Here is a 124,137-nt window from a genome sequence, read left to right on the forward strand (position 1 = left end):
TCCATGCATTTCCATGCCTCCCAAGGCAACGTGCACAGATTTAAATGTTCCTGGGCATGAATTCGGAGGCAGCACAGGCACCGCCATAGATACATGGTCCATTGGTTATATAGCAGGAGATAGTTGTCCTTCTGCCACCCAAATGGACCCTTGTGAAGGGCTGCTGTCGTCCCCTCCGTGTCCAGAGGGCTTTCTGAAGTGGAAGATGGGCAACCAAACAGCAGTCACGGCCCTTTGGATCCCAGCCTTTCCATGGATTGCCAGTGCAGGAGAATGTGGGTGTTGTTCCTACATGCTGGGGGTAAAAAGGGCTCCTGGCCCTTCAGGGTTGCAGGCAGAGCTGCGTGAATGGGCTGGTCCGCGTGCTCCCATCAGCTTCTGTCTCCTGGGGCAGGCCTCTCCTGTTCTGAAGCTGCTGCACTGTCCTGAGGGGAGTGTGTGAGACTGGACTGGAGCGAGGGAAGCTGCCACGGCATCCTTCCATGGGCCCCAAGAATCCACAAGGCATGGCCGGCTCCACAGCACTCTCAAAATGCTGCAAGGCAGCTTTTGACCCGACAGAACAATTTAGGTGCTCCCAGCTTTTCTGTGGAACCTCAAGCCTGGTCTGGGTTTTCAGTTTCTAGACCTGGCCACACACAGCGGTTTGATGATCTGCTGGAAAAGAAGGATGCACCCTTTCTGCCCAGACAAATCGCTTCCCCCAAACGAGGTATGAGGAAGCTGCAGCCCTCCAGCTGCTGTTTTGAGTTCAACACCTACCATTCCTGACCAGTGGCCCTGCTTGTTGGGGCGGGTGAGAGTTGGAGCCCAGCAGCACCTGGAGGCCCACAGCATCCCTGCCTTGCGATCAGCCAGGATGGGGCACTTCAGGAATGGCTGCCCCCGGCTGCTTGAGAACAAAGCAGGGAGGCTTCTAGGCGGGACCTGGCAGCTTTTGAGGAAGGCGGCCGCTGCGAGCGTGTCCGTCCTCGGGCTGGGGGAGCTTGCGCCGCGTCGCAGGCGCCCTTCGCTGGAGCCCCTCCTTGCCTTTGAACCCGCTTGCGGGGCAGGGGGCGCTTCAAAGCCAGAGGAAGCGAGCAGGCGGCCGGGCCGGGCCCTGCCGCTCTCCACGCAGGCGGCCCGGTTATCTCCCCCGCCCAGGGAACGTGGGACCGAGGCGCCTTTCCCACGAGCCCGGCAAGCTCGGCCGGGAAGGCCGTGGGCCCCCGAGGGACGCACACCTTCCGGCAGGTGGGGTGGGGGGAGGCACGGCACTCTGCACATGCTCCGCTAGCCCCACGGGGGTTGCGTCCGGGGGCGCCGGGCCCAGGGGCAAGTGCGGGCGCCCCGCGGGGTCTTCCGCCTCCCTCCGCGCCCAGCTCCGCTGCGCCAGCCTCGCCCGCCGCCAGCCGCGCGCTCGCTCGGGTCGCGCACGGAAGGGAGGGGGCGACGGGCGCTTCCTGGCGCCGGCGCGCTTCGGAACGAGCCGGGCGCGCAGCATGGGCCGCCGCCCGCTGTCGCTGCTGGCCTCGCGGCGGCGGCTGCTGCTGCTGCTGCTGGGCGCCGCCACGGCGGCAGGTAAGGCGCGGCCGGGGGGGAGGGGGCGGGCGCTGCGCCGACGGCGCCCTCGCGCTGGCTGCCTCCGTGCCGCGGGCTCCGGGCGCTGCACCCCGGGCTGGCGCCGGCTCGGGGCTCCGCGCGGGCGCTCGACGCCCCGGCCCGGCCCGGCCCGCTGTGGCCACTTCGAGGGCGGCGGCGGCGGCGGCGGCGAGCGGCTCCGGGCGCTTCGCCTCCCCCCGCGCCCACCCCGCCGCCGCCGCCGCCGCCGCCGCCCGGGCGCCGCTGGCGTCTGCTGCGCTCTCCGCCCCCGGCCAGCGGGCTTCTACGGTTCAGTGCGCGGCTCCCGCAGGTGGCGTTGCGGTTGCCGGGCGCGGCTGTCTGCACAGGCTCAGAGGCCCGCTTCCCTCTCCGGAGAGAGGTGGCGGCAACCGGTGTCCCTCCGGGCTGCGGGGCTTCTGGGCAATTCGCAGCGCCGGGCCCGCCGGAGCCGAAGGCCGCCCGAAAAGGGGCTCCAGCCGGGCGTCCCTGACGGACTCACGCGCACCGGAGGGGGCTGGTTGCCCAGGAGCCGTGGAGGGTGGAGGGGGGCAGCGAGGCTTGGGGGGGGGTTTGTCGCCTCTCTGAGCCCGCGAACGCCGAGTGTGCGCGTGTGTGCGTGCGCGCGCTTGGCAGGCCCCGATCCATCACTGGGGGGGGGGGGCACTTGTTGGGGGCCTGCTAGGTCCCTTCCTTGGAAGCAGCCGAAGCCCAACCTTAGAGTGTTGGCGGGGGAGGGGCGGAATTGCCCCGGCCAGCCCAGCCCCCAGGGAGGTCAGCACCAGCTCTCCCTAGTGTGTGTGTGTGTGTGTGTGTGTGTGTGTGGGGTCACCCAAGACCACCCAAGGTGAGATCCACCCCAGGGGCTTCCTAGCAGCACCAGCTCTCTGGCTTCCCCTTCAAGAAAGGGGCCTGCTCTGCAAGGACCTGCTCGAAAGGTGCCAGGAGCAGCCATGCAGAGGGAGCAAGGTGGAGCACCCATGCGTGGACATTGTGAGCCTTCAGGGCCTGGCTGGCCAGGGCCTGCCCACATTATTCTGCTGCCTGAGGCGGAGCAGCAAATGGCTCCTCTCACCCACCTGAGCTAATATGCAGCGTATCCAAAGCCATCCAAATTATTTTGGCAGAAAATCCCTGAAGCTGCTCTCCACCCCTGGCAGTAGAAATGCAACAAAAACAAGGGAATAATGTCAATTTCCTGCCCTTCCATGACACCCCCCAAATCTGTTGCCTGAGGCAGCCGCCTCACTCTGCCTCGTGGTGGGCTGTCCGGCTGGCCCTGTGGCTCCAGCCTTTTCTTTGGCAGGACTTGTTTTGAACCCCCACCCCCACCCGTGCCCCTGCTGCAAGTGTGAAGGGGGGGAACTGTGGGAAACTGCTGGGACAAAAGGGGAAGTGGGTGGACAGGGTGGTGCTGTCAGTTCAGGACCTGGTGGGGAAGGCCCCTGCGTCCTGGGACTCCGTTTCCAGGGAGACATACCTGCTCCAGAGAACGCCCTGGTGAATTGCTGCCCGCGCCATTCTGCTGCTTCTCCTTCTCCTTGCCTTCCCCAGCTTCACCTAATGCCCTGGGCAGCTGCTTAGCTCCCCAGGGAGGGATGTTCTCTTAAGAAGCGAAGGGTGGGTGTGGGTCGTGGAATCCTTTGGGGTCTCTAGCAGACGCACGGCTGTCGGGATTCCAGTTCCGCCTTATCTCAGGAGTTCTTCATGGAGAAGGAGGGATGGGCCTCTCTCCTTAGATGGTTCTCCCTTCTGGGCTGTGTCTGGCCTACAAGCAGGTTCAGGTCTCCAGGATGAGTAAGTACAAATGTGGCATATTTGCCGTGGTGTGCATTGCTGCCCCCCCCCCATCATTCTCAGGAGGAAAAGGGGGCATCTCGTTTGCATCTGCTGCAAGCATGGCTCTCCCTGTGTGGGTGTCCAGTTGCACATGGCTTGTGTGGGCTTAGTGAGGCATCAGGGCTTCATTCTTAGAGTTGCATTCCTAGACTGTGGCTGGTGGAATCACAAGTTCCTGCAAAACAACATCTCTGGGGTTGTGGACAGCTGCCTGCCCGGGAGGGACTCCCGTTCCCCAGACACCTTCCCTGGAGCCCTAGATTAAAAATCATCCTCACCATACTTAGAATTTACATGGTGGCTTTAAAGCGTTCAGAGAGATCAGATCCTGTACGGTCAGTCGCTTTTATTGTCCCCGTATTGCAGATGAGAAGCTGAGGCTGAGATGATAGCAGCTTCTCTGAGGAGTTCATAGCAGAGGTGAGATGGAGCCGTCAGAAGAGTTCTGCTGGATCTGGCCCAGCATCTTGTTAGAGACACAGCAGAGAAGAGATGACACACAAGTTTGGGGATACAGATGGGCCACCCACAACTGTATAAACCGTTAAACGGAATCCGCAGCAAGCAATAAATGCCATATGTAATGACTGGATATTTCACCAGACTTGTTGCTGGTCAAAGTTGGGTTTGCCCCTGCACTTTCTCATCCCCACCCCACCTCCACCCCACTCCACACCTTTGTCCTTAACTTCAGACTCCTGGAATAGTAGCATAATGTTGGTATTCTCATGTTATATCTCTGTATATACTTTTTCCTTTTGCTGCGGGGAGGATGCGGTCCCCCAGGGGCAAGTGTTATGGGCCATGTGAGGGGGTCAGTGTCACTCCCTGCTCCCAGGGTGGAATGTGGTATGAACATGGGGATCACCCAAGGTGAGACTGGCATGGACTCTGCTTGTCCTCATGATGCTGCAGTTGGAGACTAGTTCCCAGTTCTGGTTTGATCAACACGTCAAAATGGAGCTCAATCAGTAAAGGACCCAAAGTTTATATGCCTTTGTGCCCTAAATCTAGTTTAGGATTACCCCATATCTCATACCTCCATCATTCAGCACCTCAGTGCCATCTGGTAGAGGACCTGCTCCTGGTTGTGTGGCTGTATGATGTGAAGCTTACAGTTGGATGCACAGCACCAGTTCCTTATTTGACAACACCTGGGGTCATCACACATTATTGTGTGTTGTGCACAACGACTGCTTTAATTGGAGAAAATTGTTGTGTATCTTAACAGGATCAGTCTCCCAATGCTGGAGGTACATGGTCTGGGGAAGTCCTAAATTGGATTGGGGTGGAGGGGCTATGTAAACATTAAGGTCCTTGCTCAGTTTACTGATTGAGAGCTGTTCCAAAGTTTTGGATAAATAAGGAACTGGGAACTAGTCACCATCGGCAGCAGCATCTTGTCCTTTACCCTCATCACGTAGTGAGTGGGTTAGCCATAGCTGGCGTGGCTGTGTGTTTGCAGGTTCATGCTCCCATCTGCTGGGGTTGAAAAGGGCCATGTGGGATGGCTAGTATTGAAGTAGCCAGGCTCCAGTCACCATGGGTTCTGAATGCATAATCCTTGTCTCCTGACCTGCTGCTTGTCCGATTCCCCATTTCCTGCTATGGATGCCATCGGCTCCTTGGACCTGGGCCTAATCTACACCAAGCAGGATATTGCACCATGAAAGCAGTAGTGGGTGAGCGAGCTACCTCCTGTGTGCTTGTCACTTCCACTTTCAATCAGCTGTAATGAAAAACCCAGGAACCCATGGGCAACTCCAGGTGGTTTAATGCCTAAACAAGCCAGAGTTCCAGGTTCGAACATCATGGTAGCAACCCAGAAATGGGCCATTGCTGCACTGTTCATTACAGTTGATTGATAGCAGAAGTGAGGTGTGCAAAGGAGGCAGTGCACTTGCTTGCTCCCATGTGGACACAACTAATTATGGGTTAAGTAATCCATAGTTAGCTGTTACATGTGAACTGGGTTGCCAATAGATGGGCATATACACAATATTCCAGGAAAACAAGTTCTGTTTAATTGGACAGCAGGGTTAGCCATCATGGGATAAGAGATGCTGTGTCAGTAAAATTACACTTTTTTGCACAAACGTAGATTGATGCAGGAGCTTTCTGGTCTCCCAGAACTCTTAATCACTGAGAGGTACCTTGAGCACATAGAACTATGTGGTACTTTTTGCAGCAGTTTTGCAAATGAATCAATATGTGTTGCCAGCCTGTCTGAATGAGTTGCATGTAGTAGTACTACAAGTGCCCCCCAAAACCCAAGGACCTATCTGGTTGCCTGAAAGGGATTCTTCCTCGCCACTGGCAACCAGGCAAGGAGCAGCTGTTGCTAGCCTGACTGAGGCCAAAAGCTGTGAGGGGCAGAGTGCTCTGCCTTAATCTAGGTCTTTGATATGAAAATGAAATCCCAACTGGGGTTCTTGAGGGGTATTATTTTTATAAACCCTTTATTCACTATACCAGTGAATTAGCAGAGTAAAAACGGTTCTTAACTATGAAAGTCAGCAAAGACCAAATTAACTTCAAGACAGAGTCTGTTTTGTTTGGTACAAAAATAAAGTATTTTACTGATAGAAAATAACACAGTTTATGGCAACACAAATTTACACCAACATACTCACACACTTGGTCATACATGTTACAGCAGGGCTCACAGCAGCAGAGAGAGAATATTTTAATCTGGTTACAACGTTCCAAAACTCTCTTTATATACACTTCCCTGAACAAATGATGAAACCACTAATTGGCAATGGCAAGACAATTAGACTTTTGCATCACCCCAATAATTCAATAAAGTCCACCTGCAAACTTGACCTTTAAGCTGATTGACTGATGCTGAGTCTTCAGTTTCTTCCAGGTTTTGCAGACTTGTACAGAAATATGGAAATCACAAAAACCAGTCCTAATCCAGGACTTCAACAGGGGTGTGGGTGTGGGTGTGTGCGCGCACGTACTAGTGTCCTTCCACAGTCACAAGTGCACATGTAGTGGTGTTCTTGGCTCCCCAGGTCTCTCTCCTCTGATTGTGAGCTCTTCACCCTGCTTAGATTGCTGCCCTCTCTGCTCCTTCTGGTCTTGTGCTTGGGGGTGGGGTGGGGGGACAGGGACCGGGTCTTCCTGAGATAGAGCTCAGGTCCCTTCTATGGCAGAATGATGCCCACCTCCTCAGAACCCTTTGTGTCAATGCTGGCGAAAGCTTGTTGCCGTGGCAACTCTGGGATGGCGGTGCACAGTTCCTGGGAGGGCTGCCTTGAATGCTTGTTTTGGGTAATGCATGGGGCTTCTCCTCTCGAATCTGTTGCTGCTGCTGCTGCCTGTCGGTTGATCCCTCCGGGGTCAGGGCCAGCCCCCCCTCCACTGCATAAGGGGTGTGTTCCCAACGTCACCTGGGGATTGGGAGCTGCCGAAGCTACAAACAGGCTGCTGGAGTGGGCAAAAGGCAAGACAACCTGAGAGCCCAACCCTTCCGCTGCCCCCTTAATTGGCAATTGCCATAGTTTTAAAAAAAAGAATGCACAAAAAACCAGAACAAAGGCAATGTCAGGAGATCCAGGGCGGTGAGTGTCTCAATCTTGGCAGCCCTGGGGCTCACCGACTCCCCCAGGGCCTGGCAGCCCATAGAAGGCGTGCGCCTCTCCCTGCATCACAGTGGATCCAGGTGCTGCAATGGTGCCCATGTGGCAGGGCCAGAGGGGCCAGGCAGGTATGGCCGTGGTTAGGGTGGAGGGCAGGTGCAGAGAGAGGGGGGGAGGACCTGAGCCTTGGGTAGACTGGGCATTGATCTGGGCCTCATGTCAGGTGGCTGTGAGGCGAGGCTTGCTACAAGCCCGCCCTGGCTGGCTGGAGACCAAACTGGCACTGAAGGTGGGAAGCCCAGCTGGTGCTTCTCCTCCACAAGCTTCATTGCCGGCTGGACATCAGGAAAAACTTCCTGACTGTTAGAGTAATACAACAAGGTTGGTTGTGGGCTGTCCCACCCTAGAGGCCTTCAAGGGGCAGCTAGACAACCACCTGTCAGGGATGCTTGAGGGTGGATTCCTGCACTGATCAGGGGGTTGGATTCGATGGCCTTAGAGGCCCCTTCCAACTCTGCTATTCTACGATTCCATGAAGAGGCTGCACCGTCCCTTTTCATCGGGGTTTGCTTGTGGACCATCCATCCACATTCCATTCTGCCCCTTGAGCGACACCCCTCCAGAGGGGCCAGTTGGGGCAGCTCACTTCTCTTGTGGTGAGGGTAGCTGTGAGCCACGTATAGGTGACGTTGGGCTCTGGACAAAATTGCCATGTGCGCCCCTGGCGAAGGTGCTGGGTGAATGTGAATCGGAAATTTCACATCTGGGTAGAACTTCTATTTTTGTTTCTATGTTGAATGTCTTAAAAATGGAATTTCTGTCCCATTTAAATGCTAGTTAAGTTAAGCTCACCACATTTGTTTTTAAAATAAACCTCTTTATTACATTTCAAAATTGGTTAAACAAAGCAACATAAAATCACACTAACATTAGCATTGGGAGACACATAATAATTAATTCCAGATGTAATTTACAAGGGTTGTTTATGAATCCATAGGAGGGCTGAGTGTGTTACCTGAGTGTATCTTTCCGTAGTGTTCCATGGGCAGATAGAGGCCTCCATTTATTTTTCCGTTTGAACATAATAAGCAGTAACACATTTCAAAACAGTATTAGCGTGCCAAGTTCAACATCCCATGCAGTTTTCCACCCTGGAAACTCAAAATCCAACATCATCCGAAGTTAGGAATATTTTAAAAGCAAAAAACCCAACAAATTAAGATATCTTTTTTTAAAAAAAAAAAATGTAAGCAAATTTTAGCTTGAATATGCTTTAAAATTCTGTCTGGTTTGGTTTTCATTTGGATGCTCCTTCCCCCGAGTGGGGGTGAGCTGCCCTTGTGAACGGGCCCTCCAAGAGGTGTATTGCCAGTTGACAGCTCCTGCCATGGGACTCTTGCCTCCTCAGGGCCTCACCTGGGTAGGCCCCTTTGCCAGTGAGCTGATGCCCAAGGAGCCCTGGGCTGCAAGGAAGTCTCAGCCAGGTGGGGCTGCGGGGGGAGGTGGGGCTGTAGTCAGGGCAGGCCACCCTCCGAATGGATCTGCTTGGCACAGAAGAGGCGTGGGTACGGGGAGCTGCTGCCTTGCTGCTTCTGCCTGAGCAAAGGGCGCCTTAATCCCTGAGCCCTGGAGGCTGACATCCTGAGCACCTCCCGAGCAAGCTCACTGTCTTTCCGTTTCCTCACCGTACAGGACCGGATTACTCTGGGCTGGAGGATTCACCGCCGCAAGGGCAAAGCGCCACCATGGCCCCCACGAGACCCTCCCCCGGCAGTGTTGAGCGCCATGGCAACCCCCGGCAGGCTCAATGGCTGGGTTCTGGCACGCCTGCACCCCGCGCCCTGCTGCACCCGAGCTTCGCACCATCGTCTGCTGGGGATGCGCCGAGGGGGGCGCCGACCAGGGGGCTCCCAAGCTGGGGGGCTCCTGGCACTCCGCTTGCTGTCCAGGGAGCAGGAAGAGCAGCGAGTGCGCCAGGGCCCCGTGGGCACTCCCGCCCACCCCTCCTCACCTCCACCATGATCGTGGCCCTCTTGCCCATGCTGGCCCTGCTGCCTGGATCCACTTCTCCAAAGGCCGTCGCGGGCCCAGCTTCCAGCCCACCCTCGCTTCCGGATGGAATCCCTGCCGTCAGATGGAACGCCGGGGAAGCGTGGCAGCCCACCAGCTCCACCGTGCCTCTGGGGCAGAGCGCGCAAGAAGTCACGCAGCCCAACCGGACCCAGAGGGGGCTGTTGAACCAGCTGCGTGGGAGCGAGGCTCCGTGGGGCACTACAGCTGATGAAAGGGAGGCCCCCTGCACGGCCGCCACTGAGGATTTGGAGATGCCTTCAATGGACCCCCCCTGCCCCAGTGCAGCTGAGCGCTTTCAGACGCCCCAGGAGGCCAAGTCCCCTGCCACAGACATCCCGGGGGCCGGGAGGGTTTCTGCTCGGCCGCCAGATATGGAGACGGCAGAGCCCAGTCCCACTGCATTGCCAAGTTCCTCTGCAGCCCTCGGGCAGGACTGGGATGTGGCCACTGTCACCACGCCGTGGGCACAGACACTGCCCCATATTCAGAGCAGCGGCCCGTTTGGGACAGGCGCCGAGGTGCTCTTGGAGCAGCCTGGAGGCAGCGCGGCCTATGCTGCGTTGGCAGGGGCACCAGGCCTACAGCCAGAAACCAGGCCCCTCGAGCCTGGGACTGCTAGGGGACCCTTCCAGCCTGCCTCAGCCCTGCCCCCACCCCCACTGTCCACTGCAGGGGCGAAACGTGCAGCAGAGACTGCTGAGGCGGTGACCCTTCCAAGCCCCTTTGCTGGGAGCCCAGTGTCCTCCGTCCACAACGAAGCAGCCCTGCTGCCCCGGACTGAGGCGGTGGGGGAGCGCAGGCGTCCCCCTCAGTCCGGGGATGGCGTGTCGCCCTCTGCAGCAGTCGGGGTGATTGAGGCGCCCCCCTCCCCACCCTTCTCTTCTCCCCGCTTGGGGACAGCTTTGCCTCTGAGTTCCTTGGGCTCCACCACCCACCTTGCAAGCCTCAGGGGGAACGACCCCAAAAGCTCCGGCCCCACTTTGTCCTGGGCAAGCTCCGCTGTGGGGGCGATGGCGGCCCCTGGTGCAGGCCTGCATTCCAGCGTTGACACGGCCACGGCCACGGCCTCCTCCTCCTCCTCCTCCTCCTCCTCCTCCTCCTCCTCCCAGGGCTCCGCAGCTTCGGACACCGTAGCCCTGTGGGAAGGCCCTTCTGCAGCCACCAGAGAAGGATGGGGGTCTCCGGGCCCCTCTGAGCACTACAGCACCCAGTCCGTAAAGAGGGCTGGTCCCACACAGTCATTCCCTGGGCCGGCCCAACTTGGGCCGAAGTGGCCAACCAACGGGGGCACTTTGTCCAGTCTCGTGGAGGGTATCACCGACCGAGGAGAAACAGTGGGCCCTTGGAAGGGCCCGGGCGGAGCCACAGCTTCCCCTGGGCAGGCTGGAGAAGGGGTGTTTGCAGGGAGAGCCCCTGAGGCGGGTGAGCTGCCTGTCAGCAGGATTCTAGGCCAGGTTGCGTCTGCTGGCTGGACCGTGTCCCCGACAGGCTCCGAGGTGGCCTCGCTCTCCGCCGAGGGAAGAGTTCTGAGTTCCGCTCCCTCCAGGGCTCCAGAGCTACATGTGAACATGGTTGTGCCCACCAGCGAGATGGGAGGAGTCGGGCTGCACCCACCGCCAGCGCCTGCAGCCGGAACTGGGGAACAGCGGGCACGCCCCCGCCTCTCCGCAGAAGGAGCTAAGGGGGAGGAGGTCACCCACTCTCCACCAGGCCCCGGGCCTGTTCCCACAGCAGCTGCCTCGGTGTCCCCCCCAGGAGGCAGCCGGCAGCCGTGGCCCTCCGAGACAGTCCCTGGACCAGGGAGCGCCCCTCCCGTTGCCAGCAGCTGGCTCTGGGTAGCTGCACTGCAGGAGGGAGAGGCGACAACCCTGGTGCCTGCCGTGCGCAGGGAGGGCGAGGGGCGTGCCAGGTCGCGGCACGCCTTTGTGGTGGAGAACCATCCGCCCCTGCTGAAAGGTCAGTAGCACAGATGGTGCCCAGCTGCCAGCCCTGGCGCCAGGGGGAAAGGAGAGCTGGACTGGGCGGGGTGGGCTGGTGGGCGGGAAATGCAAGGGCAGCCCTCCTGGCCGGGGAAGCCCTGCCTCTGCCCAAAGAAGCAGAAAGTGCAGAAGCCCACCCTGCATAGGCATCGCCTCCCCACCGGGCATTCTGAGACCCGTTTGTCAGCCCCAGGAAGTCTAGCTGTCCACTCTGCTTCTAGTGCAGTGAGGGGTGTGTGGAAATGGCCCTTGTGCTGCTTTGGCGCAGGATCCCGCCTGCCTTGCCAGGCTGCATCCCAGCCCTGCCCTGGTGCCCTCCAGAGGTTTTGGAGCCCCACTTTCCGATTTCCTGGCCACCAGCCCTGCTGTCTGGGCTGATGGGAGTTGGTCCCACCCCGTTGGCCTTGGTCTGAGCTGGGCCCCGGGTCTGTCTCCTCCTGCTGCAGCTGCTTTCCTGCGTGTCCCTTGTGAGCTTGTCTTGGCCATGGAGTTTTCCAGAAGCTTCCAGAATCCTGCCTCACCGGAGTATCAAGGCCTAGTGCTCAGCATCAATGAAACGGTGAGTAGCGCAGGGGATTGAGCCCACTGCTTTGCAGCTCCTGAGCATAAACTTTTCAAGGCTTCATTAGCTGATGTGAGGAATAGGGCTGGAGTTGGAGGCAGCCATGGGGAAGCTGATACCAGCAAGTAGCCTCCAAGGAATTCCTGGGAAATATCACTGATTCCACGGAAGCAAAATCATCCCACCCCAGACTTCGAAAGGTGCCAGCAGCATTTTTAAAGTTACCAAAGAACAGCAGAAGAGCTCTGAAGCAGCATCAGCTCCAAGGCCTCCCTAATTCACGCAGTCGCCAACCAGCTGCCCCCGTGGGGAGCCCGTAAGCAGGGCAGGCGGGCAGAAAGTTGCTTTTCTTAAAGATATGAAGGCGGGGGGGGGGGGGGGAGAGAGAGAGGAGAAACGGAGATCCTTGTTCCACGCTGAATGTGAAGTGAAAGGTAAATCCTGGATAGCAAGAGGGTAGAGACGCCTCCAGGGCCTTCAAGGCCAAAGCCTCCAAAAGTGGCACAGACGGCAGCCTAAAACCAGAACCAGCCCCTTGGGTTGATCCCAGAAACAAATTGTAGGTTGTCCTGGGTCAAAGTCGTCTGGCCCATGTCTTTCTGGCCCCAGCTCTGACCTTGGGCAATGGCTGCATTTTGTGCCCGCTGAGGCTTTTCTGAATCGTCTCCAAAGGGGGAGGCAGCCTCCCCTCCCCCTCCCCCTCCCCCCTCCCAACTAAGGCCACCTTGCCAGTGGCGTCCTCCATCGTGGAGGCTAGGCAGTGCGTTCAGAAAGCCTTTGACCCTACGGGTGTTTTTTGGAAGGAGGTTGGACTGAGTTGCAATAAGATCATGTGCCGAGCAGCCCCCCCCCCCCCGCCAACCCCGGTGGGAAGCCTGCCAGGCAAGCAGGCTCAATTCTTCTGTTCTCTGGTGCCTGCCACACCGCAGAAAACGAGGATTAGTAGCCGGGCAAAGGCATCTCATAGCCTCTTACCCTTCTCTCTAGGTCACCCCCTTCTTTGCTTCTGTGCCTGGATTCCAACGACTGGAAGTGAAGGCCGTCCGGTATCTATTTTATTGATTTTGTATCCCCAGGGCTTGGGCAGGGTGACAGCACTGACACCACAGGCCGACAGGAGAAGACGTAAAATGGCTCCGTGACACCGCTCCGCGCAGGGCCTGTTTTAGTGACTCCACGGAAGCTCCAAGGGCGTCCCACGCAAGGGTGCCCACAAGAGTGGCTCTTTGTGGAGTTGTGGCCTTTAAGAGAGGGGCTTAAAGGCCGCAAGCAGCCCTTCAACATTTGGGGGGCGCAAGCCATTATTTTTTTAAATGAGGGATCACATTTCCGAAGTCTGCACAGAGTTTGCTAGGAAGGGCAGCTGGACCTCAGTGCTCGGCTCACTACTGCGTCTTCACGTGGGCAGAGCGCCGCCTCCGTGGCTGTGGCCCACCTTTGCCCACCGCCTTTTCTCCACAGGCCAGGGAGCGTGGTGGTGGTGGCCTTGGATGTGCTGTTCCTGGCGGGGGCTCCAGGTCTGTGGGCCGCTCTCAACCGGTCATCCCTGTCAGAGCGATTGCCACCGGGGCTGTGGGTGGCCAATGCCAGGGTGCTGCAAAGTGCGGTGCCGGGTAAGATTCTGCACGGCGGCCTGGTGCTGGGATCGGGAGAGGTGGGCAGGAGGGCAGGCAGGTGCTGGCGCTGTCTGGACCCAGCCGTGCCGCTCTAGCGCTGGGGCAATCCACTGCTTTCAAAATGCCTGGGTCTGCAGGCAGAGCCGGCGGAGGGTCAAGGCTGCTGGATTTCTGCTGGCGGTGGGTGGGGCCTGGTCGAGAGCAGAGGGAAGAAGTCATTCCTGCATCACTCCACAAAATGCCCTGCAAGCATCCCGCTCAAGCCGCAGACCCAAGCCTCTCCCAGTGCCGAAGTCCCCTTGCGGGTGGGTCAGCACCGTGGGAGCTCAGGCAGCAGCAACCGGCTCGGGGCCCAGTTCCGGGCGGCTCTTCCGGGGAGCTCCAGGCCGTGCTCCTGCCTCCTGCCACCAGGGTTCTGCTCTGTGCAAGCCTGGCTCTGAGGGCCATGGCTCCAGGCGGAGGCGGTCATGCCCAGGGTCCAATATTTTGGCTATTCCAGGCTTCCATATCTTAGGTAGCTTCTCAGCCCCCAAGAGCTGCAGCAGAGTGGCTGGCCGTAGCCTAGACGCCCCACCCCCACCCCTCCTCAGACAGCTTCAGACGTTCACCTCCTGACCTTTGGTGTTTGCCTGTCCCTGCAGAAAGGCGCCTGGACCTGTGTGCCCTGCTCTTCTCCTGCCATGCTGGCTACGAGTGTGTTCCTGTCGAGAATGGGAGCGCCACCTGCACCTCCATCTGCCACCGGGACTATTGCAAGAACCAGGGCATCTGCACCCATGCGGCCAACCACACGCCCATCTGCCAGTGAGTGCCGGCACGTGACACAACCCCTGGGCCTTGCCTTCAGCACCAGGGGTGGATGTGGGGCGTGGGGGCGGTTGTGGCCGCTGCCACCAGGCTGCCTCTGATAGCCCCCTCCCTTGGCTCTCCAGGTGCCCCGTGGGCAGTGACTTCTGGTTCTTGGGTGTGCGTTGTGATTACAAAGTGACGCAGCAAGGCTTGCTGGGCGTGGCCTGTGGCCTCCTGCTGAGCTTGGTGGTGGTTGGAGTGGCCATCGCTGGAATGGTGATCCGCAGGGTCCGGACACTGCTGCTGGAGGCCAGAGCAGATCAGACCAAGAGCAGGTGAGATGCGGCCGCCCCCTGGCTCTTCCCAGGGAATGGGGTGGGGAATCCCATTGCTTTCAACTGTATTTACATCCCAGTCATACTAAAATCAGATGCACGCTTACCTTTGAGTAAACCCCATTGAACAGAGAGAGACTTACTTCTGAGTAAACAGAAGTAAGACCTCAGAAGTAAGCATGGGGTTGCAGAGCACTTCTTTCCAGTTTGCTGTTTCAGACTTTTTAAAAAAGCTTCTGAGCGACCACACTATTAAAAGTCAGTTTTATATGTGTTTACTCAGAAGTAAGTCTCACTCTGTTCAATGGGTTTTACTCAAAGGTAAGCATGCATCTGATTTTAGTATGACTTGGAGGTAAATGCAGTTAAAAGCAATAGGATTTACTCTTGCGTAAGGGATCCAGCAGATCTCTATTGTATGAACTTGGAGATGCACAGCTTCACATGATCAAAGGAAAGGAAAACCTATCCTTTGAACTGGTGGACTATCAGGAAAAGGGTTTGGGGGGGATTAAAAATCCCTAAAAAATCAAGGAATCAACTGATCTGTTTCAAACTCGGCATGCTTAAAGCTCTACTTAAGTGCTCTCAAGATACAACGTTTCATCTCTTTATCTTTACAAATGAGGGAGCTGTGGGCAAGGAGTGGGCATCTAAATGGCAGCTGCGGTTCAATGTAAGCAAGTGTAAGGTGATGCATGTTGGGGCAAAAAAACCCAACTTCAAGTATAACCTAATGGGATCTGAGCTGGTGGTGACCGAACAAGAAAGAGATCTTGTGTAGCCACTGTAAAGAAGGCAAACTCCACGTTAGGCATTATAAGAAAAGAAACTGAGAATAAAACTGCTAATATCATGCTGTCGTTATACAAATCTATGGTGCTTCCACACTTAGAATACTGTGTAGAATTCTGGTCACCACAGCTAAAAAAGGAAATTATAGAGCTGGAAAAAGTGCAGAAAAGGGCAACTAGAATGATCGAGGGGCTGGAGCATCTCCCCTATGAGGGAAGGTTATATCAACTGGGATTGTTAAGCTTGGAGAAGAGGAGGCTGAGGGGAGACGTGACAGAGGTGTACAAAATGCATGGTGTGGAGAATGTGGAAAGGGAGACATTTTTCTCCTCTCAAAATACTAGAACCCAAGGGGGTCATCCCATGAAGCTGATTGGTGGGAGATCCAGGACAAATAAAAGGAAGGACTTCTTCACACAGCGCATAGTTAATTTATGGAACTAACTACCACAGGATGTAGTGATGGCAGGGCCGGTGCCAGGCTTTTTTGCGCCCTAGGCAGGGTGAGCTGCTTTCACACACCCCACCGTATCCCCCCACCCCAGGTAGGCGGAGAAAGGTTACCTGTCCCTCGCCTGAAGTCCTCCTGGCTTGGCGGGACACTGCGGTGGGGTGGGTGGGCAGCTCCAATTCCGTCCATTCGCCGCCGCCGCCGCCCCCCCCCCCAGCGTCCCGGCTTGTCTTTGGCTGGGAGTCCCCAGCCAAAACCAAGCCGGGAAGCTGGGGGAGGGCAGTCAGACGGCTCCATGTTCTGACATCCGGCGCGCGCCGGATGTCAGAACGTGGAGCCGCCTGCCCCCGCCCCCCCAGTGTCCCAGGTTGGCTTCGGCTGCTGGGTGGGCGCCCAGCTGAAGCCAAGCCAGGGACGCTGCGGAGCAGGGCGGAAGGCTTCGGAACGGCGCACCCGGAAGCTGCCCTCACTCGGCCAGAGTGGCTCTGGGAGTGGGAGGGCGACTTCCGGGGGTGCCGAACTTGGCGCTCTAGGCGGCTGCCTAAGTGGCCTTTATGGAAGCACCGGCCCTGAGTGATGGCCACCAATTTGGATGGCTTTAAAAGGGGGTTGGATAAATTCCTGGAGGCAAAGGCTAACAATGGCTACTAGCCCTGATGGTTGTGTGCCGCCTCCAGTATTTGAGGCAACAAGCCTGTGTGCACCTGTTGTTGGGGAACATGGACGAGGGGGTTCTGTTACACCATGTCCTGCTTTGTAGGTCCCTGGTCGACAGCTGTTTGGCCTCTGTGTGAACAGCGTGCTGGACTAGATGGACCCTTGGTCTGATCCAGCATCAGGGCACTTCTTACATTTTATGTTCTTATTTTCCATATTTTTTTAAGGTGAAAATGTACCCCTGGTCATGCCTACTCAGGAGTAAGAACATAAGTTAAATGGGACCTCTCTCCCTCCCCCTTCATGGTTGAGTGGAGAACCGCCCCCCCCCCCCGCCCCAGGGCCAGGGCCAGGGCCAGACTATTTTGCGCCCTAGGCAATGCGAGCTACTTGCACACACACACACACGCACACACACACACACACACACAAATTGCCAACTTAAATTCAGATGTTCAAGAAGAGTTTCTGAAGTATTATATTTACCTCTTATTCTGGTTTTCCTTAAAACAGCTAATTTGTATAAAACCGTGGCCCTTAAAGGGCAGTCCTGCGCCCCTCTGAGGTTTGTGCCCTGGGCGGCTGCCTAGTTGGCCTAATGGTAGCACCGGCCCTGGTCCCACCCTCCTCTTTTGTTAGCGAGACCGCCCTTAGACGCACATGCCCCCAACAAAGAACGGGATGGTGGGATAGAATGCAATGACAGCAATACACCGGAGGGAGGAGCGCATTTATTTTTCTGGGAGGGAAAATAATCCAGACTTTCCGCACTCCAAAAAGAAACAAAACATGGAAGGGAAGAGGCGAAATGAGTGCAGGATGTGGACGACGTCATGTGAATACGGGGCTCCAAAACCACATACCAGGCATGGCGAGTGTGTGATAAATTGCTGGTATGATGGAGCCCAATAACGGCTTCTATCAGTTTAGAGGGGGGGGGGAATGTTTTGGGTTTTAGGGGCTGCATCAGCCCCTGCTGAACTCATTGAACACCACATGACAGGGCCAGGCCGGGGGTGGGGTGGGGGCACACTTGTGCACACACTCACAGTTCACACATACTCCTATTCACTCTTTCTCACCCCTGCCATAAGAGACTATTACCAGGATCCCTCCCCACCCCCCCACCCCGGTGGAGATCCTGCGGTTAGCAGCAAGGAAAGCGAGTTGGGTGAGAAGTTTCCCGGCCCAGGCAGGTCTGAGCACCTCAGTTTAGAGAACAAACCTTGAAATGCGCCCCCTGACCAGTGAAGTGACTTGGCTTTGCTTGCAGCATGCTGACTTCTTGAAAACCCCACGGTCTTTTCCAGCTACCGGCGCTTCTGCCGTCTTGACGCTGTCTCTGCGCATTACTGGTCGGAGCCGTGGCTGGCCTCGGCCAGCTCCCTGGACAACCCGGCCTTCAGCAACTCAGAAGAGCTGCTCCACTTACAGATTTTGGACGCCAGCTGCTGCAGCTGCAGCTGCCAAGAGAACTGCACGGCCCCTGGCGGCGGCTGCAAGCAGATGCAGGACACCTGTGCCAGGGCTGCCGGCAGGCCGAGGTAACTGGCGCGGCAACAGGGCAGCATGGGAAGGGGGAGGGTCGCAGGCAGCAATGCCCAGGCCCAGGCAGTGGCCCACGTCCTCGTGGGCTTCCGGCAGTCTGCCCCGACTTGCCCAGGGTGGTCTACTGACTCCCTGCTGTGCCACAGAAAGGAAAGGCACTTGAGTCATTGCTGACTCCTAGAGGGACGCCTGCTTTCGCTGACGTTTTCTTGGCAGACTTTGTAGCGGGGTGGTTTGCCATGGCCTTCCCCAGGGTGCCACAGGGTGGCTTGAAATGCAGAAGACAGTGTTCAGGGAGAGGGCCCCCGCCCCATTTAAATTGTCCTCCTGCCTACTGATTGGTGCTAGGAGCTCCTCAGCCGCTCCCAACATTTATCAGCTGGGCAGCACTGGGATCTCAGGGTGCAGGGCTGGTGGGTGTGCTGAGTTGGGGGGCGGGGAGGCTGGGTGGGCCTCTGTGCATGTATGAGGAGGGAAGAGGTATTTATGCGCCCCCCCCCCCCAAAAAAAATTGTCCAGCCACCAGTGTGGTCTTCATCAGAGAATGTTCAGCCACCCCAGTTCTACCCCAGCTGGAGAACCTCTCCAAGGACTCAGGAAATGAGAGGCCTTTCCCAGTCTTGCAGGTGCCAAGGAGAAAGCCTCTTGCATGCAGAACAGGTGGCAAGAGCAGCCACAGCTTCATTCATTCCATTAGGTGTTCAGGGCATGCTGGAGCAGGCTGGCGGGGTCTGGGCCCGTGGGTGGGTGTACACACCACCACTAGCAGGAGTGGGGTGGGGGGAAAACTTTCCATCAGCAAGCAGGACTGAAGCTCTGAGCAGCCGCTTCCCTCCCAGGCCCCGCCTCCTTCCCCTGGTAGGGAAAAGCTCATTTCTCCAGTTGGCAGCTGATGGGAGACAAAGGCTATCCTGCGGCAGAGGGGGTGGGGCCTGGCAGGAGGATCAGCTGGGACCCGGGTGCGGGGGCAGAGCAGATCTCAAGCACGCTCAGTGCCTCTGGGAATTCCTGCCCCTCTGGTGCAGAAGGCAATGAACTGGTGGGTCCACCCACTTCCTCCATCATGTCACTCAGGGGTGGGTGCGGAGGGGGTGGCTGCACGTATGTAATCTGTACAGGGTAACCCTAACTCCATACAGAGACCTGCTACAGCCAAATATTTAGCTAGTGAGTTCAAGCAAACAATGGGGGTGGGGGTGGGGGGTGAGGGTGCAGCCGTGCACTTTGCATGCAGGATGGCCATTGTCTTTGATGGTCCAGTATCCTTCCCCCTCCCCCTCCCCCCTCCTGCTGGCTTTGCAATCTCTTGGGTGGCTTCTTCTGTGAAGTGGAGTTATGGCCTTTTGTGTGTGTGTGGGGGGGGGGCGTTAGTTACCAAATAATTTCACAGTTTAAATTTGTAATACACTTTTGAGCACCGATGGAAGCTCCTACGGTTAAAAGCAGCTGCAAAACTTTCCATGGGCCTGGGACGCCACCCTACAACCTCCTCCTGTGCTTGTTACTGGTGGGAGAGACTCTCAGCCACATTAAATGCATCCATACATTTTACATCATGTTGTAGGTTGGAACATGAGCCATTTGGAAATGACAATTATCTGGTCCCTGGTGCTCCAACCCACTCTTAAGCAAGATGTGACAAAATACGTGCACACGCCCTTTTGTTCATCAGCATAGGTGTGTGCAAGGGGTGTGCTGGGTGTGCCCAGGCACACCCTAACGTCTCAAGCAATAAGCGCCAAATTGAGGGGGGCCTTTGAGTAGGAATCCAGAGGGGGATCCCGATGCAGCGGGCATGGTCCTCCAGCTGCCCTGCCACCACACCAAAGCACCATTGCTCCCAACAGCAGGAGTGAAATCGCTCTGCTGGGAGCCGCGCTGCAGAGAGGCCAGGAGGAGGGGCCGGGGCCCAAAGCTAGTGTCGCCTCGTAAGCCCCCCTCAGTGCCCCACCGATGCTGGGGCCTGGGAAGCATCTCCGCATTCCTCCCCTCAACAGCAGCGGCCCTCCCGGGCTCAGGGAAGCTGAACGCAGAGCAGGGCATCTGACTAAAATGAATAAAAACAATGTCTTTTTTGACTGAGTATTCAATAAATGTTGGCCTTTAAAAGAAATTCCCTGGGAGCACACCGTAATGAAATGTGCTGTGCATGCCTACAATCACCAGCGCAAGAATTTGGCTTCCAACAGCAGAAGTAGGTGTATCCCACATGTTAAACTGGGAATGGTGGGTGGTGGAGAGCCAGCGCATGGAAGATGCCTCCGGGGCTGTGCGCCCCCCCCCCAGTGCGTGGGCAGCAGACTCCCCCCCTCCCTTAGGTCTGATCACTGTTCGGCGTTAACAGCAGAGGCATCGTCTCCCAGTGGGGCCCTGTCTTGCATGGAGAAAGTCTGTCCAGGCACAGAGAAAGGGACCCACGATGCCAGAAGGCAGAGCTGTGAAAGGGGTGAGCCCACCCCACCACCTGCCCCCCAGAAAGCCAGAAGGCACCGTGGGCCTCGCCGCTGGAACTGTTCCCCACCTGCTGTAAAAACTGGCATTCACTGGGGTTTGCATATAGGGCCCTAGCCTACATGCATGATGATGGCAAAGCTCTTCATGAGAGGTGGGGCCAACTTGCTAGAGAGCGGGACAACACAAGAACTCACATTGTGTAGCCACTGGTTTCGTGGTAGCTCAGGTCCTGCGGATGCACTTGCTTCTCTTTTCAGCTCCCGATACAATTGGGCCGAGAGCTCCAGCAGCGTGAATGACCCCATGATTGACTCTGGGAAGGCCAGCGAGGTCTCCGTCTCGAGCTGGCCCTTGGAACCGATCCAATGGAGCCCTTTCCCTGTTCCGCACAAGCTCTCCAGGGAGCAAATGGTGAGGAGCATCAGGCTGGAAAGCAGGCCTCATCCCCTTGGCCGGGTGGGGGCTGCAGAACGGCGCGCCCCCCCTAGTTCTGCAAACCCCCTGAAAGGCAAGTTCCTGGCAGACATGATCTGAAAACACAGAAGCCCAAAATTCCAGGGATGCTTCATTCCTCTCACTGACCAATAAGGGTCTCCGAAGGGTCAGAGCCCTCCTCACCCCCTCCTGCGGATGCTTTCTTTTGTTTGCTGCTTTTGTGGCCAGAAGAGCAGAGTGTAAGTTAAGGGACATAAGATCCGTATGGGCAAGAGAGAATAAGGTCCCCAAGAGCGTTCGCTGCTGGTGAAAGGTTTGAGCTGGAGATTCCCTGCCTGACAACTCACTCTGCAGCCACTGTGCTGTACTGCCCACTCCCTGGCCATTTCACCCCACCCCACCTTTCTGAGCTGGGGGGGGGGGGCACAGCAGGAATTTTGAGCGTTGTGAAATGGCACTCATAAAATGGCTGCCATGGTAGCCATTTCACAGAAGGAAACTTGGTGAGGCCAAAAGAAAAGCAGCGCGCCCAAGAACCTGAACACGAGGGAGAGGTGGGGTCTGAGCCCCTCCTCCAGCATACTTGGCACGGGCACAACTTCCCCTGCAGTCACTCCCACCCGCTGTGGCTCCTCTGGGTGTTCCCCATACCGCAGTCCTCCCTCCCGGCGGACACCACTGACCATTCTCCAGGTTACCTTTTCCTTTTTTGGGACTGGCTGGATGCAAAATGAAGGGCAGGCCACTTGCCCTCTTATTTCCTCAGAATGCCCCTGAGGCCCACATGGTGTCGAGAGGCACCGCTAGAAAGAAATAGGGTCTAGAAGCCCAGCACATTCCTTGCAGCAGACCCGCTTCCCAGCTTTTTCACAATTAATTTTTACTATAAAAATAAAAGACCAGGAGAGGCAGGCAGCTGGGCTGGTCCCAAGGGGGTTGTCTGTGGGCACAACAGTGACACCAGCCCCACAGGTCCAGAGACTGGGCATTTTCCCGTTGGCCCTGGGAGGTATTTGGGCAGTGGGGCCCTTTTAGCCAAACGAGCTCCTCTTGGCATTCCCAGCGCACAGCAATGGCTGCAGTCCAATCTCTTTTCCACAGCACAAAACCCAGAGACCTCATTCCTACTGCGAGGGGATGGAGCTGGTCAGCCTAGAGAGAAGCTGGACAGCTTGAGTCCTTCCCAAGAGACTTCCAGGTGCAGCACTTGTCATGTGTTCAAAATCAACCACTGTGTAAACTTCCACAGAAGAAGTTCAGAGATGGAGCTGCAAACCCTTTGGACAGTACAACCCGCCGGTGCCGGTGCCCTGATGTCACTTCTGTTCAACACACCGTCTTGAGGGTCAATCGCCAGCTAAGCTTCCTAGTGCGAATCAAGAGGCCAATTTTGGTTTGGTTTTCGACAGCGGAACTTTTAAAAGTAGCTACAAGCAGTTCTTGGAGGGGCGCCATGCTGGCATCCAGCAGCGAAAAGTCAAAACAAACTTGGGAAGTTGCATCCTACTCAAGACGCAGGACTACTTGACGGAAAGTGCTGAAAAGGTAACTGGAAAAATGCCAAGGAGGAAGGGTGCTGTGGCAACTGTCGTGTATAAGTAGCTGTAACAGGCATTTAACGCCAGCGCTTTTTAAAGCATCCCCACATGCTCCTGTATATTTGCAAGTGTCTTTTTGAGATCTGCGCTAACCGCAAAGGGAAAAAGAAAAGCACTAGAGTCAGTTAGGACCAATTAAGTGAATCCAACTTACAGAGGTGCAACAAACTGAAGGATGGTTGAAGTCAGACAAGACAGTTCTGTGGTAAGCAGCCAAAAAATGTCATGATTTATTAATATCTGGAGGAACTTCATAATTCGAACACAACTCAAACTGTACATTTTACAATCACACTCTATTTGTAAACAGTTAAAAAGCCACTGACGACTTTTGCATCTTCAGACACAACAGTTAGAATCAAGGCAATGAAATGAGAGCGTCTTTCGGCACAATTAAATGTGTGTTTTTTTTATCCTTGTTTAGTCTTTTATCCTCTAACTAAACAAGCATCAGGTAATAATACCATTTGTGGCAAAAAAGAGGAAGATGATTTAACACTTTCACAAGAAAAGTATTTGCAAGAACTTTAAACATTTAAAATCTATACAACAAAATTCTGTAAGTCCAAGTCCTTGGTTACAGTCTGCATAGTTACTTCAGCTTTAAGGTTAAACATGGAACACAGTCACAAGAGCAGGAAGAGCGCGGCCGAGGGCGGGGATGAGGGGCGGACTTTACAAAAATGGAGGGAAACTACAGATTAAGAGCCAAGCCCCACCCTTCCCCACCCCACACTATTAAAAAGACAGCATCGGAAAGCAAAGAATGTCAAACTCCAGCGATTTGAAGCAATTTTTGGCAGAAGTAGTTTTACAGAGCAAGTAGTAATCAGTGCTAAAAGTTAATTTCCCTATAAGAAACTACAAGGAGTTTTACTGGGGATCTTGGTTTTCCTGAGAGCCATGCTCTTAGATTTAGGAGGTGGGAATAGAAAAACACAAATGGAACATGGCCAAACACTGCTCGTTTTTTTCCCAGAGATAGAAGAAAGCATCTTTATCACCCACAATTTTTTTGTCTTTAAAAAAATATTTAAGTGATGGAAGAGTAAACATTGTTTTTCAAAAGAAAAAGGAAGACAGAAAGGAAAGAAAGAAAGATTTCTGTAAACAAGGCAGCGCCCCAACACAGGAGCCCCTGAAAAACAAAAAATCAAAAAGCCTACTGAAAGTGCAGGACCCGGCCCTGGCAAACAGGCAGGGTCGCAAGTCACAGCCGTGCGTGGGCCGTTTCAGAAACCGCAGAGCTCCGTTCTTTAGTTTAATTCCACATGATGAACAAATACTTTTTCATTCATAATCAACCCTAGGTTAGTCTCAGCACGCAAGGGTCGGGCGCCGTCGGGCTGCCACTTGGCGGCTGGCCGGGCAGGCAGGCATCAAGGCGGAGAGGAGCTCCCCGTGGGCCGCTGCTGCTGCTGCTGCTGCCGCCGCCACCTCAAACATTGCGGGACGGGGAAAAGGGCAGAGTCTGTGCAAAGCTAGAAAAGCTCAAACTCCCAACGTTATCAACCAGTTGCACACACACAAAAATGTCTTAAGTATTGGGGAGGGGGAGTCACATGTAAAAGCAAGCCGATTCTATGTAGGCTTTTTGTTTGTTCCTTTAAACTATGTGTAGCACTATCTGAAAGTGTAAATCTATTAACTTTTCACATTATATTATTGGCTTGCATGATTCAAGTATTCAAACTGGTATGTTTTTGGGCTAAAACAAAGTGGGAACATGTGCACAAAGTAACCATTTCCACAGGTGGAGGCTGCAGGTGGGGGGGAGGGGGAGTCCAGATTTAGTGCTGCTTTGAGGTCACAGTTTCATTCACTGAAGGAGGAAAGCAAGGTCACATGGACTCCCCCGCTGCCCCGAGATGGTCGGCAGAGAGGAACGCGTTCAGTGGGGAAGGGCTGCTCAGGCCCCTGGTGTCACCGCTGCCTAGGGAACCCCAGAGGCTGGTGGAATAGTTCGGGCTCCCCCAAAGGGATGTGCCGTGGAGGTCTCCGCTGCTAGTGCCAGACAGCCCAGCACCATTCCAGTGATTGTTTAGGTCGTTGCGGTTGGAGAATGCGTGGGAGCCCTCCGCGGGCCCCAGGCGGCTCTGGCTGGTGCCCAGAGATTGCCAAGCAGGGGAGGGGGCGAGAGACTGGCCTTGTGCAAAAAAGCGGCTAATCTCCTCTTCACTGGCAAACTCAGCAAGAATCGTAGTGTTCCCTAGGACACACCTGTCCGGAGAGAAAGCCAGGGTGAAAAGGAGCCCTCTAAAGCAGACAGGCCAACATCCCTTCCCTCTCACCCACGCGTCGTCCTTCCCCAAGGAGCTCAGGGAGCCAACATGGCTTCCCCCCATCTGGGCACTGGCCTAAGCCAACATCTGCCAACTCTCAGGCCGTTCCCTGAACACACTGTGCTCAAAATGTCAACATGTTTGCTCTCTTAAATCATATTATACCCACTACCATCTTGGTGTAAAGGCATGGGCCCCCCTCTCCAGTGGGAGAATTCACACCCACACCCACACACCCCAACTTGGTTCAGAAGAAAATGCAGTCCTACCATTTTGTTCAAAAGGGAGTGGCTACATTTCTAAGGTCCAGTTTAGTTTTAACATGGCTGCTCTCTGCACGGTGAAACACTCATGAACCTATGAGCAGAGTGCACCCCTCTTACACCAAGTGCCTGGTCAGCGTGTTCTTCACCGCTCCAGATCCTTTTGCCTGGGCCACAATTCTTGTATTCGTTATGTTTGGCTCAAGAGGACTCCAAGCCATACTTACATGTGGAGAGACTTCTGTGCCTTCATCACCTCTTCTTTTGAACTGTAACGGACCAAAGCGTTGCCATAGGGAAGGTTCAGGTGGAATGTGATCAGCGGCCCATGCTGCATGCACAGCGTCCGCAGGGTGGAGCCATCAATCTGGAAATGGAAATGCAGGGAACTGTGTGCTGCTTCTGCAAGCCTGAGCCCCCAGGGCAAGAAAGGGGAGCGGGCCCAAGCCACACGCACAGGAGGACCACCCCAGTCCCCTGGCACAGCGCAACGCCAGGCCAGGCCACTCACCTGAGGCGTCAGGTTTTTCAGGACAAGACAGTTGGTTATTCTCCCTGAGCTGCTCTCACCCCAACTGGAACCTACCAGGTAAAAGAGAGGAAATGGCCAGTCCAGCTCCCTAGGCATTTAGCGTGCCCCACACGACAGGGTGGATTCTCACCAGGGCCAATGAGATTGGGGGCTTCGAAGGAAGCTGTTGTTTACCACGGTGGGACTTTAGAAGGGAGGCCAGCCCCTCTGAAAGGAAGCTGCTCCATCAGATTGACCTGCCTGTTGTGGGGGGTCATCATCCCAAGACAGCTCTTCTTCTTCTTCATAGCATGGGGGCCACCCCCTCGAGCGGCTGCCACGTTCCCAGCCAGCACAGAGTATTCACAAGGCTGCTACAGCCCAAAGCGCCAGCAGCAGGTGAATTCATGGAGAAGGCAGGTGGGCGTCTGGCCGGATTCTAAGTTCCGGGGGGGGGGGGGGGAGGGGCTTTGACATGTGGTGCTTCACCTGCACAACATGGAAACCAGGAGATGGGAAGCCCTCTTTTGTGGCCCAACGGAGTGCCCTGCTAAGGCCTAGTCAGGCCTGCCCAGCTGCTCTGCTTCCCCTCGGCAGTCTGGGCAGTTGCCAGGGCAGTGGCTCAGGCTACCTTTGGACACAAGGGCAGGCGAAAATGCCACCTCAGTCAGGGCAGGGCTTTCCTCTACCAGCTTCCGTTCTACAGCTCTGAGGTGGCATCTGCCTCAAGAACAGAAGGCTCAGAAGACCCTGCTCTGCAACCCTCCAGAGACCCTCCCGCAAGCTCTGGGCAGCGTCATTTTGACTGAGCAGCATCCGGACTCTTACCAGGGGTATATCTGGCATCAGAATTGCTCCAGCCACCCCCAAGCCGCACAGAATTATCCCATGTGGACAGAGGCAGCTTCTGCCCAGTCAGCCCTGGCGGTGGGCGCGATGGAGCAGTGACGCTCTTGGGTGGCAAAGGGACCTTCCACAGCTCATGAGCCAGAGAAGAGTTGCTAAGGGAAGCAGGAGGCCAAGTTGATTTGGAGTCACTGTTTCTGGCTGGGAGAAAGAGAAACCAGAACAGAGAGTAAGTCATGAAAGAGAAATGGGTAGGGAACCAGGTTGGCTCCAGGGGCCAGACTCCACCCCCCACCCCCCAGGGTAGATGATATCAAGGAAGCCCCCATCCCCCGGGCGACATCAGTTCCCCAGCCAAAGCGTTGGCTGGAGCTCTTCACTTGTTCTTCCCCACGAGAGGCAAGGCAAGTCGGAGTGGAGAGCGGCAGCGGCAGCGGCAGCAGCAGGGGCCCGTGCAGGAACTCAGTGCGCAGTGCTTTACATGCCCCTCCCCCGCAACTGGCCTGCTAAGTAAGGGGAATCCCTGCGTTGTCTCCAGCTTCAGATGAGAACCAACAAGCAGATTCCTTTCTCTGCCCCCTCCCCAAGCTCCCAGGAGCCTCCAGGCCAGGGGACCGGGACCACAAGCCCAAGCCTCTGCAGGCTGGATGGAGACCCCTCGTGGGAGGCCAGGGGTTCCCCTTCCCTAATACAGAGTGACCCCTTCACTGTGCTGGGTGCTTCCAACAATGCAAGATGTGTGGAGGAGGGAAAGGGCAGGGTGGCAAAGCAGGGAGCGGCCACGGTCTTCTTGGAGCAGGGCGGGTGGGAAGGGCACACAGGGCCCGATTCATGGGCCGGCCTCACCTGAAGAAGTGCTTTGTGCTGTACTGCTGAGGGAAACATTGTAGTTGGAGGCACGAATGGATGACCAGGCACTAGTTGAAGGCAGCGTGGTGTTCAGAGATGAGGATGACCCTGTTGGGGAAAAACCAGCAGCTCATGGGATGCAGGGAGCACGTTACTGCTGAGGCCTGAGAGGGCCAAGAGGCCAGGGCCCAAGAGGCCAGGGGCCCAGGCAGCAGCAAGGAGGTGCTCAGGGGCACTTACTTTTCCACATGGGCCAGAGCTCCAAGGCCAAATCCTGTGAAGAACAGGCCCCTGGATACACAGCAGAGACCAACCAGGAAGTCCGCCGCGATGTTCTCCCACCCTCAGGCGCCCCTCCTCCAACCCTGCCCAAGCCAACAGACCTCATGGGAGGAGCCACATGGCCCAATGACATCGGCCCTCTTCTGGCACTGTGGCTAAGAAGATGCTGCAGCCTCTGCAGGACTGCAGTTCCCAAGAGTCAAACGCAAGTTGTTGCACTCATGTGACTCCAGCACAATTTGGCTTTCAAGCACAACACTGTGAACAGGCTGTCTTGGTGGACAGTGCCTGGGGCCAGGAGAGTGGGGCTCCCTTACCTATATGGCTCCCCACCCCTTGCCTAGGTCAGATCAACACGATACCCTGTCTGTCCTCCAATGTGTTACTTTTCTGCGCACAGAAAAGGGCATTCTGGGTGCCTTACAGCTGTAGAACTTCCATCCTCTGGACACTTGGGAAATCAGGAAGGACAAAAGTCCACATAACATTTGAAGCAGAGAAGAGGAACTTCCTAGAGATCTGAATTACTCTGTGTGGAGTCCTTAAAGCCAATCCCAAAGCTGTGCAGACGTACCGCTGTTCCTGTCCCTGAGATGGTCAGCCTCCCGCACAGTGTTAATTGACAGATTGTTTGTGACGCTGCCGGGAGTGATGTAAGGGTCAGTTTCAGGGTCAATGTTTGGATAACCTTTCCACGGCTCACCAGGGCGAAACTCTAGGATTTAAAAAAAGGGGGGGAAAAGAAGGTTTTCCAGGAGGTTAGAGCCTCATTTCCTGGAGGACCAGCCAGGGCAACTCCGCCTTCTGAAGTGACTGTTGAATGTTTCTCCCACTCCCACTGTGCCCACACGTTATGAGAAAGGAAATCGGAAGACTCAGCGTTAGAAAGGCCGTTATAATCACGTCCAAAGCAATGCTAACAAAGAAGAAGCTCCGTGCCCTTCCCTCCTGTGATGGACACCCTTAGGTGCCAGGCTGCAAAGGACCTTAAAACAGATCGCTCACTCAGAGGTAACACGGGTAAGCCTCCCCTGTGGCGGGGCAGTGTCCGTTCAGACGGCACCTTCAGAACAGGACTGATCCTGAGAACTCTTGGAAAAGGCTGAGCCTTCCCCCAGGAGTTCTCTGAAGGCTTGCAAGGAGCTCCCTGCCTGCCCTTCCCCCTCTCCCAAACTTGCCTGGGATCCTGTTGTGGATCCAGGTGCAGAAAAGGCTGGGGACCACAGAAAGCCCGCAAGGACACACACGTGGGAGCTTCCATTGCCTGCCTTCCATTCTGTGGATTTCATTCCCCTAGGACCAAACCCAGCCTTCCTGGCAGCAATGGAGCCTTCTGAGCAAGTGTCACTGAGAACACACTGGGGACTGAAACATGGGCCAGCCTTCCCTGCTGTCACTTCCCAAATTTACTTTTCAAAAGGGGGTACAGAGGAGGAAAAGCAGCTTTAGGGAAGGGCTGGGTCTGGCTTGTGATGAAGCCCCCACCCTTCTGAAATCTAACACCGTCTCTAAGTCAGGAATTGATCACTTGGATGTTCCTGTACATACAATATTTCCTCAAATAGAACTGGCATGTCAAACAAAGGCTGGAATAGAACTTCCGGAGGGAACTTCTATGTGCAGGAAAATTAAAAAAATGGATTCCTTGCCTGCAGCCTGCAATGATACAGCCCAGCTACAGCTGCACCAGTTGTGCTTGTCTATTTCTTCTGCTTCAGGGACTCCACCTAAAACAGAGCACGCTCCAAGTGTACCCACAGGTGTACCAGCTTTCCTTGACACCCAACTAATCTTCCTGGCAGCCACTTGAGCTCACTCTTTCTTAAGCAGACATTCTTTCCTGAGACAAGTCCTGCCTGAGCAGTTTGAAAGAGGCCTATCAAGTTTCTTTTCAGTCAGTTGCTTCCATGACCACCATCTCCAGGGGAGAGCACAGCCTGACTTCCAGTGCCTGAAACCTCAAATCGTGGATGAGCAGTTTGATGCACAGCGATTACATAGCTAAATACATCCCTACAGAAACTCACCAGGTGGCCAATTGACACTGCTAGAACCATTAGGTGATTTGGCACGTGGCCAGCTGTCCCCAATCGATCCAGGAGGACTGGCTGGTGAGTTACTGCTGTTCATGAAGTCGTAGGGAACAAAGGAAGTTTCCTCCAGCCTAAAGCCGCTTGAAATAGCACCTGAAGAGGAGGAGAGCAGGGGAGAGAGACAATGGCAGACTCTTGGGCTTCTGAGCTATGATGCTGACCAGAACAATTCCTCCCTTTGCACCCACATCACACCAAAGAGCATCATTCCAAGTTGAGCGAGAAGGAGGCCTCCAATCCTTGGTAAAATCGCCTTCCTCACATTCACTCAAAAGTTCAGATTGTTATTCCTGCCAGATTCCAACTAAACTAAGCCTGATAGTTTGCTACCCATCTGCACAGGCAGAATCCAGCAGCAGAACTACTGCTAAATATCAACGCTGCCACCTTTCACTGGCAAACCCCCCTAAAACATTTCTAATTTTTATGATTGTGGAAATATGCTGGAAAATATGCAAGTGACACCTGAATGAGATTCTCAGAGAGGAGCTAGATGGTTTAACTTACCATTTTTGCTGGCATTTTGATCCAACGATGTGTTAGCGGAAATACTGTCCACTGCTGTCCACTTTCTCAGCCGGGACTGTGGCTCCTTAATACTGTGGCCCACGTCCATATTTACATTCAAGTTTGAGTTCAATCCTGCATCAGAGAATTAGGTTGTAAGAGCAACCACCACCACTGCCTGTCTTTCTAGGCCTGATCACCCCCCAAGACCCCCCCCCCCCACAAGGCCTCCCACGAACGCTGCTCTACCTGCATCATGCATCCACTTTCTGGACTGCAGTTATGCTTTGCTTAACCGACTCAATACCACCAGTCTCCTGCAATATGAAGCAAAGGCCTGCCAATGCTTAGTGCCTTTAGCCAAAATGACATGCAACCTGTGGTAGAGACAGGTTTTGTGGAGTTAAAAAAGCTACTTCTCTCAAATGTGCTTTTCTTTCATATTTTCCAAATATTATTTTAAAGTAAGACCCTGTTTTTTTAGCTTTCCAAAAGGAGTCTATTTAACCAGTGATACTTAATGAAACCTGGGGAAAGAGGTCATCTACTTGTCCCTTCTTTTGCAGTAAATACTGGCACTCCAATCTTGTCCATCAACTTAGGCAATATAAATGTAATAAATGAATGAACTTTCCTTAGGATATGTGTGCACCTGAACACACTCGCACAGTATCCTATGAAAGCAGGGAAGCCAGCTCTGGGATCATAGAACAGCAGAGTTGGAAGGGACCTACAAGGCCATCGAGTCCAACCCCCTGCTCAATGCAGAAATCCACCCTAAAGCATCCCTGACAGATGGTTGTCCAGCTGCCTCTTGAAGGCCTCTAGTGTGGGAAAGCCCACAACCTCTCTAGGGAACTGGTTCCATTGTCATACTGCTCTAACAGTCAGGAAGCAGCCATTGCAAATAGAAACAAGAGGCAGAGGAAGAAGGCAAGGAAGAGATGCACCCTGTATGGAGGAGGTGGTGCAGGGAACGCTGATCAAATTCGCAGGTAACGCAAAACTGGGTGGGATAGCTAATGCCCCGGAAGACAGAAGCAAACTTAAAAAGCAATCTTGATAGGCTAGAGCTCTGGACTGAAAACAAAATGATATTTAATAGGAATAAATGCCAAGTTCAACACCTAGGAAAAAGAAACCAAATGCACAGTTCAAAGATGGGGGATCCTTGGCTCAGCAATACTACAAACGAGAAAGATCTTGGAATTGTTGTAGATCACAAGCTGAATATGAGCCAACAGTGCGATATGGCTGCAAGAAAGGCAAATGCTATTTTGGGCTGCATTAATAGAGGTATAGCTTCCAAATCACGTGAGGTACTGGTTCCTCTCTATTCGGCCCTGGTTAGGCCTCATCTAGAGTATTGCGTCCAGTTCTGGGCTCCACAAATCAAGAAGGATGAAGACAAGCTGGAGCGTGTTCAGAGGAGGGCAACCAGGATGTGTTCAGAGGAGGGCAACCAGGATGATCAGGGGTCTGGAAACAAAGCCCTATGAAGAGAGACTGAAAGAACTGGGCATGCTTAGCCTGGAGAAGAGAAGATTGAGGGGAGACATGATAGCACTCTTCAAATACTTTAAAGAGTGTCACACAGAGGAGGGCCAGGATCTCTTCTCGATCACCCCAGAGTGCAGGACATGGACTAATGGGCTCAAGGAAGCCAAATTCTGGCTGGACATCAGGAAAAACTTCCCGACTGTTAGAGCAGTACGACAATGGAACCAACTACCTAGCGAGGTTGTGGGCTCTCCCACACTAGAGGCCTTCAAGAGGCAGCTGGACATCTTGTGGATTCCTGCACTGAGCAGGGGGTTGGACTCGATGGCCTTAGATGCCCCTTCAAACTCTACAATTCTATGATAACAAGGGGAACAGCTTCTATATGGGCTCAGAAGAACTGAGTAAGGCTTCTGAGGATGGACTTTATGCACCAAAACCTGAGTCACTCACTGCCCCTCAATGAGGCAGGAGCAGCAGCTCTTAAGCAACGACAAGGAGGCAATTTTCAGAATGCTCCAAGAAACCGATATCAAGCTGAAGGGTGGAACCAAAGAAAACCTCGCCCTTGCAACCATATAGGGCTCCATCACACCTACTTTTTTATCCAGTTTTCATTTGGGGTTCTGCCCTCCGTTTCCTTAGTGAGTTGAGTGCTGGGGCACTTTCATGAGTGTGCGCTCTTTCAGCTCATGTATCTTTTCACCTACTATGCCCGTGAAATCTCAAGCCTTGGGAAAGCTTTATAGGGGAGGAGGAGTGAAGTTTTGTTTTGCTCATTTCAAAGGGTGGGCAGATGAACAATCATTTTAATTTCTATTTTAAAGGTGGTCCCCTCCTTTGCTCCAAGGCAACCAAAATGCTTATATCTGTGTAAGTTTTAAAGATAAAGAGATCAAACTTCGCATGATGATAGCTCTTAAGGAGGACTTTAGCCATGCCAAGTTTGAATCAGATTGAGTCATCCCTTGATTTTAAGGAATTTTTAAAATGGAAATTAAACAAATGCTTACATCTTTGTAAGTTTTAATGATAAAGAGATCAAAATTGGGTTCTAACGGAACTCACTCAGGTGGTGGGTCTATCTAAATATTCTGACTTCCTGATTTGTACCACAACACCATCCCACAGCAGAAACTGCTAACACCTAATTTTCACTCTGATCCAAACTCAGCGCAGAGCTTCAGCCGGCTCACACTAGCCTACCAATAAAGACAGCGGCCTGTGGACAGTAGTCCTACTGGAGGAACGGCAACAAAGGCTTGAAGGAAGAAGGACAAGCAAATGCAATCATCAGCAAAAGAAAGTGACGAGGAGGAGGAATACATACAAGCCTGCAATTTGTGAGGCAGAAGTAGGAAAGAGGCCTAAAGTCATGGGAGAGAAAGATGACAGGAAGTTTATCAAAATTTGTCTGACCACCAATGTTAATTCATTCTGGAAAAAGAAAGCAGCAGAGCCAGAAAAGCTGCTGCAAGCATTAGGAGTGGTGAGCTGGGAACTTCTAGTCCAGCAACATCTGGAGGACCACAACTCCTGAACAAGAAGCACCACTGGGTTTTCCAAATACATCATTTAATTTGTCATTTAATCTCGCAAAGTCAAGGGACGAGAGAAATAAGCCATCTTCACGGCCACAGAGAAGAGCAAAAGGCTTAGCTGCTTGAGAGACAGAGACCAAATGCTGCTCCCAGAGAGCAGAGCAGCCTTGGACATCTGATGCAGATTGGCAGAGCGAGGACACCCACCTATGGGGAAGTTGCTGAACGCGCTGATTTGTGACGGCCCTTTCTGCAGCTCTAGGTTGGCATGAGGCACAACGTTCTCCAGGAAAGACTTCATGGTGTTCTGATGGAGCTGCTGCTGCTGCTGCGGCGATGGAGGCAGTTGCTGCTGCTGCTGCTGCTGCTGCTTCATGAGCAGATTTGGATCAAGCTGACAAGACTGTTGCATCATTTGTTGCTGCATACTGAGAGAGCGACTCTTCAAACACAGAAAGAGATCAGGGAGTAAGATGGATGTCTGAAGGGAGAGACCTGCAGAACTGAGACCACCGAATTCAGCACAGCCCACCAGCAGCTCAAGGCACCCCTTTGCCTGGGACTGTGAAAAGTGGAGTGAAGCATCTATGGCAGGGTGACATACATGGTGGATGGGCTGAACCCAGTGTGGTGGGTCGTCAGCTCTACAGGCCTCCTGCCCCAACAATTCTGAGCAAAATGTGAATTTGATTCATGGTTCAGCCAGATGGCCAAACCTTTCATTTTCACCAGACAGACGGACAGAAAATGCAGTCAAGACAATCCCCCCCAAAAACCAAAAACCCATGATCAACACAACCTAAATCTTGTACATGATCACAATTAACATACAACAATTGATTTAACAAAATCAGCTCTTGATTTGGGCTACAAACGGAATAGGTGGTGAATTTGCATTTGTCGTTCTAAAAAAAAATCCATTTTCTGATTAACGTGAACTTTAAAAACCTTATCCAGCCAAGGAGCATGGAGGTGTCCCCCCTCCGCCCCCGCCCCCGTGGACTTTGCATGAAGAGGGCAGAAAAGTAAACGTGGATGTCCTTCCACAACAGATAATCCACAAATTCAGATGCCTGGTTTCATATTTCATTTTGAGTTGCAGCTGCCCATGGAGGCCAGTGGGCAGGATCACACGGGAAGATAGAGAAAAACAGCCCCAACCGCAGCTGCAGCAGCATCCCTGAATGGCTCTCTCCAAAGTGGCCTCTGTGCACAGTATTAAGTGCAGCATTAAAGAATGTGCCGATACTTGTACACAGGGCTGCTCACTCTTCCTATGAGGCATTTCCTTTTAAGGCAAGCAGAACCTCAGCCTTGAGGAGGCTACAACAGATTTGTGAAGAGGGGGGTTAAGGGTGGGTCTGGCAGGCTGGTCTGCAGAGACAGACATGCTTCAGAACTACCTGGCTGAGGACAAGGCCAGGCAGAGCTCTCATTAAAAAGAAGGGGGAAAGGAAGCCGAAGCCATACCTGCTGCTCCTGCTGACGGCCACCAGCGGACCCGTTTCTCTGACTCTGCGCCTTCCTCTGCTGGGCCAGCAATCGCTGTGGCAAGGCAGGCAAGAGATCAGGGTGGGGAGGAGCAAAATGAGGGCTGGGGAGGGGGTGAAATGAGCCTGCCCCACTTACTTGTAACTGGGAGATCTGAGAAAGCTGGGAGAGTTGGTTCAACATGGCTACCTGTTGTGGGCCAAAGAGTGGATTCAGTCCCCCATTGTTTGGTGCGTACTTCAGCAATGATACTGGAACCTATAAAGTAGAAAGAGCATGACATGAAGGGCGCAAGTTGGCCTGGAGATTGCTAGCAAGAGCCTAAGAACATCAGAAGAGCCCTGATGCTGGATCAGACCGAGGGTCCATCTAGTCCAGCACTCTGTTCACACAGAGGCCATCCAGCCATCGGCCAGGGATGAACAAGCAGGACATGGTGCAATAGCACCCTCCCACCCATGTTCCCCAGCAACTGGTGCACACAGGCTTACTGCCTCAGATACTGGAGGTAGCACACAACCATCAGGGCTAGTAGCCATTGATAGCCTTCTCCTCCAGGAATTTATCCAGCCCCCTTTTAAAGCCATCCAAATGGGTGGCCATCACTACATTTGGTGGTAGTGAATCCCATAAATTATGTGCTGTGTGAAGAAGTACTTCCTTTTATTTGTCCTGAATCTCCCACTAATCAGCTTCATGGGATGACCCCGGGTTCTAGTATTTTGAGAGAGGGAGAAAAATGTCTCCCTATCCATATTCTCTATACCATGCATAATTGTGTACACCTCTATCATGTCTCCCCTTAGCCTCCTCTTCTCCAAGCTAAATAATCCCAGCTGATGTAACCTTCCCTCATAGGGGAGATGCTCCAGCCCCTTAATCATTTTAGTTGCCCTTTTCTGCACTTTTTCCAGCTCTATAATACCTTTTTTTTAGGTGTGGTGACCAGAACTGTACACAGTATTCTAAGTGTGGTTGCACCATAGATTTCTTGTGCTCTACCCAATGATTATGAAAGAGGGAGAAAAATGTCTCCCTGTCCACATTCTCCATACCAGGCATAATTTTGTACACCTCTAAGAAAAATCCCCCAAGTGGAAATAGCAGCCCAAGCAGATCCTGGCAGCCTTGCCTGGTTTTGTAGGTGTTTTAATGCCTCTTTAAAGTACTGCAGTGGAATGGGGAAGTGAGGGGTAAGCTGGGACACGGAGGGTTTCATTCTTGTTTGCTCCTGCCATGGCAGCTGCTATCAGCACCAAGCCAGCCAACACCTCTGCAATGTCTTTGTTGCATTTCAGCTTTTTGGACAATTAATATTTATCTGGTTAACAACCACACCCAATTATCAATCCAGCCGTGTGTGTGTGTGTGCGCGCGCGCATAGAATGCCCCGTACGGCAAGTCTGTTGGGCAGATGATCTGGTCTTGGGAGAAATGAATTAGATGGAATTTTGGCACCTTCCAGCTTATTTCCAAGAAAGGGAACTCCAGTGGGGCAGGCTGCCCTGGAAGATGCTCTCAAGGCCACTCCTTCAGTGTAGGCTTAAGTGCACACATTATTATTCATTAAACAAGACTTACCCATTCACACTACCCAATCATTTTGGAAACCGGAATGCGTTGACAAAACAAGTGCAAACATACAAAAATCACCATCAGGCAAGCGTTCTGGCACAAGCCAGCCAGCCTCTGTAGCCTCACCTGAGGGGAGAGTAACGGAGGAGGCACTTGAGCACGTGGGTTAGGCTGAGATGAGTTCAGAGGCTGTGCTGGAGACTGCTGCATACTCCGGGGCTGTGCTGTTAGATTTCCAAACATACTGGGGTTGCCATTCTGCAGAGAGAAAGTAAGAAGACTGAGAAACTGGCACTCCCCCTCCTCGCCACCACCCAAGACAGGCACAAGCAGCAGCCCACAGGAGTGTCAGAAATCATGGCTTGCTTGCACTGCCTTTAATGGTGGTATTCAGCACACACAAGCCTTTAAATGAGACTTCTGAATAAGGTGCAGACTCCTGCAGGGAAGTGGGGTTCTTTCCCTCCAAAAAACTGCTGTAAAATTTCATGGAGGCCTTAGCATATCACATGATTTGCACGTGCAAAGGCAAATTAATCAGCCTAGAAGTGTTTTGTCTGGCATAGAAAGGACATATTCATAAAAATGCAAGCTGAAATGTACTTTCAGGGAACAAATAACCTATGCCAGATCTCTCTCAGCATTCTAGAGAGAGAGCTGCAAGAATGACATGTGTACACCCTTTAAGTATCTTCATATGGAAGAAAAAAGGCACACGCAACATGGCAACCAAGCTTGGAGCATCATGTAAGAGACCTACTGATCATTTTACATAGGGTTGTAAAATGTCCCTGCTCTCCCCCCTCTCCCTTCTGGACTAAAGGGAAAACTCAGAACCTTCCTTGCGTTTTTCAAAGGAGCTGCCAACCCAGTCAGAATATGCAGTATGAACTTTCTGTGCAACTACAGAGTCAGACATAGAACAGAGGCAAATGTAAATAGAGTCCTTGGATGGTGGTGTCAATTGTGGTGGAACTTCAGTGGCTGGAGAAGTTAAAGAAGGTGGGAACGAGAGGCAAAGGAAAACAGGAGCAACACACACAGACACACACACACACACACACAGATGAGGTGGTGAAATAAGACAAGTCAAAGAGAGCACCTGTTCTCTAAGCATGGCTATTAGTACAGCACAGTGAATGGTGTACTATCCTGGGGGAATGAGACACACGGCACACAATAGCAGCATGCCTTGTTTGGCCCCCAAGGACCAACTGGGAAATGTGAAGATTTGCCTTTTTCAGAAAGTGGCCTATTTGAAAGACTTGCATCTGGACAAGCCCTACAAGAAGTGTGCATGTAGTTCTACACTGTGCCCATTTACTGGGAGAGGGCCCAAAGGTTTAAATGGTCAGTCGTGAACTTTAAATGCCTGCAATTCAAGGCATCTGAAGTAGTGTATTTTTAAAAAATCTAAGGAAGTACCCAGTGGCTTTGTTGAAATACTCTGAAGAGGATACTCATAGCCTTACCTGTCTAACAGAATTCAAGTTTTGCATGCCAAGCCCTGTTAGAGAGCCAAGGGGGTGGTTAGGTAGTGCACTGTTGGAAGGGGGAAACTTCACATTCTGACTGGACATAAACTGCATGTTTTGGGAGTCATCTGCTACAACAAGGCCATCCTGGTTGGACAGACAAGTTGGAGGAACAATGATCGGACAGCAAGCCAAGCAGCAGGACGGCAGAAGGGAAGAGGCAGCCAAAGTCCAGCATCAACAGGAAAAGAGGCAGAAAACAGGAGAAAGGTTAGTGTCACTGCAGCCCAAAGCCAGGCAGTTCTCTAAATAGACAGCAGGCAACAACTGCACGACAACACTCATTAAACTGCTTTCCCACTGCGTCCATCTTTGCTAAAAGGGGAGGGATACGCGCTTCTCACTGGAAGGGCTAAAGCTGACGGCGACATCTTCAGATACTCCTGGTGGAGGATATTGCCTTACTGTACACTGCTCACTTTATTTATTAATTACATTTCTCTCTGGGTGGGTCACAAAAATTAAAACCACAAAATACAGCAAAAAATGCAATATTAAATATAATGGCTTAAAACTGTAGTATAAAAGTGCAACTAGAGTAGAACCTAGCAGCAATTTAAAATGGAATAGAGGTATAGAAATGAAAATAAATAAATAAATAAATAAATAATAGCAGGTTTAAAACAGCAGTCTTAAAAACTGGAACACTAAAATGCTAAAAAATGCTTGGGAACATGAAAAGGTCTACCTCCGGCACCAGAAAGAGCGCAACGTTAGGGGCCAGGCGAACCTGTCTAGGAAGCTCATTCCATAACCAGGGTGCCCAGCAGAAAAGGCCCCTTTCCTGGTGCCTCACGTCTTTTGGCAGCGGCTCCTGGAGAAGAACCCCCGAAGATGACCTTAGAGCAGGTTCAGATGGGAGGTAGCGATCCTTCAGGTAACCTGGCCCCCAAGCCATTTAGGGCTTTGAATGTTAATACCAGCACTTTGAATTGGGCCCAGAAAAACCCAATGTTCTTTCCTCCACCCAGAGAACTATGTTAAGTGAAAACATATGTTTTGATTTCTAGAGGCAAAGGTGTCAGACTGACTCACTTGGAGGAAGCAGCCTGGGAACAGGAGAAGCAAGCTAAACAAAACCTTCAGAAGGGCACATAAAGAAAAGCCTGCACTAACTCTTCTTTCTGCAAAAATAAAGTAATTAAATTGAAAGTTAAACTACACTAATTTTGAGTAAACAATGAAGTGTCTAAACAGACCACAGCCAAATGTGCAAGACTCTGAGTAAGCCAGCAGACATATTTTTTTACTGTTCCTTGGAAGGCAACAGGCTCTCACCTTATCAAAATAAGGACTTCGATCCACGGAAGACTCTCTGGGAATCTGAGGACGGGAGTTTGGGCCTTTCCCTATCACCCTGCTGTATTCGCCAACGTTCAGACTGTGCTTCTCTGTCTCCATCCGCTTGTCAGGCAAGATCCCTGGGGAAGGCAGGAAGGTGTTCTCACGGCTGCTCTGAACAAGTGCCCCGAAGCGCCCAACGCCCCCAACCCTTCTTCCATTCCATCACAACCCTACGCCTGCGTTCACCTCCAGATATGTCCATCTTATTGCTCTGCATCATTTCTTCCGGCGATTCTCTCTGAGATAATAAATGAGATGAGTTTCATAAAGAGTTTCATACAGTAACTTAGCATACCCCAACCCTTCTTCTGCCTTTAAAGCAAAAAAGACCACGGAACACATTTTAACGAAGCATGTGGAAATAAGAATGAATGCATGGTGGAGCTCATTATATGACAATACTTACAGGAAAGCCAAGATTTGCAAACTGCTTCACAAATGGATTTATCCACATTTCATCTTGCTTATTTCCGTTTTTCATTGTTCCCTTAAAAAACCCAATAAAATAGGAAATTGTCAATATCAGAAATATAGGTTTACATAAAAAACAAACAAAAACGATACAGGAAACGTAATGTGGCAAAGGCTGCAGGCAGCTGCTTATCCTAACGATGCCTCCTATATAGCAGGTAGGAGCACAGCCAAAAAAGGTAGGGCCAAGTCCTCCTCTGACTCGGAAGGAAGGGCCATCCAGACGCAAGTTCTCTCTTAAGGGGGATGTTAATCTCCAAAGGTGGGAGGGAAGGAGTTTCAATTACAAAGCACTGCTAGAATAAGCAATGTTTTAAAAAGTCAGGTTGCTTACCTGTAACTGCAGTTCTTCGAGTGGTCATCTGTGCATTCACACATATGTGCTCTGCACCTGCATGGAGCTGGACTTCGGAAACTTTCTATAGCTGAAATAATGCTTTTAGTGGGAACCCTCTCCCACTGCCTCCTGCGTATGCTCCAGTGGGTTCCTGCCAAGTCCCTCAGTTCAAGACAACCACATTGTGGCCCTCCTGACACTGATGGAAGAAGACCAGACAGTATCGACAGTGGTACTATTGACACCAAGTGGGGACAGTAGTGTGTGTGTGTGTGTGTGTGTGTGTGTGTGTGTGTGTGTGAGAATGCACAGATGACCACTCGAAGAACTACAGTTACAGGTAAGCAACCTGACTTTCTTCTTTGTGGTCTCTGTGCATCACACATATGGGCAATTAACAAGCTGACTTACCGTGGAGGACTGTTGGTGTCTTATCAAAGAACTTCACGGCCAAAGGAGCAGTCATCTCTGGCTCAGAAGTCGAGACGGCAGTGTTTCACGAATGTGGATGGAGTAGCCCATGTGGCGGCTTTGCATAAATCCAGTAGGCAGACACCTCTTCCAAATGCCACCGAGGTCACTACAGCTCTATTAGAGTGAGCTCTGACTTGAGTCAGTACTGGGAGTCTGGATAACTCATAGGCTAGTTTGATGGTCTGGCCGACCCATGAAGCCAATCTCTGGGGGGAGACCGGTGAGCCTTTATTTTTGCCTCTGTAGCAGACGAAGAGTTTCATAGAGGTACGAAAGGATTTGGTTCGGGCTTTATAGAAAGCCAAGGCTTGGTGTACATCTACTGTGTACAGCATCAATCAAGTGTCAATGATGGGGAGGCACTTGAGGAGGACTATGTCCTGCTCAAGGGGAAATTGAGAGATTACTTTGGGGAGAAAAGAGACATTGGGGTGAAGGATGAGTTTGTCCCTGTGGAATCAGAGGTATGGTGGTTCCACTCTGAGTGCCATTAACTTTCCTACCCTTCTCACCGAAGTAATGGCCACTAGGAACACGACCTTGAAGGATAGCAGTCTTAGGTCCATCCTAGCCATTGGTTCGAAGGGAGGCTTTGTGAGCACACGTAAGACTACGGATAGGCTCCATGCTGGCATTAGTGTCTTGGTGAATCCTACTCTATTCTTCAAGCTCTTCAGGAAACGTTTGATGATGGGGTGTGAAGATATGGGCACATCAGTAATGGGATCTGTGTGGGCCAGGATAGCTGCAAGGTATATTCGCATGGATGATGGCTTGATGCCCCATTGGTGATGACAGAGAAAATCCAGAAGATTCAGGTCAGAGCTAAGGTTGGGATAAAATTCATGCTCGCTATCAAAGGAAGAGAAATGTGTACACTTGCTAGCATAAGATCTCCTCATGGACAGTTTTCTTGATTCAGTAATTATCTCTTATATCGGTAAGGGCAAGTCAGAAAGGTTTAAGCCGCTATGTGCCATGCTGTCAGTTTCAGGGAGTTGATGTTCGTGTACCGTATTTTGCCTCTGTCACAGGATATCAAGTCTGGTAGTGCTGGGAGTTGATGGAAGGTCCTGTTGGAGAGTAGGAGAAGCTTGGAGAACCAGGGCTGGCATATGGTTGAGATGTATCTTTGCTACTTGGAGAACCAGGATGCAGTTCATATGGTCGAGATGTATCTTTGCTACTACTAGTTAGCAGGAAGGGGGGAAAGAGGTAGAAAAGTGTCCCTGTCCATCGGATGGAGAATACATCCCCAAGAGAATGAGTGCCTTTGCCCACACGGCTGCAGCATTTCTGGCAAGTAGTGTTGGCCTGCGTAGCAAAAAGGGGTGAAAAAGGTCGGTTAGTATTCTGTGATGTAGCTCCCACTTGTGGGATGTCCCGTGGGATTGGCTGAGCATGTCTACTAAGTCATTGTCTTTTCCGGCGATATGGATGGCAGCGATATGGATTCGCCTCCGTATACACCAATCCCAGATCTTTAGAGTAAGGGAGATCAGTTGATTTGACAGTCTTCCATCTTGTTTGTTCAAGTAAAAGACAAATGTCGTGTTGTCTGACAGGAGGTGGATGTGTCAACGGTTTACGATGGTCTTGAATGCCTTTAGGGCTTTGTATACAGCATGGAGTTCTAAACAGTTGATATGATTATGTGCTTCTGGTTGGGACCATAGTCCCTGTACCATGAGGCCATCAAAGTGAGCTCCCCATCCCAGTTACGAAGTGTCTGTGGTGATAGTCTTCGTGGGAACAGGGGGCAAGCGTTAGTCCTGATGTTAAATTGTGGATTTGAGTCCACCACCGTAGGGACAACTGTATCCGAGGAGGAAGATGTAAGATGGTTCTCCTGGCACTGGACTGTATATTGAAGGTACAAAGGAACCAATTTTGTAACAGCGTCATGCAAAGCCGTGCGAATGGGACCACCACAGTAGCGGCAGACATGAGGCCTAACAGTCTCTGGATGGTGAGGGAGTTGTTGGTACATCGGTGGCTAGCGTTGACAAGGTCTTCACTTTTTGTTGAGGAAGGTAGGGTCGACTGTGTACTGAGTTTATGGTTGCACTTATTAAGTCGATGACCTTTGTTGGTTCAAGTACTGATTTTTCGACACTGATTTTTCGAGGCTGAGGTCTTGTAGAAGATTCAGTGTGAGCCACACATCTGCATTCAGGCAGTGGCGTGTTGCAGCTGGTACTGACGATATGGAAGGTCTATTTGCCCGTGTTGGGAGGGCTGGTAGCCCAGCTGTCTATACCATTGCTGCTGTCTAGCGGATAGTTAGGGTTGAGTGAGGTCCATTTTCTTGGCTGTGGTTCTCGCTTTTTGGATATTGTCCATGGTCTTATCGGTTTTCAAGTGAAATAGAATAATAGAATCATAGAAACCAAAGTGGTAGTTTTTGCCAGGAGGAAGGTAAGATTCCCCTGGTCCATGGGGGGAAACATAATCAACCAAGCTGACGCATATAAATACCTGTGCATATGGTTTCACGAAGCTCAAAACTGGAGGGCACATGGCAAACACACCAAGACCAAAGCTGAACAAACTATTGGTGCGTTATCCCAATTCTTCTTTGCGAAAGGTGGGAAATATCTACCGGCAGCCATCCAGGTTTATAAAGCTAAAATAGTGTCTCAGACTCTGTTTGGAGCTCCAATATGGTTTCCACACTTCATCTTTTTGTTGTTTATTCGTTCAGTCGTTTCCGACTCCTCGTGACGTCATGGACCAGCCCACGCCAGAGCTTTCTGTCGGCCGTTGCCACCCCTAGCTCCCCCAAAGTCAAGTCTGTCACCTCCAGAATATCATCCATCCATCTTGCCCTTGGTCGGCCCCTCTTCCTTTTGCCTTCCACTTTCCCTAGCATCAGCCTCTTCTCCAGGGTATCCTGTTTTCTCATTAGTGGCCAAAGTACTTCAGTTTTGCCTTTAGTATCATTCCCTCAAGTGAGCAGTCTGGCTTTATTTCCTGGAGTATGGACTGGTTTGATCTTCTTGCAGTCCAAGGCACTCTCAGAATTTTCCTCCAACACCACAGTTCAAAAGCATCTATCTTCCTTCGCTCAGCTTTCCTTATGGTCCAGCTCTCGCAGCCATAGGTTACTACGGGGAATACCATTGCTTTAACTATGCGGACCTTTGTTGTCAGTGTGGTGTCTCTGCTCTTAACTATTTTATCAAGATTTGTCATTGCTCACCTCAGGCTTATATTCAGAGTCCCTAGATGTGTTTCTGGTGCTGCCCTCAACTTGGAGGCTGGACTAAGCACATTAAAATGCCAAGCTTGGATATTTACCATACATTACTGGCTCTGCTGCCACCTAATGCTCACTTCCAACTCCTTGGTTACCAAAGTCCTGTTAGAACCCTCCGAATCTCACTGGTCTAGGGCAGTGGTGCAAAAAGTAACCTCTATAGGGCTATCCCCTTTTTTCCTGCTATCTCTAGGCTTGGAAAGTGCTAAACAGATCACCAAACGGAGACTACTGGATATAGACCACCAGGAGCTCTGGGGAACTGCTTAGGGACCATGTTCCCCCCAATCATTGGGTCTCCCAGTCCCTTCTTGGAAAGACAGAATGCCATACCTGGGTTGGTTAACCATTCCCAAATACAGGAAGGCATTCACCCTAGCAAGATTTAACGTCCTCCCCTCCAAGTTGCTGGAGGGCAGATATAAGAAAATTCCATCCAAAAACAGATACTGCCCATGTAATAACATCGAGGTGGAATCCATTCTACATGTGCTCTTCCATTGCAATTTTTACCAACAGGCAAGGAAAGACCTATTATGTCCGATTATGCATCGTTTCCCTGGACGCTCCCCTGAGTCACTTCTGATTAGTCTACTTCAGGGCTCCAGTAAAACTACCACTGAGCAGGTGGCCAAATTCCTGAATTTGGCCATCCACACCAGATCTCTTATGGATGTCTGATTGTGTTTAAATCCACAGATTAGCAATTTTATTATCTATACACCCCCCTTTTTTCCCACTATGCTAGGCCCCAATAACCCAATTCTGTTCCCTTTTCTGAAACCAACAAATAACAATCTAGTATCTTTAGTGGTTTTGAAACACTCCCTCTTCTTTCCTTATCCCTACTTTGTATTGTTTTATATAATGGTGCATCTTCTTGTTTTATATTGGTCTGTTGACTGTAAGTAAAGAAATGAATGAATAATAGAATCATAGAATAGTAGAGCTGGAAGGTGCCTAAAAGGCCATCGAGTCCAACCCCCTGCTCAGTGCAGGAATCCACCCTAAAGCATCCCTGACAGATGGTTGTCCAGCTGCCTCTTGAATGTCTCTAGTTTGGGAGAGCCCACAACCTCCCTAGGTAACTGGTTCCATTGTCGTACTGCTCTAACAGTCAGGAAGTTTTTCCTGATGTCCAGCCAGAATCTGATTTCCTGTAACTTATTTATTTATTTATTACATTTCTATACCGCCCAATAGCCAGAGCTCTTGGGCGGTATATTCCGTTATTCCGTGTCCTGCACTCTGGGATGATCGAGAAGAGATCCTGGCCCTCCTCTGTGTGACAAACTTTTAAGTATTTGAAGAGTACTATATTTTAAGTATTTGAAGAGTGCTATCATGTCTCCCCTCAATCTTCTCTTCTCCAGGCTAAACATGCCCAGTTCTTTCAGTCCCTCCTCATAGGGCTTTGTTTCCAGACCCCTGATCATCCTGGTTGCCCTCCTCTGAACACGCTCCAGCTTGTCTGGGTCCTTCTTGAAGTGTGGTGCCCAGAACTGGATGCAATACTCGAGATGAGGCCGAACCAGAGCCGAATAGAGAGGAACCAATACCTCACGCAATTTGGAAGCTATACTTCTATTAATGCAGCCCAAAATAGCATTTGCCTTTCTTGCAGCCATATCACACTGTTGGCTCATATTCAGCTTGTGATCTACAACAATTCCAAGATCCTTCTCGTTTGTAGTATTGCTGAGCCAAGGATCCCCCATCTTGAAAATGTGCATTTGGTTTCTATTTCCTAGATGTAGAACTTAGCATTTATCCTTATTAAATTTTATTCTGTTGTTTTCAGCCCAGCACTCCAGCCTATCAAGATCACTTTGAAGTTTGTTTCTGTCTTCCAGGGTATTAGCTATCCCACCCAATTTTGTGTCATCTGCAAATTTGATAAGCGTTCCCTGCACCTCCTCGTCCAAATCATTAATAAAATTTTTGAAGAGCACTGGGCCCGGAACTGAGCCCTGCGGCACCCCACTCGTTACCTCCCCCCAGTTTGAGAAGGTTCCATTGATAAGCACTCTTTGAGTCCAATTCTGTAGCCAACTGTGAATCCACCTAATAGTTGTTCCATCTAGCCCATTTTTAGCTAGTTTGTTAATCAGAATATCATGGGGCACTTTGTCAAAAGCTTTGCTGAAGTCAAGATATATTACATCCACAGCATTCCCACAGTCCACAAGAGAGGTTACCCGATCAAAAAATGAGATCAAATTAGTCTGACAGTGCCGTCAAATGGCAGGTCCTCTATATGGGATGAAGCCTCTTGTGAGAGTCCCGTGGAGTAGAGCCAAACATGGCATCTTAGAGCTATTACGGCTACCATGGTTTTTGGTACCGCAATTAGTGTGGTGTCTGTATTTGTTGCCTAGCTAGTTTCGATGCTTCAGCCTGGAAAACCCAAGCCAGCTGTCAATGGTCATCTGGGAGGTAGTCAGAGTGAGCCCATTTTCTCCCATAAGAAGAGCCAGGAGCAGGCCATAGTTGCGTGGTAAGTAGCGACCCATAGGCTGAGGGAGGCTGAAGTGTAGATCCATTAGCCCATGAGGTCCAGTTGTCGTCCTTCTTTATCAACTGGTGAGAAATGGACTCTCTGTGATCTGCCTTGAGAAGATTTGACTATCCCGAATTAGGTGGCTGATGTGTAAAAAGGAAACCCATGTCATTCTCCTGTACTAGATATATATTTTCCAAGCTTTGGAAGTAGGGGTCATGGAAGAGGGTGTTTTCCATGGCTGCTGTACAGTTTGGAGAAGAGTTAGTAGAAATGGGATTGCGAGTGAAGATGTGGCCTCGGACAGGACAGCATCAAATACGGGATCCTTAGAGCGTTCTATTTGCTGTTCAGTTTCCAGCCCTAGTGCTCTGGCCATTTTCAGGATGTGGTCAGAGAAACTGCCCATGTCTTCTGATGGGGATGCTGGGTCTTTGGATGCAACAGCTCCATCAGGAGATGGTGTAGAGGGAGCTACTGATGATACCGAAGTGGAATCTGAGTGATAGTCCTCTGGTGCGGAATCCTCGGAATCATCCTGGTTGGGAGAGTGGGTTTTGATGTCCAGTGATCAATGAGGAGTTGGAGTTGTTTCCGCAGGGGGCATAGCAGTTGATGGTGGCAAAGAGGGCCCTTCCGTTGCCTCTTGGTGTGGTAGTGGTGGTAAGCGTCTTGGTAAAGGTGGAGGAGGTCTGAAATCGGACATCGGTCCTGGTCAGGCAGAAGTGCTCAGGTGTCGATGTTTGCAGGACTGTATTCCTTGGGAGCTATACAAGTAGCTGTAATCAGAGGGCTGGTAATAATTCCATTGCTCCCAATCACATCTGCAGTGCTGGTAAGAGGAGCACTCAGATTCTCTATCCCACTCCGAATGTGGAAAGCATGACCTGTCCCGACGAGCACGTTGGTGTTGTCAAGGTAGGATCCTCTCTCTTCTCAATGCCAAAGAAATGGCCAATGGGGATTGAGCAGAGTCGATCCCGACGGTGACTAGCGCCGTGTCCAGAGCAGGGCAAGTCACTGTGGGCGAGGAATCAAATAGTTTGCCTTCTGATATCGAAGGTACTGGTCTCAGTATCAATGCTGACATCGACGGTTCAATCTCTGTAGGAATCAGAGAGTTGAGCATTGGTGGCAGTGATGGAATCGTGGAAGCCCTGGTTTTTCAGGTTCTTGCCATTTCTTCTCTTTCTTTTGAGGCTTTTTTGCCATAGTAGATACAAGTTGTGAAAGGTCAGACCAGCCTGGGGTTAGAGCCAGGGTAGAATGAGAGGGCACTGATGCTGGGGTGCTCGGTATGATTAAGATTTCAGCCCAGATTGCAGGAAATTGTAGTGGCTGAGGAAGCCATGTTGTGGCCCAAGGAGCCCGTAAATTGCATAGGGGCGTTGGTAGCCTGTACTGCCTTTTCCCAGAGAAAGGATTCAAGTCTATCCACTCGGTGTTTTCGGGTTTGTTTGGTGAAGGACATACAGTGATGGCAGGTTTCATCTCTTATGTCTCTCACCCAAACAGAGAACACAGAGAGAGCGGCCGTCTGTTGGTGGAGTCTTACTCCCACATTTGACGCATTTTCTAAAGGGTGCCTCAACGGCCCCGGGCCCCGTGCGTAAGCGATTCAAGGTCGCCTACCAGAAGACCAAAAGTAAATAAAAAACACAAAATTAGACAGAAGGAGTACTATAATAGGGAGAATACGGAGAAAGAATGAAGTAACAAAAAAGAAGAAAGAAAAAGAAACGGTAGTTGTTGTCAGCTAGGCCAAAGTGTAGAGAGGTCCCTTCAGAAGCAGCTGCCACAATGGCGGCCGAAGAAGAACTGAGGGACTCAGCAGGAACCCACTGGGGCATGTGTAGTAGGCAGTAGGGGAGGTTCCTGCCAAAAGCTATAGAAATTTCCTGAAGTCCAGCTCTGTGCAGGTGCAGAGCCCATATGTATGATGCACAGAGACGACGAAGAATTCAAAGAGAAGTAGAGAAGGTCTGGGCTGGAGAACAGAAGGGTCAGTGGGGTTCTACCTATTTCTGTGTGGTCTCTGAGATGAAGGGGAAATTCTTCGTCAAACGCAGAAGATCACAGATAGAACAATACTCTCTCCTGTTAGGTTTCCTATTTATTCTCCAAAGTTTGGATCATATAATATTGGGTTAGGTGCTGCAAGGGTTTTGGTGGGGGGAGATGAACCAACCCCTAGAGAGGCCCCTGGGTCCAATTTGGCGACTATGTTTAGCCTCAGCACCAAGAACATTCACTTCTTTATTCATCATCCTGACCTGCAAGGGTAGGTTTACAGTGGCAAAGGTACCGTCAGCTAACTTGGATGCCTCCCTGAGGTCTAGGTCTGAAGCTAAAGTGTACCCCTTAAGGACACGGCTGCAACAGGTCAAAAGACGTAAGAAAACATATGAGCAAATTGCACACAAAGAGCCTCAACATTCTTCCTGACTAGTAGAGACAAAAAATGCGAGGTGGGACCCTTCTCCAGGCAGAGATGCTGACGGAGGCTGCCTCTGCCTTCTGTCAGAGGAGGAGTTAATTCTATCCTATCTTGCCCGCTTTCTTGTTCAACAGCAGCCAATTTTATAGGGATGCGGAAAGGAGCTTCTGAACAAGGTAGCCCAGCCCCACCCCACCCCACCAAAGTTGGTTACCTTAGAATGCAGTTTCTTTGAGCAAGGGGGCCAGTGTAAAGACGCACTTGCATCTTGCACGGAGTTGCTGTTCCACATTCCAATCTCAACATCATCCTCTTCCTCCCAGCTGGCCTGATGACTTCCTGTCAAAGGCATATCACCCCCACACCAGCCATCTGGAACTTGCATAGACTTGGGTCCTGATAAAATAAATCCGTTCTTTACTAATCAATACAGTCCAACACTACAGCAATTATGCAGTACTGTCATGTGGGCCATTATTTCCCCCATTTTACAGATGGGAAAATGAAACTAGTGGCAAGCTCACACAGGCCACTGACAGGAAGGACATGAATCTAAATCTCCCCAACCCAAGGCATGCTCAGGGGCGTGAGAAAGGAGGCTCATATTAAAACAATTTTTCCACCAGGATCTACCCTACCCAGAAGTCAGGTACCAGCGACTTTCCCAGTGAAATTCACAATCCATATTTCATGCAGTTCTACAAGAGCACGTACCGGGTTTATTAGAAGTTGGTTGCCCAACGGATGCATTCCCCCAGCTACTGGTGCTCACTGTATCACCAATGGACTCTCCCCAGCTTGTACCAGTGTTGACAGGCTTACCCCACGCTGATGTGCCATTATCTACAGTAGCAGATGCAGGAGGAGGCTCCCCCCAACCTTTCAAAAGAGGTCCAAGTTATTATCAAATCCCAAGGCTAAACAATATGTTACAGGGCTAGAAAGATTTCTGATAAGCAAGGAACATGCTACACACGATATTCCTGTTTGTGGATCAAAACATAAAAAGTCCACGAGCTCACTCCTTCCTCTACTCGCATTTGGAACACAACACAAGTAGGAAATGAATAGAAGGCAACTGAAGGAAGAGGATCTTTGTTGCTGGAAAGAAAAGGCACCGAAGTTAGTCCAACTTTTGTAAAGCTCCCAGGACCTTTTTCAGTGACCGGATACTGCAAAGATGCTGCTTCTTTAGAAAATTTTACAGACACAGAGAAAGGAAGTGGCATTTTATTTACTTTATCTAAAAAGTAAACTGATTACATTTTAAGCCAGGGAGAGGCTATTAAATGCTTAAAAGGTAACACGTGTATTAGCAGAAGAGGGCAACCTCTGCCCCACAGCATGGCTTGCGAGAGCTGAGCACCTTCTGCAGAGCTCTCCTCCTCCCAAAGACCCACCCCCTGACCCAGGGCACCCTTCCAGTAAAGTGGGGGGGGGGGGAGAGGGGCGAGCAGCACAAAAGGAAATCCCTTTGTAACGTCTGATCAGATTTCAGATGTACGATGGGGATTCCTCCGGCCGGCTCCCTTCCCACCCCACTCAAAGTGGGAAGGAGGCATTATATCAGCCAGCACTTGCAGGACCTGGCTCCAACAAGCGTCAGCAGTCAGTTTTCCTGCGCCGGAAGAGGCATGGGGGGGGGGGGGACATCATGGGAGGAGGTGGGGTTTTGCTCCCTCCAGTGTCATCATCCGCCCTGTGGGCTTGGTCCAGAAGGGGGCAATCCAGCCCCCAGAAGAAAATAGATTGCTGCTGTACTAGAGGATATTGATGGGAAAATGCCCAACTTTCCCAACCCGCCTCTCCCACCAGCTATGCCCCCCCCCCCCCCGCTTCCTTCTTTCCATCACTCGTGCTCTCTTTTGTCTCTTGCAGCTGGGTCAGTCACTGAGAGGGCTTCTCTCACAATCTGGTTAACATTGTTTTGAACTTTTCCTCAGATTGTGTGCTTCTAAGAAACACTCAAATATACTTACATCTGATGAAGTGGGTAGTGTGCCATAATAAATTGTCTTTAAGATGCCACAACACTCTTTGTTGCTTTTGCTGCAGCAGGCTAACACAGCTACCCCTCTAGAAATTATTACAATATACAAGCTTACCCCTTCCAAGTTTTGAATTTTAAAAGCACAGCGATATTGGGGGTTACCTCCATAACAGGAGAGTATCATGCAAAAGGACGACTTACCAGAGCTGCTCTCCACGGCAGTTACAGCGCTTGAAGGCAGCACCTGCTGCTGCACCTGTGCTTGCTGGTCTGAACGGCCAACACCATGCAGGGTGTTCTTGTTCCACATGTTCACATTCTTGTAGTTGTATTTGCTTGGATCTCCCCAAGCAGAAGTTCCATCATCGATCTCAATTTTGCGGCGAATTGACTCTGGGGACGGCTCCTCCCACCCAGTGGGTTCTTCTTCCTTGACAGGTGCCGGCATGGGCCCCCCCAGCCATCCTCCACCTGGCGGTTTGCTTGCAGCAGACTGCGCCCCCCAGCATCCAACGTCCTGTTGCTTGTTCCAGTCTGGAGAGCCAGGGGTTTTGGATGCCTCCCCCCAACTCTGAGAACGACTTGGTTTGGGGGGCTCTCCCCACCCTTGGCTTTGGTTTGGCTTGGCAGGCTCCTCCCATCCCAAACCGTTGCTTGGCTTGGCGCTGTTTCCGGCGCCCCCTGCCCAGTGCACAGTGCTAGATTTGCCTGGTTCTTTCCAGCCAGAAGCTGACCTGTCGCTGTCACTACTGCCAGAACTAGACTTCTTCATCTCACCCCAATGATTGCTTCTCAAGTTGTCCCCCCAGCCCTCGACAGCTGGAACTGCCCACCCGGGGCTTGCTTTTTGCCCATCTCCCCAACCCTGTTTCAGCTTTTCTCCATCACTCCAAGTTGATGATGAGGAGCGGTCATCTTTGCTACTCCCCCATGATTGATTGCCCTTGGCCAGTGCAGTAGCAGAAGATCCCTCCTCCCAACTCCCTTGGCTCCTGGAGACTTTGGAGTCTCCCCACCTTGTAACAGATTTGGGATCACCCCACCCTGGCCCAGACGAAGCCTTGTTGCCATTTAGGCTGGGCCGCTCCACAACACCCCCTGAGCTGCAGGCCTGGACCACACAGCCCCCCCAGGCCTCTGTCCCATTGTCTGCCTTCTTTTCCCCTCTTGGAGACATCTCTGTATCCCAGGCAGTGTTTTGTTTGATTGGAGTCTGTCCCCAACCAGAATTGGAAAGGACCCGTGGATCCAAATCCGTTCTGTTCACTATACTTTGGAGCAAGGCCTGCTGGTCAACTTTCCTTCTTTCACGGCTTATCCCATCTGAAGTGGCTTGCTCCTCAGGGTTCTCGGTGCTGCCTTCACTATCCCCAGTACTTGTCTTAGTCCATCCACCATTCTGCTCCAGGATCTGAGTGGCTGGGAAATTCTGGATGTCAACACCAGCATTCTCCTCTTCCGCAGATTTCCACACATTTGTAAACTTCTTGATGTTCCCACTGGTGCCCTCGGAAGAATGCTGATTACTTGGCAGTTTGTTCCATTCTCCATCTGCTAAGTTGGTGTTTTGGGCAGGACCCCTCCGGGCTTCTCCAGAGCCCGTTCCAATTCCACCCACCCATGGAGCATTCTGGGTGTTGCCCACCCCTGCCCCCTCCCAAGTCCCCGCTCCTTTATCCCCACTGATTTCAAAGTGAGAGCTCCTGGACCCGCTGAGCCCAGGGTGCATTAGAGTTGCATTCACAGTGTCATTATTGGCGTGGCTGTTGGAGTCTGAAGAGGTGTCTCTAGAGTAAATGGGGCCATAGGCACCCCACATAGTACCTGGAGTCCCACCATTTTTTGCTTCACCATTGCTCAGGTGCAAAACAGAAGTGCCGTTTATTATTGGAGAGGCCTGGGGCTGAGACCGATTGCTCTTGGCATTCAGGCACCAGGTCCCAGGTCCTGTATTACTACTAGCCGGTTCAGTCATCTGCATCGAACCAGCAGGGTTTGGTAAACTAGAGGTCATAAAGTTAGTAGTGTTATTATTTGGTCCATTCACTTCAGAGTTAGGGTTTTGAGGTTGCCCAGTACGCGAAACCTTCCTTGTACCATTTACTTGGGAATCACAGTTTTCCTGGAGGCTGCCCCAGGAGCTGCCAAGGCTAGAGTTCATGCTCTGATTGTTCACCACTTGGCTTACTCCTGTGCTGCAGCTGCTGCTTCCTCCGGGCCCTTTCAGGGCATGCCCATTGTTTTCCAAGGCAGGCCAGGCACCACAGTGGCCATTTGAACACAAAGTGCTGGGATTTAATTCTCCATTGGATGAATTGAGGGTGCCCCAAGAATTCACTCTATTGTTGCTACTTTCGGAAATGCCATTAGAAACATCTGCAGAAATCTGACAGGTGCTCCTCACAGCACCAAGAGACACGCCCCAGGACCTGGCAATGCTTCCATTGCCCACATTATTGCTGTTGCTACCGTTGACAAACTTGGTCTGAGAACCGTGTCCAATGCCATTCCTTAGGCTGTTGACTTCGCTGCCCGGGCCCCGGGAGGCCATGATAAGAAGGTTCCTTTCTGACCCAGAACTGGAGGCAGAGTCAGCGTCCATACATTCTGAAGCCAGCTCCAAGTCACTGCCGGTGATTGAGGGCCATGCCTCCTTGTCTGAGCCGTCTACAATAACTTTATCCCAGTTTGTGCTGGAGTCACTACTGGAAGAGACTGGTCCCCAGTGAGAGTTCTCATAATGGGATCCAAGTGTGCTGTGGTTCAGATCTAGAAACAGAAAACACAGCATCATTGGAAATGACAGAAAGCTAACCAATTCAGTATAGTGAACAGAGGAATGAGACATAACAAGATTTTGTTAAGACCAGCCTTCTGTAAACTATGGCTACAAAATGCTGCAGAGACATGTGGTAGTTATCTGTCATATCCTTAGCAAAATGGCTTGCATAAATGTCTTATTATTTCACATGTGAAATGAACCTAGATATCTGCAAGGACTATCTCCTCCCGCTGAGCCTTCCCAGTCATTAAGCTCTTCTTTGAGATGCAGTTTGTTTGAACACGGGAGAATCCCCTCTGTGACCATGCGTAGGCTGCAGACCTCCTCTTGACCCTAGTCAGCAAAAACTCTGCTCCATGCCCTCATCTCTCATCTAGACTATGGCAAACTTCATCTTCTGTTGCCTCACCTCTGTCTAGCACTCTGCTGCCCAAATCATTGACCTCGTGTCGCTCTCGTCACGACACCTCCTTGAACCCCTACGCTGGCTTCTTGTCCTCTTCCAGATCCAGCATGAACTCTTCCGAGCCCACCGTGGCCTTGTCCCGTCCCACCCTTATCTGTCCCCTCCTATATAGTGACATATTGTGACCACTCCTGCATGACCCTCAGTCCTCGTACTGTCTTTTGCTCCCTCAAAGGACTCTGCCCTTTCTTCTCCCTTGCTGCCCTGTGTGCTTGGTTAGAACGGCCTCCCAGAACATCTGAGTGAGATCAACTCCCTTTCTTCCTTCACATCCCACCTCAAAATATACCTTTTCAGGGAAACTTTGGGTACAACCATGTATTTCCCATGCCCTAGTGTAATGGAGCACATGAAACTGGAACAACTACATATAGTTTCTAAGTTTACCTCCCCTTCCCTCCCCCTTCCTCTAACCCTGTGTTGAAGTTTACATTATAAGCTCCTTGGGGCGTGGACCTGTCTATGCATCACCAATGGCACTAAATAAATAATCTTCTGTTTTGCAAAGACCTTCTTTTTTAGCAGGCTTTTAGCTTGCTGAGATGAAGTTATTTTGCAGATGTCTGGGAGAATAAACTTTTGTTTGTCTCATCTGCTGTACTGTTTTTTCTTTAAGTTCTCTAATTTTTATTGTACTGCAGAATTACCTTGATAAACCCTTTCTTTCTCTCTTCAATGGAAAGGCAGGATTTAACTTTAGCATTGCTTTTGAACTCTCTGCCTGCAAGCACACACAGGCATGGCTACACAATAGAAAGCTAGTTATATCCTGGAGAATATGAGAACCAAAAAGACCTACCACCAACACAAGAAGAGGAAGGTGGTCTGATTGTTTGATTTTAGAGAAGATGAGCTTTATGGTGACTCTTGTCTACACATTTCAAAAGGGGGTTGGAGAAGTACAACACTAATAACAGACACAAAGTTCAAAGTAGTCTACCTGCAATTGGACCTACACTTGGATAGGGCATCAGTAGGCAGAAAGGAGATTTCCAGATGATTTGGGCTTCAACTCCCAGCATTCCTGTCCACTGGCCATGCTGGCAGGGGGTTCTGGGAGTTGAAGTTCAAAACATCTGGAGATCTACAGTCTGCCCACTCCCGGTATAGAACACTTTTTTACAGCAGGAACAGGCATGCAGGATAGGTTGGTCCTCACTTGAAGCATCCAATAAGGCCTAGAAACTTGCTTGTATTTGAAAACAATTGCCAGGACTTTCAGGATACTGCTGTGAATGCAGAATTGCAGTACAAGTACAGCCCTACCGGATTTCAATATTCAAGGCATCAAATAGTATAGGTCTGGGGTGGCAGGACGGATACTTCATTTCTGCTCTAGGAATCAGTAAGCAAGCGGGCCTTTGGCTAGCGTGCTCCACATCTCTTCCTCCTCACCTTAAGAAAGCACTTGAAAGTTGATCTATCCTCCATGAACTTTGTTCTCTTTAGGATATTTCTCTCCTCCCCTACCCCAATTTCTCCCCACCATTTCCTCCCCTTAGTTTTCTTTATATAAAGTGCATAGTGGTGAGGTGCTATATGCATGAAGCATTAAGGACTTTTTTTGTCTCCACAACTGTTGTCAGCCTTGTTACTTAGCCATATTAGTGTAGAAGGCCCCAGCCTGGCATTTAGGCATTAGGGCGCGATGATTTGTACAACTCTTTGGATTCTTTTGAAAGCAGATAACTTGGCCAAAACAATTTATTAATACATAAAAATGTAGAATCATAGTATAAATAGTGTGCATAGCAAGGTATGCAGTTCCTTCACCACCAGTATGCAACAGGGTCCTGGTGATAGAACTGGCTTGACTCTCAGCTCTCACAAACAGTCAGACCTCTTTTATTCTGGCAGGTTTCAGGGTTGAGAAATGCTTCCCATCCACAGTGTGGCTTTTGTTGATAGCTCCCTGGGCTGCCATTTCACAATAGACTAGAGCAGCCTTCTTCAGCCACATGTTTGGACTACAACTCCAAGCATTGGCCATGATGGCTGGGGCTGAAGTCCAAACATTATTATTATTATTATTATTATTATTATTTATTTATATAGCACCATCAATGTACATGGTGCTGTACAGATAACACAGTAAATAGCAAGACCCTGCCGCATAGAGACGGCCAGACTGCAGGATCTCAATGCTTTTCGCCTCGGATTGTTGAAAAGAATAAGCGACATCTACGGGAGATGAAAGATCCACAATTTGGGGCTCGCCTTCCTGAAGTTACCGGCCCCTTCCTGATGCCAAACTGTCCCTTGAGAAAGATGAGAGGGGAGGGGGAAGCACACTTCATAGCAGAATCCTGCATTTCCTCTTCTGCTCTTTCCCAAAGTAAAGGCCAGGCAGGAGAGGCACTCCCCCAACCCCCCGGGTCTTTCTTGCTCCAAACCAATTGCCATTGCATTGCAATTACCAAAAATAATTACATTCATAAATGATAAGAATGCACATAAATTGCCCAGAGAGCTTCAGCTATGGGGCGGTATATTGATGATGATGATGATGATGATAATCAGTATCCAAAAAATCATAAGACTCATTCAATGTGTGTTAAGTGGGCCTTTTTCTTCAACAGAAGCTGCCCCAAAAGCAGCAGCCTGAGGCTCAGCTGCTCAACGGCAAGGCCTTGGCTAGAAGAAGTCCCTAGCATGAGTTTGAGTCATTCTTTGGATCTGAGCCCAGGGTCAATAAAAGGAGGGGCTTAGAAAAAAAGAAAAAAACACCTTGTCCATAAACTGAAAACAAGCCAACATGAATGTTTCTGTACATCACTGCAATGCTCAGTTAGGCACACACCAGTCTCTTCATCTCAGCCCAAAATCAAATCATGCACTTCAGTGAACTTCCAAATAAGACACAACAACCAAGAAATGAAGCACGTGAGGAGCTACTAGAATTGGCAACCTATGGTCAAAAGCCATGGACACACACACACACACACACACACACGAAAGGGAAATAGGTTTGTATCACCTGACTGGTTAGGGGAGTAGCTGACCAAGCCCCGAATGGGAGGCAGGCCTAAGGGAAAAGCAAGAGATCACAGGAGCATTACTGGGCAAGGGGGTGCAAATATAAGTCCCTTCTGCCCTTCCTCCCCCACCACCTTTGTCCTTTTAAAACTAGGAAGAGAAATTTCTCCTCAACAAGAGACCTGCTGAAGAAGTACCCTCAGCGATGGGTAAGTACGAACTCATTTTATTATTTATGGGTCTCGTGTAGCCCCATAACGAGAGAGATTAATGAGTAGGAGGCAGAGGTAAATTCTCTCCCAATAAAAAGCTCAGCATCTTCACTCCCATTATCAGATGATGGTTGATGGTGCAGACTGTGTTGCAGCTTTATTGATGTTCTCCGTTACAACGCCTCTTAACACAATTGCAGATATATAGGGGATTAGATACCAAGCTTTTAATAAGGAATTAATAAGCCATCTACTACTGGTGGCTAGGTGGTTGATAGCTAAACATTGGAAAGATGGCAAGGGGTTCCATATTGATAATTAGTACCAAAAGGTGTGGCAGATGGGCCTCCTAGAAACGTTGACGCAAAAACTGGGGAAAGCACGAGGACAACTAAGTGAAGATAAATTTAAGGGGATATGGAGGAAATTTGATGACAGGATTTGATATTATGGAGGGTATCTATTTCTGCAGGAATTTTATTGCTCATTCATTTAAAAACTGCCCAGGCCTGAGGACGGGAGGAGCCGGTTGGGTTTGAGTGAGCTCCGTGATTTTGCTTACATATTTTCTATTTTGTGCACGTATTTTCTTTTTCTTCCCACCTTATTTACTCTCAACTATTCTATTTTATGGGTTTGTTACCTTGAGCAACTCCCACTGAAAACTGAGATAAGCGGTTGTTATTTTTAACGTGTATATATAATTTTTACCTTGGTGCCCTTGACAGCAAGGAAATTGAAGGGCTATCTGCTGCTGTCCGTGGAAGGTTTTTGCCTTTTGTTTTTAATATTTTGACTTTGAATTTTTGGTTTTCTATTTTTTAAAACTTTTTAACTTGAACTCATTCATGGAGGAAATTTATTATGTGAACAAAGAGGAAGATGGGAGAACACCACCTAAAGTGTATATAGAGCTATGGAAAGTATAAGTGGATGGGTAAAGAGACTCATTTCCGGGGGGTGGGGGCACTAAATTAAATGAATGTTAAAGGACCTCAAACCCAGACGGGAACATGTATTTATATTTGTATGAACTCTGAATGTGTGTATGTATATATATATATATATATGTTGTATTACTTGACCTATGTAACCAGAACTATAAAAAACAAAAAACAATCAAAACAACAACCATTGCAGATAAAGCCCGCGGCCCCAGTGGACTGAGCATAGATTTCCAACAGACACAAACTCAGCTAAGGAATAACAAGTCCTTATGACTGAGAATTCACCCTGAGGCTGATTTGCACAGAAGCACTTGTTCCTTTATTCTTTCCCTTATAAAACTGCATTTACTGGATGTCAAAAGAGCTATCAATGATTCTCTTCCTCATCCTGAGCTTTTGGGCAGAAAGCATGTGTCTTCAGTAACATGAAACAGTGAAACATTTGTACTATGGGGCTTCATTATGCCCCCTGCCCCGCTGTGGTTAATATCTACATGAAACTGCTAAGTGAGATTATCCAGAGATGTCGAGTTAAATGCCAGCTGTATAACGATGACATGCAACTCTACTCCTCCTTTCCATCTTCTTCAGGGATGACAGAGGTTGTCTTTGTAAGGGTAGGATGAGGGTTAACCGGGCCTTGGGACTGGCATGTCTTTTAATTTATGAATTTTATGGTTCCGTAGGAAGGGAGATAAGAACCAGGCAGCTGTATGGGGGAGAAGACTGGAGCCAAGCCGATTGTAACTGTCTTGTGTCCTTGAGTGATTAACCATCCCGGGCAGAGGTGTGAAGAAACTCCACGCTTCAAAGCTGAAGGGAGGGGGGAAGGAGCAAAAAGGATAGTATAAAGACGTTCCTGTGATTAGAACAGGGGGTGTCAGCTGAGTGCGGTCTGGGTGACGTATGACTTTGTAGTTTTAGTTTTTAGCTTGCTTGTTCTGGGTTCTTATACATTTATGCATGCTTTTAGGGTTTTATTCTGCTAATCCCATGTATTCCTACCCTTCTCCTAATAAATGGTCTTAAACCTCATCTTGTGTGAGCTGTGAGTGTCTGAGCCTGGGGATCCGTGCTAAATCCAGTCAAGAGCCAGGAGGTTGCTGGGCGCTCTTCCTTTACAGTCTTGAACAAGTGTTTGGGATGGACTATATATGCACCAATAAACTGAAGCTCAGTTCAGATGAGACCAAGATACTGGCGATGAGGGAGATAACTGACCCAAAGTGGAGGGACTGGGCCTTCTTTTTATTATTTATAATTAAACATAGTAAACTGACCATGCATCTGAAGTGTCCCTATCTTGGTCTATGTTCCAGTAAACAATAAATTCATGCTACTTCTGAGCAAAGTCAATTAGATTTATCTGTCAGTTTCTATGTTGTATCAGTTCTGTTAATCTGTCCCCAAAAAGCAAAGTAACAGCAACTCAAAACGCCCTCTTAGAAGTTTTTACAGGATACATCACTTTGACTGGGTTCAGATGACATGATAAGCAATGGTGGGTGTTATCGTGCCACAGGGGGTTGGACTCGATGGCCTTATAGGCTCCTTCCAACTCTATGATTCTATGATTCTAGTCAACAGGTAGTTATTGTGTTGTCTGTCAAGATTATTTTACACTACAGTTGGTTATTCGGCTGAAATAACTAGTGCAAATAACCAACACTGTGCAGAGTTGATTATCTGAACCACCATTATTGTGTTGTGTGTCAGGCACCATTGACTATTTTGTCACACACAGTTGGTTATTTTTGGCGACTACAGAGTCCCCTGGCAAGAGCTACCAAAGCAGCGGCTGCCACTCTAGTCCAGCTGGCAGAACTTACAATGGCTGGTGGGATACCAGTGGGAGGACTGAGGGGGGGAGAGAGGGCGGGGGATGTATCGATCAGGCACACTGTTGACTAATAGTCAACTCAATGCTGGGGATGCTTGGAGAGAGCTGCTCCTCAAAAAAGGAGCTCACAGAATCATAGAATAGCAGAGTTGGAAGGGGCCTACAAGGCCATCGAGTCCAAGCCCCTGCTCAATGCAGGAATCTACCCTAAAGCATCCCTGACAGATGGTTGTCCAGCAGCCTTTTGAATGCCTCTAGTGTGGGAGAGACCACAACCTCCCTAGATAGCTGGTTCCTTTGTCGTACTGCTCTAACAGTCAGGAAGTTTTTCCTGTCATATGGCGAACTGCCCAGAGAGCTTCGGCTATTGGGCGGTATAAAAATGTAATAAATAAATAAATAAATAAATAAATAATACCACAACGCACCATCCTATCCCCAATGCTGTTCAACATGTACATGAAACCACTGAGAGAGATCATCTGGAGGCATGGGGCAGGGTGCTATCAGTATGCCGATGACATCCAAATATATTTCTCTGTGCCTTCGATAACAGCATCAACTAAGGATAGTGTTTCTCCTCTGAATGAATGCTTGGAGGCGGTTATTTATTTATTTATTTATTTATTGCACTTATATACCGCTCCCATAGCCAGGGCTCTCTGGGCGGTTTACAGATTAAAGTGATATCACTGTTTTATGTTTTTAAAATTCTAAATTCCTGCTGAAAATGCACAATAATTATCCAAACAAATATATCCATTCTCTTCACACCATGCCCAAAAATGGATTTTAGGGGAAAGTGAGATTCAGCAGAAATAATGTTAAATCACCTTTACAATGTGTAGTATCTGCTACTCTCCCTAGCAGCTGAATACTTTGTTCTCTTGGAGCCTGCACTCAATCCAGTGATCCCCCGTCTTCACTATTAGTACTACAGAAGACAATCAGAAGAACAAAATGCCCAACTTAGAATGGCTTCTGCCCAAATGGCCAGTTCACCATTTCCCTTTTTACTGTCACAGAAGGCAACCATATTATTACTCGGCAAAAGCTACCAAAACATGGCTGCATCAAGGAAACAGAACAAGTGGCACCGTTGCTGCACAAATTCTGTGCTAAATCTCTAATGTTTTCTACAGAGAGGAATCATTTACGTAAGTCATATGACTACAACTCACCATAAAGTTTTAACAGAAGGATATCTGAAAGTTGCTTGGAAAATCTAAGATTTTTAAAAATGAGTATGTCAGCAAAGCAGCTAATTTGATCCAATTCTGAGACTATTCATATTAAAAACTGGCATCACTATGGGTTAAACTATATGTCGAAGTACACATGCTAACCCCTAGATCATTCTTGATTCTAAAAAAAACCCAGTTCTTTTCTAGAAACAGAGCAAATCTAGTAGTTTCCCTAACTATTTTAAGATGTTCTGTATGCCTGTTAACAGGCTCATGATTTGGGCTGGTTGAAGAAAAACAAACTGAAGCTGAATCCAGACTTGGGTTTGGAGATGTGTCAACCAGCTCTGATGGGGCTACACTCCCCCCTGAAAGTCTGCATTTGCAGCGTGGGGGTGCTCCTGGATGCAGTGCTCCAAATGACAGCGCAGATAGATGCAACAGCCAGGAGTGCCTACTATGAGCTTCTGCTGTTATGTCAGCTGTGCCCTTTTCTGGAGTTGAAAGACCTAAAAACAGTAGTGCACGCGCTGGGAACCTTGAGGCTCAACTTCTGCAATGCGCTGTACATAGGGCTACCATTGTACCTAGTTGGGAAACTTCAATAAGTTCAAAATATGGCAGCCAGGTTGGTCACTGGTACATCTAGAGGTGAGCATATTACCCCAACATTAAAGTCACTCCACTGGTTGCCAATTAGTTTCTGGGTTAAGTACAAAGTGTTGGTCATTACCTTTAAAGCCCTACATGGTTTGGGTCAAGGTTACCTGCAGGATTACCTTCCCCTGTACAATCCGCCCTGCACACTCAGGACCTCTGGGGAGAGCTTACTCCAGGTCAGCCAAAACTAGGCTGACAACTGTTACTTTTTCTTCTGTCGCCCCCAGATTGCCGCAGAGTGGTAAGTGGCAGTTACTGCAGCCAAAACTCTCCCCATGGCCTGAGTTCGATCCCAGCGGAAGCTGGTTCTCAGGCAGCTGGCTCAGGTTGACTCAGCCTTCCATCCTTCCGAGGTCGGTAAAATGAGTACCCAGCTAGCTGGGGGAAAGGTAACTGCGACTGGGGAAGGCAATGGCAAACCACCCTGCTACAAAGTCTGCCAAGAAAACGTCAGTGAAAGCAGGCGTCCCTCTAGGAGTCAGTAATGACTCAAGTGCTTACATGAGAGGTTCCTTTCCTTTTCAAAGCAAATATTGTTGAAATCCCCAAAGAAGGGAAAAACTCAGCATTAGTAACTTTTATTTATTTATTTATTACATTTCTATACCACTCAATAGCCAAAACTCTCTGGGCAATTTACAACTTCTATATCATTAAATATTGATTACAAGGTCTTCACTAGCATTCTAGCAAACTGTTTAAATAATATTCTATTCTATTATATATAAATATATAAACTATGGTCAAATTGGATTTTAAAGGAATGGAAAATAAACTAAAATATCCTGAAGTTAATAAATATAATTGATTTCAAATAAATATAATGATTTCAACTATGTTATTTCTTGAGGCTAAGAAAGCATTTGATCATCTTGAATGGAATTTATAGAAATCCGCAGGCTAAGATTCCAATTAATGGCATTATGACATCCAATTTAGGATTAACTATAGGTACAAGACAAGGATGCCTTCTTTCAGCAATGCTTTTTTTTTTAGCATCACAGCCCTTAGATATAAAATTAAGAGAAAAATCAGAATATACATGGAGAAATTAAATAATGAAATAAAAACCTATATACACAGATAATGCTGTTTTGATAATGACAAAACCAATTCAGTCACTAAAAGACATTGAAAATCCCATAAAAAATTATGGACTACTGACAGGATAGAAAATAGATAAACATAAAACAGAAATAATGGTTATTAGTATTTCAAAAAATATGAAAAAAGAAGCAATAGATTTTAATATAAATGGAAACAAGGACAGTATAAAAACTACGAATTATTATATGGAAAATGTGTAGATCTTATAAAACAATGGGGAAAATTAAACTTATTCTTTTTGAGGAGAGTAGCTACAATGAGAATGGTTATATTACATTTTTTATTTCAAACCATCCCAATTAAAATAATGCATATACCACTTAAAAAGTGGCAAGACCTTTTGATAAAATATAATAATAATAATAATAATAATAATAATAATATAATCAAAATTAAGGTGCTGCAAGATGAGAAAAAGAACGGAGGGTTGCCAGTGCCAAATGTAAATTTGTATTATACAGCTAGTTGTATTAATTCCTTGGCTGACTGGAAATTAGAACCCTAATCTGAAAAAAATGAAATATGAAAAAAGAAATGCCAAAGACGCCATTTCATAAAATCTTGTGCAGAGATAAATAACATAATTAAAAGTCATTTTCTAGAATCTAATTGTTTAAAGATATGGGACTGGTACAAATGTCTGATAAATCCAGCTACCTCTCCGCTGCAAATGGTGTTAGAAGAAATGCAGCGAGATGATGGATTTAACACTTGGAAAACAAATAGTTTGTTTAGATATAAGGATATGATAGAAGACAGAAGTATAATTCAGTTTTCAGCTGAAAATATTCACATCATTGCAATCTTTCATTGCTTAATACATTTTAAGACCTGGAAGATTGCAATGGTATGAATATTTTTGGGTTTGAAATATAATTTTAAAACTTGTAAGGGAGAATGAAACACCAAGGGGGCAACCCTGTCGGGATTCCTGTCAGCCTTTGAACTCAGAGGCTACTGGGGATCGTAAGCAGAGCAGAAAGAGCGTGGAGATTATTATTATTATTATTATTTAGAATATTTATATACCGCTCCCCATTGAAAAATTTCGGAGCGGTGTACAAGGTAAAATGAAAATAAAAACAGAATAAAACAGTTAAAACAAAATTTAAAAAGAAGCAAAAATCAGAAATCCAAGGCAGCATGTTAAAGAAAAGCTTCTTGGAATAAAGATGTTCAGCGCCTTCACGATGCTCCACTCTGCATGTTGACTAGACAGATGTTTTTGTCTATGTGGCTGCAGCGTTAGGGAGGGAGCGGGAAGGAGGCAGCGGACAGCTCACATCCCCACTTCCCCAGCCCCCCCATCAGCCACACCCCCTTTCTGTCCTCTCCAAGGTCGTCTTTGCGATTTTGGAAAGGCAGACAGCGCAGTTCTCTCGAGTTTCCATCCCAATATATTTTATTAATTCTTTTAGAGTTAATTTTAACAACATTCATCATGAAAAAGAATAGTTTATCATGATGCACTTTTATTGAAACATAACTTCCCCCCCAAAAAATTTCTAAAAAAGGAAAACACACCTTTCCGCCATGACTTCAGCATTTCTAGACATTTTACATCTGTATTAAAAGCTTATATTAAAATAAATTGAACAAATAAGATTTAGTAGCTTATTTATTTTTTAAAGTTTCAGCTATATTAAATTTGTCTTTTAAAAATACTTGGTATCTTAATATGAAACCATCTCTTAAAACTGCTTTTTATTATTTCATTATTATGGTAATGAGTTATTAGCTGCCATCCAGGCCTTCTCTGACATTACCATGCTGAGTGTCCAGGCTCTAGCACTATAAGAATAAACTGCTAGCATTTACCCACATTATGCTCCTCCACATCTTACACAAATTATGGGTTTTGTATTTTCTTCTAAGTAAGGAGGAACAGAAACAAAGTTTGAATGTAAAGAGAACTTCACTTTATTCCTAAACCCTCATTTTCTATCTGTTTCTGTTTCCTCGCTCCCTGTTTTCCTCTCTTTATCTCTCTACCTCCTCCTCTGGGGACAAAACTCTTCACACCTCAAAGCAAGGAAGTGCATACAGCTATTAGAATACAACAATGTGCTAAGACTTCCTGTCACATTGGGGACATTTAAGTACAGTCCCAAGACCAAACTGCAACAATATAGGGGTGTGTGCTGTTGCACCATGTCCTGCTTGTTCATCCCTGGACGGTGGCTGGTTGGCCCCTGTGGGAACAGAGTGCTGGACTAGATGGACCCTTGGTCTGATCCAGCATCAGGGCTCTTCTTATGTTCTTATAGTTGGAAATACCAGGAGAAATTCTAGTGATCTCATCACAACTGCCAAGAGAGATCTAAGGAGAGTGGGCATCTCCCTCACCACAAAGGAAAGGCAAATAAAACTGTTAGTTGAGAGGGAAGAGAGTTGCACCATGTGCTCTGGAAGGTTCTGTGGGAGGCCTGTCTAAGCACAGTTCCTATTGCCAAGAGTCACAAAAAACTGAAGAGAATGGTCTTAATAGCACTGAGAACAGTTCGGTTTCCACTAAAATATACTGCTTCCCTCCATATGAGCCTTCATTAGGAAAGCACATGAGAGACCAAGCCACGCATTACAGGCATCCCTCTTTCAGTGATCCACCCAGCAGACACCTTTGCTCTCTCTCTCACCTGGTTGGGTTTTGCTGCTCTTCTGCAATTCACCACCAGCTGCAGGTTCCTCACTAGTTACTGTGCTCGCTTCTGACTGGCTGATCAGCAGTTTAGATGTTGACCCCAGGTTTGCAGCAATCCCTGGTATCGGCTGCCCTCGCTTCAAGAGTTGCTTCTGCTCCTGGTGCCGGAACCGTGGTGGTACTTCACGAGGTGGGTAGCGAGGTGAGGACTGCTGCTGTGCTTGCTGCTGATTGTTGCCCACAGCACGTTTAACATTATTATTGCCACCAACCGTGTTGGTTGCTGTGGAAGTACTGTTAATGGAGGCAACAAGTAGTGGCTGGCTTACACTGGGCTTTGTTGGTTCTGATGCTGCTGGGACCAAAAGAGAGACCATAATTCTTAATTATTTGTTTAATGCAATGAACATGAAATAGTTTTTCAAGGAACAAAATATAAACCATACTGTATTCTCACAGAATTGCACAAAGTGTTAATATTTAGCTATAAAACTAAAGGGTCACAGGAGTACCTACTCAATTAAGGCAAGTCCCCCACTCCCACCAAAAAGCCTTCATTCTAAGGCTCAAACTTCTGTGCCTTACAAAAACTGCACCTGTTGAACTAATAACTTGGAACTGGGCATCTATAATCTACTCCAGCAGTGGGGAACCTCCAGCACATACAGGGTCCCCATTCAGCCTTCAGAGACTAGGGCTCACCTCAGGCTTGGTTACATTAGGAATATTAAAATGCATTATGCATAACATGGTTTGCTCATAAAATTATCATTAATGTTAAAAAAAAACATTTAAAAGTAAGCTCAGTTTAGTACATTTCTAATTTCTACTTATACATTTTATACACCAAACATAATTTTATGAGCAAAACACATAATACATTTTAGGTTCCTATTATATACCTGACTAGATGAAACTTCAGCAAGTAGTTCCTAAAACATCTCAATCATCCTAGAATCTAGAAGGAGGAGCTGGAAGCAGAGGAAGATGCTCATCTGTTCCTGTTTGGAGAGAATTGGCTAGGGGTGAGTTTAGTGAAATCTGTCCTAAAGCAAAATCTACAGAGAGCTTATTTAGCCGGGGAAGGCACTCTTGCCTATTAGAGCAGGGTAGATAAAAATCAATGTTTTTTGTTGTTTTTTTAAAAATCAGATTTTTAAATTTAAATCAGATTTTTTTTAATTTAAATCAGATTTTTTAAAATAAAATGTTTTTTATTTATGAGGAAAAATCTATCTAAAGATAGTTTTCTATTTAAAATACATTATAGTCCAAAGGTTATTCATCATGAAATAAGGATTAGTTTTTAATTTTGCAGCATGAGGCAGTTTAAATTTTTTGGTAAATGAATTCCATTAATCCATTCACAATGTCATGCTCTTCCAGAGGTTTCTGTAAGATTACTTTTCTCCTTCCAATAAAGTACAGCAGAAAAGTTGTCCAAATATGAATGATTAACCTATTAGACTGGAGATAGTTCACCTCACAATAATTTCATAATTATCTATCTATGATGTGTTTCTAATAATATAACCAAATCAGTAATTTTTGATATAACTGTAAAACTAATCTGAGAAGTTGCTATTCTAAAAATGAAATGTTCTTCTGGTTGTAAATATTAAGGTTATACCAGCAAGAATGAGTCTTTGGTAACTCTGAATTGTGTAAAATATAGCGAGGAAGAGTGCATTTTGGGGTGGGGTGGGGAGTCACATGATTAAATCTGAGTCTTTCTGAGTAGTGATTTAAATCATGATTTAAATCAAATTGATTTAAATCAAATCCACCCTGTTCAAGAGTGACATTTTATTACTTTTTGTAAATAATTACCCTTAATAAACATCTAGATTTTGTTCATGTTAAAAGGTTGTCTCAAGTGGTGGTGCCAAACCCATGCTTATACCATAGGCAAAAAAACCCAACTTCAAGTATAACCTAATGGGATCTGAGCTGGCGATGACCGAGCAAGAAAGAGATCTTGGGATTGTGGTGGACAGCTCGATGAAAATGTCCACCCAGTGTGCGGCCGCTGTAAAGAAGGCAAACACCATGTCAGGCATTATAAGGAAAGGAATTGAGAATAAAACGGCCAGTATCATACTGCCGTTTGATCCTTGGGTAGAGCACAACAAATCTGTGGTGCGACCACACTTAGAATACTGTGTACAGTTCTGGTCACCACACCTAAAAAAAAGTATTATAGAGCTGGAAAAAGTGCAGAAAAGGGCAACTAAAATTATTAAGGGGCTGAAGCATCTCCCCAATGAGGGAAGGTTACATCAGCTGGGATTATTTAGCTTGGAGAAGAGGAGGCTAAGGGGAGACATGATAGAGGTGTACACAATTATGCATGGTATAGAGAATATGGATAGGGAGACATTTTTCTCCCTCTCTCAAAATACTAGAACCCGGGGTCATCCCATGAGCTGATTAGTGGGAGATTCAGGACAAATAAAAGGAAGTACTTCTTCACACAGCACATAATTTATGGGATTCACTACCACCAGATGTAGTGATGGCCACCCATTTGGATGGCTTTAAAAGGGGGTTGGATAAATTCCTGGAGGCAAAGGCTATCAATGGCTACTAGCCCTGATGGTCATGTGCTACCTCGAGTATTCGAGGCAATAAGCCTGTGTGCATCAGTTGCTGGGCAACATGGATGGGAGGGTGCTGTTGCACCATGTCCTGCTTGTTCATCCCTGGCCGATGGCTGGATGGCCTCTGTGTGAACAGAGCGCTGGACTAGATGGACCCTTGGTCTGATCCAGCATGACACTTCTGATGTTTTTATGAATCAGACTACTGAGATTCTTTTAGGTATAAAAGGTTTATTTTGGTGGCAGCAGTTAATACTTTATAGCTGAGGCAGCATTCCCTAACAAGGTGGAATAATTGGAAACTTTATTCAAAACTGTGCCAGTGAACTGCATAAACCCAAAGCTCAATTTTTTAGGTAGGATAACACAAATATTGTTCCACTGCAAATAGTGTCATATAACCTACGGTGTTTCCTTCACTTGTAGGTTTCAGAACTATGTTAATTGGCTGCTACAGCATCTAAACAGAACAAGCACAGGAACACAGGGGACTCTGAGGAACTGAGCGCCCAGCAGAACGTATAAGCCTGGAGCAGAGCAGAACTTTTCCAAGTTACTGTGCAACCCCTAGAAAGAGGGGCTTAAGTTTTGCACACAGAGAACATTTGAAATCAGCCTCCATTATTTATTCAGCTTGGTGGAAACGGGGATCGACGGTGGTGGGGAATACTTAGCCTGGCAAGAGTTTCAACATGGGGCTCATTGTACTGAAACTCAGCGAGCCCCCTCAGTCGCTCTGCCACAGCAGTGAGCCAAGACCAATCTATTTCACAGCTGCCTCCTAAGCATAATTCAATTTGATAAACAGATACATGGAAAGAAAAGGCATTCACAAATAATAATGAGAAACCATTAAACCAGATTGGAGGATTATTAGCATAATATTTGTATTTGTTGACAGAGAAGTGTTTCTCCATGATGGAACCGCTACAACCACTCAGACAAAAATATTTATGGTTCCAATGAAGTGCCCCCCCCCTCCAGCAATGCAGACCTCCCATTTCCCTCACAAAATCTGATTTGTAGGTTCACAGCAACTCAGCAAACGGGTGGCAGTGCAGCAGAGACTTAAGAAGCTGACAGTCTTCAAAGTTATTTTTTACTAATAACTTCACAGGCTGCTTCACTTGCACCAACCCAGACTGCACCAACTCAGACTCACACAACTGTATGCTCCAACACAACTTCTGCAGACCCTCATTAAACATACCCTTTAATCCCTTCTGTAATTTTGTCTTCCTACTTGAGCAGAAGCTTGCATGTGCACTGAACAGAAGCTGAAATCCCCCTCAACTGCCCTTGACTTGCCTCACAATTTAACAGCGAGGGAGGAGAGCAAAGAACAAGTTTGCATAAACCTGCTTTCATTTTGAAAACTCTATGATAGAGGGAGGTTGGAAGGGCATAGTTTTACAGGGAGTTCTACTTCTCAACACGTCACACCAAGCATAAAATAAAGTTTCAGTGGTTTGAACAACTTCAGCATAGAGACGAAACAGTTTTACTCTGTGAAAAAACCAGCCTGTACAGCCTGAAACCAAAACCTTTCATTGCACAAGTTGCAGGAACAGCCTGTTACATTTAAATGTTTCTCCTCTCACTGCCACTTTAAAACATCTGTGTAATGTTCTTGAATTTTGTGCGTGCCTCAGTGAGCTATCAGTCTGGAAATGCTGAAAGGCAATAGGGGAAGCCTCTTTTTTTTAAACCAACCATGAAAAATACGATGTTTAAACATTTGTTTGAAAGGACAGCCATGAGCTCCCCTCAGCTACTGGACAAGTAGTGAACTAATAATTCCTTCAGAGCCATAAAAAGGAACAGGAAATGATATCATGAGGCCAGCTGGAGACTTGGCAGGAAATACCTGCCCTTTCAGAGTGATAAGTTTTCATGGCTCTTCCTGAGGTGTGAGTGAAAAATGTTCTGGCTACTCTAATATTAAACCAGAGAAAGGAAACTGGGCAAGTTTCAATAATGTTTTTTTCTAACCAAAGAAGCTGCACTTTCTCCTTTATAAGTAAGAACAATTCTTAAAGAAAGCTTTAATGTTTTCCTGGATCTTATGTCAATAAGATAAAACCCACCATGAAAACCTAGTTTGCCATTTATTGTTTGTATTAGTTTTGAGACACTCATCCCACAACCCTGTGCTCATTAACAGCCACAGTTTATTTAGCTATTTCCAATAGTACCTTTTTTGAAATACAGAAGTGAAGGAAGACTTTTTAGCACATATGGGAATTGAATACTTTGAGTTTCCCACAAGCCTATATTGGTTAACGGTCTTGAAAATTTAACAATCTTCATTATCCAAACAATCCCCGATATCCAAATCTGATGACTATTTTAATCCATTCTATCATCACAGCTATTTAGCTGTGTAACAAGACTATTTTTCAACAGCACATAGAGGCTGCATTTGGAGAACATGATAGTCAATTAGCCTGACCATACGCACAGGGAAACTCTGGAAACCTCCGGGGAAATCAGGAGGACCGGAGGAACTGGAGCTAGGCCCCAAAGTACCGGGGATACTGTGCCCGTGGTTCAGCGGCAACTAAACTTACCGGCCTTACCGGCCCAGCAGGCAGCGGCCATCTTCTTTCTGAGGTGAAGTGGGAAGCCTTGCGAGAGTTCCAGCGCCCAGTCCGGCAGCCGAGCACCTACGCCATTAGCGTAGCAGCCACGAAAATGGCGTAGCACTTACGCCATTTGCGTAGCAGCCACGAAAATAGCATAGGTGATCTGAGCCCAGGCCCCAGCCGGCCATCCCACAGCCACGTGGCACATGTGGCTTAATTTTCGGATGTGCCCAGGCAGGCATAGCCCTATGTCCAGTAGACGAGGGCGACTGTAAGCTGGCTGCTTGGTGGGAGATGATGATAATGGCAATAATGGTGATATTGCTAATGATGGTGATAAAGGATGGTGATGATTGAGAATGGATGATAACAGTGATAATGATAATGGATGCTGATAAAGATGATATTGCTAATGATGGTGATAATGGTGAGCCTTTTTTGGCTGAGGAGCGGGGTATAAGTATGATAAATAATAATAATAATAATAATAATGGATGCTGATAATGGTGATGCTGATAATGGTGATAATGGTAATGGATGATAATAATGATATTGCTAATGATGGTGATATTGCTAATGGCCTTGTTATTTATTTATTTATTTATTTATTACATTTCTATACTACCAAATAGCCGGAGCTCTCTGGGCGGTTCACAAAAAGGGAATTTGATAGGAGTTGAAGTCCGAAACATCTGGGGAAATTCCAACAACTGCTGAAATTCCCTTTTCTACACAACTGCTAAAGATGCACAAGCCCTGTCCTCCTTTCCATATGGTCATTCTATAAATAATCTATTAGCTCCATGGCACAAGGAATTATATTGGGGTAGGGAATATTTACATTTTTGGCTGAAATGTAAGGTGTAGAATTAGACATGTGTGAGAGCCAGTGTAGTGGCTAGAGTATCAGACTGGGAATTGGGACATCCGGGTTCTAGTCCCCACTTGGCCATGGAAACCCACTGGGTGACTTTGGGCCAGTCACAGACTCTCAGCCCAACCCACCTCACAGGGTTGTTGTGAGGATAAAGTGGAGAGGAGGAGGAGGAGGATTATGTACGCCGCCTTGGGTTCCTTGCAGGAAAAAAAAAGCCAGGATATAAATGCAATAATAAATAAATAAATAAATAAATAACTGTGACCAAGGCCATGCCCCCTTGGGGGCTGGACATGTTGAGTTGGCCACGCCTTGGGGGTGGGCATGTTGGGGTGGCCACGCCTCCTGAGGGCGGCCATATTGTCCTCCTTTTTGGTTTCCAAAATATGATCACCCTATAGTCAATGGTGGGATAACAATCTACTCAAAAGTTATTTATCTAGGGGATACTCCCCATACAACTTGATAATAATCAGCTGTGGTGTGGATTAGGATCAGCATTAAGTTGACTATTAGTCTATGCTGAGCTGATTCACTCATCCCCTGCCCTCTCTCCCCGCCCCAGTCCTCCCGCTAGTATCCAATCAGCCTTGCTGTTTTGACCGCTCTTGCCTTGTGACTCTACGGCTGACAAAATAACTGATGGTGACCAGGAAATAACCTATGGTGCCCTCCACACAACACAATAACTAATGGTGGTTGAAACAGCCAACTCTGCACAGCGTTGATTAAAAAACTCCCACCACACAACATGATAAGCCGCAATGGTTTAAATAACCAACCACTGACTTTTTAAACAACCACTGGTTATCGTGTTGTCTGAACCCAGTCAGAATGACTACGCAGAGCACCTTATGCTTGGGAGTGAAGTAGCACAAGGAAAAATTAGTTTACCTAATCAGGAAAAAGGTTTAGCATGGCTAGATGCATATTACAGAATAGCAACAGATCTGCTCAACCTTCCCTTAAAACTTCCAAGATCGTATTCCCTTTATACAAATCTATGGTGCAAACACACTTGGAATACTGTGTATCTTTCTCCCTCTCTCATAATACTGGAACCTGGGGTCATCTCATGAAGTTGACTGGTGGGAAATTCAGAACAGACAAGAGGGAATGCTTCACACAATGCACAGTTAAACTATGGAATTCACTTCCACATGATGTAGTGATAGACATCACTTTGGATGGCTTTAAAAGGGAATTGGACAAATTCATGACGGAGAAAGCGGTCAGTGGCTACTTGTCCTGATAGTAATGTGCTACCTCCACTAACAGAGACAGTATGCCTACGTACACCAGTTGCTGGGGAACATAGGTCGGAGGCTGATGTTGTACTCATGTCCTACTTGTGGGTTTGGCCACTGTGTGAAAGGAAAGCTGGATTAGATAAACTATTCTTATGTTATATTATCTGAAAAAGCTGTCAGGATAATTTATCTTTCTGAAGATACTATTGAGAGTTCAGTCTGTTTTCACCCAAGCGAGAAAGATAAACTGAAATCAAAGAAAAGGAAAACACTTTTAAAATCTTAGAACTGCCTCTCTTCCTCTGTATCTTAGCTAATGCAATTAGAAAGAAAACACTTTTGACCTCTGACACCACTATAACTGCTCAAAGCAATTTAGTTTTGTTTTTGTGAGGAACTTATATTCCATGACAATATCACAGATGTGTGAATTTAGTATAGGGTGCACCCTTCTCTCATATTAGATTTTTTAAAAGCAAGTATCTAGCTTTAAGGCAGTGAATAAATGTTTTCAAAATGTGCAATACTGTTTGGTATCTGCAAGACCCTCAGGTGAAAAGGAAAGACAAGCAGTGATGCCCCCAGGAATCAGGACTTTGCTGCTTCCTCCTCTAACTAGGAAAGGGCTTTGAATCACAAGAGACAAGACCCAGGGGCACAAAAAGACGGGAATTCTCTCCTTTTGCTTTTCCAAGTTATTTATGCTCATCTCTTCTTGTCTATATTTCTGAATGAGAAAGGCTCAGCATGATAAGGCGGTGGTACACAAGGATAAGAATTCTTTTCTGGGCTCTTTAGCCAACCCCAAAACCCCTTTTCAAGTCTGAGACAAGAAAGCAAAAGTGATGTTTCAAGTAGAAATGCCTTATCGGTTCTCTTAGTGAATCTCGACCGACTAGAGGCACATCCAAAGCCTTTCACCATACAAGAGGATTCATACTGAAATTATGTCATGACAACAAAGCCAAGTAACTTACCTTTGTTTTTTTGTTCTGCGGCCTGAAACAAAAAAAGAAAACCTTGTTAATTATTTCCCAAGTCTTTCTGGCATAAACTGGCAGATTATGGGGCATTAAAGGTTTTCCTATATAAACTATTTCTAAATAGACAGTTGAAGCAAAGCTATCTCTCTTCCTTCCTTTAGAACCATATTCACCTCCATTTGAAGCTTCTCTGTCTGCAAAAAACAAACAAACTCAATTTGAAGGCTGGACGCATCTGATAAACATACAAGCCAAGGGGCATGCATAAATGCATTTCAGTCCCATAAGAACCTAAGCCAAGCTCTGTTGGATCAGACAAGAGGCCTATCCACAGTCCAGCATTCTACTTCCCACAGCGGCCACACGTATGGGAAGCCCACGAGTAGGACATGAGCACAATAGAACACACACACCTGGCTCATGTTGCCCAGCAACTAGCATTAGGAGGCAGACCGCCTCCAATATTGGATTCCACATTTTAAACATTTGCCATGTGCTCCTTGGGAAGAATAAGTTAGAACATACTGTAGGGAATGCTCAAGCCCTCCCAATAAAACCGAGGGAGCTCTGCAGCAGGGGCAGGCAACCTGGGACCCTCCAGATCTTTTGTACCACATCTTCCATAAGCCCCAGCCAGCATGACCAATGGTCAGAGGTGATGGAAGTTGTAATCTGAAACATTTGGAGGGCACTTGGTTGCCTACTCTACAGGGCTAGGAACAACACATTTAAGGGTGAGCAAATGGGCTTGTCTTAGAAGTCAGGAGCAACACAAAGGGAGAAGAATGTAATATGCACAGATTTTTGAAACTCTTGATACTAAATATATCTGGGAGTACTGAAGACGCACTATTCATTGGACTACTTTCTGGGATATGCTTGGTATATATCTGGTATGTTCACAGATGTATTATATGAATGATCAAACTGGTATTCTTACCACTCTCTCACAAGTAGTTCACTCCGGGGGATGGGGACATGTGGCCGTCCGGATTTTGTTGGACTGCAAGCCCTATTGGCCCTCACCATTATCTATGCTGGCTAGAGGGAGTTACAACATCTGGAGGGCCACACGTGCCAAACCCAGGTTTTATAACAAAGAGGGAAATCAGTGCCTTGAAACAACAGGTAGCATCCAATGCTGTCACAGTCCCAGCACTAATGACGCTGCGCTAGCATACACCCAACACTAGCACAATAACATTCGCACTTGTTAGGTGAAGTGGGAAAGCAGCAATTTGCCACCACCACCGCCCATTTTGACTGGGAAGCCATTGGCAGCCACTGCCTCGCAAGCACTACTGCTGTTTTACACTAGCACAATTTATTAGTGTTAGCGTAGTGAATGTATTGGATATTACTCGTCGTCATCTACAAATTCCTGCATGAAAAACGAATAAAAATAAGAGCTCCCAACTCCATGAAAGGAGCATGCGTGTATTGTTTACTTCTGAACAGACTTGCTTGTTAGAACAGCAGCAAGTCTTATTAATAGCATGCTTGTAATTAAAACTTAATTAAATAAAAATTTATTAAGCATGCTCTTAATTAAAATCATGAAGTCATAGCAGCACTGCCTTGAGAGCTCTCTAGTGTCAAGTTCTTGGATAACGAGGCAAGGAAGTGGCAAAAATGGCCAAGCCTGCATTGTTTGTCCCACAGTTTGCCAGTGTGCAGCATTTTTTGCTTTAATGGTTTCATTGGGTGGCCACCAGTCACTGCTTGGTGCTGAAGGGTCAGATTTGGCCCCTGAGCCTGAGGTTCCCCCTCTTATCTAGAGTGATTAGGCTTTTTATGACAGCTTATGACCCTAGCAAAATTATTAGCCATGATGACAGCCAGTAATGAGTAGTTTTCACTGGGAAAACAACAACAACAATAACACCCTCTATTGTGTGAATACAAAAAGGCAAAATTATGTAAAACTCAGTTTGGAATCCCACAGGTTTTGCCCAATTAGAGCCCAAAAGGGCTCAAATTGACTGGAAAAGACCAATAAAGTATTGACATAATTATTTAAAAACTTTATGGATCCTTTCTGGCCAATTTGAGCCCTCTCGAATCCTAAATGGGCAAAATGTGTGAAACCTATAGCCTCAAACTGAGTGTAACGTATTTTTGTTTACACAAGTATTTTTGTTTACACCATAAAGGTGTTTTTCAGTGAAAGCTACTCATTATTGACTACCAGTAAGGCTAATAATTTTACTAGGGCCACAGGCTATCAAAAAATGCTACCTTGTTTAGCATTTTTAACAACCACACCATTTTTGACCCATTGCCCAGGGACTAATATTTATACAGCACATTAAATTTCCCAACTGTTTTACAAGCTTTATGTTTGCTCTAAAAAAATCCCCAAAACCTTACAGGTAAGTGAACTGAGACTGAAACATCTGAGACTTGCACAAAGCCAACCAGTAAATCCAAAGCAGCAATGGGTCTCCTGCCTCTCTGACCTGGATCGCATGACATGATAAGCCATGGTGGGTTGCCACTGTGGGTTGTTTCAGGGTAGCTTACCATGATATTTGAACCCAGAGTGTTTTTCCCCATTTTGGGTTGTTTTCCACAAACAAGCCACACTGAGAACCCATGTCTTGTTGTAGAGTTGTTCAGGGTAACCTGCTGTGATGTCCAAACCTGGCAGGGTGACTTAACCCTTAGTTGTTAGGAATGGCTAAAAAGCCACCCAGCAAAAGCGGCAAAAAATCCTGCCCTCCTCCAGGAACCCTTGGCTGCACCCTCCACCCTGTGCTCTGAAAAATCCAGAAGAAAGGACACCAGCAAGTATCCCAGATGCAATCTCAACTTTTTGGGGTGGTAGTGGTGCAGATTTTAAAGTCCGCTGCGTTGAAATTTGTCTTTACCAATCTCCCGCACTCCCGGTTCTGCCTTGAAATTTGCATATATTTACAGACCCCCATCAATGCTCTGCATTGAAGTGTGCATATTTCACCAAACTTTTAACAACGTTAAGTTTGTTTTTAATGGACCCCAGAATTGTTGTTTTTAAATGGATACTGTTGTTTTTATACTGTTTTTTATGTTTTTGATGGTTTTTAAATTTTGTATACTTTTAATGTTTACCATTTTTAATTGTTGTAAACCGCCCAGAGAGCTTTGGCTGTGGGGCGGTATATAAATGTAATAAAATAAAATAAAATAAAATAAAATAAATAAATAAATGTAACCCATCTATACATCAGACAGTTAACAATGGAAACCATTGATGGGATGCTACAAACACGAAGGAGGGGCGGCAGTGGCGGCTGGAGTCTGCCAGAGAGTTTTTGGGGTGGGTGTTATTACTTTGGTAATAAGTGAAGCAGCCTTTTTTAAAAAAGGTGTTTGATAGCAAGGCAAGCTCCAAAGTGGAGAACGAAACTGACAAGGACAAGTGGGGCATATTGGCATGTCTGGCTAAATAGTGGACAAGCAAGTAAAAAATATATTCATTTGGCAATTTGATCTGTGTGCGCATGGGGGAGGGGGATTTCCCTCATGAGCCAGCAACACCAATGGACCAATTGCAGAAATGGTGTTGACACAGGGAATGAGGATGTAAGGAATTCTGCTGCAAAAGTGCCTAGGATATGTGCTGGAAGCGGGCAGGCCTAAGGGGAAACAGCCTGTGGCAAGCTGCAGCATGGCCCAATCATCTATTGGGACTAACACAGGTTATCAAACAAGCAAACAACCCACGATGGCTCATCTTCAGGGTAGCTTAGTGTGATGCGTGAACTTGCGCCCTCTCTCTGGTCAACATGTAGAAACAAGTCCGGCACATACACCTGCTTTCTGAGGCAGCCTGAGGAAAACTGCATTCCTCCACGAAGCGCCTTTGGCCTCTGACTCACCTTCTTCTGAGCAGCTTCTTTCTTTCTCTTGTCGTCTTTCCTCTTTTTCTTTTCTTCCATCAACTGTTCTTCCTCCTCTTGCACCAATTCCCTGAGGAGAGCAGGGCTGAAGTTAAGACTTTGTAAGAGAGCATTCTGGACAAACTTTGTAACAGCCAGTATGCCTTTTATTTTACATGGACATCTTTCGGCAGCAGTCTCCAGACTTTCTGAGTTTCATCCAAGGTTAGTTACTGGGATTAAATATTAAAATGATATAGAATCTGTGGTCAATAGGAGGAAGGAGCGGCTAGGAACTGATTATGGGAGGGAAATAGCCAGGAGAGAGGGCAGGAGAAAGAGACTTGAGAGAAACAAGCACAGATAGTACAGAAACCAGCACAGACAGGAGGGATCAGAAACACATGGGGAGAAGGAATGTTGTGGTGTAGGTAAGAAGACTTAAGGTTCAGCTCCCAGGGAGGAGGAGTTGACAGGGAAGGATGAGGAGGAAAAGAGTAGAGACAACTTGAGGAGGGGGAACATTATGGGCCATGTAGTGGGGAGTGGTACTACAGGAGCCACAGTTAACCCGGCAAGAGCCCAATAATACAGACTGCATTGTTGCCTTGCATCTTCAATAACACGCATGCCTGAACTTGTGTGTATGTAGATTTGCAACAACTAACAGAGGATTAAGGGGATAAAGGTGTGATATACACACAACAGATTTATGCATTAAGCTCTGACAAAATGGGGAACGGCTAAATATCCATAGCAATCAATACATATAAAATGAATATATATAAAAATACAACTTCCTAGCTATTATACATAGGCATTGACAAAACCGGAACAGATTTCCAAATAAGCATCCAATCGAAGGTGGTATTCAAATTTTAAAAGCATTATAAGATCCTAAACCATTGTATTATAGGTGGCAAGCATTTATCCTTCCGAATGGTGTAATACCAGTCTTTTACCTGTGAAAAGGGCATGATGAATCAATTTACACTGACCATTCAGTCTAATTTCCATGAGGCAGGTTAAGTAATTTAAAAGAGCATATAGATCAGCAAATTTTAAAGACTGCACAAAATTTATCTGCATAATAACCTCCTCCTTGCAAAAAGCAACTACTGTACATTGCCAAATAATAGGCTTAAAAAAGCATTAGCTGCATTGCACCAACAATTAGCCAAATTAGACAACCCCTTATGAATGAGACATTACAGTGCCCAATAGACATAATTTTCTGAATAAGACACAGGCTAAGATTCATAGATTCAGCAGCAGCAATCCATCAATCAGGCAGAATGGGACAATCTAATTCTCTTTTCCATTCCTGCTAAAAAACGTGTATATCATATTTATTCACCAATAACACTCATCATGGATCAAGATTTTTTTTTGCCTGACCACCCTCAATAACTGACAAAGAATCTCTACCTATAAAGCTGAAAGTATGTGTGTGGGTTTGTATGTCTGGAAATGTTTACCCGCTTTCTGTTTCCTGACCCCTAGCTGAGCAGAGCAGAGGAGCTAGTTGGACTAGAAGCTACATAAGAAAACTTGCTCCCAGAGAGCAAGCAATCAGAGTGAGCAAACAGGGAGTTTGGCAGGGGAGGTCACTAACAAAAAATTGTGTTTTTGCAAGGCACACTTATACAGTATGGGATTTTGTTGTTCACCTTCAGGGAGAACAGGACAAAGCACAGGCAATTCCAATACAATCAGAAAGGCAGAAACAAAGCGGAAATAGAGACTATGAACGGAAAGGAGTCTCTAAGCGGTTGTGACCTTCAAAGTGTGAGCAAGATGTATGCTTGAGATCGACACAGCATACACCTGCAACAAGTGCAAGCTGGTTGCACTATTAGAAGAAAAAGTGAGAGGACTTGAGCAACAAGTGTCCACCCTCCAAGGAATAAGAGAAGGCGAAGAGTTCTTAGACAGAACGGTGGAACTGCAACAGCAACAAGACGCACAAGAGATTGAATAGCAAGCTGAAGCAGAAGAACTAAAAGACATTCTACACCAGTGGAACCATTAGAGTTACGTAACCACTTTCAGCTACTGGAGGATGAGACTGGAAGACAGCCTGCAGAAGAATTACAGGGAAACGCATGCAACAGTGAACAAGAGGCAGAACATCAGTCGACCAAGAAGAGAAGAGTAGTCATTGTGGGAGACTCTCTGCTGCCTGACCCAACTATGCTGCGAAGACCCATGGACTCGCCAGGTATGCTGTCTCCCTGGAGCACAGATTAGAGATGTGACTGAAGGGATACCGAAGCTCATAAAGCCCACAGACACATATCCCTTTCTTCTCATCCATGTGGGAACAAATGATGTCGCCAAGCAGAGCTACGAAGAAATCATTTCAGACTATGAAGCTCTGGGAAGGAAACTGAAGAACTTTGGGGCCCAGATAGTTTTCTCATTCATCCTCTGAGTTCTTGGAAGAGGATTAGAAAGGGAAAGAAAAATACTCCGGATGAACGACTGGCTACGAAGGTGGTGCTGATGTGAGAGATCTACATTCTGGGACCACGGGCTATTCTACTTGGAAGATGGACTGCTGGAAAGGGACAGGTTGCACCTCACAAGGACTGGGAAGAATGTGTTTAGCCACAACATGAAGAACTTGATCAGGAGGCTTTAAACTGAATCCTATGGGGGTGGGAGATGTTACGTTCAAGGCAACAATGGATGAAGACTTATGCACTATAACACAGAGAACAGCTCCGATAGCATCCAAAGCAGTGTTCACAACAACGTAGGAAAGAAGCCAGGCTATAAAGTACATGGTCTTTGATGTCTATATACTAATGCCCAGAGTATGAGAAATAAACAGAACAAACTTGAGCTCTAAATACATACATGTAAATTGATAGGTATAACTGAAACTTGGTGGGATGACTCTCATGATTGGTAAATAGCAATTGGAGGATACAACTTGTTAAAAAACAACAGAAGAGACAGAAAAGGATGCAAAGTTGCACTATATGTTAAAGACACTTACCCCTGCACAGAAATGCAGGAAGATGAGCCTGGGAGCCCCACTGAGAGCATCTGGATTAAAATAAATGGGACAAGGAATAAAAGGAGCATGATAGTCGGAGTCTACTACCGACCACCCAATCAAGGAGAAAACGAGGATGAACTTTTGTAAAGCAAATTGGATTTCCTTGGAATACTAGCAATGAAGTAGTAATGGGGGCTTCAACTACCTCAATATCTGTTGGGAGACAAATTTTGCCAAAAGTGTCCCTTCCAAGAAATTCCTGGCATGTGTGCAGCTGATAATTTTCTCCTACAGAAAGTGGAGGAAGGAACTAGAGGATTAGCTATCCTTGACTTGATACTGACCAACAGGGATGACTTAGTGCAGCGGTTCTCAACCTGTGGGTCGGGACCCCTTTGGGGGTCGAATGTCCCTTTCACAGGGGTCGCCTAAGACCATCGGAAAACACATATTTCCGATGGTCTTAGGAAACTGTATTGACTGAACTATGTCATGTATCATCTTTTGTATTATTAAAGCTATTGTTATGTATTATTTTCATTAGCAAACCATCCCATGACAATGGATCGTGTAGAGAAGAACGAAAATAATTTTATGGTTGGGGGTCACCACAACATGAGGAACTGTATTAAAGGGTCGCGGCATTAGGAAGGTTGAGAACCACTGACTTAGTGGATAAAGTGGCAGTTATGGGAACTTGGGGGAAAGTGACCACGTCATACTTGAATTCTTGATTATAAAGGAAGCAAAAGCAGAGTGTAGCCATACACGTAATCTGGATTTTAGGAAAACTGATTTTAATAACCTCAGAATTACGATAAGTAAGGTCCCATGGCAAGTAGCCCTAATGAGAAAAGGAATCCAAGATGGGTGGGAGTTTTTAAAAAAGGAAATTTTAAAGGCACAATTACAACCAATTCCAACAAGGAAAAAAGATAGAAGAAACCAATGTGGCTCCACAAAAAGCTTAGAGATGATCTGAAAACAAAAAAAGGACACATATAGGAAGTGGAAGAAGGCCAGGCTACAAAAGAAGAGTACAGACAGGCAGCACAGAAGAGCCAAAATGGCGTCAGGAAGGCTAAAAGTTGAGAATGAGGTGAGACTAGCAAGAGATGCGAAAAACCATAAAAAGGCTTTCTTCAGTGCTGGACGACTAGAGGACTAATGTTGTCCCTATCTTCAAAAAGGGCAAAAAGGAGGAACCTGGGAACTGCAGACCAGAATTCTAGGATTCTATGAAGTCATCAAGAGTGGACTATTAAAATTGGTCCTCTGCCTATGCCGAGGTTATAGATAGCTTGGAACCTAAAACAGACAAGGTGCTGGTGACATGTCTGTGACAGCATCACTATAGGCTCTCCCACTCACAGATTACCTTCCCCCATTCCAGTACAGCACACCCAGTCCACTCTGCGTCCTGCCACAAGTGTTGGGCCAGACAGAATTTGAGGTAGGGCCGCTGTTGTCACGGCATATAATAAATACAGGGACTCTTATGTTTTTTAAACTGTTCTTATTTTTGTTTATGATGTTTGTTTTCTGAATTTTTGTGAACTGCCCCGGTTTGGTTCCAGAAAGGCAGTAAAGAAATGCAATAGATAAATGACAGCCATTGAGCTGCACACAAAGCAGTCTCAATGTGGATATTCGAGTCCTCCTGTAAGTCACGGGGTTATAAACACCACTTCCCCAGGCAAGAGATGGCTAGGCAGCAAGGTACACCAACAGAATTCCTATCATTCAACACCTGGTACAAACACTGCTCAATTGGACATCTGGTCAAAGAGATGGAGACTTTTGTGGACTACAGCTATCACTCCTCCCCATCCCTTAAGCCATGATTGGTACTGTACTCCATACCCTGGAAGACACATTAGGGAGAAATGTACACTTCCCCCTTCCTTCAACAATCCTCTGTTATGCAAACAGTTCAGCGTTCTCTTCCTGGTCCAAATTACAGGTGGTCATCCTGGTTTATCATGAACAAACAAGCATGCTGGTGCACACTGCCTGATTGCTCCTCCTGCTAGTGGGAGCAGCTAAAGAACAAACCATGGACCACAGAGTTGGGGAGTAGCATGTACACCATCTACCATATTTCTTCGACTCTAAGACACACTTTTTTCCCCATATAAACATCTCTAAAAATGGGGTGCGTCTTAGAATCTCGGGTTTTTTAGAGATCGCCAATGTTATCACACTCGAGGAAGGCGCCCAGCTAGGCTAGGCACTGGCGAGCGCCCCCACGCAGCCTTGGCGGGTCTCATGACGCTGACCAGGAGGTGCATGGCTCAACTGGGGCCTACAGTGTGGCTCCGGGCGGTCCTCGTCAGCCACGCCCAGAAGACGCACAGCTCCAATGGTCAGGAGGCTCACCCCCCCCAAGCACCGGGCGGGCCCCCCCTGGCTGCTGCGCTGGGAAGACACCCAGCTGGGTTGTACCCAGCGGGTGCGCCCATGTGACTCCAGCGGGTCCCGCGCTGTTGGCCGGGAAGAGCGCAGCTCAAGTGGGGCCTGGAAATGGTCCCCAGCTCCCTGGTCCACTGGAGGGCAAGATAATGCTCCTCACGCCCACAGATGCTGGGCCAAAGTGGCCCAAAAAACCTGTGGCCAGAGGCCGAAGAAGCGCTGCTCCGCCAAAGCTGTCTCACGCTGCAGCTCCAGTCGACTCTCCCCTCCTCGTACAGGTAAGCTGCCAAAAGAGGAAGCTCCTGCAGCAGATGCAAGCCGTGTGAGCAAAGTGGAGCTGGGAGGGTAAGCGCCTGGTTTTTTGTTTACCCCTAAGCCCCTCCCAGCCCAGTGGTGCCAAAACCCAGCTCTTTCTAAGAAATTCTACTCATAAGAGATATTCTAAGAAATTTATTTTTTCTTAGAATCAAAGCTTTTTTTCTGTTGGTAGTACTGAAATTAGTGTGCATCTTACAATTGATGGCGTCTTAGAATCAAAGAAATACGGTAACTTATAACTTCCTAGGGTGTTCCTTCAGACCACTCTCTGATGTTTAGTATATTGCATTAACTTAGGCCAATTTCTCCCATGAGAAAAGGAAGGCAACTGAAGGAGCATAAATCACCTTATAAATTAATTTAAATAGTGTGGAGGGTGTATGACAGGGTGTGGAACCTGTTTCAATCTGAGGGCTGAATTCAATTTCAGAGAAGCTCTCAGGGGCTGCCTTCCAGTGGGGGGTGGAGCCAAGGGCAAAGGGAGCAGGGCCCAAAATACCAGCATGTTTAAGAACTTAATACTCTTATTGCCAATCAGCCTTTATGAGCAGCATTTCAACCTTGTACAACGGGGGGGGGGGGGGACTCCACAAAAGTAGGGGGACCACCACGCAACAGGTGGTTGGGGGAAAGGGGTGAGGTGGGGGTGGCTGCCTAGGGACCCCAGGTGAGCTTGAGTTGGCCCTCAGGCCTGAGATTCCACACCCTGGTGCATATAGTAAGAGCAGGGCAGCCATATCCAAAGAGGTCTCTGTGCTATGTTAGAAGGCACAGAAAACTCTTTTAAAGAGGGAGTGGGGAAGAAGTTTTATTAAATTTAATAAAGTTTAAGAAACAAAACAATGATTTGGACAAAAATTAGAGGATATACAACATACTGGTTGAGCTACCATCTTAGAGCATATGTTGCTAAGCGAGTTCATTCAAATCTCAAAAGTGCCTAACGAATAGCAACAACTACCACATGACTTTAAAATCTGCTATATTTTTAAATGGATATTGTTTTTATGCTTTTGATGGTTTTAACTTTTGTATACTTTTTAATGTTCAGTTTTTAACTTTTGTAAACTGCCCAGAGAGCTTCAGCTATGGGGCGGAATATAAAATGTAATAAATAAACATGCTTATTTGTATTAAAGTGACAGACCGTTTATGATAAGCCAGTTCAGAGCACAATCAGCGCATTAGGATGCACCTATTTGTTGAGTAGTGAGACTCTGACCGTTATCTAAATATTCGCTTTGGAAATCCATTACGGAGTCCCTGCAGGTGGGCTCTCAAGCTATGGCAGCCAGGTCAAATCACACAGTACTTCCCAAACAGGTTCAACACAAACATTACATTTAAGAATATAAAAAGAGCCATGCTGGATCAGACCAAATGCCTTTCTAGCCCACCATTCTCTTCATGCAGTGGCGAAGCGGATATCTACAGAAAGCCCACAAGCATGGCATTAGTGCAATAGCACCCACTTGCTGCTGATTCCCAGTATTGAAAAGACATACTGCCTCTGATACAGTCCTCGGATGTCATTTGGCAGACAGATGGCAGCAGGGGAATCATTTAGCTCCCCAACCTATTTTGATTGCCCTCCCATGATGTACTGAAATCAGGTGGCCCATGTGATGTTACAAGTAGCACACTATTTCCAATTTACCCCACTTCTGTATGCACACAAATTATAGAGTTAGATCTAAATTTAGAGAAGACCCATTAAAGTCAATGGAACTTGTTAGTCATGGTTAAATTTAGCCCCATTGATTTCAAATCCAGACCTTAATACCAGTAAAAATGGTACAGCAGTTAAGCTGCTGCTGCTTCTAGTGAGTGGTGAGACGCATTATTATTATTATTATTATTATTATTATTATTATTATTATTATTATTAATTGCATTGATATATTGCCACATAGCCGAAATATTCTGGGCAGTTCACAAAGTATCAAGCTCTCTGGGTGGTTTACAAAGTATAAAATGCTCTGGTAATGAAACAGATATACACTGTGCCTTCACTCTAATCCCATTTGCTACCGTAGCTTTTACTAGGAAAACTATCCAACATTGTTGGGTACTAATATCCTGTCAAGAATGGCACTCAAGAGTCTTCATAAAAAGCATATGGAGTAAAGCCATTCAAGTAAATCAGAATTCTCGACTATTTTTTTCTCTAGAAAGGAAGCAGCCTTTCCTTCGACACTCAACAGAAACAATGAGAAGGAATTGTGTGTGTGCGTGCGTGTAACCCCGCTCTGGTAGTGTTTGCAGCTGAAACTTTCAAGACTGGGAGCATATGTTCCCCCTTCAAAGGAGCAAAAGCTTGAGATCTCCCTCAAAGAGAAGTATACCCTATTTCTTCGATTCTAAGACGCACTTTTTTCCCATATAAACATCTCTAAAATTGGGGTGCGTCTTAGAATCACGGGTGTGTCTTAGGTTTTTTTTTTTCTGTTGGTGGTACTGAAATTAGTGTGCGTCTTACAATCAAATTAATACGTATATAGAATCATAGAATAGCAGAGTTGGAAGGGGCCTACAAGGCCATCGAGTCCAACCCCCTGCTCAATGCAGGAATCCACCCTAAAGCATCCCTGACAGATGCTTGTCCAGCTGCCTCTTGAAGGACTCTCGTGTGGGAGAGCCCACAACCTCCCTAGGTAACTGATTCCATTGTTATACTGCTCTAACAGTCAGGAAGTTTTTCCTGATGTCCAGCTGGAATCTGACTTCCTTTAACTTGAGCCCGTTATTCCGTGTCCTGCACTCTGGGAGGATCGAGAAGAGATCCTGGCCCTCCTCTGTGTGACAACCTTTTAAGTATTTGAAAAGTGCTATCATGTCTCCCCTCAATCTTCTCTTCTGCTTATTTATTTCTCTCCTGTGACAACAGAAAATCTGATGACTTCGTTACTGCTTGTTATTTTGCTGGATTTATTGAGCTATTGCTTTAATTATTTTTGTTGATGGTGTTTAGCCATCTTCAGCTTGAGAAAGGCAGAATAATAAAGTTAAATGGCTTGGGACTGAAGAATGTTACAAGGAGCTCTTCACCTCTCAGCACTGCTCCAAAGAAGAATCAGAGTTGAAATCTGAATAGAAACCAAAAGAGGGCAAAAGGGGCACAGTCCCACGATAGAACACATAGTTTGAATCCAGAAAGTCCCAGGTTTTTTGCAATGGCAAAATGTCAATTCCTAGCAGCACCAAGGAAGGACTGGTAAAAGGCTCCAACTTAACCCTCTGGAGAGCAGCTGCCAGTCAGTATAGACAGCTAAACAGACCATGATCTGACTTGTTTAAGGTAGCTCAATATGCTTCTAAACTACAATTTCCAGCAACAGTAAAACTTACTTTTTTTACCCTTTAGTGTAGAATTATTGAGGTTACTTTACAATAAGAAAAAGCAGACAGCAGCAGGATGTTCTCAAGTTGGCAGCTGTGCAGAAAGCTGCTTCATGAACTCAGTCGGGGTTCGACACCCATTTGCCATTTTGGATGAGGCCCTGCCCCAGCATCTCTTGCCTTTTTGATACTAGATGACTTTTTAATTCACCCATGCTCACCAGCTGTTATTTATTCTGTCATATGGCAGAAAACTTTACTGCAACTATAACATTTTTTTAACATTTGGTAAATTACTTCAGAAGGTGATTAAACCTGAAAAGAGGAATATAAATGTTTATTATAAGCAGAGGTCTGGGGGACAAAAAGCAATGCAGCAGGTCGGGAGGGGAACAACGACAGTAAATATATGGAAAGGAAGTACATAAAAACTGAACACTGTGATAAGGTGCCTCAGCAGATGCTGTGTAGCGTCCAGATTTGAGTGACCCTGGTCCATATCGCTATTCAGCCATGAGTAGGTCCTGGATGCACTGCTCCCTCTCAAACTCAGTTGCCCAAATGCAAAATGGAAGTGGTCTATCACACTGTATTTATGCAAGGGTAAATATGTGTAAGTTGCAACCAAAGTAATGCTCTTAACAAGAGCACAGAATCACGCAAATAGGGGTCATGCAGATTTTTTACCCCTAAACTCTAAGCAAATACTCAAGTTTCCACTACTTGTGCAGTAATGTGAAGCTTCAAAAGCCTCTGGCTATTAGTAAGCAATTGCATGTTGCACTCCTTAATATGACACATGCAAGGAACAAATGTTTATCTCACAAAATGCAGCTTGTGTTCAGTTCAAGGCCAGTGATGATTCCTAGTCAATAAAAATCTGCTTGTCTGGACAAGGATGAAACAAACAAACAAAACCTACATTCATTTTTGCTCTTGCTTGCTACTGGCAACAGTTTACATGTCGCAAAAGAAAATATGTTTGGCAGGATATGTAAAGGAATGACAGATACCACATCATAAAGGGCCTCTGGACAACTGCATTTTATAATGAAGTTAATATATTTCATCACATTTCTTTAAAATGAATCATAAGAAAATGGTTTCAGTGATCATGCAAAGTGTCAACTGTCTAAGCTCCCAATTTTGACATGTCCTTCAAACTATCTCAGCAATTCAGTTTGTCTTACCTGCTTAGTTTTCTTTCAGCTTCTTTGGTAGCTTTAGATTCCAACACTCTGAAACACAAAAAGCACAAACATATCCCTGTCAAGAGAGAAAGCATAATAAGAAACATACTAGAAGCACATCAGCAAGATATAGGATTGTGTTTTCAAACATTTTGAGAAGAGAAGGAGTAAGGATCGAGTGAAAATACATAGCCTGCATATAAATATAACTCTAGTTGATCAAGAAAACTTGATGTAGAGTGCAATCTTGCTAGTACAAGAAAAAAAAGTGGCCCAAGTCCTGTTCCAGGCACAACACATATTTCAAGCACACAGCAGGCATAGTAGACAACAAAACCCAGCAAGGAGTCCTGTGGTAACTTACAGACTAATACATTTATTGTTGCTGATGTTTTGCAGACAAGAGCCCACTTCATTAGATGCATGAAGTAGTAGACTGTAAAGAGGACAAGGTGTAAATGACAGATAAGCAAAGTCTGGGAAGAAGGCTTAACTTGATAAACTCAAGACCAGAGACAAAGCCTTGGTACGTTCAGAGACCACAGCCTGAAGACATTAGATCCATATAGCTCAGCAGTGGCTCATATGATGGAGAAACAGAAAGTGAATATTCATATTCATATTATTTAATTTATTTAATTATTACATTTTTATACCGCCCAATAGCCGAAGGTCTCTGGGCAGTTCACAAAAATTAAAACCATGAAAAGCATAATAAAACAACCAACAGTCTAAAAATACAAATACAAAATACAATATAAAAAGCACAACTAGTATAAAACCACACAGCAGAAATTGACATAGATTAAAATAAGGAATCTTTTAGAACAGGGAATTGCTACTTCTTGATATGTTTGCACAAGAACAATACTCTATGCCAGGTACACCATTCTTGCAACATTCTGTTTCATGTAAAGGTAAGCTGCCTCCACCTGGCTTGCTGTTGTGGCTCTGTCTCTGCAGTGAATACAATTCACTCCAGCGACAGAGCCACAACAGAATGAAAGAACCATGAATGTACACCAGAAGTCATAATGGATTCAAATCTATGGCTGAGTTGGAAACACAGGTGATAAAGCCACGATGGTGAACACTTTTTGCACAGCAATTGTTCATACAACCATGGATATAGCTTCCAACATCCTGACTTGCAGCAAAGGAATTCTGGGAATTGGACCTTCTATTTGGCTGAACAGGACATGGCAGTGTTTTTGTCCATATCAGCTGTTTTGCTGGTACACACAACTACTGTAATATATAGATGCGCCCATCAAATGTTTGGTATAGTCTGTGTATTTTCATACCCCACAACCATTAGTCTGATGAAGTACTGCAGAAGGCAATCACTTGGGCACAGAAACAGATGAGCCCTGAGCATCTGCTGCTCTTGCTAGGCTCACAAGCGCCACTCACCTGCACCTTTAAAGATATGGAGAGTATTCTAAAATGTATCCCCGGGGGGGGGGGGGGGGAGAAGGACCTTACATTACAACATGGGCAGCCCTGTCCTCTCACAGCTCTTCTCCCTAGGAGGCAGCGGCCTGTGCAACTTCTCCCCACATACTGGCGGGGTGAGGGAGAAAAGGACTCTCCCAGGTTGTTGGTTCTCCAGCACAGGTGAGCCCTCCGCCTCCCCCCGCAGCTCCGCCCATCCACTTCAGCCCCCGGGGGGCAGCTGGGGCAAGCAAGGCCCCTGCGTCCCGCCCCGCTCCTCCCACCCTTGGCTTTGCCGCCGAAACAGCCGAAGAGGCTTCAGCCCTCGCCCCGCTCCCTGGCAGCGCGGCTCCCGCCTTACCGTCCACCCATGGCCACCCCCTCCCCGCCGGCAGCCCCCGCCCGGCCCTCACGGCCCTTCTCGAGGAGCGCGCGGGGCCGCGGACCCCGCGCCCGGGGGCTCCTGGGCCTGCCGGGAGGAGGAGGCGGAGAGGAGGCCGCCGCTCGCCCGCCCGCCGGCCCGCCCTGAGGGGGGCCCAAGGGGGCTCCTCAGCACCCCCTCCCGCTCTGCCCCGCCCGGCGCGACGGCAGGCCGTGCTCGTCCTCACCGCATGTGCTTGGGGGGCGGGGGGCCGCGGCGGGCCGGCGGGCGGGCGGGCGCCTCCACCACAGCCACCGCCGCCGCTGCCTCCTCCTCGCCGCCGCCGCCGCCGCCTTGCTTGTGCGCCGCCTAGACGCGGCGTCCTGGGCCCGGCACCGCAGAGGTGAGCGGCCCCGGCAGGCTCGTCTCGGCCGCCGCCGTCGTCCTCCCCCTCCTCCGGCTCTTCTCCTCCTCCCCCGTCCCAGCCGCCATTTCCAGCCTCCCTCACGGAGGAGATTCGCCAGCAGGGGCTCCACCCCGTGAAGGCCCGCCCCGCCTTCCCGGGAAGCACTTCCGGGGCACCCGCCCTCGCCAACATGGCGCCCTAGCAACGGCGAGGGGGGCCTTCAGCCCCTCTGGGGAAGAGAGCGCCGCTCCCCGCGCCGGAGGGGAAGATCGCGGCGGTGCCCGCCTCCCCCCCCCCCCGGGAAGCAAGGCCCTTGGCAGGGAGAGCTGCGTGAGGCGGCCCCTGTTCGTTCCGTAGTGATCCTAAATGACTGCCGGGCCGCCTTCACAGGTAGAACCTTCTCAAGACCGTCAACAAGACAAAACCGGTGTAAGATGATGCAAAACAAATACAGTAGAAAATCCTCAGTGCAAACGCTATGAGAACAGATAGCACCAATACAGCCTGCAGCCCACAGAGAATGAAAACAGGTGGGTCTTCAGAGCCTGCGCAGAGGGCGGGGAAGGCGCCAGACCAGCTCCTGGGGCCACCACTGCGAAAGCCCTCACCAGCCTAATTGCCCTTGGCCATGGGCAAGTCAGAAGGGAGGAACTACTGCTGATGACCTCAGAATGTGGGAGAAGGTGGACCTTCAAGTACCTTGGGCCCAGACCATTTAAGGCTTTAAAGCAGTGGTTCCCAAAGTGGGCGGTACTGCCTCCTTGGGGGCGGTGGGATTGCATAGGGGGGCATTAAGAGGCAAAGGGGCAGCAGGGGGGCGCTTGAGGTGGTCTTTCATAGAATCATAGAATAGCAGAGTTGGAAGGGGCCTACAAGGCCATCGAGTCCAACCCCCTGCTCAATGCAGGAATCCACCCTAAAGCTTCCCTGACAGATGGTTGTCCAGCTGCCTCTTGAAGGCCTTGAGTGTGGGAGAGCGCACAACCTCCTTAGGTAACTGGTTCCATTGTGGTACTGCTCTAACAGGAAGTTTTTCCTGATGTACAGCTGGAACCTGGCTTCCTTTAACTTGAGTCCATTATTCCGTGTCCTGCACTCTGGGAGGATCGAGAAGAGATCCTGGCCCTCCTCTGTGTGACAACCTTTTAAGTATTTGAAGAGTGCTATCATGTCTCCCCTCAACCTTCTCTTCTCCAGGCTAAACATGCCCAGTTCTTTCAGTCTCTCTTCATAGGGCTTTGTTTCCAGACCCCTGATCATCCTGGTTGCCCTCCTCTGAACACGCTACAGCTTGTCTGCGTCCTTTTTGAATTGTGGAGCCCAGAACTGGATGCAATACTCTAGATGAGGCCTAACCAGGGCCGAATAGAGAGGAACCAGTACCTCACGTGATTTGGAAGCTATACTTCTATTAATGCAGCCCAAAATAGCATTGGCCTTTCTTGCAGCCATATCGCACTGTTGGCTCATATTCAGCTTGCCATCTACAACAATTCCAAGATCTTTCTCGTTTGTAGTATTGCTGAGCCAAGTATCCCCCATCTTGTAACTGTGCCTTTGGTTTCTATTTCCTAAATGTAGAACTTGGCATTTATCCCTATTAAATTTCATCCTGTTGTTTTCAGCCCAGCACTCCAGCCTATCAAGATCACTTTGAAGTTTGTTTCTGTCTTCCAGGGTATTAGCTATCCCACCCAATTTTGTGTCATATGCAAATTTGATCAGCGTTCCCTGCACCTCCTCGTCCAAATCATTAATAAAAATGTTGAAGAGCACTGGGCCCAGGACTGAGCCCTGCGGTACCCCACTCGTTGCCTCTCCCCAGTTTGAGAAGGTTCCATTGATAAGTACTCTTTGAGTCCGATTCTGTAGCCAACTGTGGATCCACCTAATAGTTGTTCCATCTAGCCCTCTTTTAGCTAGTTTGTTAATCAGAATGTCATGTGGCACTTTGTCAAAAGCTTTGCTGAAGTCAAGATATATGACGTCCACAGCGTTCCCACGGTCCACAAGGGAGGTTACCTTATCAAAAAATGAAATCAAATTAGTCTGACAGGACTTGTTCTTGACAAATCCATGTTGGCTTCTAGTGATCACTGCATTGATTTCAAGGTGTTTACAGATTGACTTCTTTATAATCTGCTCCAGAATTTTCCCAAGGATGGATGTCAGACTGACTGGTCTGTAGTTCCCAGGTTCTTCCTTTTTGTCCTTTTTGAAGATAGGGACAACGTTAGGCCTCCTCCAGTCGTCCGGCACCTCACCCGTCTTCCATGATTTTGCAAAGATAATAGACAAAGGTTCTGAGAGTTCTTCCGCTAGCTCCTTCATAACTCTAGGATGCAGTTCATCGGGCCCTGGAGATTTGAACTCATTCAAGGAAATTAGGTGTTCTTTGACCATTTGTTTATCAATCTCAAACTGTAATCCTTCCCCCTCAACTTCTGCTTCACTTTTTCCAGGGGGGGTCATAGACCCGCTTTTGGGAGAAGACTGAGGCAAAGTAGGAATTGAGCACTTCAGCCTTTTCTTTGTCATCTGTTATCAATTTGCCATCCTCATTAAGCAGTTGAACCACCATTTCTTTCCTCTGTCTTTTACTACTCACATATCTGAAGAAAGCCTTTTTATTGCTTTTAGCATCCCTCGCTAATCTCAGCTCATTCACAGCTTTAGCCTTCCTGACGCCATTTCGGCACTTCTGCGCCACTTGTCTGTACTCTTCTTTTGTAGCCTGGCCTTCCTTCCACTTCCTATATGTATCCCTTTTTGTTTTCAGGTCATCTCTAAGCTTTTTGTGGAGCCACATTGGTTTCCTCTGTTGTCTTCTATCATTTCTCCTTGTTGGAATTGTTTGTAACTGTGCCTTTAAAATTTCCTTTTTTAAATACTCCCACCCATCCTGCACTCCTTTTCTCATTAGGCTCATTTGCCATGGGACCTTACTTATCATAGTTCTGAGTTTATTAAAATCAGCTTTCCTAAAATCCAGAGTACGTGTATGGCTACACTCATCTTTTGTCTCCTTCATAATCAAGAATTCAAGTATGTTGTGGTCACTTTCCCCCAGAGTTCCCGTAACTGCCACTTTATCCACTAAGTTTTCCCTATTGGTCAATAACAAGTCAAGGATTGCCGATCCTCTAGTTCCTTCCTCCACTTTCTGTGGAGGAAGGAACTTTTTCGAGAAGCGCCTCTCCAGAAGGTCTTAAGACCCAGGGACATTTTTATGGGAGAAGGTAGTTTGGTCCCAAGCCATATAGAGGAAGAATCCACACATGTATTAATACAGTTTAAGAAGAGTCCTTTTAACTGTGAATTGAAATGTTTGAAAAGCACCAAAACGCTAATGAAGAGACATACCCTGCTTGGTGTGCCCCGCCACGTCAGCTGCAAAACAGAGGTGTTCGCTCTCTTTTCCCTCCCTCCCTCGGCAAGTCTGCGGTGGGTGCTTCCCATTTAAAGGGGCCATGCGCAGGGGGCACTGGGCATGAGTTTGTGGAACCAAGGGGGCGGTTACCTGAAAAAGTTTGGGAACCACTGCTTTAAAGCTTAAAACCAGTGCTTAAAATTGGGCTTGGAATCATACTGGCAGCCAGTGCAGTTGGCACAGTGTCACGTGAGCGTATGGCCCTGCACGCACCAACATTGGGCAGCTGCATTCCACACTAGTGGAAGTTTTGAAACAGTAAAGCACATTACAGTAGTCCTACTTGGATCTCACCAGAGCATGAATAACCGAGGCAAAATCTCCATCTCCAGGCAGTACCAGCCTAAACGTATAAATGCACTTGAGTTTCCCAGTTAGCACAGAATGAACCCCATCTAAGAACAGATGTATTCTATCTAGACTGGTCAGTTTCCCTACCCACAGTACCTCTGTCTTGTCTGGAACAAGCCCATCTTAGAACTGAGGGCGGGGGAGACACACCTTACAGGTGTCAAAGATAAACATCCACTTTGGTTGTAAAGCAGCTCTATTTATAAATATTATTATTATTATTAGTTTAAAAAGATGCCTTTTTAAATGGTGTGCTGCTTTTAATGATGCAGTGGTTTTAAATGTTTGCATTAGTTGTATGTATTTTATGGTGTTTTTATTTGTGTTGTACCTTGCCTCGATCCAGAGGGAGATGCGGGTAACAAATAATTTTTATTATTATTATTATTATTATTATTATTATTATTATTATTATTATTTTGAATGTAATATTCAGCTGTATGGAGAAAGTCCTAGAGACAAAGAACTTCTCAACTGACAGTGTGAAAAGCAGGTATATTTATACATAGTAGCATCTTTACCAATTAGCAGTTAGCAAAGTTCTAAAGCAAAACAAAGACAAATAAAAGAAAACTTCATTATACCTTATCAACAGATGGCCCATAACTTTTCTGGCAATGTCAGATTGACCTGGATGGTCAGTCCTCTTTATCAAGCTAGCTTATTTGTATTCTACTATGTCAAGAGGTATTGACAGAAATTCCAATTAAGCATTCTCTTGTTGATATAACAGTTTTAGCATTACAGCACATTCAGGCACCATTATTCCAATCCCATCATGCAGTTCACTTGCAAGAACCAAACTACATACAGAGGCCTACATACAGAGCAGGTATAGCAAGGCTTCTGGCCTTGTTTTCTCACAGGCCTATCCACGTTTACTCATAGGTTCTACCAAGGCTTCATCTTCACAGGCCCGGGAGGAAAGTGCATTGCTCTTATTCTCTGCAGTATGATGAAATCAGCTCTGCTCCAACAGTGTTTATTTGTTTATTTGTAGTATTTTTATCCTGCACTTCAGCCAAAAGGACTCCCGGAGCAGCTTTCAATCAGTGAAGAAGACAGTCCCTGCTCTCAGGTTTAAATTCTAAAAATGTGTTATACAGCACAGCTAGCTCTCCCTAAAATCCGGATTTTCAGTGCCGGGAAAAACATAGCTCCCCGCTCCCCCCATTATGCCCACTGTTCTGAGAAGAAGCAAAAATCCCAAATTATCTGGAGGGAGCTTTTATCCTTTGCTGTGCATCTCCAGTTTATAAAAATAGAGATCTGCCGCATTCCCTGATAGTTTGCTGAAATAGGGTGCGTGCTCCCCCTATGAGAGCACCCCTGCCTCAATTTTGCCCCATTAGAGGAAACTGTCAGAGAACTCAGCAGATCTCTGTTTTTATATACTGGAGATGCACAGCTGTACATCAGCAAAGTAAAGGGTAAAAGCTCCCTCCACAAATGTGCAGTTTCAGATATAAATTGGGGTAAATTAACGCAGCATCAGAGAAGTTAATTAACATAACACTGCCCAGCTTCCGGAAACCAATCGGGTCGCCATCCAGCCCTGGCTTAACCCCGGAGCAAGGCCATATGGCTGAAGGGCCATGGTGACCTCACTTTTAAGAAAAAAATTGAGGTAAGTTCCCGACTTTTTTATTGCTCAGCTTTGACAAAAAGCCCCGCGGTGGCTCCGAGTCGGCAGCTGTGTCATATTACTAACCCAGTGCCACTGTGCAGCCCACTGTGGGGCTTAGAAGTTGTATAGACAGCCCCCAAATTTATGGGGCTTCTGCGTAAAGGATAAGTAGGATCAGAATTCTATCATCTATTACCTGAATGAGTTCTGTTGAGCACCCTAGAAGTGGCTTCTAAGTAAACATGCACAGGACAAGGCAGCATAGCAATTCTTATTCAGGATTTACACAGCACGTTTCAAGTGTTAAAATGTTTTCTGGGGGTTACTGAGATGATGTGAGGCACTCTGAACACTTGCAATGTGCTATGTATATGCTGAGTAAGAATTATTATTACCACAATAATAGCAAACTCATTGGGCCTATGCAGCAAGGTAGCAAAACAGGGATGCTTGCTGAGATGGCAGGGATGGTATTTGCACAACCAGGAAACGAAGTATGGGGGGTGGGGGGAGGAATACTAGTTCATACATTTAAAAAAATAAATGAGGGCAGCATATGCATTACTCTCTAGTATAGGAGGTACAACTGAAGGCAAGTTTAGAAGACAAAACAAGTGTGTGGGTGAAATAGGCTTCATTAAACCCCTAAGAGCTTATTATGGGATCCTGGAGGGGAGGGTGGGGATTAGGGTAAGAAGTTGCATACCATGAGAGAGGTATCTCCTTGTCTTTCCACTATGTTTTCAAGGCTCTGACCGTTTGAAGCTAAAAAGTCCTAGCGGAGGATTAATTAACCTGGTTGAAGGGAACGAAATCCTCAGTGCAAAGTCCCTCTTGAAGTGGTAGAAAATCAGACCTCATGGCCAAAACATCTGCCCCAAATCATGACTTTACTATTTCTTCCAACATTCCCTACTTCTTGTACCACCTAGGCTGATGTAGAACTCTGGAGAAACATGCACAGTTTTGTGGAATTTTAGTTGGTCCTAATAAAAAGATGCTTTTGAATATTTTGAATACTCATAGAGATTCAGACTGCTGAGTGAAAACTGAGTTTTAGTTATTGTAAATTTCAAGTTATCTGTATTTTTGAGGTATTTGTATTACTGTATATATGGATGGATGCTTTCTTTTGATGTATTTGGCATGGCTTTTGGCTAGTACAATAAACTTTGGATTGATTGATTGAATACTTAGCCATATATTTTAACTGTAATGGTGACTAAAGAACTCAGTCTAGTGACATTTTCTTTTTCCTTCCTTCTTTTTCCTTCCTGTGTAGCATATAATAAATTCTGTAACAATAGGTTTCAACCTAAACTACCAAAATGGCCTGATACTAAGAAACTTTAATAGCAAGGAGCATTGCTATTACAAAGCAATCATTAAAAACAAACAAACAACATCTGAATAAATTAAGCTTATATTGCCTGCTGTCTGTCTGCATCAATGGGTTATTTTGCTGCACATAAACCTGTCACAAAGCTGGTAGCTTATCAGGGCTTTCTGTATTTAGCTCTGAAGCATTGGTTCAAAACAACAAAGGCCATAGCTAGACCTTAGGTTTATCCCAGGGTCATCCTGGGTTCGTCCCTGCCTGAGCGCTGGATGCCCTGTGTGGCACTTAGATGAACAGGTTTGACCCCAGGACAATCCTGGGATAAACCTTAGGTCTAGCTACATCCTAAGAGAGTTCCAGGAAAGCAAATATGTGGATGTCACCTCTGTTGTTCAGAAATATAGTTCGTTTTCTAAACAATTGCAACTGCTGAGTGAAAGTAGCTTTGTCACTGTTATACACAGTGCTGGATGGTATCAGAACCCAACTGTGATGACATGCTCATGCCAAATCAGATTCCTAGACCACCCAGCTTTCACCACACTAAACAGGAAAGTGCTTGTGATTTTAGAGAACTCCCTCTAGCTTTGATTTCCAAGGCGTGGCTTTGTTTCGCATCTTTGGTGATTGCCAATAACGTTGAGAAACAAGCTGTCCAAGAGCTGAGCTTGCAGGATATGGTCTTTCCTCTGCTGTATGAATCCCACACTTGCACCAAGGACCTCAGGTCTGAGTTAGCCTCACAGCCATCTTGTGAAGTTAGGCTAAGAGACTGGGAGGCAGAAAATGTGTCATCATTTGTGTTAAGGAGGATTTGACTGGAACTGGATTTCCCTTGTCTTGAGTCCAACAATTGAGCTGCTGCCTGCCTGCACCATAGTTTGCAAACTGGCTACAATTTATGCCTCAATGGGCCTGTTCAGAAGACACCCTAAGCCATGGTTAGGCCACTAACCCTTTTGCAGCAAATGGTTAGTGAGCGTCTTTAAACTGGTTACGTAGCTGCCATGATAAGGTTCACAGAACACACTAAGCCATAATGTTTAGCTCAAAATGCTTAACCACTGTGACTTAGCGTGTCATCTGAACAGGGTCAATATAACTGCAAGAAAATAACTTTGATGAAAAATGTGCAATGAGGCCATTGGCCCAAAGGCTTTCTCCAGTTAAAATGAGAAACATTTTATGCTGGATAACAGCTTTGTTCCTCCTCACTCATCTTCCCCCATCTTCCTTTGTCTACAGTTTGCAGAGAAAGCTTTGGTGAAATAAACAAATGTTACATAATCCTTACAAGGGGAAACCAAGGGAATGGAATGCATTTGCTGTGGCTTACATCTAGCATCATAAGGAAAAGAGAATGAATGGGTCATGAGCAAAATACAATTGATTTCAAAAGTGTGTCTGATTTGTATCTAAATCAGCTGCATTGCAATTGGAGTTCTGGACACACAATCGGTAGGTGCAAGATTAAAATGAGATTTGTTTTCCCTGATCCATTTAGAGAATTTTCAAACTGGACTACCACAGGAATCATAGAATAGTAGAGTTGGAAGGGGCCTACAAGGCCATCAAGTCCAACCCCCTGCTCATTGCAGGAATTCACCCTAAAGCATCCCTGACAGATGGCTGTCCAGCTGCCTCTTGAAGGCCTCTAGTGTGGGTGATTCATCAGATCCTGCCTAAGAAGAGAGAAGCCAAAGAAAGAAGAAAGGATGGGTAGATTGATGTTTGGTCCTCAGTACTGGACTGTAGCTAGCAAAAATGGGAAATCTCATACTAGACCTTTGATGAAATAGTCCTTGGCACATTACTCAGGAGAAAATTATGTCATTCTGTGCTGCTTACCTCTGAGTCTATATGGATCAGACTGTATGCCAACAGAAAGTTTGGAACAGAAAAGGAGCCTGGCTGCTCTTCTGCTGCTCTCAGAGTATGTTTCATGGTTTGGATGAAGCATTCTGCCAATGCATTCATTATCGCTGGGTGATATATGGTGCACATGCTGCATGACTGATGCCATTTTGTTTCACAGAGGTTTAGAACTCCATTTATACAAATCATGCCCACAACAAGTGCCATCCAAACCTCGATGGCATGGCTTGTTGTAGGGTTGAGGGTTCAGATGACACAATAAGCCATGACCAGCTGATGATTTTGCAAATTGCGCCAGCATGCACCACGGCTCACAACAAGCCACTATGGCTTGTTTTGATTGCGTGAATCGGGACAATGCCTCTGCCAAGACTATCCCCTGCTGTCACATATCGCCACATCATCTAATTATTTTGTTTATTTATTGCATTTCTATATTGCCCAATAGCTGAAGCTGTATGTTTTTCTTCAAAACCATTCTTTGATTCATATGTAAATTTGTGCTGAGGGACTGGATTGACTGATTAAATAAATAAACCTTTGTTCATATTTATGTGATTAATCAGGTGACTGCCCTGCAAGGTACCCCCATAAATTCTACTACCCCCCACCCCCCAGTGGGATGAGAGGCTACCCAGGCAGCGCCTCCTTCCCCCAGAGAAGAGGCGGGAGGGGGGGTGCTTCTGTGGGGCGAGAGGGAGCTCTTGGATAGCGACGGCAACGCCCGCCCCGCCGCCGCCCCTCGCCGTTTTGCCCGTAAAACGAAGGCCGCCTCTGAAATGGATGCCTGTCCTGGCAAGCGGCCAACCTGCAATCGGAGACAAAGGAGCAGAACACAAACGGGGGAGCTGGCAGAGGCGGGCCCAGCGGCGGGAGGGAATGCCTGTTGCCATGGCGTCGAAGGCGGCCCAGCCAGGGACAAGACGAGCCTCCGCACCCTCCTCCGGGCCTGAGCACCATCTGCCAGCCCGGGAATGCTGCGGGCAGCCGCCCCTCCGTCAGGCCGCCTGGGCTGCGAGCTTCGCCGCCAGGCCTCCTGGCTCCAGGGTCCTCCGTGCTCAGAGGGAGTCTGCCGCTGAAGAGCAGGGGCTGACGGGGGCCACAGGGGAAGCGGGCCCCCCTCAACCTCATTCTCTGCTCGTGGGTCTCCGCAGGAACTGCGGTGCTGGGCTGGGTGGGCCCTCGGCCTGATCCAGCAGCTCATTCCCTCTTCGGCGCCAGGCAAGGGCTTGCAGTCAAGTCCTGTTATTCCTGCTCTGGAGTCAAAAACGAATTTGGCCTACTTTAATTAATGTTAACGTTTACCAGTCCCTCTCTTTGTTTTCAGGGGAAGAAAAAGAGTATTAACAAAAAGACAGAATGGAAGGGGAAAAAAGCCTTCCAGATCGGCCCACAGGTCTTCTTTTATTGGAAATGAAGCCCCTTTGTCTGGAAAGGAAGGAAGTCATTATGGCCTGCCTGCGGAGGTCTGCCACCTCTGTGCACGTGAACATTATTTGCACAAACATCCCCTCCTGCCCTTCAATAATTTAAGCCTTAATGTTTTATTCAGTTTCATTTACATTTCATGTAGCTATATTTCACACCTCTCCCTCTCCCCCCCTCCCCTGCTCCCCTCCACAAAGCTGGGCGCAACCCCCTTCTGTTCCCCCTTCTGTTCCACAAGCCTCCTCCCGGGCAGAGCAGGCTGAGCAGAGAACACAGACCCACCGCTTGTGTCTGTGGACGACTGTGCCATGTTTTGAACCCCAGAGGCAAAACCCATCCCTGGGGCTCAGACACCTTCATTGCTCATCAGCACTCAGCACAAAGGCTTCTGACTGGACAGGCGACACCTTCATCTGGAGATGACCCTGTGAGAGGTTTTGAGAACTAGAACCAAACATTATGTACACATGCAGAATTTGGCAGATTTCCAGATGTTCAAGTCTGAAATTTTCTCTCACACATTTTTCCAGGTTTTGGAATTGTAGTCTTGATCCAAAGTGCCTCAGTCATCTATAACAGGATGTTGCAACAGATTCAGGGCTTTCCATTTAGAAGAATTGTAACAAGCACATTCAGGTTAGAATAATTTGCTTAAAAGTTTATTTCAGATATTGATTAGCTAATCAATATATGGCAGCAATCTATACGCCAGAGGGGCCACATTTAGCAAGGATAGAGGCATAGCTCCCTGTAAGCCCAGATGAAAGGAAAACACAAAAAGCCGCAACATGAAAAGGCCGAATGTTTGCAGAAGAGCTATAAAAAACAGATAGCAGCAGCAGCAGCAGTGGTAAGCAAAGAAAGTGCAGCTGCTGCCCCCTGAAGGCACATAATGAATGAGGCAGGCTGGGGTGATGAGACGCTCTATGCCCCTCCATCTCCAAATGTGTGGCAGTTGACAGTGATTATATGGTGGTGATGGAAAGCACTCTGTACAACTCTCGCTATCACGCCACATGTTCCAGGTCTGATCCATCATTCCTTCTTCCACGTTAGTGGGCACAGAGATAAGAACATTTAGAACAAGGTATCTCACTGGGCCCTTGTGGACATAATGATCCCAGCTTCCTAAACCATACCTGAGCATCCGGTCCACTCTCTCCTCATTCCTTCCCTTGCCATCTCCTTTCATGCCCCAGCTTTGGTCTGCTGATTCTGGTTAGCATAAACTGCGGTACTCCATTACCTCTGAAACAAAGACCAGTGGTTTAATGGCAATTGACTAACAAGGATCTTAAATCACATTCAACCAGAGTACCCCTATGCCATTTGGAAATACTGCAAAACATTTTGTTACTGGAGTCACTTTTAACATTTAAAACAAATTCAGTGACCCTTGGCTAATGTTATTAGCAACTTTTCCTCAAGGCACAAGGTCAGTTTGCTTTGTGTGTGTGCGTGTGCGGGCGTGTGTGTATGCAGCTGGCCCATTAACACTCCCTTGTCCAACTCCCAAACTTAAAACTATGTGATGTTGCCTTACACCAGCTGAAACTACTGGTCCATCTAGTACAGTGCTGTCTGCACTGACTGGCAGCATCTCTCAATAGTTTCAGGCAGGTATCGTTCCCAGTTCTACAGGGGGATGCCAAAGACTGAGCCTAGGACTGTCTGCATGCAAAGAAGGGGCTTTGCCACTGAGCTACTTCCCTTGCCTTAGAATCATAGAATAGCAGAGTTGGAAGGGGCCTACAAGGCCATCGAGTCCAACCCCCTGCTCAATGCAGGAATCCACCCTAAAGCATCCCTGACAGATGGTTGTCCAGCTGCCTCCTGAAGGCCTCTACTGTGGGAGAGCCCACAACCTCCCTAGGTAACTGATTCCATTGTCGCACTGCTCTAACAGTCAGGAAGTTTTTCCTGATGTCCAACTGGAACCTGGCTTCCTTTAACTTGAGCCCGTTATTCCGTGTCCTGCACTCTGGGAGGATCGAGAAGAGATCCTGGCCCTCCTCTGTGTGACAACCTTTGAAGTATTTGAAGAGTGCTATCATGTCTCCCCTCAATCTTCTCTTCTCCAGGCTAAACATGCCCAGTTCTTTCAGTCTCTCTTCATAGGGCTTTGTTTCTAGACCTCTGATCATCCTGGTTGCCCTCTTCTGAACACGCTCCAGCTTGTCTGCGTCCTCCTTGAATTGTGGAGCCCAGAACTGGACGCAATACTCTAGATGAGGCCTAACCAAGGCCGAATAGAGAGGAACCAGTACCTCACGTGATTTGGAAGCTATACTTCTATTAATTTAGCCCAAAATAGCATTTGCCTTTCTTGCAGCCATATTGCACTGTTGGCTCATATTCAGCTTGCAATCTACAACAATTCCAAGATCCTTCTCATTTGTAGTATTGCTGAGCCAAGTATCCCCCATCTTGTAACTGTGCCTTTGGTTTCTATTTCCTAAATGTAGAACTTGGCATTTATCCCTATTAAATTTCATCCTGTTGTTTTCAGCCCAGCACTCCAGCCTATCAAGATCACTTTGAAGTTTGTTTCTGTCTTCCAGGGTATTAGCTATCCCACCCAATTTTGTGTCATATGCAAATTTGATCAGCGTTCCCTGCACCTCTTCGTCCAAATCATTAATAAAAATGTTGAAAAGCACTGGGCCCAGGACTGAGCCCTGCGGTCCCCCACTCGTTGCCTCTCCCCAGTTTGAGAAGGTTCCATTGATAAGTACTCTTTGAGTCCGATTCTGTAGCCAACTGTGAATCCACCTAATAGTGGATTTTAGCTAGTTTGTTAATCAGAATGTCATGTGGTACTTTGTCAAAAGCTTTGCTGAAGTCAAGATATATGACGTCCACAGCGTTCCCACAGTCCACAAGGGAGGTTACCTTATCAAAAAATGAGATCAAATTTGTCTGACAGGACTTGTTCTTGACAAATCCATGTTGGCTTCTAGTGATCACCGCATTGATTTCAAGGTGTTTACAGATTGACTTCTTTATAATCTGCTCCAGAATTTTCCCAGGGATGGATGTCAGACTGACTGGTCTGTAGTTCCCAGGTTCCTCCTTTTTGCCCTTTTTGAAGATAGGGACAATGTTAGCCCTCCTCCAGTCGTCCGGCACCTCACCCGTCTTCCATGATTTTGCAAAGATAATAGACAAAGGTTCTGAGAGTTCTTCCGCTAGCTCCTTCATAACTCTAGGATGCAGTTCATCGGGCCCTAGAGATTTAAACTCATTCAAGGAAATTAGGTGTTCTTTGACCATTTGTTTATCAATCTCAGACTGTAATCCTGCCCCCTCAACTTCTGCTTCACTTTTTCCAGGGGGGTCATAGACCCGCTTTTGGGAGAAGACTGAGGCAAAGTAGGAATTGAGCACTTCAGCCTTTTCTTTGTCATCTGTTATCAATTTGCCATCCTCATTAAGCAGTTGAACCACCATTTCTTTCCTCTGTCTTTTACTACTCATATATCTGAAGAAAGCCTTTTTATTGCTTTTAGCATCCCTCGCTAATCTCAGCTCATTCACAGCTTTAGCCTTCCTGACGCCATTTCGGCACTTCTGCGCCACTTGTCTGTACTCTTCTTTTGTAGCCTGGCCTTCCTTCCACCTCCTATATGTATCCCTTTTTTGTTTTCAGGTCATCTCTAAGCTTTTTGTGGAGCCACATTGGTTTCCTCTGTTGTCTTCTATCTTTTCTCCTTGTTGGAATTGTTTGTAACTGTGCCTTTAAAATTTCCTTTTTTAAATACTCCCACCCATCCTGCACTCCTTTTCTCATTAGGCTCCCTTGCCACGGGACCTTACTTATTATAGTTCTGAGTTTATTAAAATCAGCTTTCCTAAAATCCAGAGTACGTGTATGGCTACGCTCGACTTTTGTCTCCTTCATAATCAAGAATTCAAGTATGACGTGGTCACTTTCCCCCAGAGTTCCCGAAACTGCCACTTTATCCACTGAGTCATCCCTATTGGTCAATATCAAGTCAAGGATTGCCGATCCTCTAGTTCCTTCCTCCACTTTCTGTAGGAGAAAGTTATCACCCACACATGTCAGGAATTTCTTGGAAGGACCACTTTTGGCAGTATTGGTCTCCCAACAGATATCAGGGTAATTGAAGTCCCCCATCACTACTACATCACACTTCCTTGAAACAGTGGCAATTTGTTTCTCAAAAGTTTCGTCTTTGTCTTCTCCTTGATTGGGTGGTCGGTAGTAGACTCCGATTATCATGTTCTTTTTATTCCTTGCCCTTATTTTAATCTAGATGCTCTCGATGGGGCTCCCAGTCTGATCTGCCTGTATTTCTGTGCAGGGATAGGTATTTTTAACATATAGTGCAACTCCACCTCCCTTTCTATTTCTTCTGTTCTTTTTGAACAAGTTATATCCTTCAATTGCTATATTCCAGTCATGGGAGTCATCCCACCAAGTTTCAGTTATACCTATCAAGTCGTATTTGCCTTCATGTAATAAGAGTTCAAGTTCATTCTGTTTGTTTCCCATGCTCTGGGCATTAGTATATAGACATTCAAGACCATGTGTTTTATAGTCTGGCTTTGTTCCTACATTGTTGCGGACACTATTTTGGGGCACTATTGGAGCTGTTCTCTGTACTGTGGTGCCTTGGCCTTCATCCCTTGTTGCCTCGAGGTTTACGTCTCCTGCCCCCGTAAGATTCAGTTTAAAGCCCTCCTGATCAAGTTCTTCATGCTGTGGCCGAACACATTCTTTCCAGCCCTTGTGAGGTGCAACCCATCCCTTGCCAGCAGTCCATGTTCCAAGTAGCGTAGCCCGTGGTCCCAGAATCCAAAATTCTCACGTCGGCACCACCTTCGTAGCCAGTCGTTCATCCGGAGTATTTTTCTTTCCCTTTCTAATCCTCTTCCAAGAACCGGGAGGGTGGATGAGAAAACTACCTGGGTCCCAGAGTTCTTCAGTTTCCTTCCCAGAGCTTCATAGTCTGAAATGATTTCTTCGTAGCTCTGCTTGGCGACATCATTTGTTCCCACATGGATGAGAAGAAAGGGGTATGTGTCCGTGGGCTTTATGAGCTTCGGTAACCCTTCAGTCACATCTCTAATCTGTGCTCCAGGGAGGCAGCACACCTGGCGAGTCCATGGGTCTTCACGACATACTTGGGTTTCAATCCCACGCAGAAGCAGAGCACCTGTAAGGCACCTGAGAACATCTGCCCTTTCCCTCTTTGTGTGTGTGGGGGGGGGGGCAGGGGCACCTTGGCAGTTGGGCATTTTGTTGCTTGTGTGAAGTGTGCTTTTCCATCAAAGTGCCTCACAGCAAAGCTCCTTCTCTAGACCTGTGGCAGAATGACGTCGCTCCATGTTGTGGCACTTGGTAGATGTGAGCTTGGGATCTCTGCTGGGCTCCTGTACTCCTGTTCTTGCATGATGATGGCCCATTGAGTTTGGAGGACAGAATATTCGCTAAGTGGCCGGGTGTGCAAGAGGGAGGTGATCATCATGGACACTCCATTTGCTCCATGGGTGATAAATACTTAACAACAGCTACTTGTTGTGGTAACTCTAGTCTGGTAGGGGAGGTGGGATGTCAAAAGGTTTATTATGGTTCTAGACCAGCTAAAAGGAACATTTAAAATATTAAATTAAAATTACTCCAATCTTATTCTCATTACATTTAAATGTGTGCGTGCGTGTGTGCATGTGCAAAAATGTCAATCTGACAGGAATAAAACATCCAGTTTTGATCTGATATTTATTTATTTATTACATTTATAGCCTGCCTTTTTTCTTCCAAGGAACCCAAGGCAGTATACATAATCCTCCTCCTCCCCATGTTACCCTCACAACAACAACCCTGTGAGGTAGAATCATAGAATCATAGAATAGCAGAGTTGGAAGGGGGCCTACAAGGCCATCGAGTCCAACCCCCTGCTCAATGCAGGAATCCACCCTAAAGCATCCCTGACAGATGCTTGTCCAGCTGCCTCTTGAAGGCCTCTAGTGTGGGAGAGCCCACAACCTCCCTAGGTAGCTGATTCCATTGTCGCACTGCTCTAACAGTCAGGAAGTTTTTACTGATGTCCAGCCGGAATCTGGCTTCCTTTAACTTGAGCCCGTTATTCCGTGTCCTGCACTCTGGGAGGATCGAGAAGAGATCCTGGCCCTCCTCTGTGTGACAACCTTTGAAGTATTTGAAGAGTGCTATCATGTCTCCCCTCAATCTTCTCTTCTCCAGGCTAAACATGCCCAGTTCTTTCAGTCTCTCTTCATAGGGCTTTGTTTCTAGACCTCTGATCATCCTGGTTGCCCTCTTCTGAACACGCTCCAGCTTGTCTGCGTCCTTCTTGAATTGTGGAGCCCAGAACTGGACGCAATACTCTAGATGAGGCCTAACCAGGGCCGAATAGAGAGGAACCAGTACCTCACGTGATTTGGAAGCTATACTTCTATTAATGCAGCCCAAAATAGCATTTGCCTTTCTTGCAGCCATATCGCACTGTTGGCTCATATTCAGCTTGCCATCTACAACAATTCCAAGATCCTTCTCATTTGTAGTATTGCTGAGCCAAGTGTCCCCCATCTTGTAACTGTGCATTTGGTTTTTATTCCCTAAATGTAGAACTTGGCATTTATCCCTATTAAATTTCATTCTGTTGTTTTCAGCCCAGCACCCCAGCCTATCAAGATCACTTTGAAGTTTGTTTCTGTCTTCCAGGGTATTAGCTATCCCACCCAATTTTGTGTCATCTGCAAATTTGATCAGCGTTCCCTGCACCTCCTCGTCCAAATCATTAATAAAAATGTTGAAGAGCACTGGGCCCAGGACTGAGCCCTGCGGCACCCCACTCGTTGCCTCTCCCCAGTTTGAGAAGGTTCCATTGATAAGTACTCTTTGAGTCCGATTCTGTAGCCAACTGTGGATCCACCTAATAGTTGTTCCATCTAGCCCACTTTTAGCTAGTTTGTTAATCAGAATGTCATGTGGTACTTTGTCAAAAGCTTTGCTGAAGTCAAGATATATGACGTCCACAGCATTCCCACAGTCCACAAGGGAGGTTATCCTATCAAAAAATGAGATCAAATTAGTCTGACAGGATTTGGTCCTGACAAATCCATGTTGGCTTCTAGTAATCACTGCATTGATTTCAAGGTGTTTACAGATTGACTTCTTTATAATCTGCTCCAGAATTTTCCCAGGGATGGATGTCAGACTGACTGGTCTGTAGTTCCCAGGTTCCTCCTTTTTGCCCTTTTTGAAGATAGGGACAACGTTAGCCCTCCTCCAGTCGTCCGGCACCTCACCCGTCTTCCATGATTTTGCAAAGATAATAGACAAAGGTTCTGAGAGTTCTTCCGCTAGCTCCTTCATTACTCTTGGATGCAGTTCATCGGGCCCTGGAGATTTGAACTCATTCAAGGAAATTAGGTGTTCTTTGACCATTTGTTTATCAATCTCAAACTGCAATCCTGCCCCCTCAACTTCTGCTTCACTTTTTCCAGGGGGGTCATAGACCCGCTTTTGGGAGAAGACCGAGGCAAAGTAGGAATTGAGCACTTCAGCCTTTTCTTTGTCATCTGTTATCAATTTGCCATCCTCATTAAGCAGTTGAACCACCATTTCTTTCCTCTGTCTTTTACTACTCACGTATCTGAAGAAAGCCTTTTTATTGCTTTTAGCATCCCTCGCTAATCTCAGCTCATTCACAGCTTTAGCCTTCCTGACGCCATTTCGGCACTTCTGCGCCACTTGTCTGTACTCTTCTTTTGTAGCCTGGCCTTCCTTCCACTTCCTATATGTATCCCTTTTTGTTTTCAGTTCATCAATAAGCTTTTTGTGGAGCCACATTGGTTTCCTCTGTTGTCTTCTATCTTTTCTCCTTGTTGGAATTGTTTGTAACTGTGCCTTTAAAATTTCATTTTTTAGATACTCCCACCCATCCTGCACTCCTTTTCTCTTTAGGCTCCCTTGCCACGGGACCTTACTTATTATAGTTCTGAGTTTATTAAAATCAGCTTTCCTAAAATCCAGAGTACGTGTATGGCTACGCTCAACTTTTGTCTCCTTCATAATCAAGAATTCAAGTATGACGTGGTCACTTTCCCCCAGAGTTCCCGTAACTGCCACTTTATCCACTAAGTCATCCCTATTGGTCAATAACAAGTCAAGGATTGCCGATCCTCTAGTTCCTTCCACCACTTTCTGTAGGAGAAAGTTATCACCCATACATGTCAGGAATTTCTTGGAAGGGCCGCTTTTGGCAGTAATGGTCTCCCAACAGATATCAGGGTAATTGAAGTCCCCCATCACTACTACATCACACTTCCTTGAAACATTGGTAATTTGTTTCTCAAAAGTTTCGTCCTCGTCTTCTCCTTGATTGGGTGGTCGGTAGTAGACTCCGATTATCATATTCTTTTTATTCCTAGTCCCATTTATTTTAATCCAGACGCTCTCGACGGGGCTCCCAATCTCATCCGCCTGTATTTCTGTGCAGGGATAGGTATTTTTAACATATAGTGCAACTCCACCTCCCTTTCTATTTCTTCTGTTCTTTTTGAACAAGTTATATCCTTCAATTGCTATATTCCAGTCATGGGAGTCATCCCACCAAGTTTCAGTTATACCTATCAAGTCGTATTTGCCTTCATGTAATAAGAGTTCAAGTTCATTCTGTTTGTTTCCCATGCTCTGGGCATTAGTATATAGACATCGAAGACCATGTGTTTTATAGTCTGGCTTTGTTCCTACCTTGTTGCAGACACTATTTTGGGACACTGTTGGAGCTGTTCTCTGTACTGTGGTGCATTGGCCTTCATCCATTGTTGCCTCAAAATTTACGTCTCCCACCCCTGTAAGATTCAGTTTAAAGCCCTCCTGATGAAGTTCTTCATGCTGTGGCCGAACTCATTCTTTCCAGCCCTTGTGAGGTGCAACCCATCCCTTGCCAGCAGTCCATGTTCCAAGTAGCGTAGCCCGTGGTCCCAGAATCCAAAGCTCTCACGACGGCACCACCTTCGAAGCCAGTCGTTCATCCGGAGTATTTTTCTTTCCCTTTCTAATCCTCTTCCAAGAACCGGGAGGATGGATGAGAAAACTACCTGGGCCCCAAAGTTCTTCAGTTTCCTTCCCAGAACTTCAAAGTCTGAAATGATTTCTTCGTAGCTCTGCTTGGCGACATCATTTGTTCCCACATGGATGAGAAGAAAGGGGTATGTGTCCGTTGTCTTTATGAGCTTCGGTAACCTTTCAGTCACATCTCTAATCTGTGCTCCAGGGAGACAGCACACCTGGCGAGTCCAAGGGTCTTCACGACATACTTGGGTTTCAATCCCACGCAGCAGGGAGTCTCCCACAACGACTACTCTTCTCTTCTTGGTTGACCTACCTTCTGTCCCTTGGTCACTGTTGCATGGTGTCTCCTGTACTTCCTCCTCTGCAAACTGTCCTTCAGTCTCATTCTCCAGAAGCTGAAAGCGGTTGCTTAACTCCAATGGCCCCACCGGTGCAGAACGCCCTCTAATTCCTCCTCTCCTAACTGTCACTCTTTTCCAAGGAGTTTCCTCTTCATTGGCTTTCCTCCCCTCAGCATACTCCACTTCTGCTTCAGCTGGCTGTTGTTCTTCAATCTCATGTGCTTCTTGTTGCTGTTGCAGTTCCACCGTTCGGTCTAAGAACTCCTCGACTTCTCTTATTCCTTGGAGGGTGGACACTCGCTGCTCAAGTCCCCTCACTTTTTCTTCCAAAAGTGCCACCAGCTTGCACTTGTTGCAGGTATACGCCATGTTGAGCTCAGGCAGAAACACGAACATTGCACACCCTTTGCAGGTCACCACCTCTAGGGACTCCTTTCCATCCATATTGTCGATTTCTGCTTTGGTTTTTTCCCTTTTTGATAGGGAAAGGTTGGGCTGAGAGTATGTGACTGGTCCAAAGTCACCCAGTGTGTTTCCATGGCCGAGTGGGGACTAGAACCCAGACCTCCCGACTCCCAGTCCAACCCCTTAGCCACTACATCACACTGGCTCTGTTTTAAAATTAAATAAGAGCTCTTGGGTTCTAGTATTTTTTGGAATCCCGCTCCTTATGCCATAAACACTGCTACAACCTGCTCTGACCCCCCCCTTGCAGCTACTGCAGAAAGAACCACAGCGGTAGGTTCTCAAGGTCACAAATGCAACTTTGGGGAGGTAAAAAAGGGGGGGGGTGCTTCAGGGATAGAGGAGATGCCAGGATCAGCAATATCCTGTGGCCTCCCCAGCCCCAGTCCTGCCCCCTGTGGTACAACCTCTGTAGGTGGCCTCCAAAGCCCTTCTAGAGAAAAACACACCAAGGATGACAGTGAGGTGAAAATCACCTCCTCCTGCTCTGCTGGGCATCTGCCCTGAGAATATAGGAAATTTGCCCTGAGAATATAGGAATATAGGAAATTTCCAACATTAGAGCACTGCTCCAAAGGGCATAGGATTGTGCCCTAAGACATGTGTAACACTCAGTCGCTCCAATCCTGCAGGGACATACATGTGCAGTTACAAGGCCCCTGAAATTGCCCTTGTGGGAATACAGAGGGTAAGACATTGAACTTAGCTATTGTTAAAGCATGCCTATATTTAGGAAGACATTTGGTTTTGAAGGTGTAATAATGTCACTCTACCATTGTAATTTGGAAGTTAGATTAACATAAGGGATTTAGTACCAATCCTGTCCTCATCAGGTGGTAAAAACTCTAGGAAAGGACTGTTCATTGGCGTGCAGACAGGGGGTTCAGCAGGTTCAGCTGAACCCCCTAATATGCTGCCGCCGCCATGTTTGCCCCGTCCCTGCCAAAATACCGGGGTTGTGGTTACTGGGCCCGCAGCAACCACAACTCCAACTTACCGGGCCTAAATTTCCCCGGCAAGTGGCGGCGGCCATCTTGAATCTCGCCCGAACTCACGCGAGATCTCGGCAGCTGGCTGGGAACTCTGTGAGACCCAGCCAACAGCCAAGATCTCACGTGAGTTCGGGCGAGATTCAAGATGGCCGCCGCCACTCACGGGAGAAATTTAGGCCCTTGAGAGCAAGGTGAGGAGTTGGGGGCTGCGTGCAACAACACAGCCTCCAGCACCCCACCCCCCAGCTCAGAAGAAGCAGAAGCAGCAGCAAGAAGAAGCACAAGAAGCAGCAAGAAGAAGCAAGCAGGAGGAGGAGAAGATAGAGGAGGAGGCAAGACTGAGGTTTGTGTGTGAGAGAGAATGTGGGGGTGCATGGGGTCTTTGAGTGAATGCACGTGTGCATGCATGTGTGTTTTTGGAGTGAGTGATGCTGAGTGTGTGTATGTGTGTGCTGACAGTGTGAGTGTATTGATGTCTGAATGGGATGCCTGGTTGTTTGACTGAATGAATGTATGTTTGTAGTGGGGGTGGCTGTAGTTTTCTGTGACTTGGGGGGATGATTTGGAGACAGAAAAAGTCCTACAGCTCCCAGCATGTCCTAGCCAGCATGTTTACTTCTAAGTAGACATGCATGGGGTTGCACAGGGCTCTTTTTAGGGTTAAGGTTAGAACTAGGTCCAAGAGAAGTCAGCTTGAGTTAGGGTGCAATCCTATAGACAGAAAAAGGCCTACAGCTCCCAGCATGTCCCAGCCAGCATGTTTACTTCTGAGTAGACATGCATGGGGTTGCACAGGGCTCTTTTTAGGGTTAAGGTTAGAACTAGGTCCAGGAGCTTGTGCTTTTGCAAAGTTAGGTTGAGTTAGGGTGCAGTCCTATAGACAGAAAAAGTCCTACAGCTCCCAGCATGTCCTAGCCAGCATAGATGGCTTGGGCATTCTGGAAGTTGTAGGACTTTTTTTCTGTCTGAACAGGCAGAGAATTGAGCCCAAGGATGGTAACAATATATCATAGAATCATAGAATGGCAGAGTTGGAAGGGGCCTACAAGGCCATCGAGTCCAACCCCCTGCTCAATGCAGGAATTCACCCTAAAGCATCCCCACAAATACTTGTCCAGCTGCCTCTTGAAGGCCTCTAGTGTGGGAGAGCCCACAACCTTCCTAGGTAACTGGTTCTACTGTCATACTGCTCTAACAGTCAGGAGGTTTTTCCTGATGTCCAGCTGGAATCTGACTTCCTGTAACTTGAGCCCATTATTCCGTGTCCTGCACTCCGGGAGGATCGAGAAGAGATCCTGGCCCTCCTGTGTGTGTCAATCTTTCAAGTATTTGAGGAGTGTTATCATGTCTCCCCTCAGGCTTCTCCTCAAGGCTAAACATTACCTCTGTTTCCTTTCCCCTCCGGGACACTCATACCTCTCCTGTCTGCACCCTCTCTCCCTCTTCTACCCCACACATAGGGGCATTTCTCTCTCTTCTTTCCCCAGGGCTCCCCCTATGCCAATCCTCTTCTTCTGCCCTTATTTTATTTAGAGTATTTTTATTTAGAGTATTTTTATCCCGCACCTCAGCCTAAAAGTCTCCCGGAGCAGCTTACAATTGATCAGTAAAGAAGACTGATGTGCCCTTGTGACGGTTTCCCATCCTCTCTCTTCTCCTTCATCTCCTGTCTTCTGCCAATAGCCCCTTCGCGGCCTTCCAGAGATGCCCCTAGTTCCAGATCTCCTACACTCCCCCAAGTTTTCCAAATCTTGCCAGCCAGCCCTCTCTTACGCTAGGCTCGCAGCCACCCCTCGTCCTCACTATATTCACCCCAGAAGTCTCTCTCCTGGACCTCATTCCAAATTCTTTGCTCAGCAGCACACAGGGCAATCTTTTAAAATCATTATTAGGGCATTTGATGTATGGTGTATTCTCTGTATGGTGCTGGAACTTAAGATGACACTCATTGTTGTTAATGTGATAGAAACTGTTTTAAATGTGAATCTGTTTTAGTAAGTTTGGATTAGGTCATTATCTGATTAAATTTAAAGATGGTGAAAATTGACTGTATCTTTATATATGCCTGGTTATCACTACAGCAAAAAAATAGTATTCAGAGTCTCCATTTTAAAATGTGTATTTTTAAAGAACAGATTACTTGTTAATTAAAAAAAATGCAGTTTACTTCAGTTTTCGTTTATTTTGTTTGTTTGATGAATGAAAAAAAAAGTCCTTTATTACTGTATATTTAATCAATGTTTACCTTAAAAAAAAAATCCCTGGCTGAACCCCCTAATGAAATGTGCTGCGCACGCCTATGGGACTGTTGCACCTTAGGATTCTGAATGGGATGTCCCTGAATTGTTTAGAGAATATCAAAGGAGGAGGAGGCATCATGATGAATTGTTTAGGGTGGTGTACTCGGGCCATCACATTTCAGCCCCAAGACAACCCTACAAGGTAGGTTTGGTAGAGTGAGGATGACTGTGCCAAGGTCATCCAGGATGCTTCATCACTTACCAGGAGCTCCATGGGTGTGTAAGGATGGGACCCCAATCAAAGGCTGTGAGGGTTGGGCCACGGTCTGGAGTGAATCAGGACCAAAGGAGCAATTAAGTCCTGAATACAAACCAGGAGGCAAAGGATAGCTCAAGAGAAGAAAGTCAGGGCTCAGGTTAGACCTTGTTGCCTAAACAGAGATAGAAGGCACTCTTGGACTCCTTGCCTTGGAGGAGCCAATAGTCAGCCTGTGTAGCATCAGTCTCACCACAGGGGGCACGTGGCAGCCATTCCTGACAGAAGCCAATTCGCTCTCCATTACACAATGGAGTAGGCCTCAAGAGGCAATGGCTCCATATTACACTGATGTCCATTCTCTCTCTCTCTCTCTCTCTCTCTCTCTCTCTCTCTCTCTCTCTCTCTCTCTCTCTCTCTCTCTCACACACACACACACACACACACACACACAAAGGAGCTGAGCCCCTCATCTTTTGCAATGAAAAGCACATCTCATGACTAAGCCTGGGTAACCACAGAGCCTGGAGTGTCGTCTAAACAGGACCCATATCACAAATGGCAAATATCGCACATCAAACCATACATGTTACATCAGCACTGGCCCTATGAACAATATGGGAAGAACAAAATGCAGAAGTGACATCTAGGGCCAGTCCTATGTGGACTGATGGCACAGAGTTCAAAGGCTGCCAACTAGCTAATGCAGGACATTTCTGCCTGCATTTCTGCTAGAAACCCTGTATTTCCTACAGATGGGCGATTTTGCCTATCTAGCGCTGGCTCCTTGGAGGGGGAGGGAATGAGGCTGAGATGGCCATAGGATTAGGGCGACCATATTACCGGATTTGCCCGGATTTGCCCAGGTTCTTGATGGCAAATCCGGGAGGGGGAGGGGAAATCGGATTTTTTTTTCAAAGAGCAGCTCTAATGGGAATTAACAAAAATGCTTATAACTCCATCATTTTTAAAGATAAAGACATGAAACTTGGCACAATGGTAGCTCTTAGGAAGGGCTTTAGTCACACCAAATTTGAAACAGATCCGTTCATCCATTGATTTTTTAGGGATTTTTTTAAAAATTGTGGTTTTAAAATTATTTTTTAAATTGTCATTTTTAAAGATAAAGAGATGAAACTTTGCACCATGAAAGCATTTAGGTAGAGCTTTAGCCACACCAAATTTGAAACAGATCCGTTCATCCATTGATTTTTTAGGATTTTTTTAAAAATTGAGGTTTTAAAATTATTATTTTTAAAGTCGTCATTTTTAAAGTTAAAGAGATGAAACTTTGTGCCATGATAGGATTTAGGTAGAGCTTTAGCCACACCAAATTTGAAACAGATCCGTTCATTCATTGATTTTTTAGGAATTTTTTAAAAATTGAGGTTTTAAAATTATTATTTTTAAAATCGTCATTTTTTAAGATAAAGAGATGAAACTTTGTACCATGATAGGATTTAGGTAGAGCTTTAGCCACATCAAATTTGAAACAGATCTGTTCATCCATTGATTTTTTAGGATTTTTTTTAAAAATGAGGTTTTATTTTTTTTTAAAAAAAAAACTGTCATTTTTAAAGATAAAGAGCTGAAAGTTGGCACCATGATAGCTTTTAGGTAGAGCTTTAGGCATACCAAATTTGAAACAGATTTGGGGCCAGTAGCAAACCCTGTTAACAACAACAGCAGCTTGCAATGAGTGAAGATACAGTCAGAAAAGATATTTGAGGGAAGGGGAGAATGTAACACACAGAGTAGAGCATTTCTTCTTCGTGGTCTCTGTGCATCACACAAAATGGGAGATTAGTGAGCTGACTTACCGGAGGTGGGTCGGTGTCGTTATGTCAGTATCGATGAAAGGACGGCTCTCCCGAAGGAACAGTCGGCTCTCGCTCTCGTATCCAAGCGATAGTGTTTAACGAAAGTCGACGGTTTCGACCAAGTCGCAGCACGGCAGAGGTCAGGGATGGAAACGCCTTTGCCGAAGGCTGTCGAAGTAGCCATAGCCCTGGTGGAATGGGCTCGAACGTTGGCGTCCAAAGGGAGTTTGGCAAGTTGATATGCCAACTTGATAGTCTCAACAATCCATCTCGCAAGTCTCTGCGATGAAAAAGGGATGCCTTTATGTTGTCCAGAGTAGGAGACAAATAAACGGGGTGATTTGCGAAAAGGTTCTGTACGCTGTTTGTAAAAAGCTAAGGTCCTACGGACATCGAGTGTATGAAGAGTGGCTTCCATCTGTGACGATGGAGAGGGGAAAAACGCAGGAAGAACAATATCCTGGTTCAGGTGGAACTCTGAAACGACCTTGGGTAGAAAGGTTATGTCAGGTCTTAATATGGCCTTATCCTTATGAAAAGTTAGATACGGAGGATCTATACGGAGAGCCGCAAGCTCACTCGATCTCCGAGCTGTAGTAATTGCTATTAAAAAGGCTGTCTTAAAGGAGAGTAACTGGAGGTCCGTTGTGGCCAGTGGTTCAAAGGGTTTTGAGGTTAATGAATTGAGTACCACTGAAATGCTCCAGGATGGTATATGGGAACGGATTGGTGGGGTTAAATTATTAAGTCCCTTCAAAAAACGTTTTGACAGATGATGTGAAAATACAGTTGAACTTTCTATACTAGGATGGACTGCTGTGATTGCTGAGAGATACACACGTATGGAGGATGTAGATAAACCCTTGTCTGAGAGAGAGAGAAGAAACGTAAGAATTTGATTTATGGTGGAAGACAAAGGGTTGAAATTATTATCTTTGGCAAATTTCTCAAAGATAGTCCACTTCTGTGTATACGATTTTCGAATGGATGGTTTCCTAGCTGCATCTAGGATGTCCTGTAATCTAGTGGAGATTACGTCGGATTGGCGAACTGGATGTACCATGCTGTTAACCTCAGGGTTTGAAGACTGGGGTGTCTGATTTTGCCCTGTTGTTGTGTCAGCAATGTTGGTGATAGTGGAAGCCGGCGGTATTGGCCGTTCGACAACCGTAGAAGTGAGGTGAACCAAGTTTGCCTCGGCCACCAGGGAGTGATCAAGATGCAATTGGTCTTGTCGGCAATTATCTTGGTGATTACCCTCGGTATGATGGGAAATGGAGGAAACACGTAAAAAAGGGCGTTTGTCCATTGCAAGGTGAAGGCATCGCCCAGGGAGGTCCTGCCTAGACCTGCTCGACTGCAAAAACTGTGGACGATCCTGTTTGTCCGTGTGGCGAAAAGATCGATGTCCGGTATGTTCCACATTTGGAAAATTACTTTGGCCACAGACCTGTTGAGCTGCCATTTGTGTGCGAGATGATGGGATCGACTTAGGAAATCGGCCAGAGTGTTTTCGGTACCGGCGATATGGATGGCGGTAAAAGTTACATGCCTTGGGATACACCAGTCGAAAATTTTGATTGTCAAATTTAGCAGACGCTCCGATTTGGTGCTACCCTCCTTGTTCAAGTAGGAAACCACTGTAGTATTGTCTGTGGTTATCTGTATAAAGTGTCCCGCAACCTGGGCTTCAAACGCAACCAGGGCTCTTTGAACTGCTCTCAGTTCGAGAAGATTTATGTGTTGTCTGGCTTCTTTTTTGGACCATATGCCCTGGACAGATAGGGAGCTTAAATGTGCGCCCCAACCTCGCATTGAAGCGTCTGTGGTTAATATCTTTGTTGGTTGTTCCTGGCTGAAAGGAATTCCCCGCGTCAAGTGATCGGTTATTGTCCACCATATAAGGGAGTCCTTTACTGATGCTGGTGGGTACAACAAGAGATTTTTCGAGTCTTTTTGAGGATTGAAGCGGTCGCATTTTTAGACGGGCATATTGAACCACTGCAGTGGTAGAGGCCATAAGGCCTAATAACTGTTGCACCTTGAACGCCGATATATGGGATTGACACCGAAAAGTCTGAGCGAGATGGATGATGCGTGCGCATCGTGTGGCCGGTAAGAAGGCTCGGGCGGCTACGGCATCGAGGATTCCCCCAATAAACTCGATGACCTGTGAGGGGTTTAATTGGGATTTTTCATAGTTGATATAAAGGCCTAATTTACATAATAAACGGCAAGTAATATGATTCGAATTTTGTAGTTGTTGTTTTGTTGGTGCTACCAAAAGCCAATCATCAAGGTAAGGATAGACTTCTACTCCCTTGAGACGAAGGTGGGCACAGACTGTAGACATACATTTTGAAAAAACTCTTGGGGCCGTGGATAGGCCAAAAGGGAGAGTTCTGTATTGGTAGATGTTATGGCCAATTATAAAACGTAAATATCTTCGGTATGTGCCCTCCATTGCGATGTGGAAATAGGCATCGCGAAGGTCAATAGAAGCGAACCATTGTCCCTTCAATAATAATGGGATAATAGAAGCCAAGGAAACCATTCTAAACTTTCTGGTTGCAATATGTAAATTTAACAAACGTAAATCCAAAATAGGGCGAAGTCCTCCATCTCTTTTTGGTACGGTAAAGTACCTCGAGTAGAAACCCCTATTAAGTTGACTCCATGGAACAGATTCGATGGCACCTTTACCAAGGAGCATGTCGACCTCCTGGAGTAAGGGTGTTGTAGGTGGTGTAACCTTTACGTTACCGAGAAGAGGGAGGGTTTTAAATTCTATACGGTATCCTCTCTGTATTATAGAGAGGACCCAGGTGTCGGTAGTGATAGTCTCCCATTGATGGAAATAGTGGGAGAGCCTATCATCAAAGAAAATGGGGAAATCATTTACTGGTGTGGGTAAAAAATCAAAGACGCCGTTTAAAACCTGCGTCGTTCCTCCGAGAGGTGATTCTGCCTCTGTAATTTGAGAATTGCTTACGTGGCTGGGACGCTTGTTGTTGTTGTGGTGGTTGCTGGCGAGGTTGGAATTGTTGGTATTGTTGCCTATTGGCATAATATGAGGAACGCGGGCGGACCCATCGACGTTGGAATTGTTGTTGTTGGGGTTGGTTGAACCCCATACGGCGGGCTGTAGTTCTCGCCTTTTGCACGGTATCGAGCGAGTTGTCGGTGTCGGCATTGAAAAGCCCGATACCGTCGAATGGTAAGTCCTCTATTCTAGAGCGAGCTTCTTGAGAAAGGCCGGCCGAGCGGAGCCAAGCATGTCGACGGAGCGCTATGGTTCCCGTGAGAGTTTTTGCTATGCAGTCAACTTGGTGTTTTGAAGTATGTATTTGTTGACGAGACAGCTGTGATGCTTCGGAATGGAAGAGTCTGGCCAAATGCTTTTTATCTTCAGGTAAGTGTTCCATTAATTTTCCCATCTTGTCCCAGAGTAGTAATTGGTAACCCGACATTGCTGCTTGGTAATTTGTGATCTTTAACCCCAAGGAGGAGGAGGTGTATAACCTGCGAGCAAGAAGGTCTAGACGACGTCCCTCTTTGTCTACAGGTGAGGAATGCTGGTGCCTACTTTTGCCCTGGGCTGCCTCGACGACGATGGAGTTCGGAGGCGGATGCTCAAAGAGGAACTGTACATCTGCGTTTTGGATCTTGTACATCCCCTCCAATCTTTTTTAAGTCGGTGGAGCAGTTGAAGGTGACTTCCAAGACTGTTTAATAGTTTCCAGCAAGGCTGGTAACATTGGAATGGCCATTGGTTTAGAGGTGTTGGACGTGATGGAATCGAAGACCGGGTCCTGTACAGTGGACGCGGCTTGTTCGACTTGGAGACCCAATGCCTGAGCCATTCTAATAATTTGGTCAGAGAAATGACCCAAATCCTCTGATGGAGAGATGCCCCCTTGGGGAGCAACCTCTATGTCTGGGGAGGCAATAGTTGGTCGTGCTGATGACGAAGAAGAAGAATCAGATTCATAATCGTCATGGGGGGACGACGGAGAATTCACTCTAGGAATTGGCACGTGAATGAGTGGTTCTGGTTGCTGTGGTTGGGATGCCTGTAGACTGAGAGGTAGCGATGAAGGTGGTTGCATTGGTTGTGTGCTGGCATCGATAAGACTGGATTGAGGGTTAGGCATTGTAGCTGAAGGTCTAGCTACAGGCTCAGCCTGTGGGTGTCCCGTAGAATATGGCAGTCGGGTGTAATAGGTTTGGGGAGAATATCCCCAGTGTCCTTCATAAGGTCTTTGGTAATACATATCACGACCATAATATTGGTCTCTGTAAGAATGCCGTTCCCATCTCTCATGGTGTGGTGAACGGGACCTGTCTCTCAGCAGTGGTGGTCTATCATAGTAGTAGTAGTCTCTCCCTGAGCAACCCGAAAACATGGAGTCTGGGGAGTCATGTCTATAACGTCTGTCCTCAGTTCGCGCCTGTCCAGGCGGTATAGGGGCTGGAGATACATCTCTTATCTCCCCTTCAGACGTTGACGTCAGCCTCGGGCCCTGTGCCGACTGTGGCCTTAGTGCTGCTATAGGCGACAGCAATAGCGGCAGTGGCGGTGGTAAAGGCTGTGCCGGTGTCGGCATCGATGCCGAAGGCTCGGCCGCCGAAGTCTGCGGCAAAGGATCATTCCTCGATGCCGAGGGAGATTGTACGGTATCGACTGTCAGCATCGGTATATTAGTCATCGGAGGAGGAGAAGACGGCCGAGTAGGGTTCGGCACACTATTTTTAAGAGATTTTTTATTTCTCTTTTTCCTGCGCTCCTCTGGATTTGAGGCAGTATGCTTTGCCTTCTTTGCTTTCTTTGCTAATCGTTTGGCAATAGAAAGCGTAACACTTCTCCCAGGCGTCACAGGTTTCTCTGGCTGTTGCTGTTCCTGAGCCAATAAAGGAGATTTTGGGGAGGTTTCAACAGGCTCCATAGTGCTGGAAGTCGATGTCGAGGGCTTTTCGACTGATTGTAAGGCTTTGCTCCAAAGGAGGGCTTTTAGCCTATCTGACCTGTGTCGTCGTGTTTGCTTGGAAAAGGCTTGGCAAAAACGACAGGTCTCGACAATATGTGCTTCACCCAAACACAAAAGGCACAATGAGTGTCCATCTGAGGGGGGAAGTTTACTTCCACACTTGGTACACTTCCTGAATGGGGCCTTGAGGGCCATGCGCCCTTTCGGGCATTTTCGCTTTTTCGCGAAAATTAGGAAAAGAAAAAATTGTAAAATAACAATAATAATAATAAAGAAGAAATATGAGAAGGATAGAAAGAAGAAGAAGAATAAAACGCCTCTTACAATTTATTTCCTACAGAGAATTTCCCAACGAGGTCACCACAATGGCGGTCGAAAGAGAACTGAGCTTCAGGGCGGGAACCCCTCAGCTTGCGCATGCGCACTCAGTGCATGGGGGAGGGGTTCCCGCCAAAAACGCCTCAGCTATAGAATTTTTTCCCGATCGAGACTCCGCGCAGGCGCAGAGCCCATTTTGTGTGATGCACAGAGACCACGAAGAAGAACTTTCGGAGATATAACGTCTGTTTCGAATGAACATTTACATTTTTATTAATATAGATATTGAGCAGGGACATATACAGCAGTATTTGTCAAAACTTTAGACTACGGAAAACAGACTAATGGAGCAATCCTATGTCCCCTGTGATGGTTTCCTGGCTCTGAGGTTGGAAACGGGGCTCTGACCTCAGAGACTGGAAACCATGCTTCTCCCCCTTTCCCCTCCCCGCTGTTTTTCCATACTGGCGGAAAACAGTGCAGAGCTGGAGAAGAGGGAACAGGGAGGAGAGGAGACCAGGGTGGCAGCTATATGACATAACCTATGGCCGCCTCCAGCTTCTTTTCTTCCCTCCCTTTCCCCCAAGGCTCTGCTAGACGGGCGAAAATGCCTGCCTAGCTTAAATGCACTGGACACATGTAAGCTTCTGAGCCCAGAGGCTTATGAGTACCCAGGGCGGATCCAATAAGTTTGTGCTCTAATCTGTTACAGTGAAGAATTATACAGGAAAAAAATCAAAGCAGACTATGAATTCCACCTATATCTTGGTTTGTAAGGTAAAGGGGAAAATATTCTTATATGTTAGATGTATTACTCTTTGTCAGCAAGTAGATGTGACTTCAATGTGTTTTTTTCTTTTCTTTTTCCAGTTGGCTTGTTTAATCTTTTTTTCTCCCCCTAAAGAAAGCTCAGGGGAAAACCATCCAACCTGTAAACCAGGGTTCAGCAATTCAGAACCCGCCAAGCCTTTCCATGTGTGGCTACAATCAACACCCTTTTCCTACCTTTATTAAAGTGATGTGGGGTAGTTAATTTTTCAGTGCTTTATTTTTCCATGGAATTTCCCCCCCCCCCCCCTTTTCATAGGCTCATTAGTAACAATGAATGGATGCCAACTGTAAATACACTATTAGGCAAAGTTGACTGGAACTGGGTGTTGCAATTCATGTTTTTCTAGCTGGTTATCCCTAGTAAAAAAATATGTGGGAGAACATGTCACTGAAATATGTGTGTGTGAGAGACTGACACACACACACTCCCAGGGAAGATCAGCCTGGTATCTTCACTGTATACATTTAGACACCTTCCTCTTTAAATAAGCATTTAATCTTTAATTTGCTAGATTTTTTTTTACTGCTCGGGAGATGCAATGAATGGACTTGTGGCATAACCTCAGGATTGGCAAGGAGCCCTTTCTCTCCCCCCTCCCCCCTATCATTGGTCAGAAAAGGGCAACAAAAGCCCGGACAACAGCATACCCAGCAGTGTGGAAGCCAGACCGTGCTGCCTGCCTAGGCAATCCCCCTCCTTAATCAAGGAGGTGGTTGAAAGAGATCTGTACTTTTACAGCCGTGCCAGTGCTCTGCCTTCATTTGCACCTCACTGCCTCACTTGGACTGTATGATCCTGGGGCAAAAATGCCAGACATGGTGAGAGAATTTTGTTTTTGCCACATGAAGCAACCCCAGATGGACTGTGTGGCAGTGTCTTCCCTTAAAAGGTAGAGAAGAGAGGAAATCTGGGGAAATAAAAACAGAGCACAAAACAGAGTGCAAACTGAAGTGAAGGCCAGAAGTATCTAATAGCCGGCTGGGACTCCAAGTTTAAATGTATGAAAAAAGAGTCAAGGAGTTTGCATATTTGGAACACACTAAAGTTCCACCCTGCAAGAAAGGTCTGAGGTCATAGAATCATAGAATAGCAGAGTTGGAAGGGGCCTACAAGGCCATCGAGTCCAACCCCCTGCTCAATGCAGGAATCCACCCTAAAGCTTCCCTGACAGATGGTTGTCCAGCTGCCTCTTGAAGGCCTCTAGTGTGGGAGAGCGCACAACCTCCTTAGGTAACTGATTCCATTGTCGTACTGCTCTAACAGTCAGGAAGTTTTTCCTGATGTCCAGCTGGAATCTGGCTTCCTTTAACTTGAGCCCGTTATTCCGTGCCCTGCACTCTGGGAGGATCAAGAAGAGATCCTGGCCCTCCTCTGTGTGACAACCTTTGAAGTATTTGAAGAGTGCTATCATGTCTCCCCTCAATCTTCTCTTCTCTAGGCTAAACACGCCCAGTTCTTTCAGTCTCTCTTCATTGGGCTGTTTCCAGACCCCTGATCATCCTGGTTGCCCTCATGGAGACTGGAGGCAATGGCAGCCATTCCCAGTGGAGCTTTGCAACTGGCCAGAGGTCAGCATGGAACTTGGTATTGACCCCGTTTCCTTTTCAGGCTCGTGTTCCTTGCTGCAGTGCCCCAGTGTTCCAAAATGCAACTTCTGCACCCTTCAACCAAAGATACCCAGTGGCGCTCAACGAGAGGGCATGCTGCTGTCAGGAGGCCCCAGATGAGGCTGGAAGGCAGGTGGTGGTCTCCCTGCAGGTGCTCCCTGCAATCAGAGGTCCATTATACAAGCACGAGGGAGAAGGCATTCTGTTGCACCATCCCAATTATGGAAAGCCCACTTGATGCCTACATTATCATCCTTTCAGTGACAAGTAAACATCTTTATTTTCCTAGGCATTTTAATTTTCTGTTACATTAAAACCTTTAAAAGCTTTTAATGTAGAATTGCTTTATTATTGTACAACTGAGAAATAATTTTAATTGTAACCCAAATAGCATGAAGGGTGATGTGTAATTGTTTGTAATACACACACCTCTGAGTGCCAGTTGCTGGGGAACAGCAGCAGCAGTTGCATTCACGTCCTGAGCTTGTGGGCTCTCCAGAAACATCTGGTCGGCCACTGTGGAGAACAGGATGCTGGGATAGGTAGTGCTTTAGTCTGATCCAACCACTGTTCTTCTTGGATCCTTAAACACTTTGTGACTTGACTGTACCCGGGTAAACTCTGTACAATCACAAAGTAGGAGGTAACAACTATTCAAATTCCATCTTGAATTCATTTGTGCTATAGAAAGAATGGTAATATACTCACACCTATTGCTTTCTGTGTTGGGTCTTTGTGCTCAAGTGTATGAATACATGGGAATTCTCCCCCCATCCCCTTCAATCCTCAGCCATGTATTACTTTCTGCAGGGTGGGAAGACTTCAGGCTTGCAGGATCTAGAAGTGATAGGTCCTTCTGGGTGGTTGCATGACATTTAATGCCATCTGGGGAGGCTCTCTCTTCCTGTTTTAGATTGATGCCCAAAGATTTTTGATCCCATCAAGCATTCTATAATTGATTTCACACTATTGTTATATTGATAATTTTCTTTATAAGCTACTTTTAAATTTAAAAGTGAGATATAATGCCCATTTGAGTATCAACCTTTCAAATTCCCGCATCTTGGCTTTGTGGCTTCTAGCAAAGCAGGCACACACTGTGTGTCAGAAGTCTTGGTGTGCTATTTTTCCTACATCATTTTTGCCTCATTCTGCATTGCTCACTTTCACAGGGCTGCTGTGAAGATAAATTGGGGTGGGTGGGGAGAGATGTCTTCAGGGAGGAAATGTAGGCTATATGTCCTAAATGGTAATCTTGATTTCCCCACCCCATGACTTTATAACCGTATGTCATATGATTGGTGCTGACATGCACAGACTCCACTCCCTATGCTATCAACCAAC

The 124,137-nt window shown here is 47.3% G+C and overlaps 1 protein-coding gene across 3 annotated transcripts; it reads right to left on the reverse strand.

Moving 5' to 3' along the window:
* Positions 1–22,502: 22,502 nt before the first annotated feature.
* On the reverse strand, positions 22,503–89,695 carry TNRC6A (trinucleotide repeat containing adaptor 6A). 3 transcript variants are annotated; one of them, XM_063143332.1, is made up of 24 exons: positions 89,662–89,695; positions 87,620–87,667; positions 77,354–77,444; positions 73,488–73,509; positions 65,194–65,553; positions 50,585–53,152; positions 49,108–49,272; positions 48,608–48,789; positions 39,322–39,402; positions 39,102–39,153; positions 38,850–38,992; positions 37,509–37,658; positions 36,163–36,294; positions 34,600–34,719; positions 34,441–34,515; positions 33,178–33,412; positions 29,930–30,064; positions 29,357–29,515; positions 27,904–28,044; positions 27,045–27,155; positions 26,181–26,399; positions 25,353–25,423; positions 25,069–25,208; positions 22,503–24,516 (listed from the first exon to the last, which is right to left on the reverse strand). In XM_063143332.1, exons 1-24 carry the CDS (start codon positions 89,664–89,666, stop codon positions 24,138–24,140), a joined length of 5,784 nt encoding a protein of 1,927 aa, XP_062999402.1. In that variant the 5' UTR covers positions 89,667–89,695; the 3' UTR covers positions 22,503–24,137. The 3 variants fall into 3 exon arrangements, with proteins under 3 accessions (XP_062999402.1, XP_062999401.1, XP_062999400.1); XM_063143331.1 differs by lacking the exon at positions 37,509–37,658 and having other exon boundaries at positions 65,194–65,550; XM_063143330.1 differs by lacking the exon at positions 37,509–37,658.
* Positions 89,696–124,137: the final 34,442 nt, after the last annotated feature.

The sequence above is a fragment of the Elgaria multicarinata genome, chromosome 17, assembly GCF_023053635.1.
Source record: "Elgaria multicarinata webbii isolate HBS135686 ecotype San Diego chromosome 17, rElgMul1.1.pri, whole genome shotgun sequence".
In the NCBI taxonomy this organism is placed as follows: domain Eukaryota; kingdom Metazoa; phylum Chordata; class Lepidosauria; order Squamata; family Anguidae; genus Elgaria; species Elgaria multicarinata.

Coding starts and splice junctions, on each gene's coding strand:
- TNRC6A (XM_063143332.1), bottom strand. Junction 28,045..29,356: donor CAGTGTCAATTGGCCACCTG/GTGAGTTTCTGT, acceptor TTTAAATCCTAG/AGTTTCGCCCTGGTGAGCCG. Junction 27,156..27,903: donor TCTCAGGGACAGGAACAGCG/GTACGTCTGCAC, acceptor TTTCCCCAACAG/GGTCATCCTCATCTCTGAAC.